The sequence below is a fragment of the Podarcis muralis genome, chromosome 14 (assembly GCF_964188315.1).
Source record: "Podarcis muralis chromosome 14, rPodMur119.hap1.1, whole genome shotgun sequence".
NCBI classification, from domain to species: Eukaryota; Metazoa; Chordata; class Lepidosauria; order Squamata; family Lacertidae; genus Podarcis; species Podarcis muralis.
Genome location: NC_135668.1, coordinates 28952068 through 29095220, shown reverse-complemented (window position 1 = coordinate 29095220; position 143153 = coordinate 28952068). Strand labels below are relative to the sequence as shown.

The 143153-nt window shown below is 45.7% G+C and overlaps 2 protein-coding genes and 2 long non-coding RNA genes across 20 annotated transcripts; 1 reads left to right on the top strand and 3 right to left on the bottom strand.

Moving 5' to 3' along the window:
• Window positions 1-33969: 33969 nt before the first annotated feature.
• LOC114584812 (uncharacterized) lies at window positions 33970-65246 on the bottom strand. 4 transcript variants are annotated; one of them, XR_013390705.1, is made up of 7 exons: window positions 65005-65246; window positions 63924-64150; window positions 60544-60608; window positions 57802-57991; window positions 51620-51800; window positions 44146-44275; window positions 33970-37752 (listed from the first exon to the last, which is right to left on the bottom strand). It is a non-coding gene; the product is annotated as an uncharacterized LOC114584812 (long non-coding RNA). The 4 variants fall into 4 exon arrangements; XR_013390704.1 differs by lacking the exon at window positions 60544-60608 and having other exon boundaries at window positions 65005-65243; XR_013390707.1 differs by lacking the exons at window positions 33970-37752; window positions 60544-60608 and adding an exon at window positions 41624-42371 and having other exon boundaries at window positions 65005-65244.
• A 79-nt stretch (window positions 65247-65325) lies between these two features.
• LOC144325528 (uncharacterized) lies at window positions 65326-78951 on the top strand. The gene is made up of 5 exons (XR_013390703.1): window positions 65326-65709; window positions 66364-66561; window positions 70032-70157; window positions 74923-75047; window positions 77295-78951. It is a non-coding gene; the product is annotated as an uncharacterized LOC144325528 (long non-coding RNA).
• Window positions 78952-82212: 3261 nt separating this feature from the next.
• KIF23 (kinesin family member 23) lies at window positions 82213-104033 on the bottom strand. 11 transcript variants are annotated; one of them, XR_013390702.1, is made up of 25 exons: window positions 103884-104033; window positions 101730-101799; window positions 100497-100625; window positions 99598-99703; window positions 98970-99106; window positions 97711-97820; window positions 97427-97600; window positions 96753-96794; window positions 96319-96431; window positions 95425-95546; window positions 95077-95179; window positions 93808-93887; window positions 93583-93702; window positions 93064-93223; window positions 92334-92498; window positions 90882-91039; window positions 90034-90207; window positions 88883-89062; window positions 88254-88583; window positions 85813-86043; window positions 85018-85100; window positions 84297-84378; window positions 83750-83820; window positions 83424-83525; window positions 82213-82853 (listed from the first exon to the last, which is right to left on the bottom strand). XR_013390702.1 is itself a non-coding variant. In XM_077919084.1 (25 exons), exons 2-25 carry the CDS (start codon window positions 102652-102654, stop codon window positions 82838-82840), a joined length of 2973 nt encoding a protein of 990 aa, XP_077775210.1. In that variant the 5' UTR covers window positions 102655-102662; window positions 103884-103948; the 3' UTR covers window positions 82213-82837. The 11 variants fall into 11 exon arrangements, 10 of the variants coding, with proteins under 10 accessions (XP_077775210.1, XP_028561556.2, XP_028561559.2 ...); XM_077919084.1 differs by lacking the exon at window positions 83424-83525 and adding an exon at window positions 102638-102662 and having other exon boundaries at window positions 103884-103948; XM_028705723.2 differs by lacking the exon at window positions 83424-83525.
• A 2072-nt stretch (window positions 104034-106105) lies between these two features.
• PAQR5 (progestin and adipoQ receptor family member 5) lies at window positions 106106-133808 on the bottom strand. Of its 4 annotated transcripts, none has more exons than XM_077919081.1 (9): window positions 133456-133808; window positions 121876-122051; window positions 115588-115715; window positions 112959-113164; window positions 112186-112312; window positions 110224-110268; window positions 108768-108864; window positions 107983-108124; window positions 106106-107010 (listed from the first exon to the last, which is right to left on the bottom strand). In XM_077919081.1, exons 2-9 carry the CDS (start codon window positions 121933-121935, stop codon window positions 106775-106777), a joined length of 1041 nt encoding a protein of 346 aa, XP_077775207.1. In that variant the 5' UTR covers window positions 121936-122051; window positions 133456-133808; the 3' UTR covers window positions 106106-106774. The 4 variants fall into 4 exon arrangements, with proteins under 4 accessions (XP_077775207.1, XP_077775205.1, XP_028562508.2 ...); XM_077919079.1 differs by lacking the exon at window positions 133456-133808 and adding an exon at window positions 128061-128306; XM_028706675.2 differs by lacking the exon at window positions 133456-133808 and adding an exon at window positions 126383-126534.
• Window positions 133809-143153: the final 9345 nt, after the last annotated feature.

Here is a 143153-nt window from a genome sequence, read left to right as displayed (position 1 = left end):
GCATGCAGATATTTGCCCTAAATTGTTCCTCAGTTATTGGTATGGGAACTCAAGAGTGGCTTTTAAGAGTCATGCCATCTGAGCTGCAGAACCAACTCAGACCTCATATACTGAGCTTTTCTGGTAAGCCGGAGGGTGAACAATAGGCTTGATTGTCCATTTCCCCCCAAGGTAAGGGGAAGTGACCACACCAAGCCTGGCAGAACAGCTTATCTATGGTATTAACCCCTTCATGCATTAATTAGACTTAAGAGCTGGACCATAAAGAAGGCTGATCGCCGAAAAATTGATGCTTTTGAATTATGGTTGCTGGAAAAGACTCTTGAGAGTCCCATGGGCTGCAAGAAGATCAAACGCATCCATTCTTAAGGAAATCAGCCCTGAGTGCTCACTGGAAGGACAGATCGTGAAGCTGAGGCTCCAGTACTTTGGCCACCTCATGAGAAGAGAAGACACTGATGCTGGGAAAGATGGAGGGCACAAGGAGAAGGGGGCGACAGAGGACGAGATGGTTGGATAGTGTTTTCGAGGTTACCAGCATGAGTTTGACCAAACTGCGGGAGGTAGTGGAGGACAGAGGTGCCTGGCGTGCTCTGGTCCATGGGGTCACGAAGAGTCAGACACGACTAAACGACTAAACAACAACAACAACATGTTGGTTACATGAAGCTGGTTATCCCACAGTTTTCACCTTTAGACTGTAGGCTACATATCAGACAGGCAAAAGTGAAAGGTTTCTCTGTACACACACACCTCCATCTTAGCAAGCAAGAAGCAGCATCCCATTTCAAGGGCAAAAGCACTTGAGGAAGCCAGCAGCAATGGTCTGGGGAGACTCGCAAGGGCTGGTTAGAGATGCATGAAGAGCCACTTTTGGCCCTGGGTCTGTGTCTCTCCACCCCATCACAGACCTGGAGCTGGAGGTCCTTGCCCAGATTTGAGTTCAGCAACCCATGGACCTAGCCTTGACACACAGTCATTTCCCCATGAGCATCACACACACCCCGGTGCCATTTTGAATCTCCTGCACAGGCTTGCTCATGCTCTGGAATCAAAATGTCCACTATTCCTAATCAAATCAAACAAACCAGGCATTTCAGTTCAAAGGATGTTTTGGGGGGGGAAACAGGAAACAAGTGGAATGTTTCTCCAGCCTCAGCTGCCAGGAGGAATTATGGACACCTTGACTTTGCAACACTCTTTCTGCCCTGGATAAATAACCATTCCATAATCCATCTTTTTCCAATTTAGCTGGTCTTAATTTGAGCTGGGGCTTGACTCGGGCTCGAAGAAGTTTGATCGTGCCTGGGAATAATTATGTTAGGAAAACACGCTCCGGTTCCTCCTAGGATATTTCAAATAACGGCTTTTCAGTTCAAGTTTATTTGTGTTTGTTTGTTTTTTTGGATCTCCATTTCCAGTTGATTAAAGAAAAAGGGCGACTCGCTGTTGACGAAATCTCCTAAATCAGAATTTCCTTGCAATTTTACGGAGAAAGTTGACATTTATGAAGTTCAGTCAACGACTTGTAAAAATGGGAGTGTTAGATGGGGGAAATGCTGTAAAATCCCGTGCCAGACAAACATTGGTTGACAGCAAGCAGATGGCTGGAAGCTCTTCCTTAATACACTAGGAAAGTGTATGATTTGGCAGTTGTTGGTTTTTTTAAAACCACCCATCATTATGAAACATCTTACAAGTTTGCCTCATCATCTTCCACCTCAAACCTTGAAACACTTCAATCTCTTGAAAGACAGCTGCTAAGGAAAGCTTTAGGATGCCAAAAAGTCATTGGCATGAAAAGCTTTCTAAGAAATACTAGCTAAGATTTATAGGAAACAAGCAGCTAGCATACCAAAGATGTCATATTTAAAAATCCAGCCTCTTAACCCACAAATAAATCTTTGCAACAGGCTTGTTTCTGGCCTGCTTCTCAAAGATGCAATAAAAAGTTGGTACAAAAACGCTCCATTGCTGATTGTTTCCACCTCTGCAAGCTTTATGCGGTGGTAACCCTTAAGATAATATTTTGATCTTGGCTTAATTAGTATCAAATTGAACCTTGCATTAAAACAACACTGAGATTTGGGTTTCTGTGGTCTGAGCCGAGGGATTCGGAGCCAGCCTAGTCATCCTTTCTGGTGCAGCCTTGAAAACCGCAGCTTGGGAAGAGCTCAAGGCCTGGAATGTACTCACACAAGCCCACTTCCTCCCAGGCCTTCAGAAGATATTTTTTTTCAAGACCTGCCGGATGAAATGCCGTTTTTGTGAGAGAGTCAAGGAATCAGCCTGCTGAATTTGGCTCAGGGCGAGATGCCAGCCAGCTCGTAGCGAATGTTCACAGCCTGAAGGGTCCCGGAGAGAGCTGGCTTTGGGGCAATAAGGAATTCAAGTTTAAAATGGGCCGGTGTCAGAACAGAGGGGATAGTGCCTTGTGCCAGGTCCAACTAACTCAGTGTTGTCTACATGACTGGCAGCAGCCCTCTGGGGTCTTCAGCCCTAACTGGAGCATAGCTGTCAACTTACAGATTTGAAAATAAGGGACCAACAGCCAAAATAAGGGACCTGCAGCCTAACCTGTTCCAGGCACTCCAGTCTTCCTGTCCTCCTGCAGTCTGGTCAAACTCATGCTAGGTAGCTTCAAGAACACTGCCCAACCAACTTTGTAACCAGAGGTTCAACTGAATAGAATCTGAATCACATGCACCACAAGGCCTATGCAGCCTCAACTTAAGATGGCTCCCCGGCCTGGCTTTGCACTGCAAAGTTTGCAGCAGCACATGCAACAAAATGGCGTCCAGCATTCAAAAACCTCCTCAGCTTGCATTAACTAGCCACACACAAGGCATGCAAGCTCCACTCCCCAGTCGTTCTTAGACTTCTTTTTTTTTTTTATATAAATATTTTTTATTGCTTTGTTTTCCAAGGTCAAAATACATCATGAATAATCCAACAAAAGCTGTTTTACAAAAAGAAAAAAGAGAACAGACAGAAACAGAAGAAAAATTCATTTTTCCAAATCTTTTTTCATTATCCTCTGGACTTCCCCACCTCCTCCGTCCCTGTGTTTTTTAGAATAAAGTTAAATAGCAAATTATTACCTTGTTTCGTGTGTTTTTGTATTTACATCTAATTAATTGCTTTAAAATTTAAACTTTTCTCAATCATAACTCAGTCACAATCATGTCCAAATTTCAATATTGAAGCATGTTTTTCTCAGAACTTAGCAAATTCTCAACATTCAAATATCTTATAATGTTTTTGTAAATAGTCTTTAAATTTTCTCCAATCCTCTTCCACTGCCTCTTCTCCCAGATCTCGAATTCTGCCGGTCATTTCAGCCAGTTCCATATAGTCCATCAGTTGCGTGTGCCACTCTTCCAGTGTGGGTAACTCCTGTGCCTTCCAGTATTTAGCTAAGAGGATTCTTGCTGCTGTAGTTGCATATAAAAAGAAAGTTCTATCTTTCTTTAACACTCTCTGGCCCACAATGCCCAGGAGGAAGGCTTCTGGTTTCTTCTGAAAGGTATACCTAAATACCTTTTTCAATTCGTTGTAAATCATTTCCCAAAAGGCCCTCACCCTCGGGCATGTCCACCAGAGGTGAAAGAACGTTCCTTCAGCCTCTTTGCATTTCCAACATTTATTATCGAACAAATGGTATATCTTTGCAAGTTTGACTGGGGTCATGTACCACCTGTACATCATTTTCATAATGTTTTCTTTTAAGGCACTACATGCCGTAAATTTCATACCGGTGGTCCATAACCTTTCCCAGTCTTCAAACATAATGTTGTATCCAATATCTTGTGCCCATTTTGTCATGGCTGATTTAACTAACTCATCTTGAGTGTTCCATTTAAGCAACAAGTTGTACATTCTTGAAAGCACTTTCGTCTTAGGTTCAAGTAGTTCTGACTCTAGTTTTGATTTTTCCACCTGGAAGCCAATTTTTTTATCTTTTTTAAAGATCTCTAGGATTTGGGCATAATGAAACCAGTCTCGCACCTTTCCTTTCAATTTTTCAAAACTCTGCAGCCTCCAAGTGTCACCTACTTTTTCTATTATTTCGCAATATTTTGCCCAGCCACCCCCCATATTGAGTATTTTTATGGCCTTAGCCTCCATCGGTGATAGCCACCTCGGGGTCTTGTTTTCGAATAAGTCCTTGTATTTAATCCAGACATTAAACAGAGATTTCCTTACAATATGGTTTTTAAATAGCTTGTGAAGCTTTACCTTGTCGTACCACAAATATGCATGCCACCCAAAAGCATTGTTAAACCCTTCCAGATCTAGGACATCAGTGTTTTCTAACAGAAACCAGTCTTTCATCCAGCAGAAGGATGCAGCTTCATAATACAGCCTTAGGTCCGGCAGGGCAAATCCCCCTCTTTCCTTTGCATCAGTTAATATTTTAAATTTTATTCGGGGCTTTTTGCCCTGCCAGACAAACTTCATAATGTCCCTCTGCCACTTTCCAAAACATTCCACTCTGTCCACGATCTGGAGGGCCTGAAACAAAAACAGCATTCTTGGCAATACATTCATCTTAACTGCTGCAATTCTTCCCAACAAGGAAAGTTTCAATCTTGACCAAGTATCTAAATCTTTTTTAATTTCAGACCAACACTTTTCATAATTGTCTTTGAACAAGTTCAAATTTTTCCCAGTCAGATTAACCCCCAGGTATTTCACTTTTTTAACCACATTTAATTCAGTTTCCTTCTGAAACCCATCTATTTCTGAAGGTGTCAAGTTTTTTGCCAAAACCTTGGTTTTTTGTTTATTTAACTTGAATCCCGCCACCCGACCAAACTCAGATATTAATTCCAAGGCTCTTTTTGTGCTAGACACTGGCTCCTGTAATGTCAATACCAAATCGTCCGCGAAGGCCTTCAATTTATATTGTTTTCCTCCGACCTGTATTCCTTCTACCTGCTGGTCCCTTCTAATCAAATTCAGCAAAACCTCCAGGACCGAGATAAATAGCAAGGGTGATAGGGGGCACCCCTGTCGTGTTCCTTTTTCAATTTTGAACTCTTCTGACACCACGTTATTTACTATCAATTTAGCTTTTTGTTCTGAATAGATTGCTTCAATACCATTTTGAAACGCCCTTCCCACTCCCATCCCTTCTAAATTTTTCTTCATAAATTTCCAAGATATGTTGTCAAAGGCCTTCTCCGCGTCGATGAATATCAACGCTGCTTTTGTATTTAGATTTGTCTGTAGTAGTTCCAAAACATCGACGATGTTTCTAGTATTATCAGACAAATGCCTGCCGGGGAGAAAGCCTGCTTGATCTTTATGAATTACTTCGCTTAAAACTTTTTTCAGTCTGTTTGCCAAAATGTCAGCAAAAATTTTATAATCCACATTTAGGAGTGAGATGGGGCGATAGTTCTTAAGTTGAGTCTTTTCAGATTCCAATTTTGGTGTCAACGTGATGAATGCCTCTTTCCACGAATCTGGTGCTCCCTTCCCTTCCATAATTTGATTGCATACCTCCATTAATGGATGGATCAGATATTCCTTCAGTGTCTTGTAGTATTTGGAGGTAAGTCCATCTGGGCCCGGAGATTTGCCTAGTTGCATATTCTGAATGGCTCTTTCGATTTCCTGTTCTGTTATTTTGTAGTTCAGGGTTGTTTGTTTGTCTTGAGTCAATTTTTGCAGGCCATGGCTTTTTAAAAATTTATTTATCTCAGTCTCTTCCTGATGGCCTTGTGTAAACAGTTTTTTGAAGTATCTCTGGAAACACTTTCTAATTTCTTCAGGTTTCTGAATACATTCGCCTTCAACCTCTAGATTGGTAACAAAGTTCAGTTTCTGTCTCTTTTTCAACGGCCATGACAATAACTTCCCACATTTGTTTGCCGATTCGAATGATCTTTGTTTCATCTGTTTAATTTTCCATTCAACTTCTTGATTTATCAATTTCGCATATTGAGTTTGATGGAATTTTATTTCTCTTAGAGCTTCTTTAGATTTTGGATTCAATCTCAACCTTTTCTCTCCATCTTTTATCTTCTCCAAAATCTTGTCCTTTTTACCATTCCAGAGTTTTTTCCTAATAGTATTCTGTTGTATCAGAAACCCTCTCATAACGGCTTTGCTTGCGTCCCAGATTGTTTTTTTCTCCACCGAAGTGTTCAAATTTATTTCAAAATAGTCCTTCATCGTTTTTTGGGCCTTCTTCACAATCTCCTGGTCTCTAAACAAAGAGTCATTCATTCTCCATCTGAAGGATCCAGTTGGTGTGAGTCTCAAATCTATTTTCAAAGCATTGTGGTCGGAGCAAGTTTTAGGGCAGATCTCTATTTTTTTGGTCTTAGGTGCCAGTCCTCTAGATACCCAGATTTGGTCGATTCGTGTCCAGGATAGGTGGGCCTCCGAAAAGAATGTTCCCTCTTTCCCTAGAGGGTTTTTAACTCTCCAGATGTCGATCAAATCCATATTGTCTGTAAGTTCAAAAAAGGTCTTTGGTAGTCTGCCATCTTTAGTCAAGTTTTGGTTTTGTGACTTATCCATATGTGTGGAGACAACTCCATTCATATCTCCCATCAAAATGATGTTGTTGTATTCAATATAATCCAGCATAATCTCATGCAGCTTCTTGTAGAATTCTGATTTCCCGTCGTTTGGTGCATAGATTCCTACTATCAGATATTTTTCTCCTTGTGATTGTATTTCAATCGCCAAGATTCTTCCTTGTTCATCTTTAAAAACAAATTTTGGTGCTAGGCTCTCCTTTGCATATATCACTACTCCTCTTTTCTTTACTTTATCTGATGAGATAAATTCTTGGCCTAGTCTCTTATTAATTAGTACTCTTCTATGGAGCCTAGTTACATGAGTTTCCTGTAGGCATATAACGTCTAATTGTTCCTTCTTCAATATATGGAAAATCCTTTTCCTTTTTTCAGGGGAATTTGCACCATGAATGTTCCAACTGAAAAGCTGCAGAGACATCCTGGATCAGTTTATCAGCCAATGGGTTTGTCTCCCTTGTCGTCTATGTCTGGAGGTGGATCTTTTACGTCAGGCGTGGGGGGTGGCCAGGTACCTGCTGTTCCTTTTCGAAGGTCCTCCCCGTGATCGCTTAGAAACTTATCTTGCTCCTCTGCTGTTCTAATTCTAACCTTCTTCCCTTTCAAGTTAAAAGATAGTCCTTGCGGGAATTCCCACCTGTAACGGATTGAGTTGTTTCTCAGTAATCTTGCTAGGTCTTTATATGTAGTTCTTAAATCCAGCAGCTGTTTTGGGATGTCTCTGAAGATTTCTGCTTTCTTTCCCTGTACCACCAATGGATTTTTAAAGTGTAGGCCGAGTATATTGTCTTTTTCTTGCTTGTATCTCAAGATGATCAAGCAATCTCTTGGTTTGTCCTTCCTAGCCACACTTCCCAATCTAAAGGCGGTAACAATTTTAAAGTCTTTCTCTTCTGTCAAACCCCAGAATTTGGATATTTCTGCTGTCAAAAAACCAGCCAAATCTTCCTTTTCTTGTTCTGGGATATTTCTGATCCTAAGGTTGCTCTCCCGGTTTTTCAGTTCCGCCATAGACAGATAGGCCTGTTGTTCGGTAACCTGTCTGCTCAGTGGTCTTACTTCTCCTCTTAATTCCTCTATCCTTTTTTTATTTTGGTCTGCTTTTGTGTTCGCTTCCTCGGCTAATCTTCGGTTTTCTGTTGTAGTCTTTTCAATATTTCCTATCGCCTGTGTGTTTTGGGCAACTTGATCTGTCAATTTATTAATTGTAGCTGTCACTTGGTCAAATTTAACCGCTTGTTCATCAGCCTTCTTGTTTAATGCAGCCAGTTGCTCCAGTATTTCTTTAGAAACAGGGTCAAGCCCTCCTGCAGCCATGTCCTCCAAAGCTGGCTGTTTAGGTTGTTCTTCATGCAGACCTGTCACAATTGGGACAGATGATCTACGTGGCTGCACAGGCAAAGTCAATTGCAATAGTTCAGTCTGTTTTGCTCTCTTGCCAGCCCTTGTTTTTGGTGCACCACTCATTCCACAGCTGTCTAGGCTTCAAGGTCAAATTGTAAATCCCATGGGAAAAGCAATCCAAAGGGAAAGTAAACATCCAAGCCTAAAAGTTCCAAAACAACCAGCAGTTCTCAGAGGCTAATATTTCCACAATCCAACAGGGGGAGCTCCCCAAAGGTTGATAGGAAAGATGGAATTTTCCACCAATAAGTTCCCAAATAAAGAAAAATCCAAAATAAAGGGGGGACCCTCTGAATTCACTTTAAACTGCAGAGAATATAAGTTCTTTGCCAGAATATGTGCAACAGTTCCTTTCTTATAACTTACAGAGTAGCCCCATGAGACTTTGTATCTCTATATACAGTCACCACAATCTGATGCTACTTTGTATCCAGGCAGCCCGAGAGCTGGGTCTCGCAACTTTGTAATCCACAAAAGGTGAAGGGATATAGCACAGTCTCTGTCCACTTATAACACAGTTTTAACTTTTCCTTAGCTTTTGGTCAATCAAATCCGAATTTGCAAGGTAAAATCCAACTTCCTTTGAACTCCTTTCAGCGCTTCAACTTTAAAGGGGCTTTGCTCAGTACTTTAAACAGGGGCGGAAGATTGACTTCCTTTTTAGCGTCTCCCGCTTTCAGCCGAATTTCAATAATTGCTGTTCAAATAGAGTCTCAAATTTCTTACTCACGAGTATGTAGTCTCAGATCGATTGTTCATAGAAGAAAGGTCAGCGCTCATCAGCAGCAGCCGCGCGGCTTCACTTCCGCGGAAAGAGCGATGGATTCACAGCACCGCTACCCCCTCCACGTTCCGGAGCCCCTTACGGGGTCCCTTCTGCGTTTCTGGGGTCGCTTCTGGTACCCGCCGAATCCCACGGCCACGGGCTCACTCTACCCGTGGTTTTTCTAGCTGGGTCGTCGCTGTGCCGAAGCGCACGACCCTTTTCCGCGGAGCCCCTCTTCAGCAGCTGAAGAGGACCGCCATTGCCGTTTCGCGCCGCCTCCGGAAGTCCCGTTCTTAGACTTCTTATTGGGTGAGCAACACAGCCAAGCAACACAGTTGGAGCCTCCCTTGGCCGGCAGGGAGGGAGGGAGAGGAGCTGCTTCCTTTGAAATTTAAGGGACATCATTTAAGGGACATTTAAGGGACATCCATCAATAAGGCACAGCAGTGGGACATGGCGCTGGAATAAGGGACTGTCCCTTCAAATAAGGGACACTTGACAGCTATGACCTGGAGATGCTGATGGGGGGGGGGGCGGATTGAACCAGGGACTTCTGCATGCCTAGCAGAAACTCTTATCTAGAGCTGTGGCAATATTCCAGTCCACATGGTGCTGAATTAAGAGTTTGATAGGGAATTACAGAAAGAGGAGGAATACCAAGAAGACTGGATGAAATTTAAAGACTATTTAGTGAAATATTGTAATATACTCCTTCATGGATCACTGCCTTGCCGTGGCGAAGGGGCTTGAATAACTCAGAGAAGCTATGAGCTATGCCGTGCAGGGCCACCCAAGATGGACAGGTCATAGTGGAGAGTTTTGACGAAACGTGATCCACCTGGAGCAGGAACTGGCAAGCCACTCCAGTATCCCTGCCAAGAAAACTCCATGGACAAAGACAACAGGCATATAAAAGTTATGACGCTGGAAGATGAGCCCCTCAGGTCGGAAGGTGTCCAACATGCTACTGGGGAAGAGCGGAGGACAAGTACAAGTAGATCCAGAGCTGATGAAGTGGCTGGGCCAAAGCCGAAAGGACGCTCAGTTGCGGATATGCATGGAAGCGAAAGGAAAGTCCAATGCTGTAAAGAAAAATATTGCATAGGAACCTGGAATGTAAGAACCATGAACCTGGGTAAGTTGGATGTGGTCAAAAATGAGATGGCAAGAATAAATATTGACATCTTGGGCATCAGTGAACTAAAATGGACGGGAATGGGCGAATTCAGTTCGGATGACTATCATATCTACTACTGTGGACAAGAAACCCGTAAAAGAAATGGAGTGGCCCTCATAGTCAACAAAAGAGTGGCAAAAGCTGTACTGGGATGCAATCTCAAAAATGATAGAATGATCTCGATACGAATCCAAGGCAGACCTTTTAACATCACAGTAATCCAAGTTTATGCACCAACTACTGGTGCTGAAGAAACTGAAATTGACCAATTCTATGAAGACTTACAAGACCTTATAGAAGTGACACCAAAGAAGGATGTTCTTCTCATTATAGGGGATTGGAATGCTAAAGTAGGGAGTCAAGAGATAAAAGGAACAACTGGCAAGTTTGGCCTTGGAGTTCAAAACGAAGCAGGGCAAAGGCTAATAGAGTTCTGTCAAGAGAACAAGCTGGTCATCACAAACACACTTTTCCAACAACACAAGAGACGACTCTACACATGGACATCACCAGATGGGCAGCATCGAAATCAGATTGATTATATTCTCTGCAGCCAAAGATGGAGAAGCTCTATACAGTCAGCAAAAACAAGACCTGGAGCTGACTGTGGCTCAGATCATCAGCTTCTTATAGCAAAATTCAAGCTTAAACTGAAGAAAGTAGGAAAAACCACTGGGCCGGTAAGATACAATCTAAGTCAAATCCCTTATGAATACACAGTGGAAGTGAGGAACAGGTTTAAGGATTTAGATTTGGTGGACAGAGTGCCTGAAGAACTATGGATGGAGGCTCGTAACATTATACAAGAGGCAGCAACTAAAACCATCCCAATGAAAAGGAAATGCAAGAAAGCAAAGTGGCTGTCCAACGAGGCCTTACAAATAGCGGGGGAGAGAAGGCAAGCAAAATGCAAGGGAGATAGTGAAAGATACAGGAAATTGAATGCAGATTTCCAAAAAATAGCAAGGAGAGACAAGAAGGCCTTCTTAAACGAGCAATGCAAAGAAATAGAGGAAAACAATAGAATGGGAAAAACCAGAGATCTGTTCAAGAAAATTGGAGATATGAAAGGAACATTTTGTACAAAGATTTCCATAATAAAAGACAAAAGTGGAAAGGACCTAACAGAAGCAGAAGACATCAAGAAGAGGTGGCAAGAATACACAGAGGAACTATACCAGAAAGAAATTGATGTCTCATATACCCCAGGTAGTGTGGTTGCTGACCTTGAGCCAGATATCCTGGAAAGTGAAGTCAAATGGGCCTTAGAAAGCATTGCTAATAACAAGGCCAGTGGAAGTGATGATATCCCAGCTGAATTATTTAAAATTTTAAAAGATGATGCTGTTAAGGTGCTACACTCAATATGCCAGCAAATTTGGAAAACTCAGCAGTGGCCAGAAGATTGGAGAAGATCAGTCTACATCCCAATCCCAAAGAAGGGAAGTGCCAAAGAATGTTCCAACTACCGCACAATTGCACTCATTTCACACGCTAGCAAGGTTATGCTTAAAATTCTACAAGGCAGGCTTAAGCAGTATGTGGACCGAGAACTCCCAGAAGTGCAAGCTGGATTTAGAAGAGGCAGAGGAACCAGAGACCAAATTGCAAACATGCGCTGGATTATGGAGAAAGCTAGAGAGTTCCAGAAAGACGTCTACTTCTGCTTCATTGACTATGCAAAAGCCTTTGACTGTGTCGACCACAGCAAACTATGGCAAGTTCTTAAAGAAATGGGAGTGCCTGATCACCTCATCTGTCTCCTGAGAAATCTCTATGTGGGACAAGAAGCTACAGTTAGAACTGGATATGGAACAACTGATTGGTTCAAAATTGGGAAAGGAGTACGACAAGGCTGTATATTGTCCCCCTGCTTATTTAACTTATATGCAGAATACATCATGCGAAAGGCTGGGCTGGATGAATCCCAAGACGGAATTAAGATTGCCGGAAGAAATATCAACAACCTCAGATATGCAGATGACACAACCTTGATGGCAGAAAGTGAGGGGGAATTAAAGAACCTTTTAATGAGGGTGAAAGAGGAGAGCGCAAAATATGGTCTGAAGCTCAACATCAAAAAAACGAAGATCATGGCCACTGGTCCCATCACCTCCTGGCAAATAGAAGGGGAAGAAATGGAGGCAGTGAGAGATTTTATTTTCTTGGGCTCCATGATCACTGCAGATGGTGACAGCAGTCGCGAAATTAAAAGACACATGCTCCTTGGGAGAAAGGCGATGGCAAATCTAGACAACATCTTAAAAAGTAGAGACATCACCTTACCAACAAAGGTCCGTATAGTTAAAGCCATGGTTTTCCCAGTAGTGATGTATGGAAGTGAGAGCTGGACCATAAAGAAGGCTGATCGCCGAAGAATTGATGCTTTTGAATTATGGTGCTGGAGGAGACTCTTGAGAGTCCCATGGACTGCAAGAAGATCAAACGCATCCATTCTTAAGGAAATCAGACCTGAGTGCTCACTGGAAGGACAGATCGTGAAGTTGAGGCTCCAATACTTTGGCCACCTCATGAGAAGAGAAGACTCCCTGGAAAAGACCCTGATGTTGGGAAAGATGGAGGGCACAAGGAGAAGGGGACGACAGAGGATGAGATGGTTGGATAGTGTTCTCGAAGCTACAAACATGAGCCTGACCAAACTGCGGGAGGCGGTGGAAGACAGGAGTGCCTGGCGTGCTCTGGTCCATGGGGTCACGAAGAGTCGGACACGACTAAACGACTAAACAACAACAATTGTAATATAAGACAATTGAGAAGGTTCTTGAAAGTACTAAACAGGCCTAGGACAACAATAAGAATGTGGTATAGAAATATGGATTTAAGACAATAAGAAAAGAGTTGAATATAGTTAATTGAAGGAACTAATTATTTAGAAAGATGTTTGGGAGAACTGTTACAAGGTGACAAAATGAAATTCAGTAAGGGGGGATTTGAGGAGGTCACTTAACAATGGAATTTAAAATGAATATAAGAAGGAATATGTGGTTTTTTATTTTTTAGTATTGTCATGTGTTTTGTTTTGTGTGTTTTATATGTTATAATGGTTATAAATGTGGAAAACTAATAAAAAAATTGGGGGGGGGGAGAGTTTGATAGGGAATTGCTTGATACCACATCAGATCATTGACCCATTGAGCTCAGTATTGTCTGCACTGACTGGCAGTGGCTCTCCAAGGTTTTATGGGGTCTTTCCTAGCCCTACCTGGATACATCTGGGATTCAACCTGGGACCTTCTGCACGCAAAGGAGATGCACTATAACCCCACAGCTCTTGGTGCAAACCTCAGACTGGAAGACAGTACAAGTTCCAGTGGCCAACAGGAAAGCGGTAGTTGCAAGAGTGGGACCACAGTATCTCCTGCATCATTACCTGGGGGGGGGGGGAATGCAGCGTGACTTTTTTATTTATTTCACACCATTTCTGTACCACTTGGTTGTAATGAAACCTCAAAGTAGTTTACAAAAATTTCAAAGGGTGGTTTTGTTTCGGTTTGCGTATTTTTTGGGGGGAAAGTGTCAGCTAAGTGGGTTCGCCTTTCTGTGCAGACCGAATCAAATCCCCCCCCCCAAGCCACCTTCCTTGGGGAATCATAGAATTGTAGAGTTGGAAGGGAACCCCAAGGGTCATCTAGTCTAACCCCCTGCAATGCAGGAATCTCAACCACGGCATCCATGACAGGCGGCCATCCAACTTCTGTTTAAAAAACATCCAGCGAAAGACAGTCCACCCACCTTCCGAGGGAGCCTGTTCCACTCTTGAACAGCTCTTCTTGTCAGAAACTTCCTCTGAATGTTTAGTCATAAGATTCATCACACTGCTGTGTTTTATTATTTATGGATATTTAACCAAATGTTTTATTGATAGGGTTTCTCTGTTTTTACTGATGAGTGGCTTTGGATACAATGCAGATTTTTCTTTCCTTTTTTAAAAATGATCTTATTGTGTTTTATGTAAACCACTTAGGGATTTTGCATAATAATAATAATAATTTATTATTTATACCCCCACCCATCTGGCTGGGTTTCCCCAGCCACTCTGGGCGGCTCCCAACAGAATATTAAAAACATGATAAAACATCAAACACTTCCCTAAACAGGGCTGCCTTCTAAAAGTAAGATACTTGTTTATTTCCTTGACCTCTGATGGGAGGGCGTTCCACAGGGTGGGCACCACTACCAAGAAGGCCCTCTGCCCGGTTCCCTGTAACCTCACTTCTTGCCCTGAGGGAACCACCAGAAGGCCCTTGGAGCTGGACCTCAGTGTTCGGGCTGAACGATGGGGGTGGAGACGCTCCTTCAGGTATATTAAGCAGTACATATTAAGCAGTGCATAAATGAAATGAATGAAAGTTGCATTAAAGGTACCCTCCAGCCCAGCAGTGGCGTAGCTAGCTGGGTGCCCGGGATAGTGCGCAGAATCCCATCAGCAGGGCATGCTGCTGGAATCCCATCGTCTGAGCTGTCGCGTTCTTCTCGGATGCCCTGCAGGCCCGTGTTGCTTCTTTGAGAGCACAGAGGCTGCAGGGAGCCTGCCCACACACACACCCCCCCTTAGCTGGAGGATGGCTGAGGGGGAGGTGACAGGCGGTGGCACCCCCAGGCTCCTTTTTCAGGTGGAGTGGTGCCTGCAGGCCCCAGAGCCCACCACATCACTCCCAGAAGAGTCTTTCTCAGCTGCCCTCTTGGTGCCCTGAGAGCACAGCCCTGGGCCATGCTGCTTTTAGGAGTGGCACGCCGTGCTCTGGGGCTCCTGGACTTGGGCGTCACCTTGGGCACAGCGTGTTGCCCCCAAGATGCCAGGGACTGGGCAGAGGAGGAATGGTGTAGACCGCCTCTCTAGCCTGACCCTTCCAGAGAAGTTCAGAATTACAAGAGGGGTTTGAGGGAGATCACAGCTCAGAGGAAGATGAGGGGGAAAGGTGGGAAATAATGGGAGAGGAGAAGGAGGCAGAGCAGGAACAGCTGGCTGACACGTTGTCACTAGAAAACATTCCAGACCCACCATCTCCCAGAACCCGGCGAGCCTTAGAAGCAGGTGGTAAGGACTTTTCCTTGTCTTATCCATTCCTGGCAACCTGCCGTGGGGGTTGGTTCCTCTGCCGCCTGACACAAGATACCCAGTGTGCCCCCTGTTAGGATATAGTTCCGTTCCACCTTTAGAACAGGCATGTGGACTTGCTGTATGTCACATGTCTGTTTACTTCCAGCACAGTCTGCTGGGAACTTCCGTTGTATATAGCTTTGGCCTATGCTGTTTTTGCTTGGACACGAAGGGAAGCAGATATGTTTTTTCCTTTGTCCTGATGCTGAATAAATGCTTGTAAATATGCTTACATATGCCTCTGTCCGCCCTTCCGTTGCAAAGAGTTCTTATCTCTGCTGGCTTGCGTGCTCAGTCTCTAAAGGTCTCTGAGGCTTAAGTCACAGTTTTTGATGCTGTTCCGAGAGCCAGAGTTTGCCCAGCTGCCGGTCAGTGGGCTGGAGCCAGCTGGAGGCCTGCCAATTGCCCCTGTCTCCCAGGACACATCCCCACCCACCCCCAGCTATGCGACTGTAGCCCAGAACGCCTCATGTTCCCTCTTACCACTCATTGTCGTCCTACCACCAATCTCCCAGCTCTGAGTCTTCTTCCCTTGGGGGTTCCCCAGATGGTGCCTCACACCCCACTCCCCTCTGCATCCAGCCAGTTCATGACATGGAGGCAGCGTCACCACCAACTTGGATAGCTTTGAAAAAGAATTGGGCAAATTATTGGAAAAGGGCCCAACCATGGCTACTAGCCATGATAGGTACGCTCTGCGTCCATGGTCAGAGGCGGAAATACCAGGTGCTGGAAACGACAGGAAGGGAGAGTACACTGAAGGAGCGTCTCCACCCCCACCGTTCTGCCCAGACACTGAGGTCCAGCGCCGAGGGCCCTCTGGCAGTTCCCTCACTGTGAGAAGCCAAGTTACAGGGAACCAGGCAGAGGGCCTTCTCGGTAGTGGCACCCGCCCTGTGAAACACCCTCCCACCAGATGTCAAAGAGAAGAACAACTACCAGACTTTTAGAAGACATCTGAAGGCAGCCCTCTTTAGAGAAGCTTTTAATGTTTAACAGACCACTGTATTTTAATACTTTGTTGGAAGCCGCCAGATGGGCAGGGTATTAATAATAAATTATTATTATTATTATTATTATTATTATTATTATTATTATTATTATTTGATTTGCCACTGTGAGAACAGGATACAGGACTGGATGTGTCCCCCTTTGGCCTGTTCCAGCAGCCGGGCTCTTATATTCTAAAGAAGGAGTCGGGGCATGGGAGGGGAATACCCTGTTGGCAAAATGCCAATGCAACGAAAACAAAAACTGGTGTAAAATTCTCCATGGAAAGGGGGTTGGTGGTGGTGGGGATATGAAAAAGGCACCAAGAGAATTGAAGGACTGAGAAAATGGGCTGAAATCCTAGAAGCAAGCAGGTTGAAAAGGAAGTGTTTGTGAGGAAACACACTTTGGAAATCGGACGTGAACATTCTGTTTTGTGCCTCGCTCGCCTCTTCCTCCCTTTGAGAGAAGAAGCTGGAGAAGAAGCAAAGGGAATTATTAATAGGGAATTAGAGGCATCTCCTGGTAGTGCAAAGTACTCTGAAGTAGGGCACCGTCTAGCTTGGGGAAACCTTCCCCGCTCTTGATATTCTGTGCAGGGAGAGCAAACTTTCAGCAGGATTATATATCTATAACATATATAGCAAAATCTGCTAGGAGACATTAGCGTCAAACTAAACAGCAACCCTGGCATCCTGCCCATTAAACAATTTATCTTACGTATAAATAGCATCATTAACCTAAGCAGCATACGTGGTGGACCAGCTTGGATGGCTTTTAGCTGGAAAGCAAATAAATCTTGGGGGCGGTGGGAGTTTGAAACCATTTATGGAATTGCTCCCCTGTAAATCACTGCAGAGCATCGAGGCCACCCTATGGTAGCCTGTGCAGAAAGAGGGAGAAGGCAAGGAATGCGAAAGCTTTCTCTGGAATGAGAAAGACACCCCAGTGTACAAGAGCAGTCTTTGGAGCAGGTAATAATGACACAGACAACAGGCCCCTAATCAAAGAGCAAAGGTGGTTTCGTGCAGCTTGCCTCCCTGGGCATATTTTAAGCTGATTTTTCTTGCATGGTAGAGAGGAGACTTGAATGTCTGTAATGCACCCCCGAGTGGAAAAGTGGGCTTGCATGATTAGGTGCCAAGCAGGGGCGATGTCACTTCAGGCTGGTAGTTTAAAAGAAAAAGAAAAGAAAACCAACTCATCACTTCCCTGCACATGGTAAGAGCATGCAAATCCATGCGTCTGTAGGGGTGCCCTGCCACAAGTAAATGCACAGCCCAGGGCCGGATTTAGATTTGATGAGGCCCTAAGCTACTGAAGGCAATGGGGCCCTTTATATGTGCAGCTGTCCATTGTCAACAACAAATTGCCACTGTTTTTTGCGTTGAATATATACTATATGGTAATTCATGGACCTAATAGGTATCTAAAGCCATTTGCAGATAACAAAATACTGTGTGTATTTTATCAATTAATGAGCAAACCAGTGATATTTTAGGGAGCAGGCTAGCAGGCGGGGCCCCTTACTTACATCATAGGAGCCTACACAACACAAAACACTGTTGCTGTATGTAGGTTTTATTTTATTTGTTTTTTATCTTATATTTTGGAAATGTACATCCAGGTCTTTTTTCCTATAATTTTTTTTTGGGGGCCCCCAAAGAGTGGGGCCCTAAGCTATAGCTTGTTTAGCTTATTGTGTAAATCCAGCACAGGCACAGCCCACCTGAACTCAAGAAGGTGCCTATTCATGTTTCTGAAGGTGTCCCCTGAGCAACAGGTTCTACTCATGGGGCAAGCAGCAGTGATGTCTAAATCTCTTTGCAACCAAAAGGGTTTGCCGGACCCACTTTTCTGGGTGCCCATCTGTTACTCCCCACACCGCAGGCGTATGATGTGAAAGTGTGTGAACATCTGCAAGCACCAAGGATATTTTTAAAACGAAGGTAATGGAAGCAATAATTGCAGCCCAGAAGGAAGACACTCCGTTGTTGTGCTTCTGAAGAAGGACCTGAAGGCAGCTTTGCTCAGGCACCTGTCAATCGCAGCTTGCTCTTTGTCCCGCCCCCATTGCCACAAACCACAGCCTGGCGCTGCTGCCTCCTTATTTTTAGGTTCAGGGCTTGAGCATGTTGCTGAGCTGGCCATGAGCCGCAGTCTCAAAAAACAAAACAAAAAACCCCTCTGCTGCTGACAGCTCGAGATCAGCCTGTGCCACATTTTGACTTGCAAATAGCTTTCTGGGGAGAGCAAAGGGTGCATTTATCCAATGCAGCTAGAATGACAGCTTTATTTAGCTGCTGACCCCACCCTGCCAAATCTGTCAAATTGCCTTAGACGCAGGGGAGGGAATTGGGCCCCTGAGGAGCCAAGGAAGGAGCATCAAGGCTTGGGCTGTTTTTAAGGGAAATAAAGCACGGAGATAAAATCTGCACGCCTTCCTCCCAAAATAAAGGGGGGTGGCGGCTTATGCGTGCAGAAATGTTCCCCCCTTGATGGCTTGCAGAGCTGACCCCACCATTAGGGTCTGGCCATCGCTGAGTGGTACAGCCCTTGGCTTTCATGCAGAAGATCCTAGGATCCATCCCCAACAGCATTCCAGGCAGGGTTGGGAAGAGACTCTTGCCCCAAACCCCGGAAAGATGTTGCCAACCAGTGCAGACAATGCTGAGCTAAATGGACCCGTGATCTGACTCTGGGTAAGGCAGCTGCCTGAGTTCCATCAGGCAGGCCTGTTTTCAGTGCTCACCTAAAAATGCAACCAGACAAACTTATCAAACCAGAGCTCGCAAGCCAACGTCTTCCTCAACAGCCTCCCCCAACCTGGTGCTTTCCAGATGTTGCCTTTGGCTTTGTGGTCCAAAACATCTGGGAAGCACCAGGCTAGGGAAGGCTGTTCAATTGGGAGCAGCAGAGGGAACAAAGGTAGCTTGCCTTATAAGAGAACATCTAGCTCAGAATTGTCTATGCTAGCGAGTACCCAAAATGCATGGGGAAACCCCATGGGGGCAGTGGGATCACCTAGGGGGTGCTAAGAGGCAGCAGGAGGTGCTGGAGGAGCTTCGTTAACTGCAAGCCCCGAAATCTGGAATCCCCTCCAAACCTGTGGCAACCTTGCGGCATTTTGCAAGTTAAGGAAGCCTGCTGGAGGTGTATCGGACTTTGAAAAGCTGCTATTGCTGGATCAGGTTTGTCCATTGTGTTGAATTAAATTGGATTTTGAATAAATGTGCAATGCATTGTTGCTGTTTTGAATTTTATTGCGCTATTACCTTCCTTAATGGGTCATGGAAATTGCTATTCTGAATAATGCCTTTTATAGGGCAGGGGGCGGGGGGGGGGATGAGTTTATGGAACCAAGGGGGCAGAGACCCAAAAAGGTTTGGGAACCACTGGTCTACATAGCAATGACTCCCTGAGGTGTCAGGAAAGGAACTGTTAGAAGAATTTAAGGTCTCAAATATATAAATTAAATGTCCATAAATTTACAAGGCAAACACATACGTAAGTATATAAACCATGTGTCTGAAATAGTACAGGAGAGCGATCCTGAAGCCATTTTGACTCTCCCAAACCATTTTGACTCTCCCAAATTGACCTCAAATATTTCTCTGCAAGGAGAAAGGAAATGGGTAAGCCTTCCCATTGTCTTTTGCTTACAAATCCTTCTTAAGGGCATATTTGTGTATGAATAGGGTGAGCCTGTGACCTGGTTTCAGGAACTAAACTATTAACCATCACAAAAAAATGGCCAGACTGCCCATGTAAAGCAATCAGTGACCATTGTCAGGTATCCTGGCAAAACAGGATTTCTGCTGTAGACCGCCTCCTCTGCTGTAGACGGCCTCCTTCTGTGATGTATGTATGATGTTTTGTGGGGTGGTCTTGGGCTACAGGGCGGGCAATTTCAAAAGTCTATTTAAGGGCTTGCGCAACATTGTTCTGTGTTCCTCCTTCCTCCTGAATGTGATGAGTGAGGACCCTGTTGCAACAGTTTAATAAAAATCAGGCTTACTAGCTGCTTTGCTTCTCAATATTCTCTGGTTGGCTTCTGTTATTTTCTCCTGCCAATAGGGAACCCACTTAAGGACTCTATACGGGCTCTTGGGTACCCCGTAAGGGAAAAGGAGCAGTTTTTTCTTATAACAGAACATTCCCCACCTTACCTTGAGATGCTGGGACCTCCTGCACACAAAGCAGATGTTCTCCCGCTGAGCTACAACCCTTCCCCCAAACTCCGTCAACAACACACAGCCAGGATGGGCTGCAGGCACTTGTGGCACGCACTCTTTTTTTTTTTTTTTCAATAAGTTTTTATTAAGGTTTTCCATTAAAAACACCAAAATATATCCATATACATATCACAAAATTTGTCTTATTTGGACCTCCCACAACTTCTCTGACAATCTTTCGTAGTTCAAATCTTATCTACACATTCCTTTGTTTCAATATTCCCATTATATTGTATATTTCTGTTCTTATTTACCTACTGGTCATATTTCCTTATATTTTCACAAAGCTTCTTTAAAACCCACTAGCGTTGTTCCCTCCTCACATGTGTTTTCCAAATACTCCGTAAATTTTCCCCAGTCTTCAAAAAATCTATGATCTTTTTGATATCTGATTTTTCCAGTTAATTTGTCCAGTTCTGCGTAGTCTGTTAATTTTGACCTCCATTCTTCTAAATTCGGAACCTCTTCTTGTTTCCACCTTTGAGCTATCAATGTCCTTGCTGCGGTGATTGCATACTGAAATAGTTTCCTATCTCTCCTACTTATATCCATTCTTGTTATCCCCAGCAGAAAGGTTTCTGGTTTCTTAACGAAACTATATTTTAACATTTTCTTTAGCTCAATATGTATCATCTCCCAGAACCCCCTTATTTTCCTGCAATCCCACCACATATGCATAAATGTTCCTTCTTTCTCCCTGCATCTCCAACATTTATTAGAAATTTTGTACATTTTTGCTAGTTTTGCTGGTGTCATATACCACCTGTATACCATCTTCATTGTATTTTCTTTTAGTGTAACACATGCCGTAAACTTCAGATTTTCATTCCAGATTTTTTGCCAATCATCTAAATCTATGTTATAGCCTAGATCTTTGGCCCACTGAATCATAACTACTTTTACTTCCTCATCCATTGTGTGCCATTCCAATAGAATTTTGTACATTTTCGAAATTATTTTACAGTCATTATTCACAATTTCTGATTGGAATTTTGAATCCTTTTCTTTATAACCTTTTTCTTTCTCTTCCTTTTTAAACATTTCATTTATTTGTCGGTAATGTAGCCAATCATAGACATGTTCCTTTACTTGTTCGTATGGTTTTAACCTCCACTTTCCCCCTTCCTTCACCACCAAATCTGCATAGGTAATCCAATCACTTCTCATATTAGTTTTCTTAACACCTATGACTTCTAGTGGGGATAACCAATGTGGAACTCCGGTTTCTAGTATGTTTTTGTATCTGTCCCATACTTCCAGTAACGATTTACGAAAGATATGGTTTCCAAATGATTTATAACCTTCCTTCTTTTCTTTCCAAAGATGCGCGTGCCATCCAAACCTAGTATCGAATCCTTCCAAATCAAGGAGCTTTGTATTTTTTAATTTTATCCATTCTTTTAGCCAGCAAAGGCATGCTGCTTCGTAATATAACTTCAAATCTGGCAGGGCAAAGCCTCCCCTTTCTTTTGCGTCTGTTAGTAATTTATGCTTAATTCTCGGCTTTTTGCCCTGCCAGATATATCTAGAAATCATTCTTTGCCAGTCTTTGAAAATCGCCACTCCTTTTAATATTGGTATCATCTGGAAGAGAAACAGCATCTTCGGTAGCACTGACATCTTGATCATTGAAATTCTTCCCCAAAGGGATAGTTTTAACCTATTCCATATTTCCAAATCTTTCTTAATTCCCTTCCAGACCATCACATAATTATTTTGGAACAGATCAATGTTCTTTGGGGTTAACCATATTCCCAAGTATTTCACTTTTTTTGCAATTTCTATACCCGTTTTTTGTTGCAATACTTCCATAGTTGTTTTTTCCATATTCTTAGCTATAATTTTGGTTTTTTTCCTATTTATGATGAACCCAGCCACCTCTCCAAATTTTTCAATTTCTTCCAGTATCTCTGTTGCGGTCTCCAACGGTTCCTCCGCCATCAAAACTAAATCGTCGGCAAAGGCTTTAACTTTGTATTGATTTTGGCCTACTGCCACCCCCTTTATGCTGTCCTTTTTCCTGATTGAATCCAGTAACACCTCAAGAACCATGATGAATAGAAGTGGTGACAATGGACAACCCTGCCTAGTACCTTTGGAGATCTTTATTTCTTCCGAGATCACATTGTTTACTATTAACTTTGCTTTTTGCTCCGTGTATATTGCCTTTATCCCGTTGAGAAAGTTATTCCCCATATCCCTCTGTTCAATATTTCCTAACATAAAATCCCATGATACGTTGTCAAACGCTTTTTCAGCGTCCACGAACATCAGCATTGCTTGCTTCTCATTCCTGGCAGTCAGATATTCTAGAATATTTATAACATTTCTTACATTATCTCTCATCTGCCTACCAGGAAGGAAGCCTGCCTGATCTTCATGGATAATTTCTTGTAAAACCTTTTTAAGTCTTTCTGCAATTATTCCGGCGAAGATTTTATAGTCCGTGTTTAATAATGAAATTGGTCGGTAATTCTTTACTTGGGTTAAATCCGCATCTTCTTTCGGGATAAGAGTTATAAATGCTTCCTTCCACGTTCCTGGGATTTCTCTCTCCTTTAATATGCTATTCATAACCTCTCTCAATGGTAACGACAGGGTTGTTTCCAATTCTTTGTAATATCTTGCTGTGAACCCATCTGGTCCTGGGGCTTTTCCATTTTTCATTTTCTTTATCGCCACCTTTATTTCTGCTAAATCGATTGGGGTGTTCAGCCTTTCTTGTGCTTCTGTCGGGATCTTTTGTACCTCTTTCTCTTTTAAGTATCTCTCTATCTTCCTCCTGTTATTCTTCTCTTTTCTTTTATACAGCTGTCTGTAAAAATCCAAGAATCCTTTCCTAATATCTTTGGGATTAGTTATCTCTTCTCCTCCCACTTCAATTTTGTTAATTGTATTTTGCTCTTTCCTTTTCTTGGTCTGCCAGGCAAGCCATTTTCCTGATTTGTTTGCAAATTCGAAGTTCTTTTGTTTCAATTTTTTGATATTCCATTCCACCTCTTTGTTGATCATCATTGCGAATTGGGATTGAAGAACCTTAATGCTTTGCTTAATTCTTTCATTATTTGGTTTCTTAATTAACCTTTGTTCATTTTCCATAATTTGTCTTAAAATTCCTTTCTTTTCTTTTTCTCTATTTTTCTTTTTAAGCGAATTCTGCTGTATGAAGAAACCCCTCATTACCGCCTTGCTTGCATCCCAGACTGTACACATTTTCGTTCCTTTGTTGCAGTTATCTTCAAAATATTCTTTCAGTTTCTTCTGTGCCTCCTGTATGACCCTTTGGTCGTCCAGAAGATAATCGTTTATTCTCCATCTGAATGTCCTTTCTTCGAAGCCTTTAAGTTCCAGTTTGATAGGACTATGATCTGAGATAACTCTCGGTTGAATTTCCACTTGTAGGATTCTTGGCGTTAATTCGTTTGAGATCCAAATTTGATCGATTCTCGACATTGACTTATTCGGTTCTGAATAGAAGGTAAACTGCTTTTCTAAGGGGTGTCTTAGTCTCCAGATGTCTACTAAATTACAATTTTTGGCCATTTCAAAGAAAGTTTTTGGTAATTTCCCTTCTTTCGATCCATTATTTCTCAATCTATCCATTTCTGATGACACCACCCCATTCATATCCCCCATCAAAATTATCTTCTGATCCGCGTACTCCAACAGCTTTTCCTCCAGATTCTTAAAAAAGTCAGTTTTGTTTCCATTAGGTGCATAGATTCCGACTATTATTATTTTCTCGCCTTGCCATATAATTTGAATTGCAATGATTCTTCCTTCCTCATCCTTAAAAATTTGCTGGGCTTCAATCTTACTCTTTACATATAGTATCACACCCCTCTTTTTCTCTTTGTCTGAGGATATGAATTCATTTCCAAGTCTCTTATTAATCAGAATTCTTCTGTGTCTCTTTGCAACATGTGTCTCCTGCATACAAATTATATCTAAGTTCTTCCTTTTTAGAGCTTGTTCCACATTATTTCGTTTCTTCTTTTCATTCAGTCCATTCACATTCCAATTCCAAATATTTAGAGCCATAATATTTCCAATTAGTCAATTTGATCCAAAACCTTTCCTAAGCTATTACAATTTTTCTTCCTCTTCCTCCTCTTCCTCCTCTTCCTCCTCCTCCTCATCCAGTTGTCTTCCGTTTTCCGTCTTTTCATCCCCACCTCCTGTAGCTCCCCTCACTTCTTCCTCTTCTTCTGCTGTCAGTTCCTTGTATTTTCTCTGGAACTTGCCTATTTCCCCTGGGCTGGTCAGTCGATGTCTCTTGTTCTTATAGAAGAAGGAGATCCCCTCCGGGAATTCCCATTTAAATTCTATACTATTCTTTTTAAGCATTTGTACCAGTAGTTTGTAGGGGTCCCTCCTCTTCAACAGTCTGATTGGAATATCTTTAAATATAATTATATAGCAACCATCAATAGACAGTCTCTTTTCCCTATTTTTTTGCAGAACCAGGTTTCTCATATCTCTGTCTTTGAATGTTATCAGACAGTCTCCAGGGTATTTCTTTGCTTTAGTCGTTCTTACCTTCATTCTGAAGGCATTCTGTATTGTGTTTGCCACTTCCATTTCTTGGAGCTCCAACCATTGAGCCAATTCCGTAATTAATTTCTGTCTAATATTCTCATTATGAATTTCTGGTATCCCTCTCATCCTTAAGTTCACTTCCCGTTGTCGAAGTTCGTTCATGGAGATGGCATCCCACATTTCTTCCTGCGATTTGTTAATTTCCAAAAACCCCGCCCTGAATTTGTCCTCTTCCCGTTTCATTTCCCTCATTTCTGTTTTAGTCTTTTTCATTCCTTCTTCTAATGCGTGGGTTCTCTTTGACACTTCTTTGATTTGTCCTTTCAGTTCGTTTACCGTCTCATCCATTTTCTTATCCAATTTCCCAATCTTTGCATCCATTTGTTCCATTTTTGTTTCTAAATTCTTTTCGCTCTGCCTAATTTCGCCAAACATTTTTAATATTTCAGATTTAAAATCTGAATCCTGTTTCGAACCCTTTCTTTCTCCCGGAGTTCCCCCCTCCCCACTTTTTTTCTGAGTGTGCGACATTTCAGTTTAATTAAGTTTAAATCCCTTTCCCGACTCAGCCCAGATATTTATCCCACCTTCAGTAATAACAAGCAAAGAAAGAGAGGAGGCAGGAAAGGATTATCAAATAAGCTTCCCCTAATGCAGTCTCAGCTGTCCCTTAAGTACAGAATATTTTGGGGCTGCTTTTAGTCCTAATATAATTGAATTTAACAGTCAGTCTCTATGAACAATGTCCCTTCTTCTTGCCACCAATTAGGCTAATCCACCAGGTATTAGTGTTATTGGTTAGATTCCACGTCCAAAGAACCCAGCCCAAAAACCCACAGTAGAAAAGGAAAATAAAGTCAAGCAGTCTTTATTCTTGGATCTTCTTGCCACCACTTAGGCTAATCCATATCATTGTGTATGTCTGCGTGTCTGCACACTTAAGTTCCTTAGTCTTCTTGCCCTCAATTGGGCTAAATCCCATAAATTCTCAAACCAGTAGGGGTGTTCCGTAAGTTATGATCTAATAAAAGGGCTCTCAATAGGATTCCTTCTCAACATCAAGCAGCCAGAAAAAACAAAAGAAAGGAAAAAAAGAGAAGAGAAAAAAAATAAATGGGAAAAACAAGTTGTAGTTTCTCTTTCCACCACCGGGGCTATAGTCCTGCAGCAAGAAGTGGCACGCACTCTTGCGGTCAACCCACCCTAGCCTCTGTGTAACGTGCGAAACAGCCGTCTTATGCTGCTCTTGCAGGGATCATAGTGACACCCCACCATCCAAATTTGCTCGATGCTCTAGAAATGGACAAGAATGCCAGAGCCTGCCCTTCCCCATGGCTCTCTCCTCTGCTTCTTCAGCCTGCAATGTGCTGAGGGTGTCTCCTTCCACTCCGTCCCTCACGCTATTCCAGGCCTCCAGTCGCAGGTATTCAGGCCACCGATTCCTGGGCGTCCCAAATAGGGCTGTCAAGAAGACTGCATGACCTCAGTTTGCTTCCCGGATCTCTTTTGTTCCACTCAGCCACCATCAGCTGGCCCAGCCTCCTTCCTGCTCAGAGGTGCTAATCTCAAAAAAAGAACGCTGTCCTACATCTAGGGGAAGGAGAAAATAAAAATGCTCCCATGCTGAGGTCATTCAGCTCCCTGCTGCTGCTGCGGCTACCGCCGCAGCCGCCACTGTCCGCGCCATCTCATGCTATCCCTCAATGAGCAAAACAAATGCTTATTTCAGCCTATTAATACATTAATTAATAAATCAGGGAAAGGAAAGCAGCCCTGCTTGACTCTGCTGGAGTCTAGGCTGATTTCCCATCCTCTAGAAAGTCATCTCCATCTTGCTAGGTCTACTGTAGATGCTTGGCGTGTTGCAGGGTTGAGAGAGAAACCTGATTCATTTATAGGCACAGAGGCTAGGGCTTGCCGATCGGAAGGTCGGCGGTTCGAATCCCCACAACGGGGTGAGCTCCCATTGCTTGGTCCCTGCTCCTGCCCACCTAGCAGTTCAAAAGCATGTCAAAGTGCAAGTAGATAAATAGGTACCACTCCGGAGGGAAGGTAAACGGCGTTTCCGTGCGCTGCTCTGGTTCGCCAGAAGTGGCTTGGTCATGCTGGCCACATGACCCGGAAGCTGTACGCCGGCTCCCTCGGCCAATAAAGTGAGATGAGCGCTGCAACCCCAGAGTCGGCCACAACTGGACCTAATGGTCAGGGGTCCCTTTACCTTTACCTTACCTCATTCATGTAAACATCGAAGGAACGATAATAAACAGTAGTGACATTTGAATTGAATCCTTAAACCTTAAAAGTCGAAACCTGGTCATAAACATAAGCACCAATTCTGTGATTTGGCCATATTTCCACTGTTACCTGTAGCACAATATACTTATAATGTCATACTTTATTTCATAAATTGCTTGCTGGTCATTGACCGTATTAAAGATATTTGATTTGATTTGATTTACCTCATTCATAACTGTTGAAGGAATCCACAAACCAAAACACCGCCATCCTTCAAAACCCACATAGATTTGGCAGTGCAGTTCTCGTGACGAGAAACTTTTCTTTCTCCAAGCAACATATTCACCCAAGCATAAACAAGGTCTATGAAGGCAGCATCCTCATCCTTGAGGTGACTCCCAGAGTTATGCCTCCCAAAGGCTAAAAACACTTTGATGGCATCCCTTTGAGGTCAATCCACAGGAGTCGGCCCACTGTGCTAGCCGTTTCATTGCAGGGGGGCTCCAATGGAACCCAAGCCAACCTTCATCCTTTTCATAAATCATGTTCAGTATTGTACATTGCATAAGAATTTGGGGGTCTGGCTCAAGCATAGAATGTCTGTGCCAAACCAGTTGCACTCAGCTGTGCTTTAGAATGTACTCTGCGGACAAACACTGGCTCCCTTGGCCTGAAGCGAGATGAATGCTGCATCCCATAGTCACCTTTGACTGGGCTTAACCGTCCAGGGTTCCTTTACCTTTACCTTACCCATCAAGGAATGCCCTTCCTCAACCTAAGGTAAAGGTAAAGGTAAAGGTACCCCTGCCCGTACGGGCCAGTCTTGACAGACTCTAGGGTTGTGCGCCCATCTCACTCTAGAGGCCGGGAGCCAGCGCTGTCCGCAGACACTTCTGGGTCGCGTGGCCAGCGTGACAAAGCTGCATCTGGCGAGCCAGTGCAGCACACGGAACGCCGTTTACCTTCCCGCCAGTAAGTGGTCCCTATTTATCTACTTGCACCTGGGGGTGCTTTTGAACTGCTAGGTTGGCAGGCGCTGGGACCGAGCAACGGGAGCGCACCCCGCCGCGGGGATTCGAACTGCCGACCTTTCGATCGGCAAGCCCTAGGCGCTGAGGCTTTTACCCACAGCGCCACCCGCGTCCCTCTTCCTCAACCTAGTGGCCTCCAAATGTTTTGCACTATAACTCCCATTAACCCCAGCATAGGTGTAGCCAGGATTTTTGTTGAGAGGGGCAGGCCTTTTGTTGGGGGGGGGGGCATAACCTCAGTTTGCTATGTATTTTTATTGATTTTTACTGATTTAGGGGGCAGCTGCCCCTCCCTGCCCCCCAGGCTATGCCAATGAACTCTAGCCAGCACAGCTGGAGGGCACTAAGTTGGGGGAAGGGTGACCTAAAAATAAATAATGCTAATGTTTCTTGTAATCCTTTCATAGGTAGCCATGGAGATACCCTTCAGAAAGGCCCCTTGCCAGCAGATCTGACCGGCAGTGCACAGCTGGGCTCGTCATAACAGAACAACTGGAATATCAACATTCGAAATGATCAGAAAAGTTTAACATATCATTCCCAAGGAATCCCTGAAATTCTCGCTGCAGGCCTTTATCTGCCAGGAGAGGAATGGTGGGGGTGGGGAAATTGCAGTCAAATTCCCCCCACCCACTAGCTTAGGGCTAGTTAATGCATGAAGGGGTTAGGACTACAGATCTGTATTCCTGGACTCCAGCAGGTCTTGCCCCCTCACTTCCAGGGAAGAAGGAAGTGAAGCTTCTTACTTCGTTCCCTTCCACCATGTGATGCTGACCAGGCAACATGTCTGGGCTTGACTCCTTCAAGCCCAGACCCCACGCTCAGAAATATTTTTCTGTATTTTGTAAACCCAAGATTTCTACCTGTGTTCTTCTTGCTGCTGCATGGAATAATGCACAAATCTGACCTTCGGAGTTTGTAAGTAAAGCATTTAAACTTGCTAACGGTGTGGTCTGTTCATTGTGAGAAAGGTGGAGAGGGGAAGCTCTGTAAGCAGACTAAATGGGGTGTTTAAAAGGTCTAACAGCCTGTATTCCTTTTTGCGTCACTGTGCTGCATGATTCTAGGATTTTAATACTCAGCTGGGGGCTCTGTCTTGCTGGAGAGTGTGGTTAGCCCTGTGCTTAGGATCTAGGGATCCAGCCAAGTCTTTTATTAATTCCCCACACGGGTGAACTATGTTTATTTTCCCCATTGTCAGCCATGGGGCTATGCTCCCCCTGTCAGGAGCTGTGTGCGAGGGTTGACAGGGCCACATGCAAAAGTAGGTGGAGGAACAGACTTGACTTTTCCTTTTGTACAGGTTGAGCAAGACTGCTCTCTCTCTCTCTCTCTCTCTCTCTCTCTCTCTCCCCCACCCACAGAGTCTTAATCTGACAAGCCTGTTAGCTCTGTTAGGAAAACGATACCATATTATGAGGCTGGAAGACACAAAGCTACCCCATTGTCTTCAGACAACTTCTGTCTAGCCCTCTGTTATCACACCTACTTCATCCTTTTCAGGTACAACCAGTAATTTAACTCTGGGGGGAGAAAGAATCCCAAGGCAAGGAGAGGCGGGCAAGAGGGGAGCAAGACATCACCTCCGGCAAACGGAGCCGCTTTGAAAGATGTGCAAAAGCAGGAGAGAGATGACACTTGAACGCCAGCATGGCATCATTAGCGAGATCTTTCCCCCACCTCCCCCCAGGGTTCATCTTCCTACCTGCCTGCCTGTTCCCCCAGCTCCACAGCTCTCCCCTCAGAGCTCCTCTCCTGCAACGAACCATAAATTACAGGCTGACAGCTTTAATTTGAGCAAAGTATGCCTGCCTGCTTCTGGCACCAGCAGCCGGCTGCTATAATAAGGTCAATATATATTCATTGTCGCATTGCATGATGTGCCAGGGAACACGGCAAGGGGTGGGGGTGGCGCTGTGGAGAGAAGAGAGCAACAAATGTTGTTTCTTTGGGGTGGCAGACAATGGGAGGGGGCGGTAGGGATCCTTCCCAGCCAGCAGTTGGCCTCTAACACCTGTGGCAGGATTTGCCAAGACTGTTGTTGTTGTTTAGTCATTTAGTCGTGTCCGACTCTTCGTGACCCCATGGACCAGAGCACGCCAGGCACTTCTGCCTTCCACTGCCTCCCGTAGTTTGGTCAAACTCATGCTGGTAGCTTCGAGAACACTGTCCAACCATCTCGTCCTCTGTCGTCCCCTTCTCCTTGTGCCCTCTATCTTTCCCAATATCAGGGTCTTTTCCAGGGAGTCTTCTCTTCTCATGAGGTGGCCAAAGTCTTGGAGTCTCAGCTTCAGGATCTGTCCTTCCAGTGAGCACTCAGGGCTGATTTCCTTAAGAATGGAGCGGTCTGATCTTCTTGCAGTCCATGGGACTCTCAAGAGTCTCCTCCAGCACCATAATTCAAAAGCATCAATTCTTTGGCGATCAGCCTTCTTTATGGTCCAGCTCTCACTTCCATACATCACTACTGGGAAAACCATAGCTTTAACTATATGGACCTTTGTTGGCAAGGTGATGTCTCTGCTTTTTAAGATGCTGTCTAGGTCTTGCCAAGACTATAAGAGCATCATCAGCGGCTGCTGGGTCAGGCCAGTCACCCATCTCGCCCAGCACCCTGTTCCTCAGTGTGACTGAACTGGTGCCTCTGGCAAAACTGCAAGCAGGATTCAAGCACTAGAGCCCTCTCCCCTCCTGGGTTTCCAGCAGCTAGTATTCAGAAGCATTGCTGCCTCCAACTGTAGAGGTAGAGAATAGTGTGATAAGAATTTTAAGGTCTTAGATATGTAATAAATGTTCATAAATGTACCAAGCAAACACGTACATAGATATATAAACCACATGTCTGAAAACCCCACAGGAAAAAAGTTCTGAACAAATTGACCTCAATTATTTCTCTGCAAGGTCAAAGTGGGAAACCTCCCCAATGTCTTTTTCCTTCCCAAATCCTGTCTTAAGGGCACATCTAAGATATGAATTCCTGCCAACCTAGAAGTTCGAAAGCACATCAAAAGTGCAAGTAGATAAATAGGTACCGCTCTGGCGGGAAGGTAAACGGCGTTTCTGTGCGCTGCTCTGGTTTGCCAGAAGCGGTTTAGTCATGCTGGCCACATGACCCGGAAGCTGTACGCCGGCTCCCTCGGCCAATAAAGCGAGATGAGCGCCGCAACCCCAGAGTCGGCCACGACTGGACCTAATGGTCAGGGGTCCCTTTACCCTAAGATATGAATAGGGTGTGAGCCTGTGACCAGGCTCAGGAACTAAGTATTTATCATTACAAAAGACTGGCCAGGCTCCCCAGGCAATCCAATCAAGTGACCATTAAACAGGTAACCTGTCAGACTAGATAAACAAGTCACTCAGATTTCTGCTATAGACCGCCTTTTCTGTGATGTAGGTATGATGTATCTGGGGGGTGGTCTTAGGTTACACCCCTTCTGTGAGGTATGTATGATGTATGGAGGGGTGGTCTTGAGCTCCAGGGCAGGGAATTTAAAATGTCTATATAAGGCCTTGTGCGCCACTGTTTTGGGTTCCTCCTCCCTCCTGCGTGTGGTGAGTGAGGACCTTGTTGCAACAGATCAATAAAGATCAGGCTTACTAGCTGCTTTGCTTCTCAGTATTCTCTGGTTGGCCTCTGTTATTTTCTCCTACCAATAGGGAACCTACGTAAGGACTCTATATGGACTCTTGGATACCCCATAAGGGAAAAAGGGCAGATTTTTTGTTTACAACAATAGCCATCATCGCTAGCAGCCGTCAAAAGCCCTTTTCTCCATAAATTGGTCAATCTCTTTGAAAGCCACCTAAGTTGGTGGTCAGCGCTGCCTCCTGTGGCAGGGAGTTCCATAGTTTAACAATGCACATTTGCTATCCATCCCATCAAGGGGCACTTGGGGCTGCTGTCATTTTGAGAAGCCTTTTTCCAGAGTTGATTTCTTCCTCCACCCAAGCCAAAAAAGAGAGAGAGAGAAACCAACCTCACAAAACAACAACACCTTTTTGCTGCTGTTATTCTTTAAAAAGGAAAAGCCTAATACATTATTTTCCAAGCTCAATGCCTCTGATGGATGATGACACCTCCAAACTTTAGCTTGTGGGAGATCCTTGTTTACTGAATGCAGGAAATAAACTGATGGGGAGAACTCTGCAGTGGAAGGAAATTCTCATGTTTCTTTTTGCAGCCCAGAGGAACACACTTTAGCACCAGCCAAAGGCACTTTGGGGTATCAGGTGAGAAATCCAGGTGCTCCTCTCTCCAGCCCATTTGCCCCCAGATTAATCTAAGCCCCCGCTTCCCCAAACTGGAGCCCACCAGAGTCCCAAACTCAGTGGGAGGGAGGGGCTCTGAAGATAAGGGAGACTTCCTGGTGTTCTGGAGTTCCATGGGGGTGTTAGGACATGGCAGGACAGCTGACAAATACATATTTTATCTCAACGTATGTATTTCTAAATGTATTTTATCCTGAAATGCATACTTTGGGTTCATTTTTGAGTCAAAAAGTATATTGCAAATTTCAGCGAAGATTGAAATCTGATGGATGGTTGTGTTTTTTCCCAACAAGGTGGGAATTAGCTGAGTTTGACCTAAGAAAAGTTTCTAGATAGAAGTCTATTATATGCCCCCCCCTTTGTACTTTGGAAGGCCCCAACCTCCTGAACTCCTAGATGTGCAGACCCTGGGACAGGAAGTGATGAGAGAAAAGAACTCTGCACATGTTCAATAGATTTTTTCCCCCCACGAGTCTTTTGCACCAGGGTAGGAAACTAGGCCTGGGAGACAAATGTCTCTCCAGACCTCAATCTGGCCCTCAGGACTCTCCCTGGGCCATGAACCCTTCCATGGCCACACCCCTCACCAGCACTGCTCCACCCCATCATCAAGGCCTTTTGTCTTTGCTTGAATAAGTCCCTGGACTTGCTTCTTTGCATTGGAGGTGGAGAAATTCATATCTGGCTCCACCCACTTTAGGCTCTGGCTCCACCCACTGCTGGCACCTGGCTGGCTGAGATGGCTCAGTTGGCAAAACATGAGACTCTTAATCTCAAGGTCATGGGTTCAAGCCCCTGTTGGGCAATAAATTCCTGCATTGCAGGGGGTTGGACTAGATGACCCTCAGGGTCCCTTCCATCTCCATGATTCTATGGCTGCCAGAAGCTTGGCCACAAGGCAGTGTGGCCGCTGACCTGAAAAAAATACCATGAACGTTTCAAGTGCTAGTTTTGGCACTCTAAGCACATCACACCTCCCTCCCAACAGAACAACAGAAAACTATTTCAGCGGCAAGAATGGAGCTTGGATTAAATTCTGACACCGGACGGTTTCAAGGTTTCAGTGGAATAAACTGTATAAAGCAAATATTTGCATTTAAGCACGCATTGAAAACCTCTGCTGCTGCTACCCCACTCTCACTGTTGCGGACATTTTCATAAGATGCATATTAAAGAGGCAAGATTAGATAGAATTTCTCTGCAATCACCAGTGTTTAAAAAGCAATAACCATTTTTCTCCATAAAGCGCTTGGCGATGATAAATGATCTGTAATTTCATGGGCGGCATTTCAATCTCCAAAAGTATTAGCGCCGCTCCCACAGCGCCTCTTCTGAGATAGATTCCTCTTGGCAGCCCTCCGTAGCAGCTTTGCCTCACTCTCGGTCTCTGAATTTGTTTGGAGAAAATCAGGCATAAATTTATGGGCTTGGCATGAGCTTTACAGGAGCAGAAGTGGCCAGCCTGGTGCCCTCCAAGTGTTTTTGGAGACAGGGGCTGATGGGAATTGTAGTCAAAAACGAAGGTTGCCATAGACTCGGATTTTCCCGGACATACCCAGTATACTGCTGTCGGAAACCGTGTCCGGGTGGAAATCGGCCTCCCCAAAAATACGTCCAGGAAAACCCGGACACATGGCAACCCATGTCGGCAGTGCCGTTTTTGGTGATTTAATAATATTCATTCCCCACCCATCTGGCTGGGTTTGCCCAGCCACTCTGGGCGGCTACCAACAGAATATTAAAAACAGGATAAAACATCAAACATTAAGAACTTCCCTAAACAGGGATGCCTTCAGATGTCTTCTAAAAGTCAGATACTGTATTTTTCGCTCTATGAGACGCAGCAGACCATAAGACGCACCTAGTTTTTGGAGGAGGAAAACAAGAAAAAAAAAATTCTGAATCCCAGAAGCCAGAACAGCAAGAGGGATCATTGCGCAGCGAAAGCAACAATCCCTCTTACTGTTCTGGCTTCTGGGATAGCTGCGCAGCCTGCATTCGCTCCATAAGACACACACACATTTCCCCTTACTTTTTAGGAGGGAAAGAGTGTGTCTTATAGAGCGAAAAATACCGTAGTTGTTTATTGTCTTGACATCTGATGGGAGGGTGTTCCACAGGGCGGGTGCCAGTACCGAGAAGGCCCTCTCCCTGGTTCCCTGTAACCTCACTTTTCGCAGTGAAGGAACCCTAGAAGGCCCTTGGAGCTGGACCTCAGTGTCTGGGCTGAACGATGGGGGTGGAGATGCTCCTTCAGGTATACTGGACCACGGCCGTTTAGGGCTTTAAAGGTCAGCACCAACACATTTAATTGAACTCATAAAGCCCCAAAACTTCCATTTCTTGCGATTTTGCCCAGAAAAGTTTGACAACTTTTGGCAAAACCCTACAAAGTCATCTCAAGGGTACCAAGCTGGCAAAGGGTGTCCAAAAGAGCTTGGAGTGTCTACTGTTATGTACTGAAGTTCTCACCCTGGGCCAGCAGGGGGATACTGTAGATAGTTCAGGTCCACATATGCAAATATGGGATCGAAAGTGACGTTCAGTGATTGGATAGTTACAGAAAGTTGTTACAGTTACGTTGTACTGGAGCTCTATATAAGCAGGCTGGCTGAACCCTTCAGTTCACTTCTGTTCTGACCTGTGAATAAACAAGAGCTGTTTGGAGAATCGCTGTGTCGTCTGATATGTTCACCCACAACTTAACATCTACACTCTACAGCAGCAGATCCCAGTCAGATAGGTCCAGTTTGAACTGGATTGCAGCAGTGACTTTGCATTTTGCCACTTTCAGGAGCAGGGGCTCCCTGGAAGCTCCTTGACAGGTCCCATCAATTATGACAACTTCCCAGGCCACGCTAGACCTTTTCAGAGAGAGACCCACAACACACAAATTATCTGTGCTTCATGTTCCAGAGGACTGTGCCTGAAGCCTAAACATTAGGAAGAACTTTCTGGTGTAAGAGCTGCTCAGCTGTGGAAAGGGTGACTTAGGAAGGACTCTCCACTGAAGGTTGGATGGGCAAGGATTGTTTAGCTTTGATTTCTGCCATGCAGGGGGTTGGACTAGGTGTCCCCCAAGGTCCCTTCCAACTCTACAGTTCCATAACATAGGCGCAGACACAGAAAAGGCTCTCTCTCATGTCAGCACCAACCATGCTTCTGATGGTGATGGGACCAAGGAACTGGCCCCCATAGCCAAAAGGACCCCTACCCCTTTATTAAGGGGGCAAAACCATCACAAAGTCCTCTTGCACAAGTGTCTCTGAAATGAATCAGAGGAGCATTATTTTGGAAAACACTATTCGACTCTGTTCCAGGAGACTCAATTCCAGCCGCTCTCCTAGAAATTAAGCACTGTCTGTCTCTATAATGATGTATTATTGAAAATACATTAAGAGGCCATCCCGTCGGCAGCAGAGGAAGATAATACGCCAAGACGCTTCCACAATATATCAAAGTGCCTTTGTTCTGATGATGCTTTAATGCAATGCATCAAACTGCCATTGTCCCAATAATGCATCATCGCAATACATCAAAGCTTTGTTGAGTTTGCTTGCAGAGGTGCTATTACAGGACTTCAAACCTGTGGCGTCCTTATGATGCACTGCCAGTGTGCCATAACCCCCTCCGGGGAGTCAGACATCAACCCAGAGGAAGGGGCAAAATCATATCCCCCGCACAGAGAGAGATACCAATTGCACAGAATACCTTCTAGTGGATTCCCTTCCCCGATACATACATGTGCAATCACCGAGATAATCCGAGGAGGCTCTGCCGACCTTGCTATGCCATGCAGGCTGCTCCCTACAGGCAATATGGAAGCAGGGCTTTCTCTGTGGTGGCCCCTATCTCTGGAATGTTCTCTGCTCTGGCATTTAGGAGGTTCTATCTACAGCATGTTTCAGAAACTTACTAAACACATCTCCTTCTTGGCCCAGGCATTTCCCAACTGATGATCATTGGACCAAACTGATGATTACTTTTTGAGTATTTGATAGTCTTAAATAATATCCAGTATGGTTACAGCTTATGTGCGACTTAATTTGTGTGATTTCAACCATACGTGGTTGGAAGCAGGCTGGTTGAAATTGAGTAAGCTAAATCCAAGCAAGGTGGAGACAAAAGCTCTTCTTGTGCCAGGTCTGCTTGGGGTTACACTGCATGTAAAGAGCTTTTATGCGACCCCCAAGCCAAGGAGATAAGGAACCACACAAACTTTAGAATATATATGAAGGCAGTCCTGTATAGGGAAGTTTTAAAATGTTTAATGTTTTGTTATGTTTTATATATGTTGGAAGCTGCATGTTATATATGTTGGCTGGGGCAACCTAGACAGATGGGTGGGGTATAAATAATAAAATTTATCATTATCCTTATTATTAAGCAGGATGTCCCTATTTTCATCAGATAAATGTTGGAGGGTGTGAGAAATTTTCAAAGTCTCTAAGAATGAGGAGAAAAAGCAGAAGCTTCTTTCTCAGGGGAGCAAAAATATCGAGAAATGAGAGGTCCTGTTTCAGCACAGCCCTGCTTGAAGGCATTTTTCCTCCAATGGACCTTTCACTTCACACACAGAAGCCGAACTGTTTGCCAACATTCCGAGCCCGGCTCCTTCCTCCATCAAACAATATTCCTTGGCATCAAAAGCGGTTTGGTCAACAGCAGGAGGTGGCTCGTTGGAGGCAGTAGCTGGTTTTTAGGTGATTCCATTTGGAAACATTTGCAGAAAGCCTGCATGATTTGACATTTCACACGGCTGTGAAAGAGAGCAGATACCAGCCAGCTCTGGAGAAACTCATCTTGTTTACTTGACTGTATCTTTGGGGAAACAGCCATCGGGCAAACCGTTTTTTTCTGAGAGATGCGCAATCAGTTTTGTGTTTACTCGTGGAGCTGCTGTGCAAACACCCAGCAATGGATGAATTAAACAAACACGCAGCCTCCAAAGTCGACATAATCAGCTTAAATTCAGAGGGTAATTACAGGAGTCAAAAAAAGCTGCGCCGCAGCAGAAAGGCAGGTCGTCGAGGAGCAACTCTGGTGTCGACAGAAATATAAGTCAGCTCTGAAAGATGACCTCGGGAGCTGCAATTAATGCCCCCCAACGGTTAACAGTTACCGAAACCCATAGTGCAAAGCGCTCCCGAGGAAAACAAACAGAAAAGTTGGCACCCGTCGAGGAATTTAAGCTTAAACCTACAAATTAAAAGCATCTCGAGAGCCAGGGCGGGACCCGAGAACATAATGTATTCCAGTCACTGGAAAGTCATTGACACAAAATTCAAAAGCGAAAAGCAAAAGCCATCTGTCAACAGCAGAGGTGATGCGAGAATCCTCAGGGGCACCTGGGGAAACCAAGCCCGTCTTGTGTCAGCTACAGGGCTGTTGTTCTTTCTCTTTTCTGTTGACTTTTTCCTCGGCTGCGACCTGACAGGAAAGAGCCCGAAGGGGAGAAAAAGGAAGATTTAGAGAGAAGTGAACAGACAAGTGAACTCCGACAAAGTTGCCAAGGGCAACCGAGGTCTATTACAACCAAACACACACACACAAACACACAGCCTATTAATTCTCACAAGGAAGAAAAAATAATCCTGGTTAAGATGGAGGAAAGATTAGGGTGTCAAGAGGCTTGGGTGGTCTGGTTAGAGTCGTAATTAATTTGCTTTCATTTTATTTTATTGCATTTATTTCTCACCTACAGTATATTCCTCCTTTCTTCCAAGGAACTCAAGGTGGCGGACATAGTCCTTTCCTGCCTCCTTTATCAGACCCTCCAGTGTCCCTATTTTCCAGGGACATCCCGGTTTGATCCTGGAATGTCCCGCTTTTCCTTAGGATGTCCCTATTTTCATCGGAGAAATGTTGGAGGGTATGGAGTTATCTGATCCCCGAGTCATCTGAGGGCAATCCTGTATTGGGAAGTTTCTAAATGTTTAATGTTTTATTATGTTTTTATGTATGTTGGAAGCTGCCCAGAGTGGCTGTGCTATACGTGTGGGGTATACCGTAAATAGTAAAATTATCATGATGGAAGGGGACGTCCCTATTTTCATCGGAGAAATGTTGGAGGGTATGCTTTATTTTATCTCCACAACAGCCCTGCAAGGTAGGTTAGGCTGCAAGGGGCAGTGCCTGGCCCAAAGTCACACAGCGAGGTTCCTGGCCAAGTGGGAATTTGAACCCTGGTCTTTCCTAGGCCCTAGTTCGACATTTTAACTCCTACACTGCACCAGCTGTTTTATTGTTTATGTTACTCCCCCCCCCCCCTCTGAATTTTGTTCTAATCCCATCCCTTAGTTTCCATGAGCATCTCGACTGAAGTGGAAAAGGCAGCATTGAAATTTTAAAACAAACATCTGAGAGACTCCTGGAGCCAGCCATGCCTGAGGCTCTCTTCTTCAACGTGTGAAGAGCTGTGGGAGGCCCCCAGCCAGTCACGCCTGGCTCGAGAGATGATCCATTTGAACTTTATCCCAGCAAGCCCGTGATCTCAAACCCTCCCAAAACTCCTATCAGTTCTGTTTGCAAGTGCATGGATAAGAAGAGGAGAGAAACCTGGCTGCAGGATATAAACAGAACCCCTTTTAGTCAAGCATCCTAGTCTCACAGTGGCCCCATTTGCACGATACATTTAAAGGACTATGGTACCACTTTGAACAGTCATGGCTTCCCCCCAAAGGATTCTGGGAACTGTCAGGGCTAGTGTGGTGCATACTCCTCAACTGTCCTGATTTCCCTGGCACACCCAGGAATTACAGAAGCCATTCTGGCTTCTGACTGGATCCCAGAATGTCCCATTCCACACACCCCTCCAGCACCGCCTTCATTGCCAAGCTTGGGGAAGAGGAGCAGCTGGCGCTGGAGTTTGCTGTGGTGCCATGCTCTCACATGAGTCAACGGCCTCCTGTGAGAGTGTGGCACCGAAAGAAGCGCCTCCTGATTTTCAGACTAGGACCTGGGACAGTCGAGGGTTCAAACCCCACTCAACCATGGAGCTCTCCTTGGGCCAGTCATTTACTCTCAGCCTAGCCTACCTCACAGGGTTGTTGAGGGGATTAAATGAGGGAAAGATTCATGTACATCACCTTGAGCTCCTTGGGGTGTGTGGGGGGAGAGAAGTGGGGTATAAATAATAAATAAAATAAAGAGTGCTGAGAGTTGTCAGGAACCCCAGTTCCACAGAGTGGTTCAACATTTGATTCCTCTTCACTGGGAACTCTGGGAATTGTAGCACTGGGAGGAAGAATAGGGGGCCTCCTAACAACTTAACGAACTGCAGTTCCCAGAATTCCTTGGTTGGAAGCCATGACAGTTCAAAGTGATGCTTTAAGTGTGTAGTGTGAATGTAGCCACAGTGGCCAGCCAGATGCCCACAGGAAGTCTCCACATAATTTAGACATCTTTATCATGTCCCCTCCTTACTTGACTGGAAGCTGCCTAGACTGGCTGGGGCAACCCAGTCAGATGGCCGACATAGAAATTAATGATGTTGTTGTTGCTGCTGCTGCTGCTGTTGACTTCCCCTGCCCAAGCTACAAAGGCCCAAAGGTTGTGCTTTTTCCTCATAGGGGAATTGCTTCAGCCCTTTGACCATTCTGGTGTGGAGTAGAAGGCTTCTTTCCCCACCTTATTTATGTATTCATATCCCACCTTTTCCTCCAAGGAGCTCAAGGTAACACACCTGATTCTCCTCCTCCTCCTCAGTTAATCTCCACAATGGCCCTGTGAAGTAAGTTAGGCTGAGAGAGGGAGGGTCTGGACCAAAGTCACCTAGTGAGCTCCATGTCCAAGTGGGGATTTGAACCTGGCTCCCCCACGTCCAACACCAAGACTCTAACCACTACACCACACTGCATTTCCATCCTACCCTCATATACTTTTGCAACCCTTTTACCCAAATGAGCCTCAGCTTCCTCACCACCACATCCAATTCTGGCAACCCCTGATTTCAGCCATATTGCCAGAAATCCAACATAGGCAGAAAGGAGCGATCTGTATCTTACTGCAATGCAAACATTAACATAATTGCAGTTTGTTCCGATGGCACTGACATGATAGCGATACACATCTGAAACCGGTTCATATTTGCAGAGTAGACGTGCCCTGGATCACAGCTCTGATCCTGGGAGACAGTGTTCTGTTCCACCAAAGGCAACCACTACTGACAATATACAGCCCCCGGGGCAGCGATGGCTATGTTTGTGTGATCCCACACAGGTTACACAACAAAAGCTTCAGAGAGAAACACAATTCCCTGGGGAAGAAAACCCCAACAAACGTGAACACCCTTTCAAGCGTAAGCGGTGATGCCAGCAAACCTAGTATTTCCTCTCAGATATAAATCACGGCAGCCAAATTAAGTAATGGCTCTTTGCGATGAGAGTTCAAAGGGAAGGAAGCAACCTAATTATAAAGCAGCTGAGATTTACTGTTGCTTAATAAGAGCGTGTTCACGGATGCTCTGAGATCAATAGCTTTCACATGTTCTGCCTATCTTCCCCTCCCAAACTCCACATCTCAGCAGCAAACTCCAGGCCACAATTATTGCATCTGAAGTCTTTTCCCACCATGGAATGTGAGTTGTTTGTCTTGCAAGCCAGGCTGTGACGTCAGAGAGGGCATTTCGTAAGCAAAAGCCAGCTTTCATAGAATCATAGATTTCGAAGGGACCCCAATCTAGTCCAACCCCCACAACAACACAGGAATCACATCTAAAGCATCCCTGACAAGATGAGCACCCAACCTCTGTTGAAAAACCTCCAAGGTGGCAAAGTCCACCACCTTCTGATGTAGTCTGTTCCACTGTCGAACGGCTCTTGCCACCAGAAAGTTCTTCCTGAGATTTTGCTGGGATCTCCTTACTTGTCATTTGAGAGAGACAATGGGATGCTTCCTGGCAGCCTCTGCCACTGCTGTCATCGTCGTTTGGGACAAGTGTTGGCTCATCCTCCTCCCTGAGCTCAGCACTTATGGCGCTGGCAGAGGAAACACAGACATCCCGGGATCAAATCAGAAGTTGGGATGGCTTTCGTAATTCCGGTATTGTCCCTGGAAAATTGGGACACTTGGAGGGTATGCTACCCCTGCTCTCAATACCAATAATCATAATTATTTCAGGAATTGTGACCAAAACAACCCAAATCTGCATTTTCTTTCTTTCCTTCCTTCCTTCCTTCCTTCCTTTCCTTCCTTTCTTTCTTTCTTTCTTTCTTTCTTTCTTTCTTTCTTTCTTTCTTTCTTTCTTTCTTTTTTCATGTGTGCCATTGAAGCACATGCCCTTTCCAAAATAAATAAATAAATAAATAAATAAATAAATAAATAAATAAATAAATAAATAAATTTAAATTCATATTCATACTTATATTTAAATTCATTCCATGCCAATCTCAGAAGCCCCACCCTGCTTCCTGTGGATGGGGCCCACATGCAGCCAGATTGCAGATGCAGATTGACAGCTGAGGTGCCTCGATGGCTGATGGCAACTTGGGCTGAGCCATAAGGAAGCTGCCAGCCTTTCGCACTCCTCCCTCCTCTTCTGTTTCTCTTTCTCTCTCCTCCCCACCCCCCCGCCTCCCGACACCCTCACTCCTTGAATGATGCTTGTCTCTCATCATCTCCTTCTATAAATAGCTCCAGGAAAGATTGCACATTTGCCGACTTGGGGCTTCTTCACTTTCTCAGGCAGGGAGGCTAAACATACCCGAGAGACGCCACTCAGAAGGCCTCTCGCCCGCTGCCAAGTTTCTCTCTCAGCAGCCACTCGTGCTGCTCCTGCCCATCAAGTCCCAACTTGGCAGCTGTGGGGTTGGCATCATTGCCAAGCCAGTTCTGCGAGGCGAGATGATGCCAGGGTGAGCTGCGCTTGCAGCCACTATCCCTGGAGTTCAGGCGCTGGAAGATGCGTAGAGATGCACAACGTCCTTCTTAAAATTCTTCTCTTCCTGGTTTCTGATTTTCCAAGTCAGTTTCGCCATTTCGGCATAGTCCATCATCTTCATCAGACATTCCTCTTTGGGTGGAACTTTGTCTTCTTTTGCAAAAGATTCCTGCATTGTGTGAGACAGGACAAGATGACCCTAGTGGACCCTAGTGATTTTATGATTCTACCCTATGAGTCTTCTTTGAGTAGAACTTGGTTGGTTGGCTACAAGCCCAAACCAGAGAACCTCCAAAATCATTCCTTAACCTCCTGAGATCACGCTGACATGAAAACAATGGCGAGGCCATCTTGTGAGCCTGGAGAATCAATATTTGCCTTTCCCTCTACCAGACCAGGCAGATTAAGAGTTTGTTGACATGTAAGCTGAGTACAAACATCTTCACAAAAGGCTGGCACTTCTTGATCGGGGAGAGAGAGCCCTTTGTCGATTTTTTACCCCATTTCCTTCTTCAGAAAGCAAACAGACGCTGGGCAGATGGCACCTCCTAATTGGCCTAAGAGAAGGGAGGCCACAGAGGGATGTCTGGAAGTTGCAAAACCTTTGTTTGCAAGCAACAGAAGTTCCTTGCTGGTGGTTTGTTTGTGTGTTTTTTTAAAAAACCATCTTCAGGAAAAGTGAAACCTCATATGCATGATTTGTTTATTAAATAACAACGATAACTTTAACCTCAAAGCAGTTTAAAAACCTCAAGGCTGATTTTATCTTGTTTTTAATTTCTGACTTTTATCTATAGGTTTCGGGTGTATTTTATGTCAACTGCCCAGAGGTTTTTACAATTATGCAGCATGCACATTCTGTTAGATAAAATGAATGAATAAATGTGAATTTCTTTTTATGACGATGAATGGGGTGAAGGAAATCCCCACCACCCCATGATGCTATTTCAGGCTTCTAGTGCCCTCCCATGTTGTTGGACTCCAATTCCCATCAGCCTCAGCCAGCATGGCCAGTCTCCATGGATGATGGGAGTTGTAGTCCAGCAACACCTGAATGGGGGGAAATTCGATTCAGTTTGCTTGTGAAGAGGAAACTATCTAATTTGCATGTATGCAATATGAAAATGGAAACGCAGCTATCCTTTAACAGCCCCCGTGCTCTGTGTTTTGCAATGCATTTCTCTAGTCAAGTAATGTGTGCAAAAATGCATACTCTTACTTAAAGTGTGCATAAAAATACATATAATTGTGAATATACAAAAATGCATTATTTTAGGAGAAATTGGGTGATATTCAACTAAGCTTTACTTAGCATAGACTTAATTAAGGTCTTAAATAAATTAGGTCCATTAATTTCAACGAGTCTGCTCTGAGTAAAACTGAGTTGAATTCCATCCAATATGCTTTGCAAAAAAATTAATAATAAATGGATCTATTAGGCAGAATAGCATGTACTTTTAAGAATTGCAGGGTTTGGTCTAGATTACCCCTGAGGTCCCTTCCAACTCTACAATGTTATGATTTTATGAATTTATGAAATTTGCACTAAAACACTGGTTTTTAATGGGGATCTTTTTTTAAAAAAATTAATTATTTGACAAAGTGAGGACCTGAATTTGAAGTCAGAAAAATGAGAAATGGAGAAAACTCAAATTGGACAGATTCAGGCATCCCTAATCCATAGGGATCCGACATTTGAAGGCAGCCCTGTATCAGGAAGTTTTTAATGTTTGATGTTTTAGTATGTAACATCTATATATTCTGTGAGCCGCCAAGAGTGGCTGGGGAAACCCAGCCAGATGGGCAGTGTAAATAATAATAATAATAATAATAATAATAATAATAATAATAATAATAATAGAAGCGCAGGGCAGTGCTTTAGCTGCCCAGAGCCGTCAGCCCCTCCTTCTGCTTAGGGAACCCAGAAATGGCCAGTCACTCACCGGAAGCACAGGGGGAATTCACTGGGCTTGTTGGAGCAGAGGAGGAGCAGTGTGCCAGGCCTGCCATTTGCCTTCTTCAACTGAATGAGAGGAATTAAACAGTTACATGTTTTGATTAGACCACACCTGCCTGGAAAAAAGAAAAGAATCGTCATCTTCCTGGCTTGTTTTCAGGGCGTTGACGGGCGCCCTTTCTATCCGAAAAGGAAGCTACAGCCATCTTATGCATCTGAAGGTGGCAAAAGCGCCAACATTGACTCAGGCTGTTTGTTGAAAGGGTAAGAGGAAGAGGAGAGAGCCCAAGGAGTCTTGTTTGTTTTATAGCTGCATCAAAGAAGGTTTTGGCACCCAAAGGAAGATTCTGACTTCCTTAGAAGCACAGCCACTTTTCACAGGAGCAGCTCCAGAGATAGAGAGCATCAGTCAAATGAGCACACGCTCCTTTGAAATGCTAACTGAAGAGGCGAGTGCGAATCCAGGCACAGCATCTGGTGCTGTCCTCCCCCAAGTCAAGTTGTATTGGATCCTTGAACAGGCATGGGACTGGCTTTGGAAAATGGGAGTTTCAGTTCAGATGAATAGGGCGAGCAAACTTAATCTACGCTGCCCTCTCTCCCCATGAGACTCCTCAAGGAGAAATGCCGGAGAATTCAGTGAAAACAGAAATGGGAGCAGAAATTGTCAATATTTGCTTATTCATCCCCCATCCAGAACGGAAATCAGCCCAGTAAAGACTGGATGGTTGTTGCTTCCAATCCACAAATAGTGGCCTGATTTTGCTACAGTGAACAATGAGATAAATGGCCAGTCACTCTCAGCCTAGCCTCAGCCTAGCCTACCTCGCAAGGTTGTTGTGATGATAAAATGGGGCAAGGGAGAACCATGCAACCACCTTGAGCTACTTGAAGGAAAGGTGGGATATTAATACAGTGGTACCTCAGGTTACAGATGCTTCAGGTTACAGACGCTTCAGGTTACAGACTCCGCTAACCCAGAAATAGTACCTCAGGTTAAGAACTTTGCTTCAGGATGAGAACAGAAATCGTGCTCCAGCGGCACGGCAGCAGCAGGAGGCCCCATTAGCTAAAGTGGTGCTTCAGGTTAAGAACAGTTTCAGGTTAAGAACAGACCTCTGGAACGAATTAAGTTCTTAACCCGAGGTACCACTGTAGAGCAGACGAAATAAATGAAATGGGAAAAAATGCCTGCAACTGCTCTCAATCTGGCATCCCATGGTTCTGGCCCAATGTAGGCTATGCACCTAGGTATTCCTCTTTATCCCAATAGGTCACACAAACCAGGTGATACCCCTTGGCCCCTATCCAACAGCTCCCATTCAAAGAAATGAGCTACAACTGAACAAGTGGAAGGTGTGCACTTCCTAGCCGTAGACTCCGCCTCGCCTCGCCCTGATCCTGCATCCTCCATCCCCGATGTTTGGATGGAAAGCGGAAGCTCACCGCAGCTCTGCATGCATCTCCTGACTGCCTGTCACCCCCCCTGGCAGCATTATCATCATCCTTAAATTTATTACTCGCCCTTCACCAGCAAGTCCCAAGACAAGTTAAAATTTAAAATTCAGAATGAAAAGCAGTTGAAACATAGGTTACACAAACCATTTCCATCCCAGCTGCTCCTAAGAAGAACTGTAACTTTTAAGAACCAGTGCCTAAGCTTGCATTCCCCCCCCCCTTATCTCTCCCCATCCCTTTTTCCTTATGTGTCGTGTCTGTTTGGGGCCCTGTGGGTTAAACCATAGAGTCTAGGGCTTGCAGATCAGAAGGTCGGCGGTTCGAATCCCCGCAATGACGGGGTGAGCTCCCATTGCTTGGTCCCTGCTCCTGCCAACCTAGCAGTTCAAAAGCACATCAGAGTGCAAGTAGATAAATAGGTACCACTCTGGAGGGAAGGTAAACGGCGTTTCCGTGCGCTGCTCTGGTTCGCCAGAAGTGGCTTAGTCATGCTGGCCACATGACTCGGAAGCTGTACGCCGGCTCCCTCGGCCAATAAACCCCAGAGTCGGCCACGACTGGACCTAATGGTCAGGGGTCCCTTTACCTTTAACTACACACAGCCGCCCTGTACCTGCCATCCTGCTGGGCTGGCAAGCGAGCCCAATTTCACAGCACATTTGCCTGTCCCTCTCCTGGAAACTGACCCCCCCCCCAATGCGCCCGCAGCCTCTCCTTCCTCTTCCCCACCCCACGACTCATTTCTGCCTCTCGAAATGGTGTTCAGAAATTCATACGGTAATTTACAATGAAGACATTGGCGCGGTGACATTTACAGCAGACCTTGCACTCATTAAGACAACCTCATTGCCTCATTAATTCCATTTTTCAGAAATTATGTTCCTATTTATGCACCGCGGCTGTGCTCCCTGCATTTCATATCGTGCTCTTCTCTGCCGGGGAAAGCAGCGCCTCCGAGATCCCTCCCGATAAGCAATCCCAGTGACCTAGAAGCAAAACAATTATTTTTCTGCCTCTGCCACTCGTTCCCACTCACCCACTCGAGATAAATAAAATTAATGCAACGGCGTCTGCCACGGGGGCTTCGTTATTCCAAACAGCCTCCGACTCCTGCCATAATTGCGCCGTAAATGAGCTTCCTCGGTGACAAGGCCACCGCGCTGGAATTCTGAAGCTGAAATGTGCACATTTGTAGAGCTGCTGATTCACAGACTTGTGTAAGACTGAATATCAGGAAGCCTGCCAGCCCTTCTGCCACCCATATGGGGACCCAGGGAACAATGTGTCAGATGGGCATAGAATCATAGAAATGTGGAGTTGGAAGGGACCCCCAAAGGACAACTAGTCTAACCCCCTGCAATGCAGGAATCACAGCTCAAGAATCCCCATCTAAACTCTGTTTAAAAACTTCCAACGAAGAGGTGACTCCACTGTCAAACAGCTCTTCCTAATGCTTGTCATTTGTTTCTGTTGGTACTGGCCATGATGCCTAGGCTCTTCCTCCACAGTTGGAATAATGGAATCATAGAATTTTAGAGTTGGAAGGGACCGTGAGGGTCATCTAGTCCAACCCCCTGCAATGCAGGAATCTTTTGCCCGATGTGGGGTTCGAACCCACAACCGTGAGATTCAGAGTCTCGTGTTCTACCAAGCAAGCAATGCTCCTGATTAACAGTTGCTGGAAACCGCAGCAGGGGAGAGGGCTCTTGTGTTCGAATCCTGGTTGCGGGTTTCCCACAGGCATCTGGTTGGCCACTGTCAGAACAGGATGCTGGACAAGATGCCCATTGGCCTGATCCTGCAGGCTCTTATGAAAGCATGGGAACCAGTCTTGATCTTAAATATACTTGCTTAACAACAACAACAAAACCCAGCCTGTTTTTAACCCTGACAGAGAGCATTTGCTGAGCAAGAGAATTCTGAGCTTTCCTTTTCACGCAATTTCCAAGTGGCCTGTTTGGTGACAAAAGCACACAGCTCCTCATAGCTACGCAAATAGCAACTCTTTGTTTGGGCTGTTTGCTCAGCTAATATTGACTCTCCAGCCCGACACGGCTGCCATTGAGTTCGGCTATTCACCATGATGTTTGACTAGCATTAGAACAGGGCTGCGATAACACAGAGCACAACAGGGAAACCAATCCATCAGGCCCATGTAGGATATGGTGCCATAATGGTACTTGGGATGGGGAGGGGGGTGAGAGCGGTGCAGCATGGGGGTGGGACATGCCCAAGTACAGCTGTTGGGTTTCATGCTGGCATCGACGCTCCCCGCTAGTTCAAACAACCACAGGTTGTGGTGGCACCCTGCGTACCCATGCAACACAAACAGCCAGAAATCGACGCACAATATTAGCCACAACCAATATCTATCCTCAGGGCTGATGACAGAGAGGGTGTGGGTGGGGAGACAGACAGTACAGATTACTGGGAACAAGCAGTCCAGAAGGAGGCTTTGAGCCCCAAAACCTTCTACAGTGGTACCTCGGGTTACAGACGCTTCAGGTTACAGACTCCGCTAACCCAGAAATAGCACCTCGGGTTAAGAACTTTGCTTCAGGATGAGAACAGAAATTGTGCAGCAGCAGCAGGAGGCCCCATTAGCTAAAGTGGTACCTCAGGTTAAGAACAGTTTCAGGTTAAGAATGAACCTCCAGAACGAATTAAGTTCTTAACCAGAGGTACCACTGTATATGTTTTCAGACCTTCCAAGTGTCCCTATTTTCCAGGGATAGTCCCAGATTTACAGAAGCCATCCCAGTTTCTGATTTGATCCCAGAATGTCCCACATTCCCTTAGTGCGTCCTATTTTTATCTGAGAAATGTTGGAGGGTATGGAGTTATCTGACTCCTGATCCATCTGAAGGCAGCCCTATATAGGGAATTTTTTTTTAACATTTAATGTTTTATTGTGTTTTTATACATGTTGGAAGCCACCCAGAGTGGCTGGGCCAATACAGTCACATGGGGGGTATAAATAGTATCATCATCATCATCTCTATTTTCATCAGAGAATTGTAATAATAATAATAATAATAATAATAATAATAATAATAATAATAATAATAATAATTTATTTGTACCCCGCCCATCTGCCTGGGTTTCCATCTAGAGAGTATGTTATGTAATTCTTAGCAAAATATATACAGTTCCAAAGGCTCGCTCCTCCGCTGTCTCCTGAGACAGATGGATGTCAGCCAGCAATGTTGACACCAGCTGGGAGTGGCTTTCCAGGATTTCCAGTGGAAGCTTTTCCCAGCCACTTTTCCTGGAGATGCCAGGAACCAAATCTGGGACATTCTCCATGCAAAGCAGAGGCTCCATGAATGGAGAGAAGAGAATCTCCCTTCCCAAGCACTGTAGATTAGAGACCACATATTTGTAGGTTATTTAGCAGCAAAGTGGCAATCACTGCATTACTCTATTTGGATTCATTTGACGGCACTGGGCCTGTCAATAATGTTTGTGCACTTCAATATTTCATGGCTGAAAGCCCCGCTGATTTAAACAGGGTTCACTTCTGAATAAATAAGCAATACATTTGGACTGCCATAAAACCTTGTAAGATTTTGGGAGCCTCTGGGCTTCCTTATTTATTTGGATCGCCCAGCAGTGGCAACATTTCCTGGCTTCAAGGGGAATGAGGGGCATTGCTAATAAAAAGGTTGAGTAAACAGATAGCCGGGATTCCTGCGTTGCAGGGGGCTGGACTAAATGGCCCTTGGGGCGCCTCTCTACGATTCTAATAAATAAATGTGCTTGCCAGCATTTGGAAAGGGCAAGGCTGGAACAAATAATGGCCCACCACTCTAAGTTAGTGGATGGGGAGATGTTCACTGTACACATAGTCTTCTTCCTACCACTGCAGATCCCCAACCCCCTCCACGTGAACCATTCTGATGGTATCAGAAGTACAACAATCTTTGCTTTCAATAAAGGAGGAACATGAAGCTGGGGGTGGGGAGGGTAAAAAGCCATCATTTTTCATCTAGCGCCACCTTCTGTTTGAATTTAAGTATTGGCTTTTGGGGGGACCAAGAGAATCTCCACAGTTTACCAGTAAGGTGTGAGCGCCTGCTGGTCCCCTCCTGGCCAATTTCTGGTCGCAGCGGCAACACTGAGTCCCATTCTAATAGAATATTGAACAACTATCATGTCTCGTCAACACAAGAATTTGCAAATATTCTTCCCGCCGTTCCTCCTATGCACCGACTAAATTTATTCTAGGGGTTCCCCCGAACCTCCAGAGCAAATCTGGGGAGGGCACAGGGGGAGGAGAGGGGGGAGTTCCATTGCACAAGTGGAAATCCTTGAGATGATGGGATACACTAGCTGGATACTGCCCACTGTGTTCTAAAATGGTTATAACCCCCACCGTGGGACCATTGAATGAGCTGTGAAGCTCATTGTGTGAGCTTGGGCTGTCTCTTAGCCTAACCTACCTCACATGGCTGTTGTAAGGATAAAATGAGGAGGAGGGGAAGTTGTTTGCCACCTTGGGCTCTTTGAGGAGAAAGTTGAATATAAATGTAATACAGTGGTACCTTGGGTTAAGAACTTAATTCGTTCTGGAGGTCCGTTCTTAACCTGAAACTGTTCTTAACCTGAAGCACCACTTTAGCTAATGGGGCCTCCTGCTGCCGTCATGCCACTGCTGTGCAATTTCTGTTCTCATCCTGAAGCAAAGTCCTTAACCCGAGGTACTATTTCTGGGTTAGTGGAGTCTGTAACCTGAAGCGTCTGTAACCTGAAGTGTCTGTAACCTGAGCTACCACTGTATAATATAGCTGTTTTTGGACTACAGTTCCCATCATCCCTGACCACTGGTCCTGCTAGCTAGGGATGATGGGAGTTGTAGTCCAAAAGTAGCTGGAGACCTAAGTTTAGGAAACACTGGACTAAATAACTTTATGATGGTAAGAGCTGCTTGACAGTGGAGCGGACTCCCTCAGAAGGTGGCGAACTCTCCTTCGTTGGAGGTTTATAAGCTGGAGGTTGGATGGCTGTTCTGTCATGGATGCTTTAGTTAAAACCCCTGCATTGCGGGGCATTAAACAACTCCTGGTGTCTCTGCAGTTCTGTGATTCAACCTGTTTGCCTCCTGCTGATTTTACCTTCCCTACAAAATTTAAGAGGGTGATCACAGGGCAGTTCAAGTTCTGGCATATAGACAAGAGGGGAAGAAAACAGCTGGCTGGGGCTGATGGAAGCCACAGTCCAAAACATCTGGCAAGAACCAGCTTGGGGGAGGCTTTGTTCAGGTATCTCTTCTTTCCTCTCTCCATCCTTGTCAGACCCAATTAAGGGATCTTTTCCTTGTGAAAATGACTGTTTGATGCCCCTTTCAGCGAAAGGCTCCTTCCCTGTGAAGAAAAGCTTTTAAAATACTTCTGACATTTATCTCAAAAGGAGATTTATTTGATTACCAAAACGTGGTATATTAAAAACACACACACACACACACACACACACACACACACACCTCTTGGCAGATCATTATCTGGCCCAGTTCTTCCTGGGTTTTCCTTTTCTTGGCAAAACATAATGAATTAAACATGAACTGAGCTGCTAGAAGCATGCTCTCTCTCTCTCTCTCTCTCTCTCTCTCTCTCTCTGAACAAACCTCCAGCAAAAATAAAAAAATGATATAATAAAGAAATACCTTTACAAGACAAGCAGTATTGTCATCCTTAGGGGGGCTGTGAGATCTAATCGCTTTGACGCAAGCCGAGCTCCAGGAGGGATATTGAAAAGGCACGGAAGAAATGTTAAGAACTTAAAAGGGGGCAAGGAGGAAGAAAGCCGAAGACTGAAGCACAGCCTGTAAACAAGTCATGGAATCATAGAACTGTGGAGTTGAAAGGGACACCCAGGAGCCATCTAGTCCAACCCCCTGCAATGAAGGAATCACAGCTCAAGAATTCCTGACAGGTGGTCACCGAACCTCAGCTTAAGACCTCCAATGAATCGTCTTGTGATTGATTATGTAGGGAAAGGCTTACCTGGAACTCTCCCCCCGCCCCAATATTTTATTCAAGTTGGCACCCCTGGACTCCCAAGGCAGACCATGGAGCACTTTGTCCCTTGCAGGATGTGTGCATGGGTCTTGTAGTGTCGTGCTGTTCCCATTCCACAGTAATGACATCAGTGGGTTTATGGGTCTGTAGCCTGCATAAACATCACCTGAAACACACACCAGTCAAAGGTGAGTGAGCCTGTGGGGCTGGGTGTGTACACGGCTGACTCAATGGAGTCCTTTTTCTGGCCCTTCTTCATAACTGCCTATGGTAACAGATAACAACCCCTGTATTTATGCAAATCGCCTGCCCCAGTCCTTTCTTCTCCTCTTTCAAAGGTGGCAATAAAAATCCCGGTTGTTTCCCCCCCCTCCTTTTTTTTGCCCCTTCCGTTAACTGAAATCATACATTCTGTTTGCCCAGAGTTAACCATTAAGCGAGGACAATTCTGTGTACAAAACGTCTGCTCAGATGCATTTTACGCTTTAAAAAAAAGCCAAACCCAATGACACACAAAGAGTTAGTAAAAGTTGGGCAAATATTGGCTTTGGCAGAGTTTGCTGTTTATATCAGGAAACTGATTGGTGTTATTGATTGACAGATGGGACCCAATGTTTAGAAAGCCGGCAGCCCCGCCCCCCCTCGGATTCTCTGAGGTGTTTGGGCAAACAGGGGCCTAATGCTGGGCAAACAGAGCGATTGCAAGGAGAGCTGCCTGGGGTGTTAGCAGAGCAAACTGGAGGGCTGTGCAAACAGCTGGGAAGGAATGTGGACAACCTTCACGTAACCTTTGATGTAGCCACTGATCCTTCGCAAGGTGGAGGGGGGGAAAAGTTTGAACAGGGAGCGGAATTTGAGAGGGATCAGTAGGGCAGCAAACACCCAGAGCATGCAAATGTTATCCGGGTGAGCTGGCAGTGGAGGGCTCCGTGGAATTTATCTTCCTCCAAATCCTTAAATCCATGAAGCAATAAAAATCAACTGAGGCTTCCTGAGAGGCTCCCCACCGCCCTGAGTCATCTTAACATAGCCACATGAGAAGAGCCTGCTGGATCAGGCCAGTGCCCCATCTAGTTCAGCATCATGTTCTCACGTTGGCCAACCAGGTGCCTGTTGTAAACAAAATCTGCCCTTATTCCCTTCTGGGGGACACGAGAGCCCTTATAGAGTCCTTTGTAGGTTCTCCATCGGCAGGAGACAATAACAGAGGCCAACCAGAGAATATTGAGAAGCGAAGCAGCTAGTAAGCCTGATCTTTATTGAACTGTTGCAACAGGATGCTCCCCTCACACGCAGGAGAAAGGACCCAGAACCTAGGTCTGCCTGGCCTTATATAGACATTTTAAATTGCCTTCCCTGGAGCTCAAGACCTCCCCTCCATACATCATACTTACATCACAGAAAAGGCGGTCTACAACAGAAATTTGAATGTTGCTGTTTTTCCTGTCTGCCAGGTTATCTGATAATGCCTTATCTGATTGCCTTTCCTGGTAGTCTGGCCATTCCTTTGAGATGGTGATTACCCAATTCCTGAGACAACGGGAAGGTTCCCTCACCCTCTCCCTCTTTGCAGAGAAAACATTTGGTCAGTTTGGGAGTCAAAATGGTTTCAGGATGGTCTTCCTGTGCTGCTCCAGACATGTGGTCCACATATCTATGTACGTCCTTGGTTGGTACATTTATGAACATTTATTATATATATATAAAATACCTTAATTTTTTATTACATGCCTCTGGGAAACCCTCAAGCAGAACCTGACCACAAGGGCCCTCTCGCTCCCTGTGCTTTCCAGCAACTGGTATTCAGAGGCATTGCTGCCTCAAATTGTGGGGGAAGAGCATAGCCATCAGATGTCCTTATATTCATCGGAAAAATGTTGGCGGGTATCCCATCCCGGCTAGTTGCCACTGAAAGCCCTCTCCTCCATGAATTTGTCCAACGTTTTTTATCAAAATTTGTTATCGATGTCCATCATGTCACCTCTTACTTGCCTTTGGGACTCTTTCGAGGCCAAGCCAAGCTCTTCGCCAGGCCAAGAGAGGGCTGAATGAGGCTAAGTTGCAAGGGAATAAGGAATACTCCTGGAAAGGGGGGCAGGACTAGGACTTGGGACCTCTCCCTTCGAGAGGACAGGAGTTCATCTCGAATAAGGGAGTTTGGTGAAAGCAACACATGAAAGGCCTGCTGTCTCCTTGAACAATTTTGGGGGTTGCTCATAAATTCTGGGGACATGGGTGGTGCTGTGGTGTAAACCACTGAGCCGTGGGCTTGCCGGTCGGAAGGTCGGCGGTTCGAATCCCCATGATGGGGTGAGCTCCCGTTGCTCGGTCCCTGCTCCTGCCAACCTAGCAGTTCGAAAGCACGTCAAAGTGCAAGTAGATAAATAGGTACCGCTTCGGTGGGAAGGTAAACAGCGTTTCCGTGCGCTGCTCTGGTTTCGCCAGAAGCAGCTTAATCATGCTGGCCACATGACCCGGAAAAACTGTCTGTGGACAAACGTTGGCTCCCTCGGCCAATAAAGCGAGATGAGTGCCGCAACCCCAGAGTCGTTTGTGATGGGACTTAACTGTCAGAGGTCCTTTAATAAATTATGGGGGTCTGGCTGAAAGGACACAGCACCCAAGCACCCCCACTCACCAAAGGAGCAACTCTTCCCCATCACTGCAAGGTGTCATGTGAAATTGCTGCCATCCATGGTTGGAGACAGGGATTCTTCTGAATACCAGTTGCTGGAAATTGCAGGAGGGGAGGATGGTCTTGTGCTCAGGCCCTGCTTAAGGGCTTCCCAGCCCAGTCTTCTGGCTGGCCACAGTGAGAACAGGAAGCTGGCCTGGCCTGACCCAGCAGGTTCTTCTTGCGTCCTTAAGAAAAGCTACTTTCCAGATGCCACCCACCCAAATTTGAGCAGACCCTGCAGACCTGCCCCAGCGGTCCCAACCCAATGAAAGCGAGTCCAGCAGGGGATGCAGCACACCAGTGGTGACAGTGAGCAGGGGATGCACTACAGACATTAGGATTAGCTCACGCGTGCAGGAAAATTGCCAGGGGCTGTAAGCTTAAAGTCCCATTTTCTGGGAAGAGAATGGCTCAGGGGTAGAGCATCTATCTGCCCTGCATGTGGAAGGCTGCAGTTTCAATCGCATCGTACATTCTTGGTCTTCATCCTGAGCTTACAGATAGGCTGCATTCTAAATGGAAGGGTTGCATTTTGTGCTCATTATAGCTTGCTTTTGCTAACAACCGTATTTGCAGTGCAGAGATTAGCCGGGCCTTGTTGTGTGGATAGCAAAGTTAATCATTGTGAGGGAGGAAGAGAGGAGAGTGGGCAAAGAGCAGCTTGAGGCCAGCGCCTGGATTACCTGAAATGTCAGGGTTGCGTTTAACTAGGAAAAGCTTGATGGTCCTCTTATCCTTTCAGAAATTGCAGGGGATAAACATTGCAATGCAGATAGCAAAAGAGGTCTCCAGTGAGAATGAGGCAGATTAGTCAAGAGGTTAACATTTAAATGAATAATCGTTGAGATAGTGGATAGGTGTCCTTTTTTTCAGGACTAGGAGCTAGTACAAAAAGAGCCTGCTGGATCAGGCCAATGGCCCATCCAGTCTGGGGGGGGGGGCGGCGTGACCAGATGCCTGTGGAAAGCCTGCAAGCAGGATCTGTGCACAAGAACCCTCTCCCCTCCTGTGATTCAGGAGCATTGCTGCCTCCTACTGTAGAGGCTGAGCATAGCCATTGTGGTGAGTAGCCATCAATAGCCCTCTCTCCCATGAATTTGTCTAATCCTCCTTTAAAGCCATCTAAGTTGGTGACCATCACTGCTTCCTGTGGCAGTGAGTTCCATAGTATAACTATGTGCTTTTCACCTCTCAAAGAGTTTCTGAAATGAGGAGGGGAGGAAGGAAGGTGGTCCCTTATTGAAATCTACTAAACTAATTTCAGATTTCAGCCAAATCCCACCCTTCAAACAACAACAAGAACAACAACAGCATTACACAAACTCAATAGCTTGCAGGAGTGTTGTTAGGAAGGTGGTGCAGGGTCCCTGGAGGTGGAAAATAGATCTGACCCACATGTGTGTAATTAACATAAGAAAATGTGGGTGCCTGGATTCAAAAGGCAGGGCTCTGCACACTCTCTAGAGTGAGAGAGCCTCCAGCAGAGTAAAAATCACTTTCAGAGTGGAAAATAGGTTTGCATATCCCACTTAGTCGGCTTTAAAGCTCTTGTCTCCCTCCCTTTACCCCTCTCGTAATGATCAGACCACACACTGTTAAGTAAGCTTTAAATGCTTAACTTACTAAATCCAAAGGTCTGGTTCATGAGAACACAGGTAGATTGCTCTTGTTTTGGTGCTAAAACATGGACAGATTACAACGGGTCAAGATAATGTTTGAAGAACCAAGAATGTGATGATGGCATTGGAGGATTTTAAACAAATGTTGGACAGTTATCTGCCAAGGATTCTTTAGCTGCAATTCATTGCATTGTAGAGGAGATTGGACTGGATGAGGCTTGGGGTTTCTTCCAACTCAACTACGGTTCTCGGATCTTAAAGACTGACAAATGTATTGTGCCTTGTGGTCTCATGTGCCAGCAGCCGCTCCAGAGTGTTTTTTAGGGGTGGGGCATGATCTTCCTTAACCAACCCCTCCTAAGCTGCCCCGAAGCTCCTCCTACTTAGGAGGCACAGGCCAGACAGGTTCAGGTGCCATCAAAGCCAGTCAAGATGGATGAAGGCATACAATATCATCACATGGCCCCATTGTCCAAATAGCATTCAAATCGAAATTATCTGATCGTAATTCGAGGGATCTATTTATGAAACATGCCGTGGGAGATGTGTGTGTAAGTGTAATCTGTGGAAACAGAGGCTCCATGGTAGCAGGATGCCCCCTAGACAATGAACATGGGAAAAGCGCGGTCTGCATTGTCGCAGTGGATTAATAAGTGACTTATATGTACGTTGAACCATTCATCAAACCCGCCGGCCAGCCATTGTATTGACTCCAAAGCAAACAGACGGTTTACTCAACAGAACACCGTTACTCCTGTTAAGAGGGATAATGACATTTTAAGCACATTGTGTCCAGCCTTGGGCACTTTACCTCTTGACTACAGCTACTGTGCAAAGGAGCCTTTGGATTTTGCTGATATGGCTGGCAATGGCTCCCTCCCCCCGCCTGCAACGCTCTTTGGTTTGTTTGTTTATCTGCATAATATTCCTTTTTCTTTTCTTTCCAATGGGAAAAAAATGGGAAACTGGTTGAAACTGAAATTGACAGATGCCAAGAACAGAAAAACAAACAAATTCAGGCACTGATTCTTAATGAGCTACATAATATATCCTATGAATCTTTTTAAGGCTGTGGTAACTGATGAAGACCCTCAGGGAACAACGGTGTAAATACTCATTCCCCAGCCCTTAAATGTCACCAGAATTCATTATAATTCCAGATTTGAGATCACTTTCACTCATTTTTAAGGAACATTTAAATCTTGGAATTCATCCCCCTGTGCCTGCAGTTTATCCCAAGATTTGGGGATCGGGTGTCTTTGAACCCTTTTTGTCCTCGGGGCTATTATGGGAGTGATGGATGGGGGAGAAACCCAAGCCCTCCGGGATCAAGAGGGCAGCCTGTTTGCTCTCTGTCAGCAGCATGTTAAAAGCCACACCCCCCCCCCCCGGAAGGCCCGTCTTGCCGATACGATGTTAAGCCAACATCCTGTCCACATATAGAATTACAGGGCACTTTATATCGGAGCAACAGAGTTCACCCTGTGTTCCCCGAGCTCAGTTTCCCAGCCGCCCATCTCCTTTTCAAAGGCACAGAGATAAATGCAGGATGCAACAGGGACTGGGAGTATTCACGCAAAAGAGGACGACACTTAAGAAATTTGTTATAGAAATACCTGCAAGATTACCTCGGAGTTTCATATTAATTTTCCAGGAGTTGCCAATACATAAATATTTGCATTTTATCATTAACATATTGTTATGAATATTGTCTTTAGAAGCACCACATTCTGAAAAATCCCTCTTGTTGGTTTTTTTTTTAAAAAAACTGTTCTACATCAATTAATGGGAAAAGAAATTGCCTTCCAAAATGATCAAAAGGGAAAGAACATTTCAATGAAATTCTCATCGCTGGGTTGCCTCATGCTTACCTTACTTTTGAGGTGGCCAAGGAAGGAGTTGTGAGGATGAGTGAGACAAAAGTTCAACGAAGTCTGCTTTTAAATGAGAGGTGATCTAATCTGCCTAATTATGCAAATCAAAACACCTTCCTTTGAAAGTCACAATTCTTTGAATTTTGCAACGCAGTTCTTCAGCCAAACAGCGCGTAGGAAAATGCATCTAACAGAATAAAATGCATATATATTAGTGAAAATATCAATATGCACTATACCAAGAGAAATTGTTTTGCAACAATGCACACAGTAAAGAAAATTGCATACAAATCAGGAGAAATTCGTGCTAAAATGATGAATAACTTCCATGAGAACTTATTTAAAAAATAAATAAATCACAAGCTGACGTGTAGAACCTAAGACTAGAAATAGGAGAAACAGAAAATAGAGAGATATCAAAATTGACATATCCCAACTTTTCTTCCAAGTTGTTGTTTCAAGACAGGGAAGGTGGGATGAAGGGAGAGGCCAGTGGGGTGGGGTGGGGTGGGGTAGACTCGTTGACCTTCTAACTCTACAATTATATTATTCTAAACAGCATTTGGGACTCCTCCCCACACTGCCCTCCCTAGGGCACATCCTCCATGTTGTGGTGGAGCCCTGAATAGCCAGCGAGTCAGGCAAAATTGGCTCCTCCAGAGTCATGATCAAGGGGGTGGAATAACTCCCCTATGACTAAAGGTTTCAGCAATTGGGTCTTTTCAGTTTAGAGAAAAGGTGAGAAGAAGATAGCATGATAGAAGTTTTAAAAATTATGCACGGCATGGGGAAAGCAGATGGAGAAAAGTTTTCATCTCTCATATCACCAGGATTTGTGGGCATCTCATGAAGATGACCTTTGGAAGATTCAATACAGATTTTTAAAAAACTTCTTCACACAGTGCAAAACTGAACTATGGAACTCGTTGCCCCAGGAAGCAGTGCTGGCCACCAATCTGGATGGCTTCAAAGGAGGATGAGACAAATTCATGGAGGAGAGGGCTATTGGCTATGCTATCTTCTGCTTCCACCATTGCTCATTTCCCACAGGCATCTCGGTGGGAACAGGATGCTGGACTAGGTGGGCCATTGGCCTGATCCAGCAGGCTATGCTTATGTTATTATGATGGGGAAGCACCAGGCATAGGGCTTGATATGTACCACTTTCCAAAGGTCCAATAATACAGAGGTAGTCTCCACCGTGATAGCAGGGCCAGGGTGGGAGAGTGCTAGAGCTCTGTCAGTTAAAGCTTCATTCTCTGCTCAAATGCATAAACTCAGGGAATTCTGCTATAAATCTGCTTGAAGATAATGTATTCATGAGACGTGTGTTTGTGTGTGTGCATGAGAGAGAGAGGAGCTCTGAGTAGCTCTTGCCATCCCTAACCCATACAGAACAGTCCCTAACACCCAGCTGGCTGGCTGTGGACAGTGATTTCCTGATGACAGACCCTTGTCAGAGAGAGACCGGCCTTTGATCACTTTCCAAAATGGCCGTCACAGCCTCAGAAGAAGGCCTGACTGTGGCCTTTCCCAGCCCGGGTCCTTGCTAATCCCCTCCATTAGGTCCTCCAATCTCCCTCGTCCTGGGTTACCCATTAGCTGCTTGTATTTCAGAGTGCTCAAGCAGGCCGGCCATTGCTCCCGGCACCTGCTGCCTAAAGAGTATTTGCAACCAATCCCTCAGGCCTCTCTTTGGTGCCATTAGCAGGGGCTTTCATGACAGCTGTGGGGAACAGGTGCTTGGCTATTATATTTAGCTGCCAAACCCAATTATGTCTGTGAAGAGAGAGGCAGCACCCTGAACACCAAAGAGGCGGGGAACAAAGACTCCCACTGCCCTGCAGAGAATCCTGGAAACTGTAGTTTAAGGGTGCTGGGAATTGTAGCTCTGTGAGGGGTAAACTACACTGTTGCTCAGTTCATACATATGGCTGTTGATCAGCTGTGTTTTGAGCGCCAGGCAGCGTATTCTCACCTCTGCTTCTGAGATAATGTTGACATATGCTTTCCGAGTGGCAAGGGGCCTGAGCAAAGAAGGCCCCGCCTGTCCGCAGACGTGTACATGTTGTGACTCAATCCTCGTTGCTACTTAGCTGGAAGGGGCTCAAAGGGTCATCTACTTCGCCCCCTACAATACTTGGGGGGAGAGTGCCAGCGAGCAAGCCAACAGCAAGGGGGTGAAAAGATGATCTTCAATGAGGTCTAAGACAAGGGACTTCCTGCATTGCAGTGGGTCAGGCTAGATGACCCCTCAGATCTCTCCCAACCCTACCTTTTTACAAGTCCATGATTTCCTTTTTCCCTTCCCATCCTGCCCATCTTCTAGCATTTCCTAAGCAGCCATTCCAATACAGTGGTACCTCAGGTTACATACGCTTCAGGTTACATATGCTTCAGGTTACACACTCCGCTAACCCAGAAATAGTGCTTCAGTTTAAGAACTTTGCTTCAAGATAAGAACAGAAATCGGGCTCCGGTGGCGCGGCGGCAGCAGGAGGCCCCATTAGCTAAAGTGGTGCTTCAGGTTAAGAACAGTTTCAGGTTAAGAACGGACCTCCGGAACGAATTAAGTACTTAACCTGAGGTACCACTTTATCCATCTAGGGTTCTTTCTGCTGTTGGTATATTCACCCCACTCCCACTCTGTGCCTGACAGGCCAATTCTCTCACACATCATGCCCAAAGCCCCAGGGGAAAGCTAGGTTATTTTTTTCTTTTCTTGGTGGTGCTACTCACAACAGAAGCCGTCAAATGCTCATGCCCAGATCTTCTCCCGGCTTAATCTTTTAAGTGTTTGGGTTCTGCAAAGGAGTCAGAGAATTCAGCACTTAACACCTTAAGAGGAAAAAGAACTGCAGGATGGCTTTCCGCCCCCTCATTTGGAAAGTCTATTTAAGCACTTCTGGTTTAGCATCTGTGTCGGTGTTGACACCCACCGCTGAAAGATGAGGTTGAGGATGGGAAATACATGGAAACAAGCTGGGAGAGGGTGTCTTATTATGGGCTACCAAGCCAGACATCTTAAAAGCTACTCTCTAAGAAAACATTTGCCCGCCTGGCATCTTACAGATGTTTTGGACTTCATTTCCCATCAGCCCCCTTCTACTGACATCACCGTCATAATCATTTTTAGCATTTATATCCCACCTTCTCCAAGGAGCTCATGGTGGCCTCCACAGTTCAACTCTCCTCATTTAATCCCCACAACAACCCTGTGAAGTAGGTCAGGCTGAGAGGCCCAAGCTCACCCAGAGAGCTTCAAGGCCCAGTGGGAAGATTTGAACCCTGGTCTCCAACACTCTAGACACACTGCTTCTCTTTTTTCAAGACCTTCCTGATGCAGCTCAGCTTCGTGAGGGAGTCGATGAAACAGTCAGCCCAATTTGGCTCAGGGTGAGACGCCAACTCGCCCACAGAACTCTATAGAAGGCGCAAGGTTTTATTTATTATTATATTTATATCCCACCTTTTCTCCAAGGCAGCGTGTACACACTTCACCCATTTATCTGCACAACAACTTTGTGAGGTAAGTTAAGCACAGAATCACAGAACCGTAGAGTTGTAAGGGGCCTTGAGGGTCCATCTAGTCCAACCCTCTGCAATGCAGGAATGTTTCACCCAATGTGTGGCTCGAACTCACGACACCCAGGATTAAAAGTCTCATACTCTACTGACTGGGCTAGAGATAGCATGAAGCCCAGGATGGGCTGTGTGGGGAATTTGAACCCAGGTCTCCCAGGCCCACCACATAGGTTCTCCTGCAGAGGCTGGAGGGTGCTGTATGAAGTCTAAAATAGGCATACAGTGGTACCTCAGGTTAAGTATTTAATTCGTTCCGGAGGTCCGTACTTAACCTGAAACTGTTCTTAACCTGAAGCACCACTTTAGCTAATGGGGCCTCCTGCTGCTGCCGCGCCGCCGGAGCACAATTTCTGTTCTCATCCTGAAGCAAAGTTCTTAACTTGAGGTAATATTTCTGGGTTAGCGGAGTCTGTAACCTGAAGTGTATGTAACCTGAAGCCCATGTAAACCAAGGTGCCATTGTATATAGGAAGCTGCTGAGTCCTTCGGAGTCAGGTCTATCTAGCTCAGTATTGCCTGCACAGACTGGCAGAGGCTCTCCAGGGTTTCAGGCGAGGGATCTCTGCCAACCCCACCTAGAAATGGCATCAGGGATTGAACCTTCTGCATACCAAGCAGATGCTCTCCTACCAAGCTGCAGCCCTTCCCCATGCTTGGTACTCAAGGACAGGATTGTCTTGCCGATGATTTTTGTCATATTGGGAGGGAGGCTTAGGAAAGGAAGAAGAATTCATTTCGGTTTGGTTTTATCACTGTCTGAAATGGTTCAAATATTTCTGGGGCACATATTCCTGCCTTCGGGAAGAGTATTTATATAAGAATGCATATTTATGAGACTGTCATAGATCAAGAATACTTTTTTTTTTTTTTTAAGGGAGATGCAATTATCTTCTAAAAGTTTAGCTTTATTTTCATGCTAATGAACACGTCGGGTTTTCTTCTTTTTCTTTTTTTCCCCAAGACAGCTAATTGGCTTTGTGCTTTATCCGCCAGCCTTGGCTGCCTCATTAAGGGTGCCTCAATTTGCACGTAAGCAAATTCAAAAGGAAGCTTCTTTGCTTCAGGTGGATGTGTGTGTGCTCACTTCCAAGGAACTGACACACACTGACACACACACACACACACACACACACCAGTAAAAATATAATGCTTCCCAAGCACTTCCCACCCCTCTGAAAAGCAAATTATTTTTGAAGGAGCTCACAGGAACCTCTCACTGCCAACCAGAAGATGTAAGTGAAGCAGACTCATTAACACACACTAGAAACCCAACCAGAGGCCATAGGAGCGCCAGTGGTGGTGTAGTGGTTAGATTGGTTAGTATGAAATGGGGGAGAGGAGGATCATTAGAGGTGGTGTCACAACACCTGGGTCCTCTGCAGTTTCAGAACCATCTTCAAAAGCAGCCCTACATATAACGCCTAGAGCCCAGGCCCAACAGTTAATCTGCCAAGACTGAATTCTGCCTAGACTGTGTGAGTCAGCTCTCTGAAATCTGCCCATCATTCACGCTGCAGCCTCCTGGCAGAATTGATGAGAGCCAGTGTGGCGTAGTGGTTAGAGAGTCGAATGGGGACCTCGGAGACCAGGGTTCAAATCCCCACTTGGCCCTGAAGCTCATTGGGTGACCCTTGGGCCAATCACTGCCTCTCAGCCTAACCTACCTCGCTGGGTTGCTGTGGGGATTGAATGAGGAGGGGAAGAACCAAAGGTGGGATAGAAAGAAGAAGAAGAAGAAGAAGAAGAAGAAGAAGAAGAAGAAGAAGAAGAAGAAAGTGTCTTCATTGCCTTAGAGCAGTGTTCCCCAACCTTGGGCCTCCAGCTGTTTTTGGATTACAATTCCCATCATCCTTGACCACTGGTCTTGCTAGCGAGGGATGATGGGAGTTGTAGTCCAAAAACAGCTGGAGGCCCAAGGTTGGGGAACACTGCCTTAGAGGATCAAGGTCACATGGAGATATTCCACTTAGCTTTCATCTCCCAGGGTCTCTGCCTGTGTAGAATTTTTCAAAAAGAGACAGGCTTGCTTTGCCATGAACTAGGTTTGCCATATTTCAAAAAGTAAAATTCCTGGACTTTTTTTTAAAGAAGCCCCCAAAATTGTTGCGCTTCCTTGGGGAAACCTAACCCAAAAATAGTGATTTAAAGTTTTTTGAGCTGTTTCCGCTGCTTTTTCCATCACGTTGCCATACGTTCAGGTTTTCCCTGACATTTTGCCAATTCAGCAAAATTCCTGATGCCATTTTTTACACCCGAAACCCAGGTCACGTCAGGAAAAGCCTACATGAACATAGTTTCCTACAGACAAGAAAAACAAGTGGGTTCTCACTGGCTCTTCTGGAACAAGCTGCCGTATACCAAGCCAGACCATTGGTCAGTACTGTTCCACACTGACTGGGCAGTAGCTCTCCAGTGTGTCCTCCCCAGTCCTACCTGGTGATGCCATCGGAGATTCATCCTGGGACCTTCTTATACTGGCACATGCCATCCCAATCTCTGAGTGGTGAGAGAACTCAGGGGTTCCAGGCACTTACCCAGGTTCAGTTTCCTTGGAACGAGGAGACTGTTATGTACTGAAGTTCCTACCCTGGGCCAGCAGGGGGATACTGTAGATAGTTTTCACTCAGGTTCACATATGCAAATAAGGGATTGAAAGTGACTTTCAGTGATTGGATAGTTACAGAAAGTGGTTACTGTTGCATTGTAGTGGAGCTCTATATAAGCAGGCTGGCTGAACCCTTCAGTTCAGTTCAGTTCTGGCCTGTGAATAAACAAGAGCTGTTTGAAGAATCGCTGTGTCGTCTGATATGTTCACCCAGAACTTAACAGAGACTGTGGTGTCTTTAGGATATATGGTTTTACTTACTCATATATACAACTTGAGAATAAGCTGGAAGGGCTCATAGCACTAACCACCCCCCCAGCAGAAGTTGCTTCTCCATTAGTTTCGGCGTAGGAGCGCAGAGCAAGCAGGTCTCTACGGCTCCAGCTTCCAAGCCGTCTTCCAGCTCATACACATCTACTCTGGCTCTTGTTCTACCTAGAAGCTAGGTGAGAGGGGTAGAGTAAAGCCCACCCTTTTGCCTGAAGGGCATCATCACTCAGTTACAGCTCTCACAGCCTAGCTAATTCTTTTGGGATGTTGATGAGGACACTTATGTGGCCAGATCAGGTCACTGTCTTACAAAGAAACTGACTAGTTCAAACAATAGAATCTTCAGTTAAATTCTAACTGAAGTACAGGACCCCAAGTATAGAGTACTGGGTACAGGACCCCAAGAATTGGAAGGGGGCTTGGGGCATCATCCAGACTGAGCCCTCAAACCCACAACAGTATAAAATGAGATTTTTATCTGCTGAGCTACCTGGGCTTCCCCCCCACCTCTTTGCCTCTCATTCCAAGAGCAGTGCAATTTGAAATCTGTCCTGATACTCACAGAGTCTCGACCAGTATTCTGTAGGCAGCCCAGCTAGAATCCCTTGTTAAAAAACAAATACAAATCCCAGCAACTTCAATTACGTATCAATTTGATTTTCCAGTGGGCCCGTCCGTAGGAAATGTTCTCAATCAAGGAACAAATTCAGATTGTAATAAAATATTATACAAATATTTACCTCAGCTCTGCCTTGACTTTAAAAAGAGGTTTGATTATTATTATCCGTGGCTCTGGCTGCCAAAGTAGTTAGCTGGCAACGCTTGTGAAAACGAGAGAAAGAGAGAGAATCACATTTTCCTCTTGCCTCTATTCCTCGCTGAACAATTTGGTTGTTTATTTTTCCCAGGCCGAGCCCAGATTCCGTCATTTCCTCCTGTCTAAAAAATCCCATATGTGCCCTGATTGTTCAGACATAAAGGTGAAGGAGGCAGAGAGAGAGAGAGAGAGAGAGAGAGAGAGAGAGAGATCAAAATTAAATAAGATCGAGAAAGTAGGTTGGAAGCGGGGGGTGGGGGGGAGGGAAAGAAGATTGGTTCGAAGCCACAAGGCCTCGCAAAGAATTTATTAGATGTGTTGGGTGGTAGGGCTTTGCGCCAGCTAAATTTCATATGGCTTTGCATCCAACGAAACCGTCTAGTTATACAGAATGAATATTTAATCGTGCGTGGATCAAGATGCTTTCTCCAAGGTAATTAAAGGCAGGCTTAGCTTATGCCTTGGAATTCCAGCCATCCTCGTGACCTGCTGGATAAAGTTACCTCCCAGACTTCTTGCAAGCATTACCTGGTCGCACCATGTTATCGGTGAGGATGGAAGCAGATGCACAAACCCTCGACCTCATATTTTATTTTAAACTGCAAGGAGGACTGCCAGACTCTTAAAGGTAAAGGTAAAGGTACCCCTGCCCGTACGGGCCAGTCTTGCCAGACTCTAGGGTTGTGCGCACATCTCACTCTATAGGCCGGGAGCCAGCGCTGTCCGCAGACACTTCCGGGTCACGTGGCCAGAGTGACAAGCTGCATCTGGCGAGCCAGCGCAGCACACAGAACGCTGTTTACCTTCCCGCTGGTAAGTGGCCCTATTTATCTACTTGCACCCGGAGGTGCTTTCAAACTGCTAGGTTGGCAGGCGCTGGGACCGAATGATGGGAGCGCACCCCGCCGCGGGGATTCGAACCGCCGACCATGCGATCGGCAAGTCCTAGGCGCTGAGGTTTTACCCACAGCACCACCCGCATCCTAGACTCTTACCATGCCTCAAACAGCATCGCCCTTTTAAGCCAGTGTGGTGTTATGGTTAGAGCACTGGACTAGATTGGTGGTTTGCAAACTTTTTTGAGCCCTGCCTTCTGCCTGGATTCCATAAGCTCATCTCCAGTGCTACTTACCCTATAAAAAGAAGAGAGGCTTTCATGAGGACATTTTGATGGTCATGTAAGATAGCAAAAGCTTTCTGGGAAATGATTTATAATGAGTTGGGGGAAAAATATTGAAGATAACTTTTGTTTAAAAAAAAAACCCAGAAACTTTTCTTTTAGGTATAATCGGTGGAGAGATACCCAAAGAAAAGAAAAGAATAATTTGTGTACACTACTACAGCTGCTCGTATGATTTATGCCGAGAGATGGAAAGAAGAAACAGTTCCAACAAAGGAGGAGTGGCAATTAAAACTGATGGAGTATGCAGAAATGCGAAACTTACTGGAAGAATAAGAAACCAAGGACTCAGATACATTAGTAAGAAAAAAGCAGTGTTTTAAATGTGTTATATGCAATTTTACATAGCATTTTTTTCTTTTGTTATAACGATTTTATTTCTGACTTATTTATAGCGTTTTCCCCCTGTTTGTAGATCCACTCCAAGAAGAGATACTTTTAAAAACAGAATGGGGAAAATTTATTGACTTTGAAGATGTACTGTAAACAACTTAAAACATTAGCAGGGTTGACATAAACATGCGCAGAAAGAAATAATTAGAAGGGACTACAAAGGGGAAATTAGTAAATAGGCTTGAACTGGATATGCAGTAACAAAAAGATATAAACTAAGTAACCCCAGAAAGGAGGGGAGGGAAGTCAAGGGAAATGCAGATTGGTTATGTCAAGACTTTGCTTTTCCGTTAAAATATTTGCAAAATGAGGGGGGGGGAATAAAAAAAAAATCATGAGGACGTTTTGAAAAAAGCAAACTAATGGGCAAATGTGGCAACCGGAATGTACTATTGGAAAATGGTGTTGTAGGAAATGCTCTGCGGGTGGGAGGGACCAAAAATGGGGACTCAGTTGTGGGGAGTGAGAAAGGTCCCTATTTTTGTCTGTGAAATGTTGGAGGGTATGTCCACCTCCTTTTTGCCTCTGCCCTCGCCTACCACTGGAATGCAGTCCTTGGGCTGGAAAAAGGTTCTCTGCCCCTACTCTCTACCACCAGTGGTTCCCAAAAGGGGTGGTGGGATTGCCTAGTGGGCGGGCATCAGCTATAATTAAACTTTTCATTGGGTCAGCCTTGCTACTGCATAAGCTAGCCTTCCTTGACCTGGTGATCTCCAGATGTTTTGGTCTACATCTCCTTTCTGTGTTCCAACACTGGCTGGCAGCAGCTCTAGCTCTCCCGGGTTCCAGGCAAGGGGCATTCCTAGCCCCCACTTGGAAATGCCAGGGATGGAGTCAGGGACCTTCCGCACGCAAAGTGCAACTTTAATGAAGTTGCCCTGGCTCTCCTCCTGCCCATTATTCAAAAAACGAGGCTGAGAAAAACATTGCTGTTGTCAGCACCGAGGTCAAACAGATTACAGGGTGCTCAGCGGAAAGCTATGATCTGAAGGCAAAGTCTGTACAGTACCACGGACCCTGTTATCTCCTGGAAGGGTTCGTGTTAACTCCGGTCACATAGTATAATTAAGATATGAATTCTGATTTCTGAGCCATGCAGCCTTTTCAAGGTCAAAAAACAAGTCCAGACGCAAGCATTATCTCGGCGCTATACAGCTGATTGCTTCATCTACATATGAAATGAAACATAATTAATATTTGACATGCACAGTCAGTTGCTAAACATCCCCCCCCCATGCACTCCCCAACTCCTCTCTATTAATCTGTTAGTTGCATCAAGCATGTTTCACCTGATAATAAACTGCCAAAGTCTCAAATCTCCAGTGAGATAAAACTCTCATCAGCAAGACCAGAAGGCAAAAAAGTTTAACTGGGTGTCGGTGCCCCACCTTGCAGCAAGTTTGGGGAAACAATAATTTTCACTTAAATTGATTGCCGAACGAGCAGTGCTAGGATATGCCAAGGAAGAATTCTTGCCAAGTGGACTAGGGATCCAATGTGAGCTCACAGGTGCCCCAAACTGAGAAGAAATCCTCAATATTGTTTTTAAAATGGCCAATCTTGGTGCTGGTTGGCCTGGCCTCGGAAATCCTAGCTCTTCAAAGGACTCAGGACCCGTGAAACCTCAGGCTCCAGGCCTCTGCCCTTTAGTTGGTCCCTACAATCACACAGGGATGTGGGTAGCGCTGTGGTCTAAACCACTGAGCCTCTTGGGCTTGCCGATCAGAAGGTTGGCAGTTCGAATCCCCATGACGGGGTGAGCTCCCGTTGCTCAGTCCCAGCTCCTGCCAACCTAGCAGTTCGAAAGCACATCAAAAAGTGCAAGTAGATAAATAGGTACCACTCCGGTGGGAAGGTAAATGGCGTTTCCGTGCGCTGCTCTGGTTTCAGCATTCTGTTGCGCCAGAAGCGGCTTAGTCATGCTGACCACATGACCCAGAAAAACTGTCTGCGGACAAACGCCGGCTCCCTCGGCCTGTAAAGCGAGATGAGCGCCACAACCCCAGAGTTGTCTGCTACTGGACTTAACTGTCAGGGGACCTTTACCTTTACCTTTTTTTTACAATCACAGAATGATACAATTGTAGACATGGTAGGGACCCACAGGGTCATTCAGTCCAACCCCCTGCAATGCAGGAATCACAGCTAAACAAGTCCAACATGCAGGACTGTAACTAACGGAAAAGTCACCATAAGGAGATCTTCATTACAGATTTTGGCTGGCAAGTATGCCTGAGAGAAAGCAAGGAAGAGAAGTATGTCCAAGCTCCAGAACACATTTGGTTTTCTTAAAACATTTTCCTGGCTGTGTAACACTCACACCATGTTGGAGCTGAAAATACAAAACTTCCTTGTGTCAGATATTGTGCAGGAATGTACGGTATAAAAATTAGATAATTGATGGATGATAAAAGAAATGACATTTCCACATCAGGAGGTGATCATGCAAATAAAGCTGGAGAAGATCTCAGTGAGATGAGAACGAGGGACAAGGAAGGAAAAGGGGAAACTGAGTCATTATTACTGTTGTCTATTACAATCAATTCTCGCCTGCCTTCCAAGATATGAAACCTTCCAATGTGGCTTGCAATTAACCTAAAGTACTATAAAAACAAACAAACCCACAACAAACTGAAACAGTGTGCGCTAGGTCCTGAGAGACCAGGGTTCAAATCCCCACTCAGTCATGAAACTCACTGGCTGACCTTGGGCCAGTCACTGCCGCTCAGCCTCACCTACCTCACAGGGCTGTTGTGAGGATTAAATGAGGAGAGGTGAACCACGTATACCAGCTTGGGCTCCTTGGAGGAAAAGGTGGAATAGACACACAATGAAATAAATAAACAATAAATATCAGCACATTGCCAGGATCCTTGCAAAGACATGCCAACTTTTGTGCTTGGCCAAATCACAGACGCTCCTTTGGTGAACTGGAGGCATCAATGCCCTCATTTACTCCTCACCTTCAAGGAAGCAGGGCCAAAAGAAACCACTGTGAGAACTATTCGCAAATACACATTTGAAAAACCACACTGACATCTTCTGGTGCAGAAGTGTATGAACGACATGAAGGGAGCTAAAGAGGCAAGATGTGTAAAGCCCTAGATGGCCTTGGCCCAGTTTACCTGAAGGAACATCTCCACCCCCATCATTCAGCCTGGACACTGAGGTCCAGCGCCAAGGGCCTTCTGGCAGTTCCTGGTGTTTTTAATATTCTGTTGGGAGCCACCCAGAGTGGCTGGGGAAGCCCAGCCAGATGGGTGGTGTATAAATTATAGATTATTATTAATTATTATTGTATATCATCATCACAGAGGGGACACCAGGTGTGGATGGATCTGTTAATTCTGTTCCCTGTTTTCCAATTTTAATTTCAGGTTGGCACATTCAGTTCGCTTTCCTCCTCCCCAGAATGTCCTCATGAAAGCCTCTCTTCTCCTCACCTGCTGGCACAGACAACATTCAGGGTCCTCCAGGGCAAAGGGGAAGAGTGTGGAATTGGGGTGAGATCCAGCTGCTGGCTATGGGGTTGCTGGGTGGGTGGAGAGGCAAGCAAGGGGGGTCTCTTCAACAGGGTCTGGGGTAGCTCTGCAGAATCCATCTAACTCCCCTTCAGATGATGTCCCACCAGAGCCATGGTTGAGGTTGACTGATTAATCTGGGGCTAGTGTGCACTGGAAGATGTTCTCCAAGGCTTCAGGGTTTGCTTGTCCTTTCAATGGACTGACCCCCTCCTGAAGGATATCTGATGGCAACCAGCTTGGATGACTTAGAAAAATTGTACAGATTCACCAAGGACAAGGTTGTCAGTGACTACTAAGCCATGGTGCTGGTGGAGGCAGCTGAAATTGCAAGTGGGAGAGTGCTACCGCTGGTACATGTAAGAACATAAGGAGAGCCTGCTGGATCAAGCCCAAGGCACATCTAGTCCAGCATCCTGTTCTCACAGTGGCCAACTAGAGGCCTGCAGGAAACCTGCAAGCAGGATTCAAGCACAAGAACAATCTTCCTCTCTCTGGTTTCCAACAACTGTATTCAGAAGTATTGCTACCTCTGACTGTGGAGGCAGCCTTTGATAGTCCTCTCCTCCATGGATTCGTCTAATCCTCTTGTAAAGCCATCCAGGTTGGTGGTGGTCATCACTGCCTCATGTGGAAGTGAGTTCCATAGTTAATAATGTTAATAATAATAATTTTCTTGTACCCCACCAATCAGACTGGATTGCCCTGCCACTCTGGGGGGCTTCCCACAGAATATAAAGGACCTCAACAAAACATCAAACATTGAAAGCTTCCCCAAACTAAGCATTGCTTGCAATGGAAGTGCAAATAATAATAATAATAATAATAATAAATTTTATTTATACCTCGCCCTTCCCAGTTCAAAAACCGGGCTCAGGGCGGCTAACAACACTTTAAAACACTTAATTATAAAAGCAGCATAAAATACAGTATAAAAACATGAATAACAATAAAATTCAAAAATCAATTAGATAATCCCCAGGGCTAGCTGGCTGAATTGGTCCTACTTAGGCCAGTGAGGAGGCCAGGGGAGAATTAGCTGTGGGGTCTCAGAGCAGGTGATCTTCATAAAAGGGGAGGGGGAGGGAAGAGAAGAGAAGAGAAGAGAAGGGAAATAAAAGACCAGGCTGAATTCAAATTAAAGGCCAGGTGGAATAGCTCTGTCTTACAGGCCAGACAGAAGGAGATTAAATCCTGAAGGGCCCTAGTCTCATGTGACAGAGCATTCCACCAGGTCGGAGCCATCACTGAAAAGGCCCTGGCCCTGGTGGAGGATAGTCTGACTTCCTTAGGGCCTGGGACCTCTAAACTATGGTTATTCATGGACCTTGAGGTCCTCTGCGGGGCATACCAGGAGAGGCAGTCCCATAGATAGGGAGGGTGATGCCACCATAATGTCCTGCTGTTTGGCCATGGTGAAAATAAAGTACTGGACTAGACAGGCCCCCTTTGGTCTGATCCAGAAGCCAGTGTCTTCTGATGCCCTTGTCCTCTCTGATCCAGTTGAGTTGCTATAAACTGGACATATCCTGCCCGGCAAGGGGCTTTAGGCAAAAAGTACTTCTGGATGTGGGTTTAGGAGTCCCCTATGTTGCTGCCCCAGATTCCTTCTTCTTCTCTCTGACCCTTCATGCCAGGAGACGAAGCCAACACTCTTGCCTACACTCAGGCTATTTGACAGGCCGTATAAATAGATTATTTAATCAAACCAACGAGGCATCGTTTATTTTCACATCACAATGAGCAAAATGACTTTTTTATTCCCATTTTCCGTATCAACACAGCAGACTCGGGCAATAAAAGCTAAGCTCTAATTAACAGCTGGTGTGTCGGTTGCTGGCAGGCGTTGCAAGCAACTCGGCAACAAAGCAAACACATTTGCTATAAACGGCTCGGATTGTGGGGAGACCGAGGTGGCGGAGGAAACCCCAAGCCTAGCCAAGCAGCCACCCTGCATCCTTTTGGCACTGCTGCAGGAGAGGGAAGGTGGGGGTGGCTGAGCCATTTTGACCATGGGAAGATGGGAAGAGCAGTAAGGTAAAGGGACCCCTGACCATTAGGTCCAGTCGTGGCCAACTCTGGGGTTGCGGCGCTCATCTCACTTTACTGGTCGAGGGAGCCAGCGTACAGCTTCCGGGTCATGTGGCCAGCATGACTAAGCCGCTTCTGGCGAACCAGAGCAGCGCACGGAAATGCTGTTTACCTTCCCGCCGGAGTGGTACCTATTTATCTACTTGCACTTTGACATGCTTTTGAACTGCTAGGTTGGCAGGAGCAGGGACCTAGCAATGGGAGCTCACCCCATTGCGGGGATTCGAACCGCCGACCTTCTGATCGGCAAGTCCTAGGCTCTGTGGTTTAACCCACAGCGCCACCCCCATAGCCTCCATCAAATAAGAGCAATGGTTCAGAAGAGTCTCTATGTCTGCACTGAGCCAGAAGAACATTGGTGGATGGCAGGCTAGGGGTGAAATGTGAGCTACCAAAATTGTGTTGTGGTGTACAGGGATGGCCACCACAGAGGAGAGCCAATGGCCTGTGCAAGGGGGAGTTAGTAGTGGGCAGCGGCCATAGCTCAGTGGAAAAGCATCTACCTTGCAAGCAGAAGATCCCAGGTTCAGTTCCTGGTATTTCCAGGTAGGGTTGGGAGGGAACCCAATCTGAAATGCTGGAGAGCTGCTGCCAGTCAGTGTAGACAATACTGAGCTAGATGGACCAGTGTTCCCAGATAATTTCTGGCCCCCCAGCAGGCAGGAAGGCAAGGCAAAGGACAGCTTTGGGGAAGAAGGTAGAGATTCAAGACCATGGGTAGCACTCCTGCAGCTGTAGACCAAACGTCTGAGTTGCTTGGAGAAACGGGCTGAGATTTATATGTTGCTTTAAATTATTTTTAATATTATTTTTAATGCTGTGACCTGCCCTAGGACCTTAGCGTGAAGGGTGGGAAATCAATCAACCAACCAACCAATAAATGTAAGGCTAGGTGGGTGGCATGGAGACCCCATCCCTGAGTGCTGCCTCCTGACCAGTGAAAGTGCCAATGCCGCCTTCTGAAGTCAGCTGCTGGAAATTGTGGAAGGGGAGAAGGCTTTTCTGGCTCTGACTTTGCCTGAGGGTTTCTCATGAGCACCTGGCTTTATAGCCCTCCAATACAACTCAATCAATTAATTTCTCAAGACTCTGCTGAGACAACTTGGATGTTTGGCTTCTGCTGCAGGAGTGCTATCCGTGGTCCTGGATGCCAGTCTAGATGGGCCATTAGCTTGATCCAGCAGGCTGTTCTTGCGTTCTGTCTAGTAGGGTTGTCAGGTGTGTGGACCCCTCCTCAGGGCTCTTTTGAAGAGTCCGTGGACCATCCATCAGAGTCTGGTGGCAGAGGTGTCTCCTTGGGGCTCAGGGGACATAAGGCAGATTCGTGGTGCTCACAGACCCACACAGAATGATACGGGGTCTGGAGACCAAGCCTTATGAGGAACAGTTGAGGGAGTTGGGCATGTTGAGCCTGCAGAAGAGAAGAGTTGAGAGGATATATGGAAGCCATCTTCTGGAGATGGAGCAAGCTTGTGTTTTGCTGCTCCCGTGGGGAGAACTTGATCAAGTGACAAAGAAGGAGATTCCAACTAAACAAGAGGAATATCCAGGCACAGGACCTTATCAGTAGTGGCGCCCACCCTGTGGAAATAAAACATTTAGGAAACATCTGAAGGCAGCCATGTATAGGGAAGCTCTTTAAGGTTTAATGTTTTACAATGTTTTTATATATGCTGGAAGTTGCCCAGAGTGGCTGGGGCAACCCAGTCGGACGGGCAGGGTACTAATTAATGAAGAAATTATTATTATTATTATTATTATTATTATTATTATTATTATTATTACAACATAATGAATTGGAGGTTCCCATATTGCCTAGACAATGTGAGTATGTTTTCGCTTCTGTAAGAAAGGTGTTAATGGATTTTAAATGCCATCTTAAACAACAAAAAATAATATTTATAATTTATTGAACTTTGTATAGAAAGGGACTATCTATGATAACATGTTATTGGATACTTCTTTGCAACATATGTTTATGCAATGTCCAACGCTTATGAAGCTTTGGGGGAAAGTACTAGATTGTATAAATATTACTTTGGGGGAAATCTAATATTGTCAGAGGATAATATTATTTTAAATTATCTACCTACAACATGGCATTTGACAACTGGTAAGCATAAATGTATTATTTGCGTCCTCACTACAGCTAAAAGACTGATATTGATCCACTGGAAAGATAAATATATGGCCCCCTTTAATCAATGGATAGAGGACATGGCAACTCTTGCAGTTTATGAATGGATAGCTTATAGACTGCGTATGGACAAATATATTTGGAAAACATTTATAAAAGGCACTGTAAACTATAAATAATTGCATATGTATTAGAACAATAATTTCATTTATATACCATTGTATTAGATACGTATAGAATTACAGTTGGTTGTTTGTTTGTTTCCAATGCACTTTTTGTTCCTTTTGATTTGTTTCCCACTTTATTTTGTTTAACTGAAATCTTTTCAATAAAACATTAACAATAAAAAAAGGAATAACTTTCTGACAGTAAGAGCAGTAGAACAGACTTTCTCCACTGGAGGTCTTGAAACAGTGGTTGGATAGCCATCTGTCCGAGATTCTTTAGCACTGCAGGGGGTTGGACCAGTTGACCCTCTGGTTTAACAATTCTATAATTCCATAATTCTATGAGTTGCAGGTTCCAGAAGACCCCACTTCCAAGGAGTCCTGGTCCAGAACCATAATAAATTACCTGCAATAATTTAACCAGGAGTGAATGTGCCCCCCAAAAAACACCGGTGCAGAAAGAGCCTTGGAAGACAGGTGAGGAAGGCAAAGAAGGCTTTTAACAGGAAATATGGTGTTCCAATCTCCGTGACTTGCTACCACTTCCTCACTTGCGAGAACCTAATAAATTCCAAGGCAGCCAACGAACACACCCCTGGCAGGGCAAACATGAAGGACAAAGTGGAGGAGAGTTACTCTGTTATTGGAAAGTGTTTGATTTCAGGCCTTGTCCAATTCTCCCTACCGCCTCCCCGAAACATGCAATCTTTGTTTTCAAAGCACTTAGCTGCTGTCGCATGAACAAGAGAACAAAACGGAGGTGTTAGCAGAGTCAATATTTTCACAGGCAGGGACAAAGGTCCAGGGAGCTCTGGTGAATGTAAAGCCTCTTCAAGCATCAGTTTACAGAGCTCAGGCCAAGTTTGGAGTTGTTGTTTTCTGGGAAATGACACCCAGCTTTTTGGGTGCACCCAGGCATAAAAGCAAGGGTGGGTGGGTGGGTGGGTGAGGGGTGGCCCTCCATTAATTTATATCCTGCCCTTCCTCCCGAAGGAGCAAAGGCAGCATGTTGCTTGACTCCCAACTGCTATCAGCTGCTCCAGCCAGCATGACCAATGGTCCATGGCAATGGGAGCTGCCCATTGAAAGAGGACCATGATAGTGAAGACACCCTCATCACTTAAGGAGATGACACTTGGTTTGAGCCCTTCGCCCACCAATAAAAGCAAAATTGATTGGAAAGCTCCACTCTCACCACGATGTTCTTGGGAAACCTTTCCTGGCGGGAGGGGTGAATACCAGGTTGTGTGGAATGTTGTTCTAAGTTAAAGTCGCTTAGCGGTACCCATCTTCCACTGGTGAAAGCTTTTGCACAAGCAAGGTGTTGTTGCACAAGAGAATGCACAAGCAGGTTGCTGGTAAGTTTGTAGTGTGATAGATGGCTCAGTCATTTGTGCAAGGAGCTTCCACTAGTGTGGTTGTTGCACTAGATTCCTTTCTTGCACAACTGACTTTCGGGTTTGGTGGGTGTGCGTCAGTAAACGAGGGGAATTAAGACTAAGAGAGCTGAGTGGGGGGTGCTCGTGTAATCTCATTGTATACAAGATGTACAAGTGTCAATAAAGTATTTCAATTTCAACATTCAATCTCACAACCGCTAGCACAAGAACCCTTGCCAGTGTGATGTAGTGATTAGCAGTGGCGTAGCGTGGGTTGTCAGCACCCGGGGCAAGGCAAGTAATTTGCGCCCCCTAACCCGTGGATTTGCGCCCCCTAACCTGTGGATTTGCCCTAACCCCAGATGTTGCGCCCGGTGCGGCCGGCTCCCCCTGCACCCCCCACGCTACGCCACTGGTGATTAGAGTGGGAGACCAGGGTTCAAATTCTCACTTGGCCCTGAAGCTCACTGGGTGATCTTGGGCCACTCACTTCCTAATCTACCTCACAGCGTTGCTGCAGGGATTAAATAAGGAGGGGAAGAACCATGTAAGTCAAGTTGAGCTCCATGGAGAAAACGGTGGGATATAAATGCAATGGATAAATTGAGCGGGGGCGGGGGGGCGGGGATAGATACAGTCCATGAAGGGTTTGTCCATTGTCCAACAACAACAAAGTATTGTGCCATCTTGAGGACTAAAGGCCTCAGTATACAAGAGAAGCTGGGGATTTGAGGGATCCCCTTTGGAATAGATGCTCATCATAATGTAAATAAGGCTTTTAAAAAATTGAAGGACACAGGCCTCAAACACAGAAAGCAAAAAGAAAAGAAAAGCAGAGTGTCGTTCCTATTCCACTATAAAATAAAATAATAGTACCCCACCTACCTGGTTGCCCCAGCCACTCTGGGCAGCTTCCAACATATATAAAAGCATAATAAAACATCAAACATTAAAAACTTCCCCTTATGTGTCCTTTAAAGGTTGATGTTACTTATCTCCTTGACATCTGACAGGAGAGTGTTCCACAGGGTGGGCACCACTACCGAGAAGGCCCTCTGTCTGGTTCCCTGTAGCTTCATTTCTCGCAGTGAGGGAGCCACCAGAAGGCCCTCAATGCTGGATCTCAGCGTCTGGGCTGAGCGATGGGGGTGGAGAAGCTACGTCAGGTATACAGGGCCGAGGCCATTTAGGGCTTTAACAGCTAGCAGCAACACCTTGAATTGTGCTCAGAAATGTACCGCATGCAGAAACTTCCAGGTTCAATCCCCTGAAGAGTCATTGCTGGTGGCTGCCAAACTCCCTCCTCAGGGACCACACAAATATTAATTATATTCTCTCCCCCCAGGCAGGCAGGGGAATCCCCAACTGAGGCAGTTAGACAGAAAAAGCATCCCAACATGCAAAAATACATGAGATCCATCAGATCAGCAGCATCAAAAAAACATGACATTTTGAAGGAACCTGCCCACCAGGAGAAGTCAGTGACTCTGCAAGGCACCAGGTAAGTCGCACTGTCTGCCTGATCCATAAAGCAGACTGTCGTCTCCTTCTGCCCCAGCCCCGCCTGGCTCTTGTCTCCAGCCCTCCGTTTATGTAAATAGCAACTCCGCCATGTTGGCAGAGCCAGTGTTGACATTGTGTTATAAACAGCCATGTCAACAAGATAAAGTTAATTACTTATATTATTTGGGATCCCGTTTGCTTTGGAGGTTGAAATGATTAATAAGCAGAGATTGCCTCGCCTTCAATGGCGTGCTGGGGTTTTAAAAGCAGAAGCTTTTTAACTGCCTGGGGGGTGGGTGTGTACAGAATATTATGCAAAAAAATATTCAGTGCAGCAAAGTGGGGTGGGGGTGCGGAAGCAGTCCATGCACTTGTAGCTTTAAGGGGTTTAGGGCAGGGTGGTCCTCTCTGCAGCCCCCCTATGGAAACACCCAGAGCAATGACTTCCGTGGAGGAAAAGCATCATGTGTGAATCCGTGGTCTGGGTACCTCTTGGAGAAAGATCACACCACCCCCTTGAAACAGCTTGTTGGCTTTGACCACATGGACAAAACAATGAATTTTTACACAACTCTTACACAGCTGCTTTCGGTCATTTATGCTCTCAACTATTAATAAAAAGATCCCCCCTGCTTTTCCATTGGTTACAAGAATACCCAAGGAGTTCCCAAACTCTGCAGCCTGCCCAGGTGCCCACTTTCCAATTAGAGGGAGAAAGACATCATGCACTAGCTCAGATCAGGATGAGGAAGTGCCAGCAGGCAGGGAGGCTGCAGCATATTAGAGCAATGTAAACGAAGGGAGTGTGATGAGCCCATGTGGGTTTGGCAAAGGATTTTTGCTGCTGATTCTAGTATCATTTGGTCAGGCATTGAACCCAAACCCTGATCTGGCCCTTCTGTCACTAGATGCCTTCCTTTACACATAAGAACCCACCTGACAGACTGCTTATGACTTAGAAACTGTCTTCCATTGAAAAGGCCCACCTGGCTCTTCTGGGCATCTAATGCAACACAGAAGGATTGTTAGAGATCAGGCTGAATCACCATCATTTCGACAAGGTCTGGTTTCCGTATATCAGCTACTGCAAATACAGGTGGTATCAACAAAATTATTTAAAAGACATTAAGGTCCCTGAGAATCAGACAGAAAAACTGGAAGCCTCTTTTGCAAAGGAAGCAAATTATGGAAAAGTGCAGATATCCCCCCGGCTCCCCTCTAGCCAAGGAAGGTCAAGACATGCAGCCGCTTAGCATCACCCCTGCAATACACTACATGCAGAAAACACACACACACAGGTGTTGGCTTTCATTTTCCCCACCCTCCAATGTCAGCAGAGACAACAACAAACATCTGTTCCCATAACCGATGCGCAGCATTGTTAGCAGAGTAAATTGTGTGTCTTAAGAGGAATCTTTGTTGGGTAAACACTTTTGCTGCTGCTGTTTGCAAGGATGAACAAGACAGGCAAAGGAGCAGGCGCCCAGGAGGCTGCTGTGTGATGCAACCAATAGGGGCAGAGGCTGCACTCTGGCCTTTTCAGGTAGGACGCTGTGAGAATGGCTCTTACTTTATTTGCTGTTTTCTAATTGAGTGGAAGGCACCCTGGCCGGCATTCCTCAAAAAGAAGAGGAAGACAGGACATGTAGAGAGTGGGGGCAGGAGAGTGCTAAGTACAGTGGTACCTCACACTTACCTACACTTCAGGTTACATATGCTTCAGGTTACAGACTTCGCTAACCCAGAAATAGTACCTCAAGTTAAGAACTTTGCTTCAGGATGAGAACAGAAATCGTGCTCCGGCAGTGCAGCAGCAGCAGGAGGCCCCATTAGCTAAAGTGGTGCTTCAGGTTAAGTACAGTTTCAGGTACTTAACCTGAAGCTTAACCTGGAACGAATTAAGTACTTAACCCGAGGTACCACTGTACTGACAGGGGCACAGGGAGGTCCAAGACAAATGAGAAGAGCCTGCTGGATCAGGCCAATGACCCATTCAGTCGAGCATCCTGTTCTCAGAGACCACCCAGATGCCTGTGGGAAATGAGCACAAGAGCCCTCTCCCTTCCTGTGGTTCCTTAGCAGCTGATATTCAGAAGCATTGCTGCCTCCAGCTCTGGAGGCAGAGCATAGCCAACCTTGCTAGTAGCCATCAATAGCACCCCTCCTCTATAAATTTACCTGATCCTCTTTTAAAGCCATCCAAGCTGGTGGTCATCTATGCCTCCTGTGGGAGTGAGTTCCATGGTTTTATGTCTTACATGAAGCACTTTCTTTTATTTGGCCTGAGTCTTCCAGCATTCAAGCTTCACTGGATGTCTGCAAGCAGTGCTTTTTCACGGGGGGGGGGGGGGGGGGGGACGGGCGGACGGGACGCAGGAGTACTCATACCCCTAAACATTTTGTGAATCTAAGGTTGGCCTCAATGAGCAGGAAAATGAGAGTACCTCAACATTTTTAAAGAAAAAAAGCAGCCTGTAAGTTCTAGTGTTAGGAGAGGTAGAAAAGCCTTTCTCAATCCATTTTCTCCATGCCATGCTTTATTTTGTAAACTTCTAACATGTTGCCTCTTATTCACCTTTTCGCTAAACTAACAAGCCCAAAACACTGCACCCTTTCTTCAAAGGGGACTCGATCCCTCCCCTTAATCATCTTGGTTGCCCTTTTCTGAAACTCCGCAATATCCTTTTTCAGGTGAAGAAACAGACACCAATCTGCATATGCCAATTCAGCCTTCGCCAGCTGGCACCCTCCAGATGTTTTGTCTTAAATTCTTTTATTTTCCAAAAACCAAAAAATTACAGATGTTTTGGTGTACACTTTCCATCAGTCCAAGCCAGCTTATTTGGGCTAATGGGAGGTTTAGTCCAAAACATCTGGAGGGCGCCAGGTTGGTGTAGTCTGTGTTAAGAGTAACACAGTTAAGAGTAACACAGAGTTAAGAGAGCCTTCAGATGCCGAGACCTGAACAGCACCTTGCCTAAACATACATGCAACATACACTACCCAAAGCATGAAACCAACCCAGCTTTGTTCAATTCATTTTTAGGTGGATGCTGTCCTCTAGTGGACTCTACTAGGCAAGCTCATACAGCCTCTTCTGCTCAATTCATTAGGTATCATCTCCAACCTACTTTAGGATATTATTATTCAGAAGGCGGCAGAGGAACCTAAACTAGGCATGAAGTGAAATATGTTTTTGCAATTTTTTAAAAAATGCAAATAATACCAGCAAGGGTTGAGAGGTTAAGAGGAAGCAGGAAAGGAAAATCTCACCATTTCTTCCCCTGCTTTGGTCCTGGGGTAAATCCCAAGAGCAGCTCTTGATGGATCAAACAAAAGCCCAGCATCCTGATGCCCCTGGGAAGCCCAAAAGTTGGACCTGAGCACAACAGCACTCTCTTGCATATATTACTGCCTCCAACACCATAGGAATAACCACAAACAACACTGATAGTCTTATGCTCCATGAATTTAATGCCCTTTTAAAGCCATCAGGGTTAGTGACTAGCACCGTATTTTATGGTAGCAAATTCGTTTTATGTAAGGGGCAGGAATGCCTGGTTAGTGCTGACTTATGACAGGGCCTTTTCAGTGGTGGCTTCCCAGTTGTGGAATGCTCTCCCCAGTGAGGTGCACCTGTCTCCATCATTATGCACTTTCAGGAGGAGTTTGGAAGCATTCCTGTTCACCCAGGATTTGGGTGGCTGAAGAAGACTGCTCCTGGCAAACCCAAGATCACTGAGTGGAAGAATGTTCTTAACTGTAACTGCTTTTAGAATGTCATAACTGTTTTTATTTTCCTTTTCAAACTGTGTATCTGTTTGCTACCGTAGGCTCCTTTCCAGAGGAAGGGTGGGATATGAATTCAATGAGTAAATACAGCACAGTTGCTTCTTATGCAAAATTGAAAAGCAAACGGCTAAAATTGTGTAAATTAAATGCATGCAAGGCAGAGAGCTTAAAAGCTCTTTTTGTGCTGGGTTTTCCCTATGTGGAAAGCACTTTTAAGCTGTCTGCCTTGCTTACCAGGCAAGTCCTGCTCAGCACACGGGCTCTAGGGTGCTCTCACAAGATCTGGCAGGAACCTGGGTGGCCTCAAGAGCATCCCAGAGGCCATGCACTGAGCAGGACTTACCCAGGAAGCAAGGTAGCGTTTAACAGCCCTCTGCCTTACTTGGGGAGGCAGGTACCACTCGGTGCACTAGCCCCAGGAGCATGCTGGCACGGTGGCAGTTACACACCATACCTGGAACAGAACTCCAGCACAAGATGAAATTGTAATGCAATACATGATGTGTGTCTGTCCCCAATCTCCCAACATTCAGCTTCGCTGGATGAGCCCATTGGGAGTCCAAGCATTATGAAAAAGGGAGAACAAAATCTCTATCTACTCCACACCACCAGTAATTTTTATACACCTCTAGCATGTACTCGCCTTTTTAAACTAAAACGCCCCAAGTATTTTAATTATTCCTCATCAGGGGATGTTCATTCCCTTGAATGTATTGGTTGTGCTTTTCTGAACCATTTCCATTCCATCTCTACAAGTTCCTCCAGCAGCTGGGGCCAATCCTGGCTATGTTACAGGGAGAACAAAGTCATGCCACATCAAATGCCCTTTCGTTTTATCAACAAACAAACTTCACCCCAGATGACGAGCTGTGGCCATTTCCCTCTCGATGACGTCAACAGGAGGGGAGAAAGCTTTTTTAAAAGTACTGCCAGATATGTTAGAAGTAGACGAGGAAGACCACAGAATGCAAGATGCTGTGAAAATTTATTGACAAATCCAGCCCTTTAAAATATACATATATATCTCACGTGAATATAGTCGCCTTCCTACACAGATGTCTACTCATCGTGCCCCGTTACAGTCATGCATAGCAAACAAAGCAAAGAGAGAAGGTAGCCAGCGCCGAGAGCCCCATCCTCCCCACTGCTCAGAATACATTGGCAGGAGAAGGCCTTCTCCACCGGTTTGCAGGGGCACAGATGCTCCCAGTCTAAGGACAAAGCCATTCCCAGCTGAAAGCTTGGGCAGGACTGCCAGGACTGCCATTCTAAACAGGCGTCAAGATCATTCTAAAGTGCATCAGGACAGCTAAATAAATAGCAGCACATTTTTAATACAGTCTCATAAAAATACCCATAAGAAGACAAAAAAAGGTGGCAAGGAACACAGCTGAGCCCTATGCAAGGGAGTCTTATATCCAGTCAAGAGGTAACAGAACAAAACAAGGTTGTCTTCTTCAATGCCACAACAGAAGAGAGCCAAAAGAAAAAAAATGTACTTTTATTATATATTTGGCTCTTTCCTTGCCTAGCATATGTAGGCCTGCAAATAAACCCTTTGCCAAAGAAGTCCTAGGAGGAATCTCCAATAGTTCATGGTTTTCTGCGCCTGCAAAGGAAAGAAAGGTTTGTGATCAGCCCTCACACACACCAAAGTTGGAAGGTCATGATTGATGTAAAATTCTCAGTGCACAAGCAGAGCCCCTTGCGATGAGGCAGCCCCCCAAACCTCCTTGCATCCCTGCAGCGACTCCTGCAAGAGGCTATTTCTGGCCCTTTGGCTCCCAGGAGCTGCCGCCAGATCCCAACATCTCCCCCACCCCTACCCAGCAGACAAAACCTTCAAGAAAAGCTTCCTGCAGTTGAGCCAATTGGACAGGAGGGGCCGACATAGGGAGAAGCAACTGCCCAAGGCAGGGCAGCATTCAGCACCCCGCAGAGGACAAAAAAGGATTCTAGCCTGTGCAGCTGTAAAATATATGTGAGGAACACCCAGCAAGGAAATCCAGAAGCCACTGAGGGGGGGGGGGTGCAGAATATGAGCAGGCTTCCTTGTCCTATGGAACATCCTGCCTTCTCTGTAACTCAAACACAGCACTACCTTACAGGTTTCTCCAGGTCCTGATGATAGCTTTCCGCCCCTCAGAACTTTCAGTAACTTTTTCTTTTCTTTTTTTACCTCTGATGCCCTCTTTCCTGCCTGTTAACATGTCTTGTAAAACTGCCATGTTTTCTTCCCCTGAGCTGAAGAGATCACTTCCACAGCTTGGTCGGCACCTATCTGCAAGAGGCCAAACCTCAATAATAAACTCTGCCCCCTCTGCCCACCACCCCAAAGCCAGCATCGCCCAGGCACAGCTCCTGTTCGCCTTCAGGCCCTAAGCAGAAAGCCTGGTTCTGGTTCCAAACCCAGCTTTCTCAAGAACACAAAGCTACAAGCTTAGAGAAGAAGAAAGCCTTGTTCAGTATTTAAGAGTGAGGGGTGAGAAGGAGAGAGAAACATACTTGGGCTGAGCGTGGTGCTGGTATCCAGGCCCCAGGTGAGAGCCTGCCTTCATCTCCACTGCGACAGAACACTGGACAGAGAAACACAGAGAGAGAGACCACATGGGATCAAGAGGCAACTCAGCAGCAGTCTTTGCTGCTCACCACCCACCCTGGGTTACACCAGGCCTAACAACAACAACAACAGCAACAACAACAACAACAACAACAATATATATATATAATTGTATATCACTCTATACCTGTAGATCTCAGGGCAGTTTACAACATAAAATCACAAAATAGATAATAAAAACGACAACCCAATAACCCCCCATTCCACAGCACATTTTAAAAGGGCACCAGATAGCAATCAGCCAAAAACTTGGTTAAAGAGGAAAATTTTTGCCTGGCACCTAAAGGTGTATAATGAAGGTGCCAGCCGAACTTCCCCGGGGAGAACATTCCACAAACAGGGAGCCATTGCAGAAAAGGCCCGTTCTCATATTGCCACACTCCGGATCTCTCATGGAGGCAGCACAAGAAGAAGGGCCTCCTTGGAACTTACTCTTGTTTCTACATCTGTCCACTCAGACTCTGTACCCTCCTCTGCAGGTGAACGGCTGGAGGGAGACGATCTTCGCTTGCGGCTGGAAGAAGCAAAAGAACATCAGTTGAGGGGAAGCTGTGGCCAGCTGATAGAAGCAAGCCACAATAGGGCGCCTGGCAGGTTCACAAGCCAAGGCCTTCAAGGTCCAACCCCCTGTCCAGAGGTTAGGTGAACTAGTCACAGATTGGGGGGGGGAGCAATACCTGCCCCCCACATCAAGACTGCCATCATTTTCTGACAACCATTTTTTTTGTCTGTTTACTGAGTATTTTTATACCTTGATCTCAAATGGAACTTGTTTTAAGGATAGTTCTATGTTTGTATTGCATTTTATGGCTACACATCTGGAAAAAGCAAATGGTTAGTTTAAAGGATTGCTCATCAAACCTGATCCTGCCCTGAAAACCTCAAGTCTGATCAAATCCACTGGGAGATGCACTTCTTGGCCTTCCAGCAAGAACCTGCCTCATATTATTTACTAGCCTTGGGTACACAGAGTTCTCCAAGTGGCTTACAACGTATTTAAAAACATAAACATAAATACTTTATGTCATGATACTAAGTTACAGCAGTCTCACTAGGCCCTCCTCCTACTCCCAGGAGCAAGAGAAGCCCCATGAATGAACATCTTGATTCTGTGTGTGTTAAGAGGGCATGAAAATTGGACTAGAAAACTCACCCTGTTGGAGACTCTTGCTTCAGGGTCTCTATCTCTGTGAACTGGACTGCCTGGCCACCTCCTCTGGTCTTGTAAACATCACCCTATAAGACAGGAACAGTGAAGAAGCTCTTTGCATGGTGAGGGGGGCAGCTGAGGTTCCCACTCTTGTATTGTTTTAACTGTGCTCCATTTTTACAGATACATATAGATCAGGCCAGACCAGCCTAGGAAGCCTAGCCTGGGTTTGAAGGCAGTGAAAATGTAAATTGATGCAGTAGAAACACGTCTGGGGGGGGCTGCATTCCAGGAAGGGCACGTATATGCTAAAAACATACCCCTAAACTGTCCCCAGGCAACCATCCCTGCCTTTCTTGCCAAGCTCTGGGATGCTTTCAAAAGATCTCGCAGGGCCATCTGAGTTCCCGTGAGATCTCACAAGGGCATCTCCGAGCCCAGTAAGCAAGTCTGAGAGATTAAAAAGCACTTTCCATGCCAGGAAAACTCAGTGCAAAAGGAGCTTAGGAGCTCTCTGCCCTGCATGCAATTAATTTCTGGGATTTCAGCCGGCCAGCTTTCAATTGCCCAAGGTTGAAATCATGCCAGTTAATGGTGCGCAATATGCGACTGTCATTTGTATGCATCTCTCCACACGCCCCTCTGCTCTAAATGTGTAGAATTCTAATGGCCCCACGAGAGTTCAGCTGCTTTGCAGCCCAACAAGACTCAAAGTTTGCTTGGAGGACTTTGTTAGAAAACAGGCACACATTTGGGAAAGCTCCCTTGCCTGCCTGCTTGATTGCTGGCCCACTTTACCTTGATGAGCTTTGTCTCAATCTCCCCGTCAGAAGCCAGCTCCTGGTGGGTCAGCATGTACTTGTCGCACTTGGCCAGGGCCTTCTCATTGGCAGCCGCCACTGTGATGGAGTGGGGGACGTGGGGCTGCATGACTGTCTCGGTCTGGACATTGGAGGGAGGCTTGTGGTCCACCCATCTCTCCCCAGCTGAACGAGAGCGCCTGTGCCGGATGCGAACTGGTGGAGCATTCTAAGTGGGTCCCAGAAGGAAGAGAGAGATGCAGAGGGGATGAGCAGCAAATTTTACCCAAGCTTATCTTTGGAGAGCCAAGTCAACAAAGCAATTTGAAATCTTTAGTCACTTTATTCCCATCCCCAACTCTTAAGATTTCCCTTCAGTGTCATGCATAAATCTTATAGGTGCAATCGTAGTATTTTGGGGAGGGTGGAAGAGCTGGAAAAGGAAGAGCAAAGGATAACAAGTAGTCTTGATTTTAGAGCAACAGTGTTGAACGCAGGCACATTACCAGGCTGGGGGCAAGGAGGGTGGGGTCAGTCCATGGGCAAAACTCTGCAATTCCAATAGGCCAAATCAAGTACGCACACAAAAGACAAGACAAATGCAACACCCCCACCTGCAAAGATTTCCTAAGTTGGCTGAGCATCAAACGTTCCTGCCTCTTTGCCTTTTGCCCTGCTGATGGACACTCTGAGATTAAATGCTCCAGAGGTAAAATGCTGTTTCACAGCCACACAGGGAGTGGGGAGGATAAATGTTGGGACAAGGTAACCTTTGCTCTCAAGTAGGCCTGATCACCATTATAAGGTCCAACAAGCTGCCCTGGCCACCAGGTTTTCCCAGGACAGTCCTCACCCGCTTGTGAATCTTCCAATGCTTTGGACCACAGCTCCTATCACATGCTGGACATGTGCTCAGTGGGAGCCACCATAAGCAGCTGTGTAATGTGGCTATAGAGCAACAGGAACCCAGAAGACCAGCTTGGGGAGGGACCATGTAGCTCAAGAGCTTTGGATGCAGAAGGCCCAGGACTACATCCATGGTATTGGTTGTTGGGTGGGTCAAACTGAAGCGACAGGAAAGGCCCCTCTCATACCAGAGCACATTCTGGGCTAGAGGGACAAATAGCCTGGGCAGCTCCATGCACTTATAATTCCTTTCTCATGAAACCCTTGATGCAGGGGCAGAGAGGAAGGCAAGGGGTGAGGGACCTCTGGCCTTCCACATTGTTGGACTACAAGTCCCAACCCAACCTACATAGCCAATGGTCAGGACTGATGGGGGCAGGTGGCTCAACCATGGGACAACCCCACATTCCTCACATCCTGGAAAACCTAAGTAATAAGATTTCATAGGGGTGTATCCAATGCTTGTCCTACTCAGAGTAGACTCATTAAAATTATTGGGCATGACTCAATGAAGCTCATTAATGCCAATGGGCCTACTCTGAGTTGGAGTAGCATCAGCTACAGCCTATGAACTTTGCCTTCCATAGTCACCTATGCTTAGCCTACAACAATGCATTATAGCAGCCTTGTTGCCCACAGTGGCCACTGTCCCATTTCATGGAACTGGCCTGTTAGTTATACTGGTCCACACAGCACCCCAGGGCTCTAGAAGAACCTTTCCCAACCTGGTGCCCCCTAGCCTTCTGGACTACAACTCTCATCAGCACGGCTAATGAGAAAGACGGAAGCAGATTCACACAGTGTGACACAAACAACACTGCAGCCTGTCAGATGCACTTTCCAAAGTTTTGATTGCCCTTGATTGATGCAGAGGGAAAAAAATCAATTCTTGATTGGAGGCAAGTACAGTATAAGTTTTCTGATTTACAGCTAATTTGCATCGACAGGCTGATCTCACTATTTGAAGAAGTTTAAGCAAGCTGACATGTGTTTGGGACTGGCTGGCAACAGATTTAAGTGTGTGCTGTAAACAATCCCAACTGAAAGAGATTTCAACTATTTGGAAAGCTACCTCATAGCAATTTAAAGCAAAAAAGATGCAGGTTTTACATGTTGAGAAGTCTAGCATAAAATATATTTCAGATCTTTATAATGGAGAGTCAATTAAAAGTAGCTACCCAGCCCCAGATGCGGGAAAGCCATGCGACAAGCAGAGTCTGGCTAGAATCCATCTCCTAGAAAGGTTTTGTTTGGGCTCCACAATTAAGTCCCAAACTGGTCTGTGAGCTTAATTCAGGTGGTCCACAGTGTGTCTGTGGTGCAGCTGAAGGCGGGAGATAGCAAATTAACTATGCATGTTGATTTTTAAATTTTTCTTTTTACTGCTTCTTTGAATTCTTATATATTGTATTCTCACGGTTTTGCTTTTGCTGCGCTCTCCATGGCTTTCGGGGGATGGGGAAAGGCAACCTTTGAGCCACTATGCCAGGCTCACCCCAGCGTCAAGCCCCAGCTAGGAGGAGCAGCACTAACCCTGCAGCACAGGTCCTCTTCTACCTCTAGAGCCTCTCTACCGCTGGGGACCTCGAGGGCACCGGTCCAGCACATGCCTCGCCTTCTGTCTGACATGGCACAGTGCCTAGCTTGCTGGAGCTCCTGAGGTCTACTCCTGCCTTTGGGCACGCCACTGCCACCACCGCCGGGGTGCTTGCTGCTCTGAGTAGGCGTCCTCTGCTCCCATTCCGAGATGCAGGAGGCCACCGAAATGCTGCTGCAGGAGTTGGAACGCCTGTGCAGCTGTGGCTGGCTTGCGGCAGGCAAGTTGGTGGTGTTAGGGAGCTGAGTGACACAGGGACTAGAAAACTGAAGAGAGGTGCAATTAGCAAACAAGGAGAGGGAAGAGAGAGTCAGTCAGCCCACAGATTCCAGCACAGGCAGACGCCCACCGTGGCCCCCAGATCTACCAGTCTGGATTAAGCAGATTTACAGAGGGTTTGGGGGAAAGAACAAAAGCAGGGAACAGAGGCAGGGACTCGGCGCACTAGCAGCCAAATTCCCTTACTGGAATACAAAATCCCCTAGCCCGAGAAAGCCACCCAAGCTGATGCTTTTCTGCCTGACGCACAAACAAACACACTTTAAGTGTCTCTTAGACAACTTACAGGGACTGGGGGAGGTGACAGGGACCTCTGCAGGGGCTTCTCCCGATCCTTCTCCCGAGAAGGCCGCTCCGGTTTGCTGCCCTTGGGTTCCGTGACGATGGCTTTCAGCTGCTTCAGTTTTTCATCTTTCACCCAGAGCTTGTTCTGCATCTCCAGCTGCTTGGCTGCCACCCGCCGCTCCTGCGAGAGAAAGAGAGCCAAATGGTGCTAGGAAGGGCTCCGGACAGGACCACAGGAAGAGAAGATGCTATGGGCCCGTGGAAGAGGAAATGTTACCCCCCCCCGCAAAGCCTTGCAAGTATTGAGCAGCAGCACAAAGACTGTCTTTCCTGTGGGGTGGACACCACAATCACACAGATGGGGCCCTTGGTGGGGGTAGATAGGACCTCCTTTTGCCTGGACCAGAGAGTTTAAGTCATCAAAGCTTTTGGGGCATACAGACATGCAGACTTCCTCTTATTCCTTTCATATTGTCCCAGTAGAGAAGAGACTGTGGGCTGCTGGGCATGGTACAGGCACCCAAGGATGCCTTTGCAGCCATGGTAGGGAGGAAGAGAATGAACGAACAAAAGTCCTCAACATGTCATGGGCACCCAAAGAAGTACCTTTCTCCTGGTCAGGCTTGAGGGGGAAAACACACACAAACACAAAAACCAGGAAGAAAAATCAATATATCTCATGCACACAAATAAGCAGAGGACCACATAGATCAGCAGGGGCTTCCCAAATTAGCCAGGAGTCCAACAGCTCAATTCCTTCTGCATAGGAGGCAGAGCAGAGAACTAGGAGGACTGCATTAACCCTTTCCTGCCAGCTCTCATACAACTGCATGAGTAGCAGGGAATGGCTCAAATGATCTCCAGCACTGTCTCATGGTAAAACGACAGGGAGCAGGGGGTAGCATAGCATCTGGCTTGCATACAAAAGGTCATGGCTTCCACCCCTGGCATGTCCAGATAGGGCTAGGAAAGACTGAAACCCTGGAGAGCTGCTGGCAGTCAGTGTAGTCAGTACTTATTTAGATGAACTGATGGTCTGACTCAATATGAAGCGTCCTAGGAACTTCTGCCTGGAAGCATTCGGATTGTGCCTCAAGCAGCTTGCCTCCAAAACAGTATTTACCCCAGTGTGTGGGCACACACAACACTTACGCATTCCTTCTCCCACTTCATTGTTGTCTCTGTCACCATGCCTTGCAACCGTGCTTCAAGGCGGCGCTTGTCAGAAACTTGTCTCTGCAGCTTCTGGCTCTTGCTCTCCAGCTCCTGCTGCAAGTTGCGCTTCTCCTCTTCGTAAATTGTTGTCGTTTTCTCCAAGATCTCGATCTGGTAAGACAAAGTCCACTTTCTGTTCCGAAAACTTCATTTTCACACCCCCATGCTTCCATATCCACACCCACCCTTACATCCAAAATAGAGGGGAGGTTTTGGGGCAAAGAAAGAACCTGCACTGCAAATGAATGTCAAAACATGCATAATTTGCAGCTGTCAGGCAGGTGCTAAGAGGACACCCCTGTTTCATGACGACAGCCTCAAAAATGATCGCCCCCGGGCACCAAGTCAAAAAAGCTATCATACGTGCAAATTTTAGGTTAGCACAGTGCTCAGCAAGTTACAAGAGTTCCACTTGCACTGGGGTGGGGAGAGGAGAACAGGGATCCTTTTGCACTCCATCCTGTGGGCAGTAGGGCAGCAGTCAGTGGTGGGCAGAACCATAGAGACTCTTATGCACAGGCCACACTCCAGCCATACAAAACCAGAGAGCTCTCTCTCTCTCCATGCACACACACATGGCATTCTCAAGTTTTAAGGACACATTCCAGCCAGGCAAACACCCTCAAGGAGCAGAGTTAACAGGGGTGTGTCCTGGGTAGCATCCTAGGGGCCAGATGGAGAATGCTGGAGGGCTGCATTTGGCCCCTTGGCCTGAGATGCTGCACTCCTAGACTTATGCGAAATAGGCCACATGCTTAAAGAACATAAAGGCACAGAACCCAAACCTTGTATTCCAGAGTTTTTGCTTTCTTTTCTAGGCGTTCGATCTCAGTTTTCTGGGCTGCTATAAATTTGTCTCTCTCAGCCATTTTAACTTGTGCATAGTTCTCCTTGGAGACGATACTGGAGTCAAGCTCCTGAAGCATCCCTTTGACAGAATGCACTGCAACAAAAGAAAAAGCAATCTGTGTTACTGACTGGATTAGGCCAACTCGCCAGGGAAGCCTGTGTCATCCCATGGGAGCAAAGTCAAGGGCGGTGTGTTTCTAAGACCAGAATAAGGCTCCCTTACCATTTTTGCCCTTAGAGGATGGATGTTGTTTATATAATCTTGTTACATTTATATATATATATTGTATGTTATATATGCCATTGTCGTATTTTGCCATGTTATTATGAAATGCAGTGTTTGCTTCAAAATGCCCTCCTGTTTTCTTTGTTGTAAACTGCTTTGAGAATGATTTCTTTGCGGAAAAGCGGCATGCTAATACAATGAAGGAATCTCTCCAAGGATGTGGAAGCACATCTGTAAAATGGGAATTATGTGGAAACCCTCATGTGACAGAAACCAGAGAAGAAAATATCAAAGTGCTTCACGTGGTAGATACTACCAGTTGCATCTTCTGATCAGAAAATAAGGCATTCCTGCTTAGAATCTGATGCATTAAAACTACAGTCATACCTTGGTAGTCAAATGTCTTAGTTGTCAAACAAATCGGTTCCTGAATGTCGCAAACCTGGAAGTGAATGTTTGCGAACTTTTTTTGGAACCGAAACGTCCAATACGGCTTCCAATTGGCTGCAGGAAGCCACGCCTTGGTTTTCGAACCGTTTTGGGAGTCGAATGGACTCCCAGAACTGATTAAATTCAAGAACCAAGGTACAACTGTATAAGCAAGAAGACTACAATGCCTAGATATCCAGTGATGCTGAGTGTTGGATGATTCAGGAAAGATAAAATAAAGTGTTTCAACGCAGTTAAACCACGGAACTCACTCAGACAGGAGGCAGTAATGGCCACCAACCTATATGACTTTAAAAGATTAGACAAATTCATGGAGGAGGCTATGAATGGGAATAAGCCATGGTGGCTATGCTCTGCCACCACAGTTGGAGGCAGCAATGCTTCTGAATACTAGTTGTTGGAAACCAGAGAAGGGGAGAGTGCTGTTGGGTCCAGATCTTCCTGTGTGTTTCTCTTGGTGAGCAATTGGCCTCATCCAGCAGGCCCTTTCTTGTGTTCGTAAGATGAATTTTTTAAAAAATGGAATAGCTGAGGCGTGGTGCCCCCCAGCTATTATTGGACTCCAACTCCCTTCAACCCCAGCCAGCGGCCAGGGAGGATAAGAAGTGGACTTCAGCAGCAACAGGAGGGCACCAGGTCAGTTAACTCCAAGGCAGAAGCAGCCCAAGCTGCCTGCATAACTACTTTTGGCCAGGAGAGTCATACAGCTCACCATTTTTGCTGAACTCTTCCGACAGCATCTGCCGGATGCGATGCCGTTTCTCAAGCACTTCGATCAGTCGAGGAAGGGTCTGGTCATCATGGATGTCCAGAAGCTCGCAGGAAGACATTGGGGGGAAATTTTGCAGCAGCACCTCTGTGATAGACCGCTCCCGATCTGCAAGAGACAATGAAGCAGCTGTTTCAAGAACATGTCTTGGCCAGGGCTCTGGCAAGCTCCCAACAGGAGGAATAGCTGCCAGGATGCTCTGTACAGAGCCTGGATCCCAGGTGCATGGAGGGTTGCTAGAACAGGGCACTCTGTTAATTCAAATGCACGCCTATCAAGATAACCACAAAAAAGACCTTAAGGGTTAATACACACACACACACACACACACACACACACGTACATTCTGGGCCAAACCTCATATTATACAGTGGCTGAAATGCAACAATACCCTGATGCCTCCTGTGAGACGGGACTGGCTCTGCAACAGAGGAGGGGGAGAAAAGGGTGGTGGTTTAACCCTTTTCCTTCCAACACACCTCCTGCTGCTCTTACCCAGCTAACATTGAACGCGAGAACACAGGTCCAGAACACCATGTTCAGGCAGTTCTGTGTATGTGTGTACAAAGCAGGAAGGATTAAGACAGGTGAATAAGCTAGAATGAGAGGTCTATGCTGCTGGTTGCTTGATAAGTCCCGCTTTGGGCACTCTAAGTAGCCTCTTGTGATTTACCTCCATCAATGGGTCCACCTCGGATTTCCAGCTGCCGTGAGAGCTCCTCCCGAAAGGCCTGGTTCTTAAACCGTCGACCAGGGATCAAGCCGCAGACTGGCTTCTCAGCAGGCCTCGCAACCTCTACTTCTTGGGTGAGCTCTGCGAATCGCAGGACTTGCTACAAAAGAATGATATATGGGAGTATGTAGGATCTGGTACTTTACAACACAATTACACAGGAAATGGAGACATTAGTCAAGCCTAATTACACACCAATAGATTTGCGTATGCAAGATCTAAGGATTTCACATTATTTTCTCTCCCTCCCTCCCACCCACCCACCCACCCACCCTATAAGACGCAGCACAAGTTAATTCTGCTCTAAAAGGTAGTTCCACTACAGAGCAGGTTTGTGCTTCATTGTTTGGGTCGACCAGCCTCCTCAGATGTAAAGTTCTTATAAATAAAGGTAGCCCTCCCCTCCATCCCAGTTTCAGCAAGATGAGAGCAAGGAAGCTCAAAGAAGATTTAGATTACCAAACTCTCATCGTAGTCTTCAGCCTTTGGGTTCACACAGACTATCATGCGCACTTTGCCTTCTCCATCAAAGTAGTTCTTGAAGAGATGGGTTAGTTTAGAGTCTCGGTAAGGGACCATCTAAAGAAGAAAAAAGTCCTTAAGTTCTAAAGAAGAAAAAAGTTATCAGGAAGAAAGACTGCCAGGGGGGAGGGAGACCCACAGAAATGGGGAGCAACCACACACCTTGTTGGTCCCATAAGTTTGGTTCTCCCGCAGAGCTTCAATACAGGTCCTCAGCGTCATTAGGGACTGGTTAATATTACCTGGAGGGGAGAGGGAAAGATGTAGTCCATTATTCACCCCAAACCATGCCTTGGTCACAAGACATGGTTTGAAGAAACAGGGACATTTGCGTACCGTAAATTTCCTGCTCTCGGGAGAGTAAAGGGCACTTTCTATGTATTTTGCCCACCAGGAGTCCCTCTCAGACTGGACTGTAGTGGAGGCTAGCCAGTCTGGGCAAATGTGGCACTGCCCCACAATCTCAGTCTGCCCTCAACCAGCCCACACTGTCTTCTTAAATACCTCCAGTCCAGGGGACTGAACTGTCAGCTTCCTCTTCCTGAAACTCAGAAGAGAACCTTTTGTACAGCATTAATCAGCCAATATATCAAAGCCCAGTTTCATTTCTTTCAGTCCATTGTTATTGTCCAAGGGTTTCCCCTCAGAGGCTGGGGGATCTCAAGTTCACTGGAAAACCTTTTATCAGCTCCTTCTCCAAGACAGAAAATCTATCACAGGCTGCTATTGTGACAAGCCATTATTCTGGTTAAACTCCATTTAAGAAAGGCATAAGGAAAAATGTCCCTGATGGCCTTAACCTGCCCATCATTACCACCTGCCAATCATCCAAGAGGACAAAGCAGAATCAGAGGTTAGCAGGGTGAGTCAAATGCTCTGCTCACTCTCCTAAGCACAGTAAGAAAAGCCTGTTTTCTCTGGCAGAGGAGGGAGGACATTTATTGGGGATTTAGAAGTGATGTCAGTGGGGTTGGCACACACAAGATGCACTCTAGTTGTTGCTTGGGACATCTGAAGAGAGCCAGCCCACCAGCACTAGAGACAGGCTGGCAGTGCTCATGGCTTAAATCCATTGCAGCAGAGGTTGCCGCTTCTCTTCTTGATAAGCTAGAGGGTAGGAAACAATCCCCACCCTCTGATTGTGAAAATGATCCAAGTCCCTGCTAAGGGAGGGGTTCTAGAGAGAAAGGTGGGGGGGAACAGAGACCCTCCTTTGTAGTCACAAGGCAGGGCACAGTCTGGGCCAAGTTAGCCCCGCCTACTCCTGGTAGGGGGGGCAACCCCAAAAGCAACTGAAATGCCCTCCTTGCTCTATCACACAATACAGTTTCCCACCGGGCTTCAATGGAAAGCTTTCATGAATGGAGCTAGATTTTGTTTTCATGCCCGAAAAGGGGGGCAAAGCTTGGACAAGGAAGTCACAACCCCTACCTGCTTCCCGTAGTCTGTTCCCTTCTGCTTTGGTTCTGTTTGTTCTCTCACTCCCTGCTAAGTCAACCAAAGATAACTGGCTGAAGGTTATCAGCTCCCTGTCCTGCAAGAGAAGGGAAGCAGTCACAGTTTTAATAAAGAAACAACCACAATGAGAGAAAAGAATCTTCCTCCACAAGTTGGAAAGAGCAGCAGCTCTTTCAAGGCCTTGGTTGAGAGACCTGTAACCAGCTCCACATCCCATACCTTGGCTATCAGATGGGAGTCATTTAATGGATCTACCTTTTGGGAATGGGTTGGGGGAGAGAAAAGAGAAGCTGTGATCTCCTTAGCCCCTATCGATTTTACCTGTAGAACATTATCCCCACTGGCATCAAGTGGCGCCTGGGCCAGTTTGATCAGGAACACACTATGGGAACGGCTGGATTCGCGATTGAGCTGAGTGTTTGCAATGCGCCTCTTCTTTTGGCCTGTTTGATAGAAAGCAGGAAAAAGTCCTGTAATCTAGCAGAGACTGAACACATAGCAATCAATAGCATTCCAGGTGTTGGTGCATCGTGGTGTGCACACAGTTCTAGGAGCCATAGCTGAAGGTGGTCCAAGCTAGAAAAACATACAGGAAAAGGAAGCCAAAAGGGGCAAGGCTTGGAGCACCATTTCCCCCCAGAAGTCAATATATTTGGGGAGGGATGTTTTGTTTGTGTGAGTGACAGCTTAAGGAGGATGTGGGGGATTTATCAAGTTGCAAATGACACGGAAACGATTTTTTCCCTCTCCTGTATCTGGAAGTTGGGGTTAATCAATGAATTTCAACGGCAGTCAATACAGAACAGAAAAAAGGAAGTGCTAGACACAATGTGTGACATGGAATATGCTTGAACACCAAACAGGGCAATTAGCTCAAGTGGTTTTTAAAAGGTGTGAGACAAATTCATGGGATAATGCAATCAATGGCAATTAGTTATGCCAACTGTGCTTTCACAAGGACTGGGTATTCTCCCCCACCCTCAGCAACTGATTTTCAGGGTGGGGCTTGTCCTGTTGAATTGTGCCCTACTGCTTGGGCTTCCTATAGGCACCTGACTGGCTGCTGTTAGAAGACAAAGAACTGGACATTATGAACCCTCTATGCTATCAGGGCTGAAATGGACAGGAACAGGAAGCTCTGTGCCAGATGTTTTCCTCTGTGGCAGTCCTCTGTCACAAGGGCAGCACTTTGGAGGAGCCCAGGGAGTTTCCTACCTCTCCAGAAGACTTCAAAAGCTTCTTCTGTGGATTTGACTTCCACCTCCGTGCATCCTGCAACATACATGTTGTGGTTCTGATCCTCGCGGAGAATTTTGGACTGGGGAAGTCTGTAAGAGTGAGGGTGTCAATGAGAGTCGGCCAGCACCAACATACTTATTGCTAGCAAGGGGAAGCCAAAAACTAACCACGCCAAGGTCAGCTACAGCACAAGCTGCCATGCAGGGTTAGCTTATTCAGGCAAGAAGGGAAAGAGAGGGAAGGTCAAGCCATTCAGACTTCATATAGGGAGGGAAACACTCAGGTACATGTCAACTATCAACAACAAGCTGCAGGGAAGAAAAGCCAATGGGAGACATCACACCAGTTTCACTAAGTGCAAAACAGCCAACTGCACATTAACAAGAGGAAAATATAACCTGTGCACATACATAAAGTCAGCACTTCGCACTGGAGTGCCACAGCTGCTCCACCTAGCAAAGAAATTACAAGTGTTACAGGCCCACACCGCCTTTCTCCCACTATACAACCCGTTTCAGAGCATTTTCCCAAGACATTTTCTGCTTTTGGAATGTATGCCTGTGACTTTCAGGTGAAGTTGTGGCAGAATTTGTATGTTTTTGGAACATTCCTAAAAGTCTGTTTTGGGGCAGCCAGCAAACACCAGAGTTTGGAAGACTTTCTGTTTGTGGGCAATGCCAGCTTCAGGAAAAAAGGAGTGTGCTCAGTGATGCTTCTGCATAACCCTGAACCAAAGATGTCAAAGAAACATTGACAAAGAGAATAGTGCCTACGCAAAGGCTAGGTCTGACCCATCTTGGTACCAAAGCTGACTTCTGCAATGCATCTGTAAGCATGACACTGCTTCACAGTAATGTTCACTATTACAGAAACATTTCCTCGATACCACCTCAGCCCAATGTCCTGGAAACAGACACAACCCATTTGTTCCCCAAGGCATCAACCACCAGATCTGGAATCTATTCCCAACTTTAGTTTTTGGAATCCGAAACACCAGACCACAATTCTGCCACTTACATTCCACATAGCTATAATCTGGTTAGCTGACAGATTCAGAGAGTCAGGCTGAAGGAAGCTTACTCACTTTGGTTTGATGGGGTCAAATGGCCCTTCATCCAAAAGGTCATAGATGTAGTTGTTATAGATCTCAATGTAGGAGACAAACACACTGTAAACATTGTCTTCATCAACTTCTTCCGCTTTGCAGTTGTTTTGGACATTGATCATATCAGCTATTTCAGGGTCAATTTGCCGCCTGCTTTTAAAATAAAAAATAGCACAGCAAGTTGAAATTTTGATATATTCGACAACGGATCTATGGCAGTCCCTGATGGGATGAGGGTGTCCCAGCAGCCCATTGCTACTTACTTGCTAGATGGAGTTTTTGGAGTCTGAAAAACTTCTCGTTTCTGACGTTCAAGTAAAGCATCGACATCACACTGCACCTCAACCCCATTCTTATCATCCAGCTTGAACACCTGAGATAAAAGGTTTTCAGAAATAAGGTAAGTCTTTCCAAGAGGAAAGTAGCAATTTTATTTTATTTTACTATAATTTTATTTTACTAATAGTGTCACAGTTAGGCTATTGGTCAGTGGTCTCTGCTATCTCAGACCAGACCTTCTCAACCTGAGAAGCAGGAAGGACAGCCAACACCAGCTGAAGATTTCTACTCAGACTCACATCCTTCACAATTCACGTGCCTGGACCTTAAGATCAGCTAGGGTGGGGAGGGGCAATGCTGATTCAGTCTTTGAAGGAAGCCAGGGGGCTATGACCCACTACAGGACCTTCTTACTGGTAGCCCTGCCCCACACCTTAGGAACACCTCCCTCTTCTGTCATATTTTGTCATTCTGTTGGGTCTGCACAGAGACAGGTATGTGAGATATTGGTAGTTTTATATTTTAATTATGGGTTAAAAGTGGGAAGAGTTGGCAATGGGGAGAGTTGATCTCACTGTATTTTATTTAAATTGTTGTTACAAACTCCAAGCTCATTGATTTGATGTTTATGTGTTACATTTAGGTCCCACTTTTCCTTCAAAGAGCTCAAGGCAGCGTACATTGACTCCTCCCTATCCTATGTTACCCTCACAAAAACCTTGTGAGGAAGGTTAGGCTGAGACATAGCAACTGCCCAGGGTTCCCTGGTGAGCTTCAAGTAGCTGAGGGATTTGAACCCTGGCTTACCCTGTGCTGACTCTCATCTTCACATTTATGATGAAGGGCAAGATAGAAATTTAATAATCAAGCCTGTCCAACCAACAACGAAAGTTTCTAAGATTCATGATGGGGAGCACTGATTCAGAACTCATCAGAAAATATGTTGAGATCTACACATTGAATTTTTGCTGTTGATTGTTTCCCCTTCATCTGTTTGCCTTTTACAAAAAGAAGCACAAACTCTCTTAGCTACAGAGTAAGCAGTAAGTGCAAGAGACCCTCTGAACTCCACCCAAGTGGTTTGCAGGGGGCTACCCTGCCTTTCAGGACTTCTTCTCTTCTTACATTGTGTGTCTTTAAATGCAATGCGTCCCAACCTGTTCATTCAATGATTTATAAGTTAAGCATTTGGCAATGGCAACAAAACTGTTTACACACCAAGACTTGGTAAGAAGAGACTTACGTATCGTTTGGCCTGCAGAGATCCTATGCTGTTGAAGATCATGTCTAAGCAGCGAGGAAGCAGGCCACCGTCACCAGGAGAACCAGTCATGGTGTAAGTTTTCCCACTCCCAGTGACACCGTATGTAAAAAGGAGGCCTAGGAGTCAAAGAGAACATATTTTATAGGCAAATGTCTACTTCATCATTCTGTTTCACAAAAAAACACTTGGGCTTACAATGAATCAAACTGTACCATAAGTGCATACTATCCAAACAATACAACAGAGGCAGGAACAGAGAAACACAAACTTTAAAAAGCTTTCTCTGCCCAGCAGGGTCAAAACAGATGTCAGTTTCAAATAAAGATTTCTTCAGCCTAGGTGCAGCTATGAAGAAAGCATTTTAAACTTCACCGACCTCCACAAAATGAAGTATTTTATTCAATTAAGATTGGATGATTATAGATGTATTTGGGCTGAAGATACTCCAAACCACATATGCTTTTAATCAGTACAAAATAAAGTAGGTCCTAAACAATATTTGGGCAGTTATAGCAGAACGTGCAGGAGGAGCGTTTAGAAAGTTTAGAAAAAGAGAGATCAGTGGTTAGATATCAGCTAGAGCATGAAATGTTCTATCCTCTCATACCATTTTTCCCATGAATCAGATCATCCACTAGAGGTTTGGCAACAACGTCAAACACATGTTTCTGCGTCCCACCGACATTAAAAACCTCTTTGAATGAATATTGAACCTGAAGAGGAAGACAAAAAGCTGTTATGAAGCAACAAGCAAGCACTTTGCTGCTGCTTCTAGACCTCAAATTATGACTTGCTTCTATTAATTTAGAAAAAAAATATTGATTGCTTACTCAGAAAACTCTAAGCACGGTATGTAATAAAAATATCACTAAAATGCAGATAAAATCAGCAAAACTCTCTGAAAAACAAGCAAATCTAAAATAACCATCAATAACACAGAGATAAAAGCAGTAAAATGTTTAAAAATACACATAATTTATATCTAGATAGGCTTGCTGAACTAAAAAAAGGTTTTCAATAGACATCTCAAAATAGATACTGGGGCTCCTGCCTAATGTCTGATAGAGGATATCTAGCATTGCTTCAGCATATTAATTCCTAATAAACACATTTTACTCTAATTTCCCCCAAGATCCTATTAGCTCCCCATCTCAAGCAGTAGTGGAGCATAATCAAGGGAAGCAGCAAGCCTCTGGCTACCAGCTGCTGGGGAGAAGTGGTAGACTACTATTGTTCTCATGCATGGCTTGTGGGCTTCCCAGGGGCATCTGGTTGTACACTGTGGGCTACTGGATTAGGCCATCCTTTGGTCTTATCCAGAGGATCTCTTTGTTATGTCCCATGAGAGGGGCACTTGTCCTCTCATTACAAGTTTTGCCTTTTACAAAGCTTTAATTTGTCCTCCAGGGAAGAAACTTCCCTGCAAACGTTAAAGATCCAAATCTAAACCCAACAGAACCTCAGTTTTCAGCTTCTGGTTGGTGGCCACTTTCCAGCAAGCTTTACCTCCTTATACTCCCCATTGCGGAAAATTCGGTATCCTTCTGGTGGGTGAACCTGGACTGTTGTGGTATTGATCACTTTTACGCAGCATTCTTGGTCTGGCACACTGAGTGGGCGCAGTCGGCAGTACACCTGAGGAAAAAGTGCTTAAAAATATCACAGCTTGCAGATTCCAAGTCTTAATAAGCCTAGCAGGTGAGATAAATGAAACTTCCACCACTAGCCCCCATTTTAGGAGAAAAAGAGCCCACCACTAGGTAGCCAAAACAAAAGCACCAAAACAGCAGGTTGGGTGGGAGGGACCCAAGGTTTGCAGAAATATAAAAGCTGTTTCTGAAAGAACCCTAAAGAGGACCACACAAAAATAGCTTCCAACAGCTTGAATGGCATGTAATGTTGACTGACAGACATCGAACTGACAACCAAATGCAAGAATTAGGAAAATGCTGGAAAGAGAGGAGGCAACAACAAAATCAATTTCCTTGGATCTATCATTAAAATAATTTCTTTCTGTGAACCAAGAAATTTGCCCTCAGGGCTGGAAGTGAGGACTTCCCACAGAGACAGAAATCCAAGATTTTTAATGTAGCTGGGAATCAGACAAAAATCCTAAAACATATTTCCACTTACTGCTCTCACAAAGGACTGTGTGACAAAACTAACGAGCATCTTGTAGCATCAGAAAGATCAGCCAAATTGAAGCTCAGCTGTCATCACAGGCCATTATTCTTTTAGCACATGTTTATATACCTAAACCAGTCTAACCATTGATGTATTTATGTGAAAGGATCCAAGGTGGGATCTCCCTGACCTAGGAGAACAAAGTTCAAATTCCCACCTGATCGGGAAATGCAATGGGTGACCTTAGGCCAGCCACTGCCTCTCAGCCTACCCTACCCCATATGGTAGATGTGTGGGCAATATGGAGAGTGAGAGAGCCATGAATGCCACCTTGAGTATCTTGACTTAAAGAAAATGTGGGATAGAAATAAAAGTAAATAAAAGTAGCAAAGCTGTGAAGGGAACCTCTGACTGAGAGCCCAATTAATTGTCATAGCAGATAAGGGGTGGAAGAGAGAATATTCATAGGAAACATGAAGTTATGCCCTTATTTGCTTACAGACTCTGCCTATGTTGATCTGCTGACAGAGCATCTCACCTATTCATCAAGAAAAACACACATCACATGAGGTTTGCATTTACATCCCATGCCCATCCCCTGTATCAGCCACTTACCCCAACAGGGTCCTTCAAATTGTTGCTAGATCCATTTTTCTGTCCAGGCTTCCTTGGAGTTTTGCTTTTCCTGGAAACGAAAAAAAGAAAAATCATCAGACAAGTCAATCAAGAACCAAGGCACACAGGAGACAAATAACCTGACTGCTCTGGGATCAGTGTGACAACAATGCAGAAGCACGCTTCAAGTCACCATGTCAACCCCAAGCCATGTGAAATAGTTTTCATTGATAAGAACAGCTGAGGCAGAAAGGCACTGCACTACTAATGCTACTTAAACAAAATATCACATTCAGAACATTTCAATTTAGAAGATATGCAATCACACACACACCCTGCTTCTCCAATATTGTGGCTTTCAGCTAAAGGCAATCTAGAATGGACTCCAAGACAGTCTTAAATGCTCTGCTAGAGTTGAAGTGCATGTAAAAAAAAAAAAGAATCTCAAACACAGAGGAGACTAGAGACAGGAGGAACAGCAGAACACACATTTATTTTGTTTATATCCCTCCACTCTATTAAAAGAAAAGGTAGTCAAGGTGGCTGGTTAACAGGCACATTCATCCCTTCTGGCCTCTGCCGGCATCATCTCCTGTGCTCTTAAAAATTAGATAGCGAACTGGTTCACATGTTAACGTTAACCTGTGTAAAGGATGGCTTCACAAACATAACTGCTTTGTTCCTCCCCAGCTCCCAGTTTTGTTGCACAGAGGAAAGAAGTCAGACTCTGGAATGCTTCTGCCTTCATGTGACACAGATGATGCCTGGAGAGGAGCATCATTTATTTTAAACTAGCATTTCATGGCAGGAACCTGTTGCTTTTAACTATTGTATGATCCTAGTATCACAGTGCTTATAAATGATAGAAGTGCAAAAAGTTGAAGGTCATTACTGTATAAGAATCTAACCTTTTTTCCTTTGCCATTTGTCACTCTGAAAAAAGCCAATAACCCTTTTTTGTAACACGGTTTAGAGATATGCCCCTGATTTAGTTAAGTAGCATGCATAGATTATGTAGTTGCTTGTTTAGAGCATTTGTACCCCGCTCTTCAACCAAAAAGGCTCCTACAGCAGCTTACTAAAAACACAGTCTCTGCCTACAAGCTTACAGTATTAAATACATGTCACAAAAGGAATTGAGGAACAAAGACAGGAGAAGAAATAAAACAAACTCAGGCACCAATTCTTATAAGTCTATTAGCAGCTCTTACTATGGCTAGCTAGAACAGAAATAGTTCAGGGCCAGATACAGCCCAGCTTCCAATCTCTCCTGTTAAGACAGCCTGCTACCAAGCAATACAAATACAAGAGAGAATCTCTCATATATAATCTACCCTATTTATATAAATTGATATACAGGTTATAAAGAGAGTGAGAGATTATATGCATACGCATCTGAGAATTTTTTCAATGTTATTTCATCTATGAATCACTTCCCAAAGCAATTATCAATATAATTACTTAAGCAGAACAGTTACATAGGTAATAGTGCCAAAACCATTGCATATATAAATCAATTCAAATCTAAAACAGATACCATATCTCTCTCTCTCTCTCTCTCTCTCTCTCTCTCACACACACACACACGATTTTATATACACACAAGTAATTTTTAGTCTTTTAAATGTGTTCATTATTTTGTGTTTCAAATTGCTGCTAGCCATATCTGTAAATCTCACTGAGACAGTGCTTTAGAAAGCAGTTAATTAATTACTGTACAATAATAATAGGCAACTATCTATATAAACATATGCGTGTATATGTTAAAACATCTTAATTTAGACAAGTCTACCCAGATACATAAAACAGTGGTCTGTATTCTAATCTGATTGTCGCTGCTTTTTATTTTTTCCAACGTTTTAAATAGTTGTTGAACTGTTTATACCCATTTTTTTGTTTTATACTTTTTGTAGATCGTTTAACAAAGTTTGCAATCAAGCAGCATATATATTTTATGACATATAGATACAGAGAGAGCTAGAGAGATAATGAATGCAGATAAGTACAGTATCTCAGACATGAATCTGCACGTTATAAGGGCGCTTTTGTTCGAGGAAAATAGTAAGGGAAAGAGGAAGGGAGGGAGAACTTTAAAGGGAGGGCTGGGGGGGGGCTCTAACTAGGCGCCACTCCACCCCGCCCCGGGTCACTCACGCGGCCGCCTTCATCTCGCCGTGGCCGCCCCGCTCGTCCTTCTTTTCCTCCCTCTCGCAGCCCTGTTGGCGAAGGTTCGGTTTGAACGTTCCCTCCCGCTTCCCAACATCCATTGCGCGGCCCGCTGTTATTCAAATCCAACCAATCAGGATGGAGCTAGGGAGGGAAGGGGCGGGGACAGGACAGCGGCCCTTCGCCGCCTTCAGCCTTCACTCCTTCTCTGCTGTCACCGCCTCCTTGCTTATTGGCCCTTGTTTCTTTTTGTGGCGTCGTGGCGCGAGTTTTTTACCTCATAAAGCAGCGCGCGGGAAAGGGAGGGAGACCAACCACCCCGTCTCCATGGAAACGGGAAAGCCAAGCGAGCTCAGGCCTTAACGAAGCGGGCTAGGCCCCAGATGTACAAAAATGGTTATGAACGTAAAAAAAGACTCAAGAGGGACTGCTGCGACGTTAAAGAAGTAAACTCCCTCCCTCTCATATACACAACATTTCTCCACATGAAAATAGGGACGTCCCATTCACAATGATAATTTTACCTTTTAAAACTCACATATTCCTACTGGGTTGTTTCAGCCACTCTGGGCAGCTTCCAGCATATATAAAAACATAAAACAAACTTCCCTATACAGGATTGCCTACAGTCGGCTTGGGGGTCAGATAAGGCCATGCCCTCCAACATTTCTCGAATGAAAATAGGGGCACCCTAAGCAAAAGCGGGACATTCCAGGATCAAATCAGAAACCGGGACAGCTGTCAATCAGGGATGTCCCTGGAAAAGAGGGACACTTGGAGGGTCTGCTTTCTCTCTCTCTCTCTCTCTCTCTCTCTCACACACACACACACACACACACACATATATACTGTGATAAATGCTTCACAAGAATCTTTGCTGTTTTTGGTGTAAAGTAACAGCAACACACGGGACAGAGGTGGCGCTGTGGGTTAAACCACAGAGCCTAGGACTTGCCGATCTAGAAGGTCAGCGGTTCGAATCCCCGCAATGGGGTGAGCTCCTGTTGCTCGGTCCCTGCTCCTGCCAACCTAGCAGATCGAAAGCACGTCAAAGTGCAAGTAGATAAATAGGTACTGCTTCAGCGGGAAGGTAAACAGTGTTTCCGTGCGCTGCTCTGGTTCGCCAGAAGTGGATTAGTCATGCTGGCCACATGTACGCCGGCTCCCTCGGCCAATAAAGCGAGATGAGCGCCGCAACCCCAGAGTCGGTCACGACTGGACCTAATGGTCAGGGGTCCTTTTACCTTTACCTTTTAACATGAACACACATTTCTCTATCCCACCATGTCAGAGCTTTTACAAGGTTAGGTTGCCTGGAGGTGACCATAGGTGCCAGCTTGAAACAAACTCAGATCAAACTGTGGTTTCGGGTCCTTGATAACTAAGCACAGTTAGAAGAAGAAGAAGAATTTATACCCTGCCCATCTGACTGGGCTTCCTCAGAGTTTCCTATGTTTGGAAGGAATTGGAAACTGTAGTTTATTACAAACTGGAAACGGCAGCTTTCGAGCTTCCCCTGCACATGAGCAAGAGAGGAAAAAGAGCACAAGCCTGATACTTGCAGTGGTTTGTTCTCATAATGCTAAAATCAGGATTAGCCAACAACATGGCTGCCAAATGCTGTTGGACCGCAACTCCCATCAGCCTTAGCCAGTGGTCAGGGATAATAGGAGCTGGAGGCCAATGGTCAGAGATGATGGAAGCTGGAGGGCACCACAATGGGTAAGTCAATGCTAAACCACTGTTGAGCACTAAACCATGGTTGAGGTCTGAACCAAGCAAGATGTGACTGTGGTTTGGGAGAAGATTGGTTTGGGCAGCGTTTTCCTCTCTACTCCTTGGTCAATTAACCCACACAAACTGTCAAGGTGAAGAGCAAGTGGCAAATCATGAATAAATGTGTTGGAGGACTCTGTTCCAAACACCCCAGAGGCTGAAGGATCAGCAAATGTGGGGAACCTATGGCCCACTGCCTAATTAGGCCTGGCATGAGTCCCAATTCTGCCTGTGAGGTCATTGCCACAAATCCACCAGTCTCATACCTGACATCATATGTAACATCAGATGTGACACAGGTACAGAAACAGCTGCACAGGGACAATCGGGAGCTTAAAGTGAGCTCTCAACTTTGCTGATCTGGAACCCTCTAAACGTTTCGTCTGTACTAGCTTGGTAAAGGATACTTTAAAATAAAGAGCAAAATCTTTGGGTGCAAGTTGAATGTACCTTTCAAAAGGGCATTTATTCCACAATAGCTTCATTTACTGTTACCAAAAAGTGCTTGTGTGATACCCCAGCAGAGGCTATTTACAAAAATATAAACTTCTTAATATATATAATTTCAAAGAAACCTCATATTATTTCATTGCAAGTTTCTGAATTAGAAAGGTATGTACATTAGTATTTTGTGATAGAAATGTTACACGTGCTTGTCATTTCAAATAAAGCATAAAAACACATGGAATTATGTTAAAAGGCCACTGTGGTTGCTTTGGCATGAAAGGTGGCCAACATTTCTATGTTATCAGTGCAAACTGGCACATCAAGTTAAATTGCAATCACTATTTTAAAAATAATAATCTGACACAAACTGAAGGCTGAAGTTATTTAAGAGTTCTCACAGAGTCCTCAGAATTGCAGCTTGGTATTCTAATTGGTCAATCAGGATCAACAAATGAAAAGCTACATCCCAAATTGGTTAAGTCTTCCAGCTCAAGTTGTAGAAAAACCACAATACAAAATCATATTCATAATAAAAAAAAGAATCATTTAAGTCACTTCTCAAATAATATTACCAAGCCTCATTTGAAGTAGTTTCTAATTTGTGTTGTACTGCTACTGTTAACTGCAATTTCATTTCATTTTGATTTCAACAGGCATTAGTCCTTGTGCTTGCTTCCTTTCCTGCAGAATTTTGGCATGGAATAGAGTGTCGTTGAGAAAGCAGCAATGATGATAAGATTGACAATGATGGCAGCTGCAAGGGACCCAAAGGTTTGCGAGAAGGATGGAGCCAGTAGCCACTCACGGCGGTTGGCCATGTCAACCAGAAGGGCTTCCATTTGGAAGTGGGTCCCAATGATCCCACAGATGTGGAAGAGCTGGTGACTGTGCCCTGTGAGAGATCAAAAGAATACAACACTCAGTATTTCCATAGGGGGGGGCACAATCCCTCCCTTGCAGTAACATCAACAAGGAGTCTTATGGTCCCTCGAAGTTTATTATGGAATAAGCTTTTGTGAGCTACTACAGGCTACTTCATCAGATGCATGCAGTGTTATTGTGAATTGCAGCAGATCCTCCAAGTATCCCTATTTTCCAGGGATATCCCCAATTTACCGACGTCGTCCTGGTTTCTGATTTGATGCCGGAATGTCCTGCTTTTCCTTAGGATGTCCCTATTTTCAGTGGAGAAATGTTGGAGGGTATGGAGCTGTCCAATCCCCAAACCATCTGAAGGCAGCCTTGTATAGGGGAGTTGTTTACATGTTTAATGTTTTATTATGTTGTTATATATGTTGGAAGCCACCCAGAGTGGCTGGGGCAACCCAAAAAGATGTGTGGGGTATAAATGGTAAAATTATCATTATGGAATGTGACATCCCTATTTTCATCAGAGAAATGTTGGAGGGTATGACTCATTTCTGTGACTGCAATTTGTTTTAACAGTTGTTATGAATGAATTTTAAATTGTTGCAACATGCCCTACTGCCGAAGGGCAGGTAATAGATTTAATAATGCAATGTGCTGCTGCTGGTTGTTCTGTAATAATTAGGATTATTATACAAAGTGTCTTGCTGCCCAACTCTGGGGTTTTGCACTTGCCCATGGATGGGAGATTATAAGCCAAGCATCCTAATGACTTTGAAGTGGTTCCTTTGTTTCTCTGAATCCGACAAGTTGCCCTCCTCCAACAGGGCAGCTCTCAATACCTTGCAGCTGTTATTCCCTTTCTCAGGTGTGGCCACAACAGCTGATTAAAACAGCCACCTTTATGTTATCAGTTGCCAATATCTCCTGGAATCCACCCACCCCATTCGTTTCAGCAGGGCCTGCAAGGGGGAGAGCAGCCCCTTGTTGTCCTCACCTATGTAGTCAAAGACTCCAGGGGCCAGCCGCTCCGGCAGGTGTGTCGCAAAAAGGAAACAGGTGAGGCAGGCAAAGACAGTGTGCTTGAGGTGGATTGGAATTACGCTCTCCGTGCAACTTCTTGCAGCACATAAGTACAGCTGTGGCATAGAAAGGAAAGCATAAGATAATCTTCCTCAACCTGATTTCCTCCAGGCTCTTTGGACTACAGCTCTCTTCAGTCCCTGCCATTAGAGCCATAAGGTGCAGGGGCTGATGGGAATTCTAGTGCAAAATATCCGGTGAACACAAAGTTGTGGAAGGTGAATATAAGCTCCTTGTTTAGCCCAATTATGTTTAGCCAGCATGGTGCCCTCCCTCCAGACACTGTAGGAAAGTCTAGAAGTTCCAGCATAATCACAAATCTATATTTGTCTACTCACAATGTAAACCCCACTGAATTTAATAGGGATTGGGGCACAGCAGCTTATTGTGGATTTAGTGCTGACTGTTCATGCATGGAAGTCGTTCTCAGCACCCACATAATATCGTTCTCTCTGAAAGGTCACCCCATATTTTTATTCTTTTAATTTGGATTTACTGTTTCTGTATGTGTGCTTCTTAACTCGTTTTCTCATCAGATTCTCCATGGAAAGGACAAATTCAGATTAAATGGGAAATAATGAGGAAGCTCCCTTATTCGCAGGAAAGGGTGGGAGCCTAGAACCACCCTTCCGCAGCCATGCATTATGTTATGTATAAAAACACAGCAGACTGAGGGAAACTTCTTAAAGCCATACATACCCTGTAGAAGAGAGGGATGCTGTCGAACACATAAGGATGAGCAAAGGCGAATGTGCGAATTGTTTTGCTGAACTTTGGCTGCTCCATTTCATTCAACCTGAATAAATTTTGAAAACATATATGTGAACGAGCACAGTGCATAGGTCTGGTTTGCAGAACACAGAGTGTATAAGGCATGGGTCTTGGCTTTGTCTCCCATTCTTATCAAAGCTCTCCACATCCTCACATGACACAGAGGGAATTTCTGCAATTTACTTATACTTAGATGTGTATCCCATCAAGACCTGCATGCTTTGGGGCCAGAATGGCATTGCCTTGGCACCAAAATGCTAAAGCTATGCCCGTGTTGCCTAGGCACAGACCAATCCATACTGTGCACAGCCCCAATGACTTTTTCTGCTCAGGTGGTTAGGAAACCTTAGTTCAACTCAACTGATTCAAGCTTATAAAGAAGGGAAGAATCAAAGCACAAGAGGCCAAAGAAAATACTTGGAACTCAAATAAATAATTTTAATTATTGGTGGGCATGGTTTTCATTTTACACTGAGCTCTTACAGATGACCCATTTGTTGGGCCGTCGCCCAGATTTCTTTTCTATAAAATTTGTGTGGAGGGTATACAAAAACACTGTTAATCTAACGTTAATTCTGATCTGATTGCACGGAAGTTATAAGATGTTGCCGTTCTACCACACTTACTAGTGTGGTCTCCTGTCACTTTTCTTAGCCAAAAAAATTATGGTTGTTTTTTTAAAAAAAGAAAAAGTTGGTTTATTGTGCAAGAACCCTACATCCACTTCAGTTGTGCAATTTTGGCATATCATGGAACCTGTGAGCAGTTTCCCAACTGATGAATTGCCCAAACATGTTACATTACAGGATGTATCCAAACCACCCCTCACTGAGGATGGGCCAAAAGTCATGTAGCCTAAGAAAAATCCTCACTTCACTGTTCTCTATAATAGAAGCTTGGAACTTGCTTTATGAAGCCTGAATTTTGAACCATCAATCCAAGGCCTCTTCATCCTGATTTAGGTCATCTGTTTGGCAGAATGCATGGAAAACACGGGACAGAGCATCACCAGCAGGATGTGGGCAAAGAAAGTGAAAATTGAAATGAAAAGGACATGCCAAGAGGATGTAGCAAAGCCAACTGACCCTTGGACTAAAAGGAAGCCTTCAGAAATGTATCATTATCAATGTCTTGTTTTCCCTTTGCACCTTTAAGCAGCTGCTGATATTAGCTGTCACCACCACCACTGTGATCACTGATTAGGCACCTGGGTTAGTACTGGAAGAAGGCTGATTTGTTCCCAATTCAGAGTCCATATTGACATGGGTGACATATTGACTATTAGCCACCAAGTGTCGTCAATTAGGTGGAATCACTGTTTTGGTTGTTAGTGTCTCCTGCCTGCTTTCCAATCTACACCTCAATTGAGAGGGGCCCATGTTACCTTTCTATGCCGCCACTGTTATAATGGAAATAGGGAAGGCCGAGCCTGTTGGTTACACACAGTAAATTCGCATGAGAAAAATGCTTGGATGCAGAAATAAATACTTGGACATGCTTGTATAAATGGCATGTATCTTACTGCCATTCAAGCCTAACTCAGTGCTTTGAATAAGAACATAAGGAGAGTCTGCTGGATCTGGCCAATGACCCACCTTGTCCAGCACCCTGTTCTCACTGTGGCCAACCAGATGCTCCAGTGGGAAGCCCAGTGGCAGGATCTGAGCACAAGAGCTCTCTCCCCTCCTGCGGTTTCCAGCAACTGGTATTCAGAAGCATTGCTGCCTCCAACTGTGGAGGCATAGTTATTGCAGCTAATAGCCATCAACAGCTTTCTCCTCCATGAACATAGGAGCCAACTTCTATAGGCTCAGGTCCCTTCGCACACACCCCAATAAAATATTTGAGAGGACCAGGCCCTCAAAAAGTTGATTAACATTGCCATTCAAACGGGGTGTGTGCACCATGTCATGTGATCAATTATGCAGGGTGGGACTTACCTCCACACCCCCCCCAGTATTTTATCCAAGTTGGCACCCCATGCATGAATGGGTCTAATCCCCTTTTAAAGCCATCTAGTTCAGTGTTTCCCAACCTTGTGCCTCCAGCTGTTTTTGGACTACAATTCCCATCATCCCTTGCCACTCGTCTTGCTAGTCAGGGATGATGGGAGTTGTAGTTCAAAAACAGCTGGAGGCACAAGGTTGGGAAACACAATGTTCTGATTAGGCAGACGATGTCCACAAGTATTGACTTTTTTCTTTTAAAAAAAGGTACATTCCCCCTAATTAAAATAATAGAATTGGAGAGTTGCAAGGGACCCAAAGCATCATCTATTCCAGTGGTTCTCAACCTCTGGGTCCCCAGAGGTTTTTGGCCTACAACTCCCATGATCCCTAGCTCACAGGACCAGTGGTCAGGGATAATGGGAGTTGTAGGCCAAGAACATCTGGGGACCCAAGGTTGAGAAAGGCTGATACCACCTGCAAATCAGCCTCATCACTTATGAGTATATATCAGTGCTTCTCCCTGATCCAATCTTAACAAAGCATCACCCGACTCAGTATGCTCACCACCTCTGACAGGCCAAGATCTCCCTCCCTCCCTGTGTTTGAATGCTACTTCATCACCCTTAACCGGGTGCATCAGAGATGTGGTGGGCACACTAGACGATGTGGGGAGAGGCTTATTGTCATTCCCCTGAGATGGATCAGGGAGAGGCAGCATCAAGTCCAGCCCAGAGTGTTGAATTTATTCAGGTACCATCCTCCCTCACTACTCACGTATCATAAAATCCCTTGAGGTGGGGACCCTATATTTATTTCCTTGTGTTACTCAGGAAATCACCATCAATGTAAGGGTTAGCTAACATGACACCTCCAGATGTTGGTCTCCAACTCCCTTCAGCTCCAGCCCTTCAGGGATGATGGGAGTCCAATGCCATCTGGAGGGCACCAGGTTGGCAAAGGTTGCTGGCTGGGGCTGATCGGAATTGTGGTCTGATATTTATAGTGCTATTGAAATAGAAAATGAATACCTTATATATTTCGGGGGGGGCTGCTTTCTAGTGTACAGTGGTACCTCGGGTTACATATGCTTCAGGTTACATACGCTTCAGGTTACAGACTCTGCTAACCCAGAAATAGTACCTCGGGTTAAGAACTTTGCTTCAGGATGAGAACAGAAATTGTGTTCTGGCGGCGCAGCAGCAGCAGGAGGCCCCATTAGCTAAAGTGGTGCTTCAGGTTAAGAAGAGTTTCAGGTTAAGAACAGACCTCCGGAATGAATTAAGTACTTAACCCGAGGTACCACTGTAATTGACTCAGTTCCAGAATAAATATTCTCCCTAACCTAGGACGGCACACTCCCAGCTGCATTCCCATTGCAGAGAGGAAGCCGTCAATACCTGGAATAGCAGGAGAGGCTTGTGCCCACGACTGTGTTGAGCACAGCAGTGGAGACGTAGTAATGGTGGAATGTGCTGCCAATCCATTCTTCGGGGAAAACGTAGGCGGAATAAGCCATGGCGGATCCTAGAGGGATAAAGCAGACCCCACAACTCTATCAGACAACCTGCATTTCCACAGACACCTCACTACTTCCCCCCAGTGCTAAACTTGTGTGGCGCATGACAATCATTTTCTAATCAAAATGGGACCACTCACAAACTAAAAAGTCCCAGCATTTCCAGGAGAGACCCCAGCCTGAAACATTCAAGAGCTGCTGCCAGTCAGTGTAGACAGTCCTGAGCTATATGGACTAATGGCTTGCCCTCCTTCTTGTCCCGCTGCTTTCCTCCAGGAAAAACCACTCTTTAGATCTCAATTGAAGCAAACAGCAATTTGGGTTTTGTCCAGATTGATGTTTGCTCTGACTTAGCACCGAAGAATGGCTTTTCCCTGGGGAAGGAGCGGGGCAAAAAGGAAACCACTCGGCCCCGTGCTTTCTAAGTGTGGACAAGCCCGGATTGCTTTGATTCCTTACAAGGTTGCTTCCTCTGTTCCTATGACGCACAGGCAACCACATTCCCCGCAGCACTCGAAGCCACAGCTGCAGTGCCCTCTGCGGGGAACGACACATTTTCTTGGCGGCAAAATGCTGCGGTAATGCAATAATCTTCCTGCTGCAAAAGGAGCACACCTCAAGTCAAGGCTCCGATACGTTGGCTCGCACCCTCACCTAAGCTGTACAGGGCAAGGGCACCGTAATCAAAGAAGTAGCAGATGTGCCTGGCCCGGCTGGACATGGTGCTGAACGTGTGAGCGATGCTGGATGTCAGTGGGTAGATGCAGCAGGTGACCATGTAAGCCAGAAAGGGCCAGGTGTACGAGTCCCTCCAGACATCCAAGGCGTAGACTAAGGCCAAAAGCTTCCATAGGAAGTACCTGGAAGGCAGAAAAGCCAATCAGCTAGCAGCAACAGTCTTGTAGCTTACCTTAAGAAGATAAGAAGAGTCTGCTGGATCAGACCAAGGGCCCATCTAGTGCAGCATTCTGTTCTCCCAATGGTCACCCAAAGCAGGATCTTGCTTTCCAGGCAACTTCAAGGTTAAGATATGGAGCTGCTAAGTAACTCCCACACATTCGATAAATGCCACCTGTGATATTCCTGGAGGCAGGCTGGAACCTCCGGTAATGTATTCATTCCCCTTCCTTTCTGTTTAAGTGACAGCTGTCATTGCAGGGTGCGTGTGCCCATCCCAAGCAAGCCCATTCGTTGAGGTTGCCTGAGGCCACGATGCTAATTCCCCCCCCCCCCCAGCGGCTGGCTGTTGCTCCTTGAGTAATTCTTGGTGCTTTGGCAGCTGCTGCAGAGAGAACGTGGTGGCCTTATTGTTTGCAAGTGAGTAGATCTGCACAGAGGTGTTTAGAGCATGGGGTGAACTTAACCAGAATGGAAGAAGAGCCCTGCTGGCTCAGGCCAGTAGCCCATCTAGTCCAGCATCCTGTTCTCATACTGGCCAACCAGATGCCCCAATGGGAAGCCCACAAGCAGGATTCGAGCACAAGAGCCCTCTCCCCTCCTTTTGGTTCCCAGCAACTGGCATTCAGAAGCATCGCTGCCAACAACTGTGGCGGCAAAGCATAGCCATCATGGCTAGCAGCTTCAATAGCCCTCTCCTCTGTGACTTTGTCCAATCCTCTTTTAAAGGCATCTAGGTTTGTGGCCATCATCGCCTCCAGTGGGAGAGAGTTCCATAGTTTAATTCTGTGCTGCGTGGGGACAACCTTTCTTTTTTCCTCTGCCTGAATCTTCCTACATCCAGCTTCATAGGGTGTTTACAAGTTCTAGTGCTATAAAAGAGAGAAAGTAACTTTTCTCTATGCACTTTATCCATAATTAGGAGGTTTCATCAACCAGAGTGGCCCAGAGAGATGCCACTGCAGGTACATTTCTAAGAGCTCATCCACATGGGCGTATGTTGTGGGGGGCAGAACCTCACTTAGTTAAATATTTGTATTGATTTACTTGATTGGGGGGCAGGGATGCAGCTGCATTTTGTCCTGCATTTCTAGACACAGGTCCAGGATTTCCAAATCTGTGTCCGAGCAGGTTTTTTTCTTCCGCTGCCTTCCCCAGGAAAACCCATGTTTTGCCACTGAATGGAGCAAAGTTCATCGAGTCTCTGATTCAGCAGTAAAACCTGGGGTCTCTGGGGGAAAGTGGTGGAGGGGTGGATGGAACCCCGATCAGACACTGACCTGGAAATCCCATACCTGTGCCTAGCACGGCACAAAAGGAAGTGTGCATGAACCCTGAGAAATGATAGCTATCTCCAAATATCTGCAGGGCTGTTCCATGGAAGATGGAGCAAGCTTGTTTTCTGCTGCTCCAGAGGGCAGGACCCAAACCAATGGATTAAAATTACAAGAGAATCCAACTACACATTAAGAACCTTCTGACAGTAAGAGCTGTTTGACAGTGAAACGGAGCCCCTTGGAAGGTGGTGATTTGTTTTTAAACAAAGGTTAGAGGCCCATCTGTCAGGGATTCTTTAAGCTGTGATTCCTGCACTGCAGGGGATTGGACTAGATCATGGGAAGGCAAACTAAGGCCCAGATCTGGCCCAATTGCCTTCTCAATCCAGCCCACGAACAGTCCAGGAATCAGCATGTTTTTACATGAGTAGAATGTGTCCTTTTATTTAAAATGCATCTCTGGGTTATTTGTGGGGCATAGGAATTCATTCATATTATTTTTCAAAATATAGTCCGGCCCCCCACAAGGTCTGAGGGGCAGTGGACCAGCCCCCTGCTGAAAAAGTTTGCTGACCCCTGGACTAGATGAACCTCAGAGTCCCTTCCAACTCTACAATCCTATGATTCTATGAGTTTGTGAAATGGTAAAGGTAATGGTAAAGGTAAAGGTGCCCCTGACCATTAGGTCCAGTTGCGGACAACTCTGAGGTTGTGTGTTCATCTTGCTCTATAGGCCGAGGGAGCTGGCGTTTGTCCGCAGACAGCTTCCAGATCATGTGGCCAGCATGACTATGCCGCTTCTGGTGAACCAGAGCAGTGCATGGAAACGCTGTTCACCTTCCTGCCGGAAGTATTTATCTACTTGCACTTTGATGTGCTTTCAAACTGCTAGGTTGGCAGGAGCAGGGACCAAACAACGGGAGCTCACCCTGTCATGGGGATTCAAACCACCAACCTTCTGATCGGCAAGCCCTAGGCTCTGTGGTTTAGACCACAGCGCCAGCGGCGTCCCACCCCTTAAATCAAAAGCCCACAGCTCCTTTGAGACCATTGTCAAGGAACACAGCTCCTTTTATATATTTCAAGTGCACAAACAGATAATCACATACCAGGCAGGCAGAAAATGCGTCCAAATATTCACAGTTTCATTTGTCATTTGGAAAAGGCTGACGATGCAATCTGTTGCAGAACTTCTCGGGTGACGGTACCCAAAAAGAATGCCCTTCTCTCGGAAAACCTGCAGGAGGACAGCCAACAAACTGGAGATGAACCAAATTTGCTACAACTTGCATAGTTCACAGTGAACCTCAATATTCCTAAGCGGGAGAGGAGGGCTAGGGAGCTCCAGCAACAACCACAAAGGCACTGTGATGCCTGCTTTGCAAACAGGACCTCCGGAGATTAATTTTGAAACTTTCATGGGTTCTTGAAGGCTGGTTAAAAGCTTTCAAAGAACATAAACTAGGACTGTACACCCATTCCCAACTTAAGACGCAGCCAGGGCATCCTTTGTCTCAATTTGGATCACAGCTGGTTTTGGTAGAAACACATGAAAATGCAGCATTTCGTAAGAAACAACAGAATAGATCCAGATTGCTGCTTACATTGTGTAACCAGCGCCCTGGATGCAGAGTGAACAGGGCAGTGTAGATCTGTGGTTCCCAAACTTTTTGAGGGCCGCCACCCCCCACCCCACCCCCGGTTCCATAAACTGTACTCCTACCCTTCTCCACAAAAACCACTCTTCAGAATAGTGGTTTGCGTAACCCTTCAAGGAAGATAATAACACAATAAAAGTCAAAACAGTAACAATTCATTGCACATTTTTTTCAAAACTCAGTTAAAACTAGTTTATTTTCAACAAAATAAACTTGATCCAGTCATACCAGCTTTTTGAAATCTGATTGTCATTTACACCTCCAGTGCCTCCCTGTTGCCCCCTTGCCTCTTAGCAACCCCCCCCCCAGGGGAATCCCAGCATCTGCTAGGGGGCGGTACCACCCTCTTTGGGAACCACTGATGTAAAGAGCCTAGAAAATGCAGGCCAGATGTTTCAAGCTTACTGCTGTGTTTTTGCTTTGGAAATGTCCACCAGATGTCTCCACCACCACAATTATGAACACAACTTATAATAAAAGTTCTTTCTGTTTGCTGGACTCAGTGATGGCTCATTAAGACTGTAGTTGTATTCACAGGTAAGTTTTGTAGATTTCGGGGGGGGGGCCTTAATCCCTGAGAGGGATTCCTTTAGTTCTATTGAAGAAAACACAGCAAAGAGTCTCCTGGCACATGAAAAGGCTGGCACGATGTTCGCAGTATAACATTTTGTTGCCACATGCAGTTGGGTGGCATTTGCTGGGCTCACATTTTTAATCGCAATCTACTCATCTGTACTTCCTGAACCAAAATGTAGCTTTCCTCCGAAGTCTCAAGCTATCCAAATGTTGCAGTGCAGTCCACAAGCCATTAAAATATTTTAAACAGCAAGTATTAGAGGAAAACTGCTTACAAAAAATGTGTACATTAGTGAAAATGACTTTGAAAAAAATGCATTGGATCAGGGGAAATACATGCAAAAATCTGCACCATTTTCTACACGGGCTTTAAAAAGACAAGTTTGCCAACTTGTGAGGAGAGCGAGGCTTCCTGTTCCTCATCAGGCAATGGTGCTCCCCCTACCTTTCCCCACCTAGCCTTTCCCAGGCTATGACTTTAAGAGCAGCAGCAGCAGCAGCTGGGAAGAGAGTTCAGGGATATATATAAAAAAAAGTTTTATAAGTTGTGCCTTTTTGTTTCTCAGTCTGATCCTTTTACATGGTTTTGTATGTTTTGTGGTATTTTATGCATCGTGATTTGCTGTTACTTTTATTGATTATTGATAGGTAATTCTTTACTGTGGCTGAACTGTTTAATTATTACTTGCTGATGTTTAATTTTACTGTTTAGTATTAGATTCTGATGGATTGTTGCTTTGTTTGATATAAGTTGTTTATTTTAAAGCTATAGTGACTTTTATGTTGGATCAGATTGTTACTAGTAATACTTGATGTTTTACCATGTTTTTATGTTTTGGAAACCACCCAGAGTGGCTTGGGCAACTCAGTCAGATGGGCAGGGTATAAATGAATTATAGTATCATCATCATCATCATTCAAAAATGGGATAATATAAACTTAAAATTGAAAAGGACAAGTGTGTCCATTCCTCTCCAGACCCTACTTTCAGTTACGAAGGAGCCACCCAGGTCTGTAGGCATGCCATATGCCCTCATGAGACCCTCAGAAAAAGAAAGGCGTTGTTCAGAAAGCCACGCCAAATGCAAATCGGAGTGGCAGCTAGTACTCTGCAGAACAGAAATGGAGAATACAGAATTCAGTCTGTATGGGTGTGACCCTCTCCTGCCTAGCAGCCACCGATGAATAAGCAAAGCAAGTTCAATAGGCTAGCTAGACCAACACCTCAAGAGGTCTTTTCTGTCACAAGCAAGCCACTCCCGGGATTAGCTGGGACCTAAGGCCCACAGTGCCAACTTCGCTTCATGCTGAAACTTGCTTGGGTAGATTGCGGTGACTTTCATGTTTGCCTCCAAATGTCCTGGGAGGTTGAAATTCTTCCAAGAGTTACTGCTCATGGAACTTAAATGTTCACGCAGAGTCATGGGAAGAGCTGTATCTCAGTCATGGAGCATCTGCCTCACAGGCAAAAGGGCCCCAATCCTCAGCAGCTCCAGGTAGGGCTGGGGGAGACTCCTGCCTGGAACGCCGGAGAGCTGCTGCCAGTCAGTGCAGACAATGTGGAGCCAAATAGACCCAATGGTCTGATTCAATGCAAGGCAGCTTCCTATGTCCAAACCAGGGTTTCCTTCTGGCCTGGAGCAATCTGCTCTGGCATATGTGCCAACATTTCTCTGATGAAACAAGGGACATCCTAAATAAATAAATACATATAATTATTCTATTATTTATACCCCACCCATCTGACTGGGTTGCCCCAGCCACTCTGGGTGACTTCCAAAACTATTTGTTGTTGTTTAGTCGTTTAGTCGTGTCCGACTCTTCATGACCCCATGGACCAGAGCACGCCAGGCACTCCTGTCTTCCACTGCCTCCCGCAGTTTGGTCAGACTCATGTTGGTAGCTTCAAGAACACTGTCCAACCATCTTGTCCTCTGTCGTCCCCTTCTCCTTGTGCCCTCAATCTTTCCCAACATCAGGGCCTTTTCTCCAAAACTATACAAAAACACAATAAAACACTAAACATTTAAAAAAATCTTCCCTATACAGGGCTGCCTTTGGATATCTTCTAAAGTTTGTACAGTGGTACCTTGGTTCCCGAATGGCTTAGTTGTTGAACAGATTGGCTCCCGAACACTGCAAACCCAGAAGTAAGTGTTCTGGTTTGCGAACGCTTTTAGGAAGTCGAACGTCCAACATGGCTTCTGCAGCTTCCGCCTGAGCACAGGAAGCACCTGCAGCCAATCAGAAGCCGCACCTTGGCTTTTGAGTCAAACAGATTCGTGGAATGGATTGAGTTTGAGAACCAAGGTACCACTGTATAGTTACTTATCTCCTTGGCTCGGGGGTCGCATAACTCCATACCCTCCAATGTTTTTCCGATGAAAATAGGAGCAGCCTAATGAAAAAGCAGGACATTCAGGGATCAAATCAGAAACCGGGACGGCTTCTGTAAATCTGGGGCTGCCCCTGGAAAAAGGGACACTTGGAGGGTCTGCTCTGGCAGTATTTGGGGCAGGTTCTTGGGCAGAGGTCCAGCCCAGTCTTCCTGCCGCCCACCTTCCTTCAAGTGAGCGCTGTGACCTTCAGTGGGCATAGCATGTGTTCAAACATGGTCAGAGGGTGCCCTTCCTCTCACGACTGGCCCAAGACCTTGTCCCATAGGAGCCCACTCAGCCACTTCGGTTGGCAGAATTGGCATTTCACAGGTGCTACGTCATACCCGTTCCACATTTGTAAGAACGAGTTATTTCAGTGAGGCAGCACCCACACTTTGAAACTCCCTTGACTATTGACACCATTGTATTCTTTTCACCACCTGCTAAAAACATTATTGTTTAGACATGTCTGTCCGGGTTTTAAGGAAGTTGATGCACTTTTAAAATCTGTTTTTAGCCTATTGTTATTTTAACTGTGTGAAAGTTTTAAATTCTTGTTGTTAATTCTTCCTGGTGACAATTGTATTGCTTTATCTTTTTTTTGTAAACTGCTTTGAGGTTGTTGGTTGTTTTTGTTTTTTTAAGAATCAAGCGGTGTATAAATTTGATGAAATAAATCAGTGTTTTTCAACCTTTTTTGGGCAAAGGCACACTTGTTTCATGAAAAAAATCATGAGGCACACCACCATTAGAAAATGTTAAAAAAATTAACTCTGTGCCTATATTGACTATATATAAAGTAATTCTCTTGAATAGGAATCAAATAAACACAAAGAAAGTATTTTATAATTACTTTATTATGAAATAGTAAGTAAACAGAAATATGAAAAATTATAAAATACTTTATTTTTAAATCTTTCGAATTTTTCAATTTTTCCCACGGCACACCAGGCAACATCTCGCGGCACACTAGTGTGCCGCGGAACAGTGGTTGAAAAACACTGAAATAAATGGATAAATAGCCTGGTTTGAAGGACAAAATGGTGCAAACCTGCCCACCCCACCCCCCAGCCATTCCACACACAGAAGCCAAGCAGACTGTCAGATGAAGCTCACTCAAATATTAGCGATGCTAAGAGCATCCTCCAGCACAGGTGGAAGGAGGCAGGGAGCAAACATACACTGCTCTCAGAGGGTGTTATGTACTGAGTTGAATAGGATTCAGAATGCAGCAGTCTGATTGGTCCTAGAACAATAGGGTCCAGAATACAGCAGTCTGATTGGTCCACAATCCAGCTCCAGGTGGAAGTGAATCTGCAACCTGATTGGCCTACAAGCAAATCGCAGAATTAGCCAATCATGTGGGGCCCATTGTGTAAATAATGTATATAAAGCAGACATTCTGGGGGAACTTCCATTCCTCCTCACCACTATGAGCTGAATAAAGAGCATGAAATCCACTCTCGACTCCAAGTATATTTCAGAGGGGGATGGCCAGGGGGCTTAGAAAGGGCAGTCTGGGGATGGGGCCTGCCACCACTCCTCTCCAGCACCTGTAGCAGGTGCCTTACTTTGCCCCGTGGTTGGGGCACCTCTGCCTCTGCTAGTGTTGTGCTGGTCGCCTCCTCCAAGCCCCACCTGGGAGCTTTGCTCTCTTTAAAGAAGACTATGCAGCAGAGAAGAGAATTGAGACCATCCTGGTTTCATACCATGTTGGCCAGTCAAGATGGAAATTAAAGCTGCACACCCTTGCTACATTTAGAGCATATCCCCACCTCCAAGTATCCTGGGAACTGTAGTTCACCCCTCACAAAGCTGCAATCCCCAGCACTCCTAACAGACTACAGTTCCCAGAATTCCTGGAAGGGTGGGAAGAATATGCTCTAAATAAAACCAATAAAATAGACAACGCTCTGACTTTTAGAAGACATCTGAAGGCAGCCCTCTATAGGAAAGTTTTTAATGTTTGAGGTTTTACTGTAGTTTAATACTTTGCTGGAAGACACCCAGAGTGGCTGGGGCAACCCAGTCAGGTGGATGCCATATAAATAAAATTGTTGTTGTTGTTTCATTTGCATTCCGCCTTTCCTCCAAGCAGCTTGAAGCGGCACACATCGTTCTTCCCCTCGTCATTTAATCTCCACAACAACCCTGTGATGTAGGCGGCTTGGGCAACACGGTCAGATGGGCAGGGTACAAATAATAACATTATAATTATTACTTACCCCAGTCCATTCTAATAAAAAACTATCATAATAATAATTAGACTGGCAGCGATTGGCCAGAGGTCACACCCAGCAAACTTCAGGGCCGAGCGAGGGGTTTCGAACCCTGGTCTCCCAGGTCCTAAAGGTAAAGGGACCCCTGACCATTAGGTCCAGTTTTGGCCGACTCTGGGGTTGTGCGCTCATCTCGCTTTATTGGCCGAGGGAGCCGGCATACAGCTTCAGGGTCATGTGGCCAGCATGACTAAGCTGCTTCTGGCGAACCAGAGCAGCGCACAGAAATGCCGTTTACCTTCCCGCCGGAGCGATACCTATTTATCTACTTGCACTTTGACGTGCTTTCGAACTGCTAGGTTGGCAGGAGCAGGGACCGAGCAGTGGGAGCTCCTCCCGTCACGGGGATTCGAACCACCGACCTTCTGATCGGCAAGTCCTAGGCTCTGTGGTTTAACCCACAGCGCTACCTGCGTTCCTTAGTCACAATATTATGCCACACTGCCTTACCCAGGGTGGCATTCGCCTTGTACGAGACCCATGTTGCAAAGACCCCCTTTACTCACTTTGGGAACCTGGTCAGTGTTGAGCAGCCGGGGAAGCTTCAAACTCAGGATGGTGTTCATGGTCACGAGCTGATCTAGGCAGAGAGTTTTCCTCTGGGAAGAACTTTCCCGCCTGAGAGACAGGCAGGTTGGATTAAGTCTTCATCGGCGCCTCCGTTCAGACTTGCCACGAAGACCTGGGGGCGTTTTTTAAGGAAAGAGACAGCACACGAGGGTTGATATAGGAATGAAAATGATTGAGAGATGGGCCTCAGCAAGTATACAGGAACCCACGAGGTTAGGATTGGTGCCTCCAAAAAAGTCATTGCCCCAGGCAGAAAACTCAAGTGCCAGCAGCCCCACTACTTAAGGAGGGGGTTCAAACTACTGGGTGGCTCTCCCCAACCAGCACATTGCAATGTGTACCAAACACGATTTGCACACAGCCCCCGAGAATTTCTGGACTCCATATTTTGACCTCTGCAAACATGGCAGCTTCTCCTCAGGCTTAGATTCAGGGAGTGGAGCTCCATGAACACTCACAGGCTGAAGGCATGGCTTTACACAGAAGGAAAGATACAAACACATGCTGTCATGTCACAGAATTCCGTTTGTATATGCAGTGGTACCTCGGGTTAAATACTCCGGAGGTTCGTATTTAACCTGAAACTGTTCTTAACCTGAAGCACCACTTTAGCTAATGGGACCTCCTGCTGCCACCGCACCGCCGGAGCACGATTTCTGTTCTCATCCTGAAGCAAAGTTTTTAACCTGAAGCACTATTTCTGGGTTAGCGGAGTCTGTAACCTGAAGCTTATGTAACCGGAGGTACCACTGTACAATAATTTTTTATGAACTTCAAGTCAACCTACATAACAGAATCCAGTTACAGACACGGGCTATAGCGTACCAAGTGCTGAATAAGGTCAGATCGCAGCAAATTTTTATATTATCTCAGAAGAGGCGTTGCCAGTTCTGTGTGGTTCTTAGAGAACAGCACTGGTTGCCGATTCAATCCGCGGAACTGGCACTTTTATGGGTGCCACCTAATACCCATTTCCACATCTGTAAGAACTTAAGCTTGTAGTGACCTACACTTTGGAACTCCCTGCCTATTGATGTCAGGCCTTCACTGTATAGCCCCTCCAAAATGAGGCGTTTGGGATTGTGAGAGCCTAGGAATTCCGAGTCCTTATTTACAAAGGAAAACAATAAAACACCCTTTCTCAAAGCAATTTTTTCCCACTTCTCACCACTCGCCTATGTTGTGGGAGGCGTTCAGATGGGGCTATATATCCTGACATTACTGAGCCAGGCCTCTTTAGAGATACAAATCAGCCACAGCGCAGATGTCAAAGAATTCCGACAAAAATAGAAAAGGGAGCTGAAGTTACATAATTTCGCCGCAGCAGACAGACTAATGTAGTCTTTTTGGTAGAAGATGAACTGCAGCGGAATGGAAGCAGTGCTGGGTGCACAAGATGCAGAAACAATCAAATCAAAACAGCCAGTGCAAAATGTGTTTCCCACCCACCTCTCCTTAGAATGATTTTTAGAGAAGAGCCAGAAAAACTGGGTAAAACAGGCTATTCAGAATAAGGGCAGGAAGAACTGCCCTTGCTCTGTGCTAGCTTTGTGGCATTCCATTCCCAACAGGATTCCTGACTGGCTGGGATCATCTCAAGAGGAAGCCCATTTTTAAAGAAGAAAACGACATCAAAGCTGTGTGTTGAGGGCTAGATGGTGACTCCCAAGAACTAGCTGTAAAAAGCATGTGGAAAATACCCCCCCCCTCCGTCTCTTCTTCTTGCCTGCCCAAAATTTCCATAAGTGGAAACCTAGCTCAGCCTTCTTACCTACCCTGAATTTCTGTAGCACATGAGCTGCGATTTGCTGTAGAAATTGAGTCCTCTGGTTCTAGCTCACTGCCTGGCAAGCTACTACCCCAGGATGCTAAGGAGCAATACGAGTCGCTCTTCTCTCACACATGCAGTGACCAAAACGCAGCCAGGATGAGCCCTTGAAGTCTGCATTGAACTCTCCCTAGGCAATGAGAAATTCCTTGCAGAAGCGGACTATTTAAAAAGGGAGGTGTTGATTCACTGCAGAAAGAATCCACAAAATGCATAACTTGGCCACACCTTTTCTCAGCCTGCTATTATCCTTCACCTCTTTTATTTCTTTTAACCCACTTCCTCCCGGCCCCATTTTCTATAATGGCCGCCTGCACCCATTTACCCCACCTCTCTTCTTGTAAGTGTGGCCAGTCAAGAATTTCCTGAGTAGCCTGAGCCTGAGCAGATGCCAGTATTTTGGCAGCCAAGTTCAAGGTGCATCTCAATCCCACCTCAAGCCAGGAAAGTAGGTCAGCATTAATATTTATTTCATTTAACAATTGGTTCCTTAAAATACCACCCACCTCAAAGCAATTGCATGATAAGAACATGTTCTCTTCATTTTATTACAGTCGTACCTTGGTTTTCATACAGCTTAGTTCTCCAACGTTTTGGCTCCCGAATGACGCAAACCCAGAAGTGTCTGTTCTGGTTTGCGAACTATTTTTGAAAGCTGAACATCTGCTGAAAGCTTTGTCAGCTTCCGATTGGAACTTCCTGCAGCCAATCAGAAGCCGTGCTTCGGCTTCCGAACATTTTGGAAGTCGAACGGACTTCTGGAACAGATTCCATTCGACTTCCAAGGTACGATTGTATTTCATACAAGTTATACACTGATTAATTGTAAAATAAAGAAAAGAGAAATAAATCCTAAAAGCGGTTTGTGAAAAAGATACAATAAAATTATCTCTAATTAAATTGAAGAGTTTCAAAAAGTTAGACTAAAAACAGATTAAAACTCACACTGACTTTCTAAGCATCTGGGTCGGCTTGCCTGAACAAAAGCATTTTTAGCAGGACAGTGATGACTAACCTGATATCAACAGGCAGGGAGGTGCTGCAGCAAATACTAAGTTCTTACAAGTGCGGAACAGGTATTATATAGCACGTGTAACAGAGGTAGTTCCACTAGTGGTCAAGTGGGTGTAAGGTGATCTCATAGGTAAACTGATCCAAAGTTGCTCAGGGCTGATATACTAATAGCAACACTGTGAACTTGGACTGTTGAAATGATTTTATATATAACAATTTTAAGACCAATACAGATACAGAGAGAGGGTTTTCTTTATTTAAGAAATCCACTTAAATGGTTCATTGAAAGAGGAACATCTTTACCAGGTGCAAAAAGGACATTAAAAATGGACCCTGATGGATATACACCAGGAGGGAGCCCCAAAATAATTTATTATTATTATTATTATTATTATTATTATTATTATTATTTATATCCCACCCTCCCCAGCCAAAGCCGGGCTCAGAGCGGCTAACAACAGTAAAATAATACAGCATTCTAAAATCAGTTCATTATAAAATCAGTTCAAATCAAATTAATGGCAACCATTGGGCTAGAGTTCTGTGAGGAGCCACCACAGACATGGTTTCCTAGTGAGATAGTCCCTGTTAAGAGACTCTTTTACGCAGAGCGAAGCGATCAGATGGATATACAAGCATCCCCCCACTTATGCAGGGATTGCGTTCTGGACCCCCACGCACATAAGCGGAAATTGTGTAAGTGGAGAGCGCCCTCTCTGCCGATCTCTCTCCAATCCGTAACCAAAAATACTGTATCCAAAAATATCCATAACTAGAATTAGAGCTCTGGTGCTGACGGGAGGCTGGAGGATGCATGGGAAAGCAGCCAATGCTTCTGCGCTACCTCGGACATCAGCTATTAGGCGGGGAGGCTGAGCAGCCTAAACAAAGCTCCGCTGCACCTCAGGTCTCTCCAGGGCTTCGTACGCCCTCACTGATGTCCTCTTCAGGCTCTGGGAAGGGTCTCCTTGCAAGCCATGAGGACTCTCCAGCTCTCTCCTGCCATTCCCAGGTTTGAATTAAATTATCTATTTCCTGGCACCCTGCATATACACGGTTGCACATGAATCGATCGCACGTAAGGGGGTGGGACGCCTGTATAAGGAGTGAAACAACCCCCCTATCACAGCAACAGGAGTCTGCAACTGAAATGTGGCGGCACCTAGACTTTGGAACTCCCTGCCTATTGATATCAGGTAGTTGCCTTCACTGTCCTCTCTTCAATACCTGCTAAAAACGTTCTTGTTTAGCCCACACAACGTTTTCAGCCTATTGTTATTTTAACTTTCTGAAAGTTTTAAATCCTTAATGTTAATTTTTCTTGTGGATACTGTCTTGCTTTATCTTTCTCTCTCTCTTTTAGTTTGCTTTTTTCTTTTTACAATCCAGCGATGTGCAAACTTCATGAAATAAATTAACTCCTTTCCTGGCTTAACTCCTTTCCTGGCCAGGCAACAGAGGTCTGGAGCAAAGCCACCACCGCTCCTTAAATTTACTGCCCCACCCCGACTCTGGCAAAAGCCTGGCTCTTTGCACCGCGATGGGCTTCTGTCCCCTTCCCCGCTAAATTGCAGGAGCTGCTGTCTGGCACAGCGACATACCTTCCCTGCTGCGTCTGGCAAGAGACATCCCTGCAGGCCACTGTGTTCATGTTTGGCTTGGTGACCGTGCAGGTCCCCCCTCCCGGCTTATCTCAACATGCCAGCGTACGCCCTGTATCCAAGAGAGTGTGTGAATCTTGCAAAACACACAGCGACACAAAGCCCCACCTGACTGCTGAAGCACACTGGCTTCCCCACCCTTTCTGGATGCTAAATATTTCCGCCAGGTCGTTCAGGACACAGGATCGCTTGCCTGCCTGCCTGCCTGCCTGCCTTCCCCGCAAGGATAAAGCAAGGGTTCAAGGCATCCATCCTCCCCACCCACCCAAAGGAGAATGTTATGCACCTGCAAGGAGGTTCAACATTCTGGGTAAATAATGGAGATGTTAATGAGTAACTTTTTACGACTTCCCCCATGTGGCACCAAAGATGAGATTGTTGAAGCGGAGAACCAGCCTCGGACCAAACCCTGCTGTGCACACCCTCAAAGGCAGCCTTCCTCAACCTGGTGCCCTTCCAGGTGTTCTGGACTCCCATCAGCTCCAGCAAGGGCAGCTGCACTCCCACCAACACCAAACAACATCAAAAAGCTGTGCCAAGGTGGGGAAGGCTGCTCAAAATGGTTTGCAAAGCAGGGGAAAAACAGCCGCAATCTCACACAACTCCCTGTGATTCCAAAGAGGCTGGTGCAGAAGAACATCATCTAGGTTGACTGCTGGTAGGGATTTGATTCAGTTTGCATTTAAAGGGAAAGTTCCCCAATTTGCAAAATGATATCAGAATAGAAACCCCGCACTTCTTCAAAATTCATGGCTCTCCAAATTTTGTAGCACAGTTCTCCCTATATATGCAACCATATACTTGCTTGGGTAAAGCGTGCATAAAGATGCATATAATGGGGGGGGCGGAGGAACGCATTATAGTGAGGAATAATTTCTTTGCAAAAATGTGCTTTTCAGGGGGGTTGAACTAAATGACCCTCGGGGTCCCAGTATACCTGAAGAAGTGTCTTCACCCTTATCATTCAGTCTGGACACTGAGGTCCAGATCCAAGGGCCTTTTGGTGGTTCCCTCACTGTGAGAAGTGAGATTGCAGGGAACCAGGCAGAGGACCTTCTCGGTAGTGGCGCCCGCCCTGTGGAGCACCCTCCCATCAGATGTCAAGGAAATAAACAACTGTCTGACTTTTAGAAGACATCTGTAGGCAGCCCTGTTTAGGGAAGTTTTTAATGATTGATGTTTTATCACTTTCTTATTATTAATAATAATATTCTGCTGGGAGCCACCCAGAGTGGCTGGGGAAACCCAGCCAGATGGGCGGGGTAAATAATAAATTATTATCATTATTATTATTCCAACTCTACATTTCTACAGTCAGTGATTTTACGGGGTATATAAATAAGGCTGACAATGATAGGTAACATCCTTACCACCCTTGCAGGGGCGGGTTTGGACTAGATGCACCTTTGAGTCCCTTCCAGTTTCACAATTTTATGAGGAAAAAGAACAATCGTGTGGCATTTTAAGCTGGCAACGCGTACACAGCCTTACTCTACCCCCTCAATTAAACACAATCGGAAACAAGAATGTTTCTGAGATCTGCCTGAAAGGTAGCAAGGAGCAGCCGATCTCGGCCACTGACAGGCACCTGCCCAAATCCACCAGGTTAATGTCTTACTTGACGATGCTGTGCACCGTTGTGCAAATCCAGCAGCCCCTTAGATCTTCTCTTGAGTTATGCTGCAAGCCACCAGATGGGCTCCCAAACGCCGCTGAAAACACTGTACTCCTAGGCGACCTGAGTCGCTCCTGGCAAGACTCCCTGAGATGGTCCCCTCCAGCAGCAGTTTGCAGAGAGTCTGGTTAAGGAGCTTAAACATTGATGGTTGCAAATGCCTCACTTGAGTGGCAGGAGAGAGGAAGGGCAGGGAGGAAAGAAAGAAACCAGGAAGAGCTCTGGGGCAACCTCCCAGGGTGCGGCTGCTTCGAGGTGGTTCAAGGACAGAACTATGTATACCTCGAGGCCTGCCGCTGGCGCTGCTAGGGTTAAGCCCCTCCAGGTAAAGCTGTCCACTCCAGTTTCTCAGTTTTTGCAATCTCAAGCTGAGTTCTCCCCTTTCCACACCAGTCTGTGAATTTTTCTTAAGCCCTCTTGTAAATGCACCAGAATTTCCCTATGACTGTCTCCCAATCTCCACATTTTGGCAAAGCAATTTCCCTACATATATTGCATTCAGGTATGCTATCTTTATGATATATATGCATTCCCCCCCCTCAAATATTTTATTGTTTTCACTTATTTATATGAGAAGCAAAGATCAATATTCAACAATCCTGCCCACCCCCCAGCAGAAGCACCAAATGTCTGTTTAATGACATTTCACTTTTGTGCCATTTCGGTTTTTGTACGAAGATATCATCCCATAATCTGCCATGTGTTCTTGGAGGCCTATCACCATTTCCCAATGATGCTGCCCACGTAGAATACATGCATTTTTATGCACACGTTATCCTTGGAGATGCACTGTTCTGCTCACATGGCTTGGCTGGAAAACCGCATTGCAAAATTCGGAGAAGTGTGACTTTCCAAGGATGGCTGTGTTTTGGTCCATGCATTGTTTCAGAAAGGTTTGCTGTACAAGGAAAACTGTTGTGGATTTCTTCCTCCATCCATGCTCAGATGCAACAAACCAACCTCGTGACTTCCAGATGTTTTGAACTGCAGCTCCATCAGATGACTGGGACCGATGGTGTTGCAAATCCAAAACATCTGGAGGGCACCTGTTTGGGGAAGGCCGCTTTATGGAGACATACTTTCCTAGCCAGCTTGCGTTGCTCGAAACTGCTGTCTCTTCTGCCAAGTTATACAGTCAAACCCCATTTTCATAATGCAGGTTATTTAGCAACATCCTCTCTCTCGGGTATATTATTCAACAGGCACAAGGAGCCAGGAAAACAACAGGCCAGAGATGAGTTGCTCTCGGCTGCCCCATAAACAGTTTGTTCCTTCCTGGATTAACCAAGTCTTAGTAGACCCAGAGGATTCTGGTTGCATCAGAACTTTCTGCCAGCCAACTGCAAGAGTTTGCAAAACCTTAAAAAAGGCCCTTGCCTAGGTTTGACCTTAAGTGGTTTCCCCAAGAAACTGTCAATCATAGTATCATAGAATTGTACAGCTGAGAAGAACCCAAAGGGTTCCAGACCCCCAGGAATTGCAAGGGTTCCAGACCCCCAGGAATTGCAAGGATTACAGACAACAGATCAGTTCTATCAAGAATGGCATCCTAATTCCCGCAGACTGGATCTGGTGCGGACTGGCCAGCCAGCAGCAGCCTTACCAGATAATGTTTGGGGTGTAGTAAAAACATGGGGGTCTCTTTTTGGGAAAAAGGAATGTACTTTTTGTATATTGCATCTTACCTCCAAGGTGATATACATAGGTCTCTTCTTCCCCATTTAATCCTCACAACAGCCCTGTGAGGTGGGCGAGGCTGAGATGCAGTGACCAGCTGCAAAGGTCACCCAGGGAACTTCATGGCCAAGTGGGGGATTTGAACCCAGGTCTCCAAGCTCCTAGTCTTCATTTAATCCCCACACAACTGGAACCCAAGAGCAAATGCTTATGTATTGTGCCAGAAGGATGGCTTTGCCCCTGACCCCTTTTACATGATTTGGGGGGAAGGGGCATGGCTCAACAGAACAGAACTCCCTGACCAGCCTTCAGATACTACACCAACTGGCCCGGCTAGTCTAAGCAAGTGGAAATTTACAGATGCTGCGAAAAGGCAGCTCAATATTTATTTTTTAACCATTCCGCAAGTTGCAAAACAAGAACAGCACGAAATTAACATGCAGTGAAAACAAGACGGACAGCCCAATTAAAGCACAGCGGACTGAAACTTTTCCCAAAAATAAAATAAAAAGCTACTTTTGTTCCTGTCCTCTTTGCCCAGGCAACACCAATGATTAGCATGCCAAAGGAATGAGGAACTGTATTTCCACCAGCCAGAGAAAGCGAGACTCAGGCTGGACCCTCAGCCTCTGTTCTGGACACCCAAGGGACTCAGGGCTGGTTCACACCTTCACGCTTGCCCCTTGAGGACTGTCTGCTTAGGGCGACTTACGTGATTTAAGAATCCTGCCCCACCACCAACAGAGCCATTCAGTGGAGTCAGTTCACACACTTAGGGTCGAGCCATCATCAAACGGTGGCCTGCATGTCTGAACCTGCCCTTATCACCACTGCAGGGGGTTGGGCTAGATGACCCTTGGGCCCCTTCCACCTCCACAATTTGATGATTCTAAGATGACTCGCAGCAGGTTTTTGAGAGACTCTGGAGCAGCCTTCACCAATCTGGTACCCTGTGGATGTTTAGGACTACAATTCCCATCAGCCCCCCAAAAAACTGTAGTCCGAAACAGGGCACCAGGTGAGGGACAGCGGTGCTGATGCTGAGGCGCTTCTCCTTTTCATTCTCCTCTGCTCTTTTTCTTGTCTGCTGTTGCTGACCCTCTTTCTCCTCTTCCCCCCAAACAGTCTGTCACACACTCTTTCCTGTTTCGCCTCTCTTATCCTTGATTGTTTATAGAGAACCAACAACATGCCTGCCACTTTAAACGATACCGGAGCACAGGTCTCTGCTCCCAAGGAGCTTACAATCTCAAATCTGGCTTGGTGGCAGAGCACAGCCATCATGGCTAGAAGCCATCAACAGCCCTTTGGCTCTTTGAATTTGTCCAGTCCTCTTGTAAAGCCATCTAGGCTGGAAGCCATCGCTGCCTCCAGTGGGAGAGAGTTCCATAGTTTAACTATCCGCTGCCTGAAGAAGTCCTTCCTTTTATCTGCCCTGAATCTTCCAACACTCAGCTTCCTGAGATGTCTGTGAGTCCTAGTTCTAGCTACAGGTAGGTAGCCGTGTTGGTCTGCCATAGTCAAAACAAAATAAAAAAAATCCTTCCAGTAGCACCTCAGAGACCAACTAAGCTTGTTATTGGTATGAGCTTTCGTGTGGAATTTTTTTATTGTGAGTCCTAGTGTTAGGGGAGAGGGAGGGAAACTTTTTTGCCTCCGCTTTCTCAGTACTGTACCATGCATTATGTTAAAAACTTCTATCATGTCGCCTCTTACTTGCCTTTTCTCTAAATTAAAAAACCCCAAATGCTGCAACCTTTCTTCGTTGGGGAGTCACTCCCTCCCCTCGATCATTTTGGTTGCCTTTCTGAACCTTTCCCAACTCTGCAATATCCTTTTTCAGCTGAGGCGACTAGCATGCCAATTGTGGTTGTGCCATTGATTTGTATAACTGCAGTATGATATGGGCTAGCCCCAGTTTACAGAAGGGTTCTTTCTATATTATTATTATTATTAATAATAATAATAATAATAATAATAATAAAAAATAATATTTATATACCACCCTCCATCGTAAGATCTCAGGGTGGTTCACAGAATTAAATACAGGATGAAACAAGCAAATAATTAAAACAAAACAGCAAAACAATAACTCCCCCCTTTCCGACAGACACATTCAAAAGGCTCTAGAATATTAATCGGCCAAAGGCCTGGTTGAAGAGGAACATTTTTGCCTGGCGTCTAAAGTGGTGTTATAGATGGGGGGGAGGGTCCCCCTAAACCCTAAATAAATGCTAAGATTTTGATTACAGTAAATGGGATACGTATTAAAACACAAACTGCAGAGCTGTGCCGGACAGGGGATTCCTGGGCTGGCTTATGCAAACCAGCCTAGCCAAGCTAGAGGCCCATTGAGGCAATGCAAGAGGACTTCCCCCACACCCTGAAGTGTGAAGAGGGACAGGGGTTTAAAGGGTCGCCAAAGTGATGGGTGTGTGTGTTTTGAGCAGGGGTTTACTGGGAGGAAGGAGGAAGGAGGAAGAAGGGGGAGATCTATCTTGGAGAGAGGCAGCCTGAAGGTTGCCTGCGCTGCTGCCTCAGGACTTCCTCCATGCAGACGGAAGTTGTAAGAAGGTGAACAAACCCTATTTCTTAAAGCACAACAGTCTCCAAAGGGACACGGACCCTGTGCGTGTGCCTGGGACCCCATGGGCTCTTGCCACCGCTTGGAAGAGAGGGGCAGGCAGCCAACTTTTGTAACAATATAATGAAGGCTCCAGGCACATCATCAGTATAGCAGAAGAGGGGAACAGGTGCCTTCGACATGTGTGTACAGTGGTACCTCGTATATGTATATTACCTTGGAGGTAAGATGCAATACAGTGGTACCTCAGGTTAAGAACTTAATTCGTTCTGGAGGTCCGTTCTTAACCTGAAACTGTTCTTAACCTGAAGCACCACTTTAGCTAATGGGGCCTCCTGCTGCCGCCCCACGATTTCTGTTCTCATCCTGAAGCAAAGTTCTTAACCCGAGGTACTATTTCTGGGTTAGCGGAGTCTGTAACCCGAAGCATCTGTAACCCGAGGTACCACTGTAGACTGAAGCAGGAACTTCAGCAGGTGTGGTATATATGGGTGTTGTTAGAGAGCAGCACAGCAGGGGCAGGACTCGGGTCTTACGCCGTGGGCCCCACGTCTCCTACCCCTTTTTGTAAACTAGGGAGACTGCAAAACATTGGTGACCCCAGCCACCGACTCACCACCTTCATTTTCCCGGAAGCATCTATACATATAGATTCACATTCCTGGATCTGTGCTTTGAGTTCTTTAAGCGCTGCCTCAGGGGTGCCAACTTGAATAAAATATTGTGGAAGCGGGGGGGGGGGGCAGCCCTGCATAAATGATCACAAGACACAGTGTATGCACACCATTTGAATGGCAATGCCCATCAACTTTGGAGGAGGCTGCCCCCCTCAAATATTTTATTGGGGTGTGTGAAGGAACCTCAACCCCTAGGAGATGGCTCCTGTGCAATGCTTCCAGTGTAGTATCTGCGGGAAGCAAATGGAGGGGGGGGGAGGCAACTGCAGACTACCCCTTCCTCCTCACCGCTGCATCTGGGGAACCTAAGGAGACCCCTACCGAACCCCCACAAATCTAGGGTTAGGAGGAACGAGACTGGGAGGTCACAATCCTAGTTTAGAAATTTAAGAGTACTTACCTCTGCCAGCCAAGCTCTGTCAAAGGCATGGAGAGAGAGAGGCAATGCTGCTTCTGTTGCTGCTGCTGCCGCTGCTCCTTCTCTGGTTTCCAGCTTCACAGGGATGCTCTCGTGGGATGGAAAGGAAAGTCAGTCCCCACCTCTTAGCCTAGACAGAGGAGGGAGGCTTGACAGCGGCTAGGCCATCTCCACAGGTTGAAGAATGTGACCAGATCTTTCCAGAAGCCACTCCTTTCTTCTGGTTGTATTTGCAATTAAAGGAAAAAGACAGCCTTTTGGGTGGTTGTTTTTTTAAAAGCGTGCTGGGGTTTCCCCACCCAAAAAGCTCCTTCAGTTAAAGAGTCCCCAGGCCAGCAAATTAGCCAAAGCTTGCCACGGTAGGACTTTCATTCAGGGCGTAAACATGCGAAAGCAAGTCTTTCCAGTTCAGAGCTGTAAACCAGCTGGTTTGGCCTCACAAGAAGTGGGGAGATGGGATGTCTCATGCTAAGCTGCAAAGGCAGAGGGCTTGCTCCTGGTTATGGTTGCTTTTTTAAAAAAGTCAGAGCTACCTAAAAGTATTTCAAGGATCCTCCCACCTCACTCGCCACAAACAGAAACCGGGGCATTAATCCAACCATGTCTTCTTAGAAGCAAGTCTGATTGAACTGAATGAGGCTTTACTCCCAAGTAAGCAGGCTTAGGATAGCAGCAGAACCCTTTACATCTGAGGTGGGAAAGCTCAGGAATGGGAGCGGACTGTGGCCCTCCAAACCTCTTTACCTGGCCCTCGGGGCTCTTCCCAGGGCACACCCAGGCCTTTTTGCACTCATGCCTCCGCCCTGCCTGAACTGAAGATGGAGGTTACAGATAGGTAGCCGTGTTGGTCTGCCATAGTCAAAACAAAAAATTTTTCCTTCCAGTAGCACCTTAAAGGCCAACTAAGTTAGTTCTTGGTATGAGCTTTTGTGTGCATGCACACTTCTTCAGATACACACTGTATCTGTGTATTCTGTGTATCTGAAGAAGTGTGCATGCACACGAAAGCTCATACCAAGAACTAACTTAGTTGGTCTTTAAGGTGCTACTGGAAGGAAATTTTTTTTGTTTTGAAGATGGAGGGAATGTTTAAATGAATATTTGCATAACCAGGGCTCAACCACAAAAATTTGGTTGTGTTTAGACTAACTTCGTGAAGAATATAAAGTAATAGATTAGGGAAAAACTTATAGGAAGGATATGAAGAACAGAGGTTAAGGCAAACTAGGTATAAAAGACATGTGGTGTAGGCAGTGGAAGTCAAGATTTGTATTTTGTAACATGGTAACACATATTTGTGTGTAAGTACAAATTTGAAATTATTCGTTATGGTAAATATTTTTCTGTTTTCTAACTTTTCTTTTTTTCTTCTCTTTTCTTTTTTTCTAAACATTGTTTTGCAATATGTAAATAATTATGTTAATATGCATATGTTTGAAATTTGTCTTTTATTTCTTTTTTTGACATTCTTGTATTATTTAATAAAATTAATAAATATTTATTAATTACAATTAAAAAGAAGAAGATGGAGAGTTGTGTATGCACTGGAAACCTCTGACTTTTTAGCTGAACAAAGTCTTGCTTCTGGCTCCAGACATCACTGGAGTGCGGCCCTCAGTAGGCTGCTCGGGCTGGAAAATATCTCCCCCCATATGATGCCAGAAATCACTGCTCACCTCACAACAGTATCCAGCTGCAAAGGGAGTCCTTTGCTGTTGCTGCTCCTGTTGCTGCACCCCAAAGAGTGTAGAAAAGAGAATGTGGACAGACCCCCCCTCCCTGCCCCGCCAGAGGCAGATTTAGGGGAGCGCAACCAGTGGATTTTGGCATCAACATCAGCCCTTGTGGAAAGATAGCTGCCCAGGTAGAAGTGATCAACATTTTACGACGATACACCGTTAAGCTGGATTTGTGGCGCTGCAGAGGGGTTGTTTTATGCTTGTTGGTGCAGCACTTTTTAAAGCAGATGTTGGATGGCCATCTGTCAGGGATTCTTGAGCTGAGATTCCTGCTTTGCCAAGGGGGTTGTGCTAGATGACCTTTGATGTCCCTTCCAACTCTACAATTCTATGATTCTATTAGGGAATGCACTTGAGAGTGGTAATTGCTTCTGTGGAAACATGGCTAGGAGGCATCAGCTGCAGTGGGTGGGTGAAAGTCTCTATCCATTTGAGATCCCAGCCATCTACTTTGGAGAAATCCAGGGGTAGATATTTCTCTCCCCTCTGCATCTCCCTTCAGATCTCTCCTCCTTCGCCAAAGCAAGAGAACAGGTGCTGCCAATTACAGGCCGTCTTCCTGGTCTCGTCTCCTGGCAAGCCAGCCACTTTGTTCGGCTAAGCCCATGTGGGGTGCAAAGCGTGGCTCATAGACTTCTGCAACCTGTGCAGGATTTCAGGATGGTTCAATTAAAGCAAAACACCTGAGGCTGTTTGGATCAGCAGGACTCAAGACAAATCCACAGGATGCAATTAGAGGCAGCAACAGTGGTGGGCATCATATGTCACGAAACAAAGCGGGGTGTGTGTGTGATAGTGGTTGTTGTGTCTTATTAGGCCCAGCTCAGGTGGGGGCCACTTCTCCCTCCCCACATGCCCTGCAACAATCGGAGCAATGGACCCCTGCATTGATGGAGACATTGCTCAGGATTATTTGAACCTTGGTTCTGGACTGCTCTGTGCAACTAGTCATGATGGGAAATGAAAACATTGCAGGGTAGGCTGCTGTTGTTATATGCTGAGTATGCTCACCCTTCAAGAGGGAGATGCTCTCAGGCCTATAGCACACCTGCAAGGAATTGCTCTTTTAGTGTAGCAGCACCTAGCCTTTGGAACTCCCTGCCTCTTGACACCAGGCAGGTGCTTTTACTGTACTCTTTTCAGTGCCTGCTAAAAACATTTTCATTTAGCAAACCCTGTCCATGCATGGAGAATGCAGGCATGCATTTCGATCTTTCTGTTTGCCGTTGATTTTAATTATCTTTTGCAACTTTATAAATGCTTGTTTTGAACTGTCTTTCCTTGACACTTTTAATGTTTGGGGTGTTTTTTGTTTTGTAAAGCGCTTAGAGGTTTTATTACAATCCCATGATAGGCAAATGTTTTGAAATCAATAAACAAGATGCTTTTGCAAATGTGAGACTGTAACTCCAGCACCCAGTTCTGTTGTGAGTTGGTTTTCTCATAGCCAAAAAATAAAAAAATCTATCTTTTTAGGAGGGATTAATCACTTGACACCTTTGCAGGTTCAATCTCAGCTGCTGAGAATTTGAGGTCACCCTACAGGACTCAACTTCACTCTTGGGCAGGACACCATCACTGCCAATTGGCAGCTTGTGGTCTCCATTACATTACATTATGTCAGTAAAAATTCAAATTCTGCAATCCAAATAAGAAATATAGGCTAGCAAACAGGCTTTTGCACACAACCTTCTCCTCTGTGGGGAAGAATAAGGAATTCTGCAAGGTACTGAAGCCCCTACTCTGTATGTGTCCAGGGTAAGGGCCTGAGGAGCTTCTAATCCATATTCAGTGATCTTGTGTGTTTTTTTGTTTCTGTCCCTAGAGTGACGCCCTCCAAGTGCACCCAGAAACAGCCTCTACCCATCCTGTGCCTGGGAGAAAAGTCATAAGCAGGAGGCCAGATCAATCATTTACCCCGAGGCAAAGCATCACAGTCACCAGCTGAGTTCATTGCACGTCAGCTAGACTCGGCTGTGCCAGACCAGGCTGGCCTGGACCGATCCTGCTCCACAACAGCCATGGGGGGGCCTCTCTGAAGCTGCTTGAAACTGGTTTCCCAAGGAGATCCATGCAGGATTTTCAATTTAGATATAACAAAGTTTAAATCAGAAACCAGCTAACGCTTATGGAGAGATGTATTCTCCATTGAGGGGACGCGGGTGGCGCTGTGGGTAAAAGCCTCAGCGCCTAGGGCTTGCCGATTGAAAGGTCAGCGGTTCGAATCCCTGCGGCGGGGTGCGCTCCTGTTGTTCGGTCCCAGCGCCTGCCAACCTAGCAGTTCGAAAGCACCCCCGGGTGCAAGTAGATAAATAGGGACCGCTTACTAGCGGGAAGGTAAAAACGGCGTTTCCGTGTGCGGCTCTGGCTCGCCAGAGCAGCGATGTCACGCTGGCCACGTGACCCGGAAGTGTCTCCGGACAGCGCTGGCCCCCGGCCTATAGAGTGAGATGAGCGCAGAACCCTAGAGTCTGTCAAGACTAGCCCGTACGGGCAGGGGTACCTTTACCTTTACCTTTTTATTCTCCATTGCCTGCTTGCCTAAGCCTGATGGAATAGAAAACATTTCAGCAGGTGCCTAAAAGTAGAAGCAGAAGGTGCACCTGCTGCATCTCTAGTGGCAGAGAGTTCCACAGGGCCAGGCCGATGACACCGCAGGCCTCGGTTTCTTCTTGTTGTCAAATGTGCACCACCAACATTTCACCAGTGTAGTGTAATGGTTAGAGTGTTGAACTAGAACCTGGGCAACCATGATTTGAATGCCCACTTGGCCAGGAGGCTCCCTGGGTGACCCTTGGGCCGGTCACTCACTCTCAGCCTAACCTACCTCACAGAGTTGTTATGGGCATAAAATGGGGAGTTGGAGAACCAAATGCATCACCTTGAGCTCCTTCGAAGAACAGGTGGAATATAAATGTAATCAGGGCCAGCCCAAGACATTTTGGCACCTGAGGCGGATCCCAAAATGGCACACACACCCCTCCCTGGCAGGGAAGAAGGGGTGAGGGAAGATCTGCATGTGGAACAAGGAGGGAAGAAGGATTGACATCAGAATCTGCTACCCTGGTGAATCCTGCTGCCTGAGGCACCTTGCCTCATGGGTGGGCCGGCCCTGAATGTAATAAATAACAAACAAACTTGGCAAGGACAAATAGGTGGACCAACAGGAATAAGGTGGCTTCCTGTGTTCTTAGTTTGGTCCTCGAGGTGATGGAGAGAGAGAGCCTGGGGCTGACCCACGGGCAGTAGTGGCAAGGGGGTGCCCGCTTCAAAGCCTAACAAATCTCCCCTGTGCCCTTGCCATTCATTATTATTTCTTAAATTATTATGCCACCTTTCTGTTAAAAATGCCCCACGCATTGCCATAGACTCCAGCTCTTTCCCCGTTTGCAATCCTAGCTCTGGGACCGTGTCGCCACCCAGGCACCCTCCAGGTGGCGCCGTTGCACAGCACATTCCCTTCCCACCCCAAAGAGAGTGGAGTTTGGGGGGCTTTCCAGGACTGTATTAACTTCCAACGCTGGTCTGGCTCTTTCAAGCAGGAGGTGCAGCTGCCCATTGCTTCATTCCCGCCCGCCCCCCCCCCGGTGGTGCAACAACTTCTGTGGTGGGTGGGTGCAGGGGTTGGACCCCAGCCACTCTGGGCGGCTTCCAACAAAACACTAAAATACAATAACCTATTAAACATTAAAAGCTTCCCTAAACAGGGCTGCCTTTAGATGTCTTCTAAAAGTTTGATAGTTATTTTTCTCTTTGACATCTGGTGGGAGGGCATTCCACAGGGCAGGTGCCGCTACCGAGAAGGCCCTCTGCCTAGTTCCCTGTAACTTGGCTTCTCGCAGTGAGGGAACCGCCAGAAGGCCCTCAGAGCTGGACCTCAGTGCCTGGGCAGAACGATGGAGGTAGAGATGCTCCTTCAGGTATACTGGACCGAGGCCGTTCAGGGCTTTAAAAGTCAGCACCAATACTTTGAATTTTGCTCGGAAACGTACTGGGAGCCAGTGTAGATCTTGAAAGACCACTGTTATATGGTCTTGGCGGCCGCTCCCAGTCACCACTCTAGCTGCCGCATTTTGGATTAGTTGTAGTTTCCGGGTCACCTTCAAAGGTAGCCCCCACATAGAGTGCATTGCAGTAGTCCAAGCGGGAGATAACCAGAGCATGCACCACTCTGGCGAGACAGTCCGCGGGCAGGTAGGGTCTCAGCGTGCGTACCAGATGGAGCTGATAAACAGCTGCCCTGGACAGCTAGTTATTTGTTTTTTCCTTGCATTTATATCCCTCCTTATTCTCCAAAGAGCTCAAGGGGATGTACATGTTTCTCTCTCCCTCATTATTTAATCCCCACAACAACAGCCCTGCCAGGTAGGTTAGGCTGAGCGAGACCGTGGCTGGCCTGCGCAAGAGCTTCATGGCTGAGTGGGGATTCAAACCTTGGTCTCTCCCAGGTTCTAGCCTGACACTCTAACCACTGCACCACACTGTCTCTCATGCACTGGTGACACCGGCTCTGGCTGGGGTTCCCCCATCCCTCCATCTGAGTCCTGGGAGAGGCCTGTGGTGGTGCTTCAACCCCCAGGCCCCCTGTGCCCCCTTACCTCCCATCCTCCGGAGCAGCCCCTTCCTGTCGTGTCCCAGATGCCCAGATGCTGTGCAGACCAGCCTGCTGGCCCTCTTCTCCTCTCTGAGAGCTGCTGCTGCATGGCTGCCCAGTTGCTGAGGCGAGGACTGCCGGCTCCTGCCCAGTCAGCAGTTTGATTCAGCTTCCAAAAAAGGCACAGGCCAGCAGTTTGGATGCAGAGCGACCCTGAAATAGCCTCTCCCCCTCCCCACTTCTCCCTCTTGTCATTCCACCATGGGTGGGGGGATCGGCAGAGGCGGTTTGTTTTGTCCTGGCCTGATATTCAGCAGGCACCCGAGTCGCTCGCTGGAGGGGAATCTCCTTCCTAGGACCAGAGAAAGCTGCCTTATACCAAGTCAAACTGTTGGTCCATCTAGCCCAGTATTGTCTACACTGGCTGGAAGCAGCAGCTCTCCAGGATTCCAGGCAGGAGCTTCTCCCAACCCTACCTGGAGATGCTGCCGGGGAATTGAGCCTGTTGCCTTCCGCTTGCAAGGCCCTGTTACTGAGCCATAGCCCTTCCTCCCAAAATAAAGTTAAGATTCTAGTCCTGGTGATTAGGAACCTAGGAAGCTGCCTTATACAGAGCCAGACAGTCAGTCCAGCTAGCTCAGTATTCTTCATACTGACTGGCAACAGCTCTCCGGGGTTTTAAATTCAGGGAATCTTTCCCAACCCAACCTGGAGACAGCAGAGGACTGTGGCAATATGGCGCCCTGTGCAAGTCCAAAATCAGATGCTGTCCCCAGCCCAAGCCCCTTAATGCCAAAACCTCTGGAAAGGTCCTAGAGTTCCCCCTCTTCCTTTCCAAAGCTGGGCAAGCACTATCTAGGCTTTGTTTGGGAAGAAGGCATTCCCCCTCGGCTTGTGCATCCTGTGCAGGGGAACCAGTAGAGATGCCCTAAATCCATCTCTGTTGGAGACGCCGTTGGGATTGAACCTGCAACCTTCTGCTTGCAAGGCAGATGCTCCTGTCACTGGGCTATGGCCCTTTGCCAGCCCATGGACCACCACCAAAGCAAGGAACCTTGAAGCCCCTCAGGGCAGCTGCTGAGACCCTTTCTGCTCAACCAAAGCTCTTTATTGTGGAGCTTCAGATTCCCCTGTTTTTACGCTCAATTCGCTTTCCTTTGTAGGTGGTTAAAGTACAGAACTGATTTTGGTTGTTTGGAGGGCTCCTCCTCTGCAGGCCCAGACACTTGGCCAGGGCCTCCGATTCCAAAGTGGGCCTCGGTCAGCATATTCACAATCGTATATCTATATTTTCCATTTTGTCTTTATATGCAGATACGGTTCAAGCCTTGAAATCAAATTATTTGTCAGCATAACTTTTGTGAAAATTATTTATATACTTACTTACTTGTAAGACTTCAGTTATCCCCAGGGTAAAAAAAAAAAGGGGGGGGGGCACATGATCTACCTGGCCTGGGCCTCTGCCTGGCTCTGCAAGGCACTGCTCCTCTGTAGTGTGAACTGCAAGCCACTTTGAATTCGTGTCCATGAGTAAAAGCAGAAACATTCTAGTGAACAAAATGGAACGTGAAGCCTACGGACATAGAGAAGTAGCCATTCATAACTTGATCCTTCATGAACTTGTCTAATCCTCTTTGAAAGCCGAGTTGGTGGTATGCTACAACAGCGGCAAGAGTCTTGATAGCACAAGGATGGAAGAACGAGGAAATCCCAGCGAAAGAACAGTGGCAAGAAAAATTGATGAGCGACGCAGAGTTGGCTAAATTGACATACAAACTGCGGGACAAGGGCAACTATGACTTTAAGGAAGAATGGGAGCTTTTTACAAATTATCTAAAAAGACAACAGAATGAACTGAAATCCTTGGCAGGTTTTGAATAAACATACACAGATTTATTGGTTGATAACATGGTAGATAGATAATGTAGGGATATGTATAATTTTGTAACATGCAGGGAGTAATATGTGCTGAGAAATCAGAGAGAGGAGCTGAGGGAAGTCTCTGGCGGAGGGAAGGAGGGTTTGATTGGGGTGGGGGGGAAATAAGGAATATGATCTGTTTTTATACTTTGTTATGTTGAAATTGCTAATAAAAACTTTTATTAAAAAAAAGAAAGCCAAATTGGTGGACATCCTGTGGGAGTGAGTTCCACAGTTTAACTGTGCTGTGAGTAGTTGTTCTTGCTTTAGTCTGTCTTGAATCCTTCAACATTCAGCTTCATTCAACATCCTCAAGTTCTAGCACTATGAGAAAGATAGAAAAGCTTTCCACTGTCTATTTTCTCCATACCGTTTAATTATTTTATTCACTTCTATCATGTCACCTCTGTCGGTTTCAGTTTCTCTCGTTTCCTCATTTTCCTAATCTCCTGCTTGCCATGTTTTTGCATCCGTTTCAGACCCACACACACACTCACAAAAATCCCCCAGCATTTTAGCTAGTGCTTTTGATACATATTTTTTTCACAAGCATTTCCCCCTATTATAATACACATTTGCATTTATGCACATTTCCCCCTAATATATGCAGTTGGCGCACACTTTTTTGCTTGGAGAGCCGCGTTGCAAAATTCAGAGAAGTATGAATTTCAAAGGATACCTGCGTTTTTGGCTTGTCGTGTCTGTTTTCCCAGATGTGCAAATGAGGTAGACTTGCATTAAAATGTGAAATGAATGAACTTTCTCCTTCCCCTCTAGAGCAACAGGAGCTCTTAGTGCCCTTGGAGCTTGTGGGGAAGAACTTCTTGGCAGATTTCCCCTTCCCCGGACCCTTTGGGGTGTGCTCAACTTTGACCATGATCCCCTTTGTCCCCTGGAAAAGCCACCTTCCCACCCCCCCAGCCCCTCTCCCAACCCTCTGTGGCTGATGCAGAGCATTCCCCAGGAGGGGGGTGGAACGCATCTGCTTGGCACTTTGCACGACATCAGTGGGGTTTGGTGCACAAGGGAGTCAGAGACACAGCATTAATGTTTAATTTGCTCTAAGCAGCTCATCTCTTGCTTAAGCGCCCGGCAGGAGATGCAGAAGGTCCCTCAGCAACAGCGGTGCAGAGGCAGAAGATTAACACGCCTGCCTGGCACTTTGATTGGGATAGACACAAACAGGGAGCCCAAAGGTGGCTTTCGCTCACCAACAGCAGGCCAGTCGCCCAGGAAGAGCGACAAGCCGATCCCAACCACAGTTGGAGGTTTATGCAGGTCCAGGCCAGCTCACCTCTTGAAAAAGCAGAAACATTTCACATTTTTTTAAAAAAATCTCCTGCATCCTTACGACAACATAAGAAGACTCCTGCTGCATATTCCTAGATTTCCATCAACCATTCTTTCTTCCATTTCTGTGCACAGAG

What these genes read in the sequence shown, in the direction of transcription:
- KIF23 (XM_028705723.2), bottom strand. Translation starts at nt 103,996, where the DNA reads ATGGATGTTGGGAAGCGGGAGGGAACGTTCAAACCGAACCTTCGCCAA. An exon ending in GCAATGGGGAGTATAAGGAG is followed by an intron (nt 99,704 to 100,496) that starts GTAAAGCTTGCT and finishes CTTCCTCTTCAG; the next exon opens with GTTCAATATTCATTCAAAGA. An exon ending in TTGAGACAAAGCTCATCAAG is followed by an intron (nt 85,101 to 85,812) that starts GTAAAGTGGGCC and finishes CCTGTCTTATAG; the next exon opens with GGTGATGTTTACAAGACCAG.
- PAQR5 (XM_077919081.1), bottom strand. Translation starts at nt 121,935, where the DNA reads ATGAACACCATCCTGAGTTTGAAGCTTCCCCGGCTGCTCAACACTGAC. An exon ending in ACACTGACCAGGTTCCCAAA is followed by an intron (nt 115,716 to 121,875) that starts GTGAGTAAAGGG and finishes GTCCTCCTGCAG; the next exon opens with GTTTTCCGAGAGAAGGGCAT. An exon ending in CCTTGCCCTGTACAGCTTAG is followed by an intron (nt 112,313 to 112,958) that starts GTGAGGGTGCGA and finishes TTATCCCTCTAG; the next exon opens with GATCCGCCATGGCTTATTCC.